Below are 144,179 nucleotides of genomic sequence, written 5' to 3'. Positions count from 1 at the left end.
GTGCCGAGGGCGGCTTGGAAGAACAGGAGTAGTGAGTCTGTGCCGACGAGACAATTTGTTGGACACTTTGCAGTGGCTCTGTGATTAGCGATGTTTCTACGTTGTAGATACCCGGGGGTGGAGGGATTCGGACTCTTCCTCCTCAGGGGACGTTTTTCTCTCTCTTCTTGTAGGTTAGTTTAATGGGGCGACAGGCACACTGCAAGTTGGGGTGGCTTTTTGGTCTACCGCAGGGGTGCAGGGTGGGGGATCGTGTGTTGAGGGTTCCTTGGGGGGTGGCGGGGGGGTCTTTTCTTGTTTGCTTGTTACGAGGCTACGATTTGGTTGCTATTTTATCATTTGTACCTGTTCTGTGTCGGGGAGGACTGTTTGCTCTTGTCTGGGATGGTGGTAGGGGGCTGAGGGTACTGAGCTGGAACGTTAATGGTCTCGGGATAGGATAAAACGGGGGATAGTTTTGCAATACTTGAAGCGACAATCCCCGGATATCGTTTTACTGCAGGAGACGCATCTTGTGGGTAATACGTGCCATGCATTGAATAGACGAGGCAACCGCTTGGTGGCCCACTCTGGATTCACCACTGGGTCGAGGGGGGCGGGTATCCTGGTTAGAAATTCCCTCCCCCTCGAAGTGGATGATAAGGTGCTAGATGATAGGGGCCGCTATGCCGCTGTTGTGGGTCGCTGGGAGGGGAAGACGATCTCCATTTTGTCTGTGTATGTTCCCCCTGGTCTTCAGTCCACCACGTTTTCTGATTTGGGCGGGGTAGTCCTGGGACTCCCTGATGGCTTGCTGGTAGTGGGTGGTGACTTTAATTCGGTCATCAGTGGAGAGGAGGATCGTAGCCCCCGTAGAACCCTCCCCGCATCACAGTTATGGCTGGGGAATTTCTTGGACACACTGGGATTAGCGGATTGTTGGAGACAACTCCATCCTGGACAGCTCCAATACACCTTTTATTCGGGGGCTCATGGTAGTCTCTCGAGACTCGACTACATCCTTATCCCAGCGGCACAGATGGTCTCAGTGAGGGAAATTAGGCATTTGGCTAGGGGGATTTCGGACCACTCCCCACTCTGGCTCACTATTGACGTGCGGCTGGAATCCGGGGGTCGGATCGCTCCTATTAATCCGTGGCATCTTCGTAACCCCAATATTGGTACGGAAGTGGTTAAATGTGTGGATTACTATTTTGCTGAGAATGAAGGGTCAGTATCCTCCCCTGTTTCTTTATGGGAGGCATGTAAAACTGTGATCCGGGGTCAGACTCTCTCTTTGATTGCCAGCGAAAGGAGGTGCAGGACTATGGAAGTGGTACGTTTGGAAAATGGTATCTCTGAGTTGGAGGGGCGGATGGAGTCTGGAACTATGCCTGGTAGCTTGCACTCCCTGGCGCTTAAACAGTCTGAATACAGAGCTCTGGTGACTGATGCGGCTAAGGCGATGAATCGTGAGCAGCAGGGGCGCCTGTATGATGTGGGTGACAAGGCGGGGAAACTGATTGCTTGGCTTGACAGGAGGGATAGATTGAACCGGGTGGTGCCCGTGATTGAACGAGTGGATGGTGTGCGAGTGGTGGACCCTGTCGAGATAGTGGAGGTCTTTGCCCAGCACTTTCGGAAGGTTTACGCGTCGGTCTCAGACAGACCCGAGGAGGACTCGCACCTGTTGCTCCGAGATATAACGTTGCCCAGTCTGTCGGACTCGGACAGGGAGCTTATGGAGGCGGATTTCTCTACTGATGAAGTAGTGCTCGCTATCCGTGCGCTTCGCTCGGGGAAGGCTTCGGGCCCGAACGGTATGCCAGTCGAGCTGTATAAGCTGTGTCCCGACAAAATGGCGCCATACCTTCGTCGGATGTTCTTGGCGTCGCGAGATCTCGGGCTTCTTCCCCGGGATCAGAGACTGGCATCCATTGTGGTTATCCATAAGGATGGAAAGCCTCGGGAACAATGTTCGTCATATCGGCCGATCTCGCTTTTGAATGTGGAGCCTAAGGTTCTCGCTAAGATTTTGGCGAGCCGAATGGTTACGGTGATTGGCGATTTGGTGCACCCTGATCAGTCCGGGTTTATCCCCCACCGTAATACCGCACTCAATCTTCGCCGCCTTCATGGTGCCTTGGCGAGGGCGGGGTCTCTTGAGGAGCCGGCCATCTTGGTCTCCCTTGACGCCTCGATGGCCTTTGACACGGTGGAATGGCCTTATTTGTGGGCTGCCCTTGCGAAGTTTGGTTTTGGTCCTAAGTTTATCGGGTGGGTTAGGCTTTTATATGAGCAACCGCTGGCACAGGTGGTGGTTAATGGAAGGGCCTCTGACCCTTTTGTCCACGGGCGTGGCACGCGGCAGGGCTGCCCTCTGACGCCTTTTCTCTTTGCGCTCGCTCTTGAACCCCTTGCCGCGTGGCTCCGCTGGGAACCCTCGCTCAGGGGCATACGGTGGTCCCCTACTTTTGAGGATCGGGTGTCGCTTTACGCCGACGATATACTGTTATATCTTACTTCTCCCCGTAAGTCATTGGGTGTTCTGTTTGACGTTCTGAGCTCTTTCGGGAAGAACTCTGGTTTGGTTATTAACTGGGCTAAATCCTGTATTTACCCACTTGCAGGTGGACAACCGTCTTTGCCCCGTTTCTGCCCTATACCTGTCTCCAGTGTTGGTTTCAAGTACTTGGGGATCTACATTTCTATGGACCCCAGGGTACGATTTGAGCGGAATCTACTGCCTCCGCTTGCCCGACTTCGGTCGGATGTAGTGGCATGGTGTGGATTACCTCTGTCTCCTTTAGGGAGAGCGGCCCTGTTTAAAATGATGTCTCTTCCCCGATTCCTATACGCCATCCAGAACACGCTCGATCTGGTTCCGGCCGGTTATTTCCGTGAAATCGAGGGCCTTCAGAGGAAATTGGTTTGGGGTGGATGGCCGCGTATAGCGTTGGCGAAATTAACTTTGCCCTGGTATGACGGTGGTATAGCTTTGCCGGATGTCAAGCGCTATTATTGGGCGTCACAGTTGAGTGCTATTAACCATGCCATGTATGGTCCTGTTCCTAATCCTGCCTACGATATGGATAGGTGGCAACTACCGGGGGGCGATTATAATAGAGCGCTGTACTCCAGGACCGCCAGGAGGAGTCTGACGGGCCCCACTGCGGTGGCGATACGTGTATGGGATAGTGCAAAATCGGCTACGGGCTGGACGGATAAACTGACTAATGCGACTCCCCTGTATGCTGCTGAGAGACTGGGTGGTCTGTTGTCCTCGAAGGGATTGAATCCATGGGACCTTATCGGTATTAGCACAGTGGGTGATCTTTGGGCCGTTGACAGAGTCAAAACTTTTGATGAGCTACAACGGGAATATAAGCTGAGTGATAGGGAATATTTCCGATATCTTCAGGTCCGCCATGCACTTGCCTCGGTCTTCCCTGCTGGTACTTCGATCCCTGAGTCTTCTCCTCTGGAAGATAGAGTGCTGGATGGACATGTCCCTGACAGCACTATCTCCCTCATATATAGAAAGCTTATTAATGCCCGTTCGGACCTTCTTGTACAGCTACGAGAGGCGTGGACTGGTGACGGTCTGGAATTAGACGATGAAGACTGGCAGGCTGCAATATCCTCCCCAAAAGAAGTCGCTATTCCGGCGCGTCTCCGACTGGTGCAGCTCAAGATTCTCCATCGTGTCTATGTCACGGGTCCACGATTGATCCATATGGGTTATTCTGTGGATGGGTTATGTCGGCGTGGCTGTGGTTTGCTTGCTAACTTCCTCCATATTGTGTGGGAATGCCCGGCGGTCGGGGTTTTTTGGAATCGAGTGCATGCGGTGATGGGAGAAGTGACGGGTGTCGGGTTACTCCCCGAGGCCAGACGCTGTTTGCTGAATGTTTGGGAACCAAATGACTGTACCGTTGCTCAGACTCAATGGGTCACGCTGGGCAACATGATTGCAAAGAGGGATATCGCTCAACTCTGGGGTCTCATAGGGCACCATTGGTCTCGACCTGGGAGGAGAACATGGATTGGTGCATGCTTAGAGAAAAAACTGTGTACATCTCCCGAGGTAGGCCCAAGAAGTGGGGGAGGATTTGGGGTCAGTGGAATTCGTACCATGGAGAGATTTGTGCCCCTCCCTTTGCTGACCCCCCAGACCTTCCGAGTTCTCCTTGACTGTACGTTCCTGTGTTTTGATTTTCTGTTCTTTGTGAAGTGCTATTCACTCTTGGTCCCCGCTCCCCGCCCCTACGATTGTTTGATGCTTGCTTTTCGTTTGTCTCCCCCCTACGGTACATTGCAGGACTGATATTGATACTTTTGCCTTGATTCTTTTTCTTATGTTTTTTCTTGTTGTTTGTATATCATAAAAACATGAAAACCTTTTATTTATCCTTATCTGCCAAATGTTCAGAGTCACACCATACTGTCACGCTGCCGGACCCTCGGGTTGTCGGCTGATGAGCTGTGTATTGATCTGTTCTTGCTATTTCGTATGATTGACCGGCCCTGGTGGTTGTAGGTCTGTCTCTGCATTCCTTTTCCACAATAAAGGTTTTTTTAAAAAAAAACCTTTGTTTTTCCTTTGCTGTTTCTTTTTCTAGATTTTTCCTAGTGATTCCACATTCACTCTTTCGTTGTTTCCAAGATATGTCCAGGGGATTTAAGAGTGCCTCTCTCTCCCTCTCTCTCTTGTTGTTGTTATATAAAGTATTTGTGCAACACTTCAAACAGTAAAACAGTGATAACATACGTAAGCCGAACAGGGTTTTCGTAGACAGGAAGAATTGGCGCTCAAGCAATATTTACGTTGCTTTGTAAGTGCAAAAAGAATTTGGTATGGTGCTGCCAGGAAGGGGAGACCCTAAAGAAGGGGAGACCCTAAAACCCCTTACTCTGTGACGGAAAAAACTAAACACAATTACATATAACAATAATCCTGCACACTCATACAAGATAATACATCATGTGGACGAATTTCGAAAGCAAATGGAACCAATCCAGCGTCGAGGTCTTTGATCTTTTTAATCGGTCATCAAACACAATACACACAGCCAGCCGACACGTGTTTCATCAGAGAAACAGTGTTCTCCTACTCTTCAGGGTTGGGAATGACACAAAAAATGACCTCAGCACAGGGAATAACAAGTTAATATCTACAAAACACAGTCTCCCACTCTTGTGGAAAGTGAAATGTCACCCAACACGCGTGGAAACCAAAAGAAGAGAGTAATTCTCGAACTGTCATGTAATCCCACAACATTTGGTGAAGTAAAGTTAAAATGAACGTTCTGTACCTAAAGTAAAAGTCTATACATTCACCACTAAATTACAAAAAGTACAAAAAGGTATAACACATATATATGTTTCTGACCGCCCTTAGCGTAACCATGCTGTCTTCCAAGCGAAAAAGGTTGTATTAAGAGCGAAACACTCATCTGTCCGCGAGTAAGAGTTCCTAACACAAACAGTAATCCTGTGAACGTGCACGAGTGCACTTATTGTTAAAGACTATAGTGTGCCAGCCATTGAATCTGCTCAAAGGAAAACATAACACCGAGAAAAAAAATGAGGTACCTCTGTGGCTGAGCCCAAAATCAGTAATATCTGGTAGAGAAGTAGAAATAGAAAACAAAATAGGAGGGAAATAATCAGACCATGAATGATCAACCAGGTAGTGCTATAGATTCCACATTAAAGGTCAGAGAAAGATAGTAGGTGCGACTATCCTTACCCCTCAGCTGGTGATAATTCCAACCCGGTGGGGTGTTCTAGGTCTCGGCAGAACGACGGTTAATCAGAAGTAAAATAACAAGCTAAAAAAGTGTAAGAAAACACAAGGGAACAGACGTCAGGAATAGTGGATAAAAAATGAAAAGTCTGTACAATTAAATGGAGCAAAGGGACCAATGGGCCCGATGAACCATTCCGGCATAGGTTATAAGATTAACCAGGATAGAAGAGGGCAGTGAAGAGCTAAGTACTCGCAAAGGGAGCAGTCACAAGGTATCGCCAGTACCTCAATACTTTATCAGTTAAAATGATTTCTGTAGAGGGAAGTTCCTAAGTTAATATTCACAACCCGTGAAACCAAGCCATATATCTCTTAAATCCAATTCCCATCAGCCTAGCCAAATCTCCTCAGTTTATTTTGAGATTAGAAAACGTGACCGATATATTGGCCACATGGAGATCTAATTACATTAAAATCTGATAACTGATGCACCCACTATGCAAAGCGTCCTATTACTAAATTACAAAATTGATCGTCAGAGCATCTCACCTAATCAAGTATACTGTCGGGACTGATGCCAGTGTGGGTGAATAGCGGGATATTAATCGAATCAATACTGCAAGAATCACCTGGAAATGAAAGAAAAAAAAGGAACACAACGTGAGTTCCAATAACAACCCGACATTTGGCCACCTGTAGTCCCAGCAAACTAAGAGCATAAAATATGGTGGAACTCACAAAAAAACGAAGCAATTAGCTTCCAGTTCCGTCCCGGTAATGCACGAGTGCGTGCTGTCCAATACTCTGTAGAATAAAATTAAAAGGGGGCATATAAGTAGGCTACTTCTAAATCATAAATGGTGTTCTAAGACTCAAAAATAATCGAGCCCTCCTCGCGGGCTGTGTAACTTACTTAGTTATGATATAGTGCTTGCATCCTGGCGTCTTCACTACAATCTGGGATTGGGAGTCACCACCCCCGGAAGTCAATATATTGCCGTGAAAGGCCGCAACAACTAGAGCACGGCCTATCATATCGCGCAAATAAGGACTCTCACACAACTCTGAATATAGTATAAAAGGTCACCTTTATTACCAGGACAGCCAAAGACAGACCCGCAACATAACTTTTCCAACAAACTTTATCTTTATTTATTTCTCCAAACCTTTCATATAACCATTTCCTTTTTCCAATTCTTTCTTTTCCGATAACATAACTTGTTTTGATACCATCCTTGAGTTTTCCTTCTTCTTTTTCCATCTCTTCCCCCACCTACCCTCCCAAGCCCTCCCCCTTAGAGAAAGGATGAATCCGCTCTAGATTATCCAATCCCCATCACACACGCCGACGAGACAACAAAAGAGTCTGCCTGAGTTGTCCTGAGGTGACATCCTGACACATTGACCTAACTCAATAGGTAGGCATGCCTGCACGACTTTATGATCAAGCTGCGAAAAACTTTCTTTGCAGCCTTTTTTTTTTTTTATTTTTTTTATTTAACAACGTAAAGACACCACAGACACAACAAAAACACCAACCCTTGATTTGTTGAAATCCGGGCGGGTGGGTGGGTCAAAAAGCGACTCCACAGTTCACCTCACTCGCTCAGAGTGACGTCGCCCTCCCTCCCCACCCTTCACTTGACCCTAAACCCCTCCCACCACCCAATCAGGTCGCGTGAGGTCGTCCCTCGCGCGAAATCCCCCAGGGGGACATTGGCTTTGCCAAGTGCCCCTGGGGGCCCATCGCGCAAATAAGGACTCTCACACAACTCTGAATATAGTATAAAAGGTCACCTTTATTACCAGGACAGCCAAAGACAGACCCGCAACATAACTTTTCCAACAAACTTTATCTTTATTTATTTCTCCAAACCTTTCATATAACCATTTCCTTTTTCCAATTCTTTCTTTTCCGATAACATAACTTGTTTTGATACCATCCTTGAGTTTTCCTTCTTCTTTTTCCATCTCTTCCCCCACCTACCCTCCCAAGCCCTCCCCCTTAGAGAAAGGATGAATCCGCTCTAGATTATCCAATCCCCATCACACACGCCACCCAGGAAAACCCTTGAGTTTTCCTGCCCCACCCTCAGAAAACCCTCCCCTAATGCAGAAACATAGTCCGCTCAAGACAATACCTAATGACGGAGAAGGAAAAACCTCATTTCCCCAACTTCTTCCCTTCCTTACTTTGGTTTGGAGCACCACAAATCGACACACCAGAGGTTGGCCAAAGTATCTCTGAGCTCCATCAAGTAGTATGACTGCCCCATTTGTGATAGATGAACCCCGTCTTCCCTTAACAAGTGCATCATTTCACCATTAAAATGCTCATGGGCAATGACCGTAATTCCCATTGCCACACAGTATGTCTTCAATGCTTTGTTAACTTTCTTGCGGGCCCTCTCAACCGCGGCATGAACCCTGGCACCCCTCCACTGGCTCCTGTACAGAAATTCTGTCCACACAAGCCTGGCCCCTTGCCATCTGTCCTTAATCACAGCCAAATCCAGCTTCATCTGCTTGATTAAAGCAAGACCTGAACACTCCACCAAGTCATTTTCCCCCAAATGTAGGATCAACAGATCTGGAATGCCCCACACTGCAGCCATTTTGTTCAGTACTGAAAACAACTCCCCCCATTTCATTCCCCCTAAGCCCTTCCAAATCACCTCATGATCGTTGCCATATAGTCCCAGCCCTCTCCCACACAGCTGCTGTTCGGCAAAGTTCGCAGCCCACTTTACTATAGAATGGCCGACAATCCATGTCCTCTTTTTTCGAGGAAAATCCGCCACTCGACCTGTGATGGAAAAAGTAACATTAACTAACTGACTTCCACAACGAGTAACTCTTTTTTTTTTTTTTTTTTTTTTTTTACAACCGGACATATTTAAAACAACAATTCGATTTCCATCTACCAATTCGCTGCAAATCTTCTGCCCCCCAACCCAACCTTGCCGCTTCTGTAGCCGCACCTATTCGGAACGAATGCGTCCCAAAACAGTGCGAATTTTCACCCACGAAAGTCAATGCCTTCCGTAAAACCGCTAGAAACTGAAAACAAGTTAACTGTGTTTTGTTCTTATGGCAGAATATCCCACCCTCTCGAAACACTCCTGAAGCCATAAATGCCTCCCACTCCCCAACAGGGCAGCAACCCTCCACCCCACTCCTGCCCAGTCGCACCAACATCCCTCTTCCTGCCTGGTCTGTCTTTGACCTTCTCAATGTGATTTGCAACACACCACTACCCAACAGAGCAATATCAGATGACCGGATCCCTTCTTGATTACGTAACCCCAATAATTCTGATATCCTAAATGCACAGAAAAACAACCATATCATGCATAACTTGAACCGAAACCATTCCCACTCATCATAACAACAGGAGGGCAACACCCCCAACAATTTATGTAACAAATTGAACGTAATGGGGGCCCTCAACTTCTTTGCCTGCCCAAAGGACCTCCCAAAACCCTTCAGCATTTTCTGTAAACGAAAACCTTTCTGCACCTCACACCCCAATTCTAGCTGACTATAAAATGAAATGCCCGCTAACTTGCCCGAAATGGTGGAAGGCGACAAACCTTTATCTATTAAACTCAGAACAAAACACCACATAAACTTTTCATCCCGCACCGCCGAGCCATCCCTGCCGTGCTGTGCGGTGTAAATCAAAAAACCAGACCATGCTAGCTGATAGCTGCGACGCGTGGCTTCTGATAAGGACTGCTCCGCAAACTCTGCCATCCTCAATTCCCCAGGTCCCACATGTTCGGCGGAATCGGTGTTCTGCATTGGTCCGCTCCAGGCGCCAACTCCCGAAACCTCTGCCACTGGCAACGAGACAAAGCGTCGGCAATTGAATTGTTGACACCAGGGATGTGTTGGGCTTTAAACACAATATTCAGCTGCAGAACACGCAACATGAAGGCCCGTAACAATTGCAACACCTTTAAATCCTTTGCCCGCTGCCCGTTCACCAGAAAAACCACCGCCATGTTGTCGATGTGAAACAACACGCAGCGGTCTCTGAACTCTTCGCCCCAAATCTGCAGCGCCACCAACAAGGGAAAGAATTCTAAAAAGGCAATGCTGCGGCCTTGCTGCAACCACTGTGCCGGCCACTGCTCTGCACACCACCTTCCGTCCCAGAACACGCCGAAACCTAAGGCCCCAGCCGCGTCCGAGAATATCTGCACTGGCCAGACTGTGTCCTCAGACACAAAATTGATGGACACGCCATTGAAATCGTCCAAAAATCGTAGCCAAATGCTCAAATCCTCCTTGATTTTTGCTGTCAAACGTATGTGGTGATGCGGCAAGTATGCCCCAGCCAACGCAAAGCCCAGCCGCCTGCAAAATGTCCTGCCTGCCCTGACAACTCGACAAGCAAAATTCAAATAGCCCAGAAGCTTCTGGACTTGCCTCAGCTGCACTTTTTTAGCTCCCAGTATTTCATGCAAAAAAGACCTGATCTCTTGTACTTTTGTTCTGGGCAAACGGGCCACCATCTCCATTGTGTCTATTTCTATGCCCAGGAAGGTCAACCGAGGCGTTGGGCCTTCCGTTTTGTCCTCCGCCAAAGGCACACCAAACTCTTTAGCCAAGTCCTGGAAACAAGCCAAGACTTTAGTACATTGCTCCGTCTCCGCTTTGCCCACAAACAAAAAATCATCCAGGTAATGGCATACAGCTGCGTGATCTGAGCGCTGGACTACACACCATTCCAAAAATGTACTAAATGTTTCAAACAAGGAGCAAGAGATAGCACAGCCCATGGGTAACACCCGGTCCACGTAATATTCTCCTGCAAAGTACATACCCAGCAAACTAAAATCAGCTGGATGAATAGGCAAAAGGCGAAAAGCGGCCTGTATGTCACATTTTGCGAGGTCAGCTCCTACCCCTGCCTTGCGCACCAATGCCAACGCGTCATCCACTGACGCATATGCCACTGCTGAATCGGAAGTGGAAATGAAATCGTTAACTGAAAGCCCCTCCGGCCAAGACAGATGATGTATCAGGCGGAACTCACCCTTTGCCTTCTTCGGGATAACACCAAGTGGTGACACAATTAGGTTTGGCAAGGGACAAAATTTGAAAGGGCCAACTACTCTGCCTAATTCCACTTCTTTCATTAACTTCACCTCCACCACCGACGGCAACTCCTTAGCTGACTTCAAATTATCAGCCCAACGTGAAACTCTGGGGCCTTGATAACCAATCCTAAAGCCGAGTCTAAACCCCCAAAATAACTTGGCCGCTCCTTCCAAATCCGGGTATTTTTCCAATGCGCTCAACATGGCCTGTAACCTAATTGGAGTAGGCGCCTTTTGGCATAAGAGGCGGCACAGATCCTCTCCCCCCCCTCTGGCCCCTACCATGATCTCCCGGGTGTTGGTTAGGGAAGCATTGGAAGACAGCATGTCTGCCCCCACACTGGGAGCATTCATGTTTAAATTTACAATACTGGCGCACGCAGGAACCTCTGTTGAAGCTCCAACATGCTCCAGTTGTGGGCAACTGTCCACGTCCGACGCCAATTGCCCCTTGTGTGGCGGGACGCTGAGAAAAGGGCCGGTAAGGAATCGGCAAACCACTGGCTGTGTGGATCGTGTTGGCAGAAGAATGACCTGTCATCCACTGCAACCACAACTCCTGATCAACCTCCCCCCATGGCTTATCATGGAATAAACCCATTCGCGCCCTAAACTCCTCATCGTAGTTCAGCCAAGCGTAACCCCCTGCCTGCAAATGTGCTTTTCGTATGACATCTAAATATTTGAAAAGCGAAACCGCCCTCTCAGGGTACCGTTCACTGTATACGCTGGCATAAATCAAAAAGGCCGCTGTCCAGTTTTCTATTGTTTTAGGAACTTTGGGACGACGGGACAATTCAGCCTCCTCCTCCTTAGAACCTTCCTTTGCTTGCAATTCCCTATGAAGGAGCCGAAACACATCTACATATTCATGATCCCAAATACGCTGCCTAGTTCTGGTTGACAAATGTATGCCCAACGGCATTGATACTCCCATGTAAGGCAATCTCGTACCACTCACTTTCGGCAATTCACTCTGTTCCGAACTAGTAACCGATGAACCCGGGCTTTCATATCCCGGCCTCCCCCCATCCCCTGACACTGCCTTTACATGTTTGCTTTGCTGTGAACCTGAGCCGTCCCCAACCTCCACCCTCACTGGACCACCCTCTGCAGGCGCCCCACCTGATACACCTTCCAACGGCCGTGTCCAAGCAGCCCACCAGTCCGTCTTACCTGCTGGTAACTGCGCAGACCGTTGCCGAAAATCCTCCAGACCATCACGCCGATGACGTCCGCCTTGCATCCCGTGTGCCGGTGAGAGATCCGCTCCAGAACTCTGTAACACACTGGTAGAAGTTAAACTCGTTTCCCCCCTCCCCACCCCAGTTCTACCACCCTGAGACAGACCACCTCTCGTCCCATAAACATTCTCTTTATCATAATCACCAAACTCATTTTCGAGGTGTTGTTCACCTTCCGACCTTACCAAACTCCTACCTGGCCTATTGCCAGACGCCAAGTTAGTAACAGCACCTTGAAACTCAGACTCGGGCCTCCGTGCAAAGCGCCCAGTCGCTGATGTGAAATCCGCACCAGATCCGCCTCTCAAACTCGCCCCCCCCCCGAAACACCGCGCTCTGCGGCGCCGCCTGTGGATAGCAGAACTGCTCATCTGGTACCATACCAGCAGCTCCAGAAAGGTACTCGCCGCTCGAGCGAGGACCCACACCATACTTACCTGCCTGAGAAGCTGAAATACCCGCCCTGCCTGACCCAGGCAGCTCTGTATGTTCCACCCACACCCATTGGCCTTGTGAAATCGCAGACCCCATGCTATGACATACCTCAGGACACACAAGCGGGGGCCTGGCATTTGAAAACATTGAAGTGGCTTCTTGCACCTGCCTGCCCTCCCCCTTGTCACCCCTGCCCCCCCACCTCCCACCCTTGAACTGCCTTGCTGGTTGTTTCCGTCGCACCCCACCCAACCCCTGTTCCTCCTGCAAAAACTGAACATCATGCGTTAAATCAACATTAAATTCCTCCTCCACCAATTGTCTCGGGGGGCCCCTAGGCCGGGGAACAAGAATGTTCTGGCAGTCCTCGAACTCAACCAGCTGGTGTTGCTCATCGACGTCAGATGCGCCTCCCTCGACCTCCTCGCCTTCCTCCACTCCAGAAAGCTCATACTCCTCAGCCTCGCTATCGCTGGAATAGTCCACTAACATTGGACTCCGCCTGGCAGCCTCTAAATCTGGCGCAATTTCAATTTTCTTTCCGCTCGCCTGCTGCCCTGCTGCCCTCACAGGTAGACCTGAGGTAGCCCTCATGCTAGGACGTGGCGCAGACTCGCAAGGCTCCTGGGACGTCGACGCTCTCTGCGCTTCAAACTCCCTGTCAGCCTCTCCTTCAAACAGCTGGACCTGAGACACGCGCGTGTCAAAACTCACACCAGCGCTGCCTCCTTGCCTGCCAGCTCTACGACGAAGGGGTGCCACACTGACACTGCGGCCCCCCCTGAACTCACTTGGGGCTGACAACGAGCGCGGGGGCGGCTGCTTCTTACCCCGGCCTCCTCGGCTCGTCGAGCGCGCTCTCCTGACCCTCGCCGCTGACGTCCTCACGACGCTGTCCTCCTCCTGACGGTCGCTGCGTGCCGACTGACAAGCCGCCACCGCCCGAGACACGCCTTCCGCTGCCAAGCGACGTGGACGCTTAACCACAGCTGTGTCAACGAAAGCGCCGGGCCTCAACAAGTCGCTCCTCCCTACCGCCACCAAAGCTCGCACTGCTTCCAGGGCAATCTCCTCCGACGACATGTTTCAGCAACTGACTGAAATTCTATCGAACAAATCACTCGCAACAGCGACTGACAGCTCTGACAAGAAGTAAACGGGCGCCTCAAAAAGCGACTCCACAGTTCACCTCACTCGCTCAGAGTGACGTCGCCCTCCCTCCCCACCCTTCACTTGACCCTAAACCCCTCCCACCACCCAATCAGGTCGCGTGAGGTCGTCCCTCGCGCGAAATCCCCCAGGGGGACATTGGCTTTGCCAAGTGCCCCTGGGGGCCCATTAAGGAGGTGTCAACTCTAAGTGAGACGGTGACGACGTGAGCCCACTTCCCTTGGGGATACGTAATCGCCGATATGGCGTATCCTCTTTAGCGCATACGAGGCAATGCCAATTCAACCAATTGTTTATGATAGAACAATGGAACATCTAAAAAATGCTAAATCCTGTGAAAAGATTATCTCCTATAAAACCGCTATAAATGTGAAAGAGTTTCAAAAGCTCAATCTTATAATAAGATTTATATATGTTTCCAACCAACAAACCTAAGTAAATGACATTTTTTTTAAACTTTATTTTCAAGTTTATAATGTACAATAGAAAATCCCCCCCAAAAGGCATCATAAAAACATATGTACACAGATCAACGGACTCATTATGGTACATTTTGGACATAGGCTACACCTGGATATACGTAGGTCTATGAGGAATAATAAAATAACAAGCAAATGAATAAGTGTTATCGTGAGGAAATAACCAGGCCCAGTCCCATGCACTGTATCAAATACCCCTTAGGAGTCACCCCCTCCTCCCCCTCAGACCCGATCCCTGCGCTGAAAATAATTTGCCACTGGTCCCTTCAGAGTCGCTGTGGGAAGATTGCTCTCTTATTGCCAATCCTGACATACACATGGCTCGCCAGGCAAGCAGGTCCTCTTGCAATTTCACATCCCTCCTGGTATTCTGCATATGTGTTTCTTCTGCGAGGGACCATTCTCTCACATCTCTAAGCCATGTGGGTATCTCCAGGGCCCTCTGTCCCATCGAAGTTAGATCTACCCTACGCCTGGCCAGCACTAACATCAGTTGCAATAATTTATAAGAAAGTTTCTGTTTCCTCGGCCTAGGAACTAACGCCAATAGGCAATGTAAGGGTGTTAGCTTGATCCGAAGGCCTGTAGTAGCAGTTATGTGATCTACAACGCTTGCCCAGAAGCCCCTAATTAACGAGCAATCCCAGGCTAAATGCAGGAAGCCCGCCAACTCTGCGCTACATCTGGGGCAGTTGTCCATTCTGTCCTCCGAGTAAAGACTCAACAGATTCGGAGTGAGGTAGGTACGATGGAGGAAGTTAAAAGTTCAAGTGAATTAGTTTAAAGCACGCATTGCATGACACCCGACGTGTCAAGGCCCCTATGCGCTTACGCTGCCCCTGGTCCAGTGGCGAACCCGGGTTCGCCTCCCAGGCCGCCCAGGTCGGCGGCAGCGGCAGGACGGAATCACGTCTCATAGCTGCGTATAGCAAGGAGATTAGCCTGCGTCCCCTGCCGCAGGACAAGAGAATATGTAAGGTGTGAGTCATTGGAGGTGCCTCCGGACACTGAGGCCAGGCCGAGTGTACTATGGCTCGCAGTCCCTGGTAATGTAGATACTGTCCTCCACTAAGGCCAAAGGTCTCTTCCGCCTGCTCATATGTCAGGAAGGTCTCGGCAGGGTACAGATCGGCTAGGACCTCACAGCCCTCCTCTCTCCATTCACGGAAGGACATATGTTGTTCCATTGCGACCATGGGTGCCAGTATCCAGATCGGGAGTTCCCTATGAAAGGGTGCTGATCGCAGGATTCTTTCTATAAATCATTGCCAAACGCCCGCTGTGTGCTTTACAACGTAGGGCAACGTATCCTTTGCCCCCTTCCCCTGCATTAACGCTACCTGTAGCTCCTGTACCGTTGCTCTCCCTGCCAGTAGTCGCGTCTCCCAAACATCCGCCTCCGCAAACCATCTGGCAGCCGGTTGTAGCTGCGCCGCGTAGTAGTATAAATCAAAGTGCGGGGCTTCTAAGCCCACCTCCTCGTAGGAGCGCACGACAGTATGGAGAGCCACTCTGCTGCGCCTACCTGCCCAAAGAAGCAGCATGTTCAGGGTCCGAAAAATCCTAGGGGGGAGAGGACATAGCGTATTTTGAAGGACATACAGTGTCCTAGGCAGCATTACCATCTTGGCGACGACCAGGAGGCCCATTAGAGATAGCGGCAGGGTGTTCTAAAAGGACACTGATTGGTGGAGGGACTTAATCACCCGATCATATTGCGGGCCAGTGAATGTGTCTCTGTTGAAGCCACTTGAATGCCTAAATAACGAAAGCTCTCCCGTTCCCAGCGCAGCCCCAGCTCCGGCAAGTCCTCCAGGGGCACCGACTCAAGACCTGACAGCGGAAAGATCAGGGACTTGCTGCGGTTAAGCCTCAATCCTGACACCTCGCCGAACCGGTCCAGATGATGCAGTAATATCGGAAGCGCCTCTCTCGGGGCTTTCAAGTAAAACAAGGCGTCGTCCGCATACAGAGATATAACATTACACGTGTCTCCCACCTGGATGCCCCATTGCATCATCTCAGATCGAATCCGTACGGCAAAGGGCTCTATCGCCAGGGCAAAAAGTAGTGGCGAGAGGGGACACCCCTGCCGTGTGCCCCGTCCCAGCTGCCACTCTTCTGATCTCGCGGCTCCCAGCCGTACCCTGGCGCGAGGGGATCTATATAGGATACAAATCCAACGGCAAAAATTAGGACCCAAGCCCATCGCCCGGAGGGCCTCCTGCAAGTAGCCCCAATCGACCGTGTCAAGTCTGTTCCGTCTGTTCCTCCTTACCCTGTTCCTCGTGTTGAATGTGATTCAAGCGCCTTAGGTTCATGGCTGTATTGCGCCCACGAATAAACCCACATTGGTCCGGGTGTACCAGATGTTCCATATAAGGTGCTAGACGGGTGGCCAATAGTTTGGTCAAGATCTTGACATTCGTATTTATCATGGTAATCGGACGATACGATGAAGGGTCATATTTGTCACCCCCTGGTTTAAGGATTATGCAAGTTTACCCCGTGTCATACTCTGTGGGAGAAACCCGCTCTCGAACGCTTCGAGAAATACTTGTAAGAGGAGACAAGACAGTATTCCCCCGTACTCATGATAAAATTCCGGTGGGAACCCATCACTGCCTGGCGACTTTGCACGTGGCAAGCGGGCCAGAGCTATACAAACCTCGGCTAGCGTTAGGTTCAGGTCTACATCCAGGTCCTCCCGGGCCGACTCAGAAAGGGTCGGCAGGGTCAATCCCTGTAAATAAGGGAGATAAGAGGCCTCGGAAATACCTGGGTCTGCGGTATATACACGTTGTAAGTGGGATTGGAGAACCCCGAGGATGTCCTGTTCCGAATAAACCATGTCCCCGTTCAGGTCTCGCAGGGCTACGATACGCTCCGGGGTCTGCTCCTTCCGAAGGATCCAAGCCAGGAGCCGCCCTGACTTGTCGCCCTCCCTATGAAGGCGCTTTTTATATTGCCCCAAGGTGTATTTGTCGAGCCGATCAAGGATATCATGTACCCGTGCTCGGGCAGTCTGCTCCTTCACCCTCTGCAGAGCGCCAGCGTCCGCCGAGGTTTGGGCAGTTAAAAGAGTATCCTCTGCCTTCTGAAGATCCTGGAGGAGCTGTTTCCGGACTCCATAGGTGAGTCCCATGCAAGCTCCCCTCACCACCGCCTTTAGAGCCTCCCACTTGGTGGCCAGGGAAATGCCTCTCTCCTCCAAATTAAGGTCCACGTAGTCCCCAAGGTCTGTTTCCACATGTGCTTTCCCCACCTGGTCTCGGAGGATATCCACTGGAAGCCTCCAAGTCCGAGGACGAGCAACTGGGGCACCCCACTGCACCATGCAGGCTACCGGAGATTGATCTGATAAAAAACGAGCCTGGTGGGTAACCTCCACTGACATATTAAGCTCAGCAATCGCCACGTAGACCCTATCTAGGCGACTGTGTGTGTTGTGGGTAGGGGAGAAACAGGTATACACTTTCTGCGTCGGGTTCTTCTGGTGCCAAATATCCACCGCCCCTATATTTTCCATGCCCTCCCCAAGCTGTGCAGTCATATGGGGTTTTGGGCCCTCTCGGGGTGGAGACCTATCCAGGACTGGGTCATTAACACAATTAAAGTCCCCAAACCAAAGGACTGGGGCCTCCAGATCATGGATCAGGATGTCTTGAAGGGCCTGAAAGAAGACCGGATCATCCGCATTGGGTGCATATGTATTCAATATGACAACTTCCCTGCCAATCAGTTTCGCTCTAAGAAGCAGGTATCTACAGTGAATGTCCACCTCCACATATTGGATAGCGAGCGGGACCCCAGGTGCCACCCAGATCAGTACCCCTCTGGCATATGTAGAAAAGGATGAATGGAATATCTGACACCGCCACTTTTTTCCCAACTTCTGTGCTCCTTCATCTACAAGATGGGTCTCCTGGAGTCATGCAATTGAGACTCCATGTCTACGAAGAAAAGAAAGGACTCTATACCTTTTAGTGCATGTGCCTAGCCCCCTCACGTTCCAGCTCATAAACTTATACCCCATGACTCACAATGTGGTATACCCCACCATAGTGCTCTATTCACAATGTAGATCCCGTCCAGTGCCCGAAATGTAATACATACGATGCCTGAAACATTCCCATTCAACAACCCCTTCCAACATCCTTCCCACCCTCCACCCACGAGCAATATACTTGCAACAACATAACTTGTCAATATGCCCTTCCCACGCTGGTGCCAGGACGTGCACAGCCACCCCATTCACCCAACAGGGCTAAACCACCCAAATATAGGAAAAGAAGGAAAACTCCCCCCCCACCCGACTCCCAGCAAGGCCAACTATCACAGCATTAGTACAGGGCTCAAACCGTCCTACCCGATGAAAAGCACACCACCTCCCGCTCCCCCCCTACTTCCCCCCCTGCTCTGCGCTCTCCACGGAGAGAAGAACTCTCCCTTATACATTATCCTAAGTGTATACTCCGATCTGGGGGAGGCCCATTGAGGCCGGTCAGTAATACCTGCATCATACAAACAAAAACATAACCACCCAGTCCCCTCAAGGTGGAGCCGCCGAGTCAAGTAACTTGGCCCCCGCTGTCTCAGGGATCGTAGAACTGGTAGGTGATATATCTTCAACAGTGGGCTGCAGGGTATCTGGGACCAGTACCTCTCCCAGTGGGGGAGACTTTAATATCACCGGTGAAACCCCAGTCTTGGTTGGTTCCAGGCGTAAGGCCCCATCATCACCTACTGTAACTCTATGCCTCTCCTCACTCTCAGCTGTGTCTGAGCGGCGTCGTTGTCTGCTGGCACGCCTCCTCGGTGGTCGTGTCCCCCAAGTGCCGCTGATCCCCCCCCATTCACCCGGGGGGAGGGCATCTCCCCCGATCTCCAGCCACTCCCAGGCTTCTTCCGGGGTTTCAAAGAAATGTGCCTTCCCCTGTGACAGTACTTTAAGCATAGCCGGGTAGAGCAGCAAATACTGTAGGTGCATCTCCAGGAGTTTCTGTTTGACTGCCAAAAAGGACTTCCGCTGCTCCTGTACCTGCTGGGTGTAGTCTGGATAGATGGAGACCCTGGTATTCTTAAAGGTGAGGTCCGCAGTCTCCCTTGCCGCCCTCAGGATACAGTCTCTATCTCGGTAATTGAGGATCTTGGCAATGAGGGCTCGCGGAGGCGCTCCGGGTCTTGGCGGCGGAACTAACGCCCTAGGGCCCGCTCAATCACAAAGACCTCCGACAGACCCTTCGGGCATAATATTGTACGAATCCAGTGCTCCAGAAAGCGCTCCGCATTACCCGCCTCTGCCCGCTCTGGTATGCCAAGGACCCTGATGTTACTGCGGCGTGCCCTCCCTTCCGCATCCTCTGCTCTCCCCTCCAAGGCCCCCGTCGTGGCCGTAAGTTGTGAGACTGTCTTTTTGAGGGACGCCACCTCTCCTTGCAACTGTACTACGTTCCCCTCTGCATCAGAAACCTTATCTGCTACCTTTCGTAGATCCATCCGCAGTAAGTTCACATCGATAGGCATTGTTTCTATTTGTCGCTCCAAGGCCGAGTGAGATCCCTGGATCGCCTTCAGCAGCTCCGCCCGGGATGGCTCGTCGGGAGCTTCGGCCCCCTCGTCCTGCCCCGACTGGCGCGTTATCCACTGCGAAAGGAGCCGCTGGGTGGTATATTGCGTTATGGTGTTTGGCTGCGAGGCACGGGACATCCTATACTTACGCATTGCAGGTGCCCAACGAACTGTCCCCGGCCTTCTGGAGGGCGATGTGGCCTCTAATATTCAGATCTAGGTCCCCACAAGGACGGCCGCAAGTTCTGGTCAGGCCCTCCGCCGACACGGCCCTCAGCAGGTCCCCGCAGCACGCCCAGGGTCCCCGGTCGTCAGGGGGCTCTCAATGTCTGAGGGAGCCTCCCCCAGCCCCACAAGCGGACCACAGCGCCAGTACAGGAGGGCCGAGATCGTCCCCACCACAACGTCCCCAGCCAACTATCTCACCGTCCTCTGTGGCAAGGCGCGTCTCCAGGTCCCAGTCTATCCTCAGGATTCCAGTCCGCGCACGGCCCCCCAATTGCAACAGGCCCCTCCAGCATCAGGTCACCACCTCTAGGAACAGTCCCGCAGGGCTCCGATAGCTCAAGCCGGGTTCCAGGCAGGCACCCGCCGGCGCGACTACCACTGTGCCAGGTAGGGTCCCCGACGCTCTCCTTCACCCCTGGGACCCAGGTGGAAGTGGATCCTCTTCCGAGGGTGTGTTCCGCTCGTCCCAAGGCCCGATGAGTCGCCACTCGAGTTGCAGACTTCGAAGCCTCAGACTTAGGCTTCCCAGGATTCCGGGCCCACACGGCTCCTCGCGGGTCAGCGCCCACGTCCTCCGCTAGGCCCCATCACCAGCCCAGAGCGCAGTTCACATAGAAGGGCCCCGATAGCAGCGGGCACTTACGCCTCTGGATCACTTCCAGCGGGGTTTGGGCGCAGTTCCCAGGCAGCGCGAGCCGCTCCTTTCGCTCCGTCGCCGAGGTGCGTCAGTCACCGCAGGCCCACCGCAAGGCCCGGCAGCGCCGCTGACGATCTCCTGCACGCAGGGGGCTCCGGATGTCAGCGGGCCTCTCCGCTGCGGGATCGGCCCCCCGCCTCAGGGCCCGATGACTGTGGGCTCCCTGGGCACAATTCTCCTCGGTCTCGCGGGACCAGGTCTCAAACCCCGGCCTTGCAGGATACCGGCTCCGCCCCAAGTCCGCACCGGCCGGCTCTCAAGTCCTCCACCAGGCCTCGTCACGAACGCAGAGCACGGGTCCAAACGGGAGGGCCCCGATGACAGCGGGCACCTCCCCAGTCGGTTCCCCCACCGGTGGGTTTACTCCGGGAGTCCGGGCAGGGCAAGCCGCTTCCTCCGATTCAGCGCCAGCCGGCGCAGCAGTTACTGCGGGCGCCCCCGCAATGCCCTGCAGGGTTTCCAGCGAGCTCCCGCAAGTCGAGGCCCCAGATGGCAGTGGGTCTCTCTCCCGCAGCGGCGTTCCTTCTGGTCTGGGGGCTCTGGTGTCCGCCGGCGTCTCGATCATGGGCCGCCACCTTCACGCGAAAGCAGTCCCAGACCCCGGGCTTGCGTGAATCCAGCCCCACCTCCACAGAGCTCGATCCGACTTCTGCGCTCTCCTTCCAGCATTCAGCCCATAAATTATACCAGGATGTGGTCCAAGGTACCTGGGGCTCGTGTACCCTTCTTTATATCGAACAAGGAGCCCATAAAGGATCTTGTTTCAGGATTTCAGTGTCGGCCCGCCGGGAGCCGAGGGAGCCTACGTCCTGTCGGCCATGTTGCTTGGCCACGCCCCCTAAGTAAATTAATTTACATTGATAGTGGGAAAAAAGGAAACACGAAAAAGTCAGAAACCACAAATAGGAACAAAGAATGTGCACAGGAAAGTGCCAATATATGTATACCCAAGCGTAAGTACAAGAGGCTAAGCAGACGAGGCTAAGCAGACGAGGCTAAGTAGGGGCCCGTGTTTGAAGACTGCCTGGGTAATAAAGAGTATAAATTACGCTAAATGTTGAGAATATTCGAATGGCATGTATCCTAAAAGTATATTAACATGAAGGACCAGAGAGATAGGTAAGTCTAAATAAAAGAGAACTCACAGTACTCCCAACAGCATGGAGAGAAAAGTTAGAGGCAGAAACAAGGTATACAAAGTACGAACACCCCGAGTATGGGCACCTCCGATATTGCAGAAAGGATTGAAAGTGACCTGTAGATACGTCTTCATTATTGTCACCTATTGGTAAACCTAAACTGTACTATTCCATTATTAGGAGTCGGTTATTAACACATCGTGTATTTGAACATTAGAGTTGGTGTCAGAGTTTACAACATATACTCTACACCTTAACTGTAAAAAGACGGAATTCATTTAGTGCGAAACTGTTTGCTGTGTTAAACCACTGGAAAAACAAAACATGCTTTGTCATTTTTTCTTTTCATGCCAATGTTAAATATTTGTGTACTGGAACAACTATTGAAAGCCTAAGTGTCCCCCACTTGGTACAGATATATTCAACCCTATAAAACAGCAAAACCACTTATTCTACAGTGCAACACGGATAGGGTACGTCAGTGTTCATTGTTAAAAAACCCTATTCACCCAAAAAGTATTGCATCTCCGAATCATAGTTTAGGCCATGTTCAACTGTATGTAATCGCATGATCCACATGGCCTCTGTTCTCCTGAGGTGCAGGTCCCTGTTGCCACCTCGTGGGCTTTGCTGAATATGTTCAATTCCAAAAACACAGAATTCTTTACCTTTGGCCTTGTGCAATACATGATGCTGCATGGGTAGCTACCGGGTACCTCACATCTTGCTGATGTAATGCCCTCACGTGTTCACTAATTCTTTCTTTTAAAGGTCTTATCGTGCTTCCCACGTATTGTTTGGCACATTTGCACTTAATAACATGGATAACAAACCTAGTAGTGCAGTTGATGTTGGTTTTGATCTCATACGTTCTATTGTTACATCCATTGAATGTCCTGACCCTGTGTTTGGCCCACCTGCAAACACCACAGAAACCACATTTGTGGAAACCAGTGGTCTGTGGGGTAAGCCAAGTGTCTGTCTTGTCAGCCCCGGGTAATGTCGGACTGAGCCTGTTGTTTAAAGTTCTGCCTCGTCTAAACGTAATCTGTGGGTGTTTGGTGATGTGACTGGCCAAGGTGTTATCTGCTAGAAGTATGCCCCAGTGTTTCTTTAGACTTTTGCGTAAGGTGTGACTCAGTTCATTGAAATCGGTGATTCTTTATGCTGTGTCTGTCCTTAGTAGCTAAGGTATCCTCCCTTTTCACCTTAGCGATTCTGTTCTCAGCCCTGCTGAGGTGGGCTGTGGAGTATCTCCTCTCCTGGAATCTTGTCCTCATGTCCTTGATGCATTTCCGGAAATCAGATTCATCACTGCAGTTGCGTCTGGCTCTAATATACTCACCGTAAGGGATAGAGCTGCTTTGATGTATTGGATGATAGCTTTCTGCATGCAATATGGAATTGCAGGATGTGCTTTTTCGAAAAAGGCGACTCTTCGGTTTGTCCTCTTGGATATACAGCTCAATGTCTAGAAAATTCATGGTTGTGTAGCTGAATTCCATGGTGAATTGCATACCATAGTTGTTGCTGTTAAGATAGTCAGTGAACTGTACTAGGTCTGATTGGGTACCAGACCAGAGTAATAAGCAATTGTCAATATACCTGCCCCAAAATATGATATGATTAATCCATGGTGCTCCCTTATTGCTCCAGATCCAGTCATTTTCAAGACAGCCCATGAAAAGACAAGCAAAGGAGGGGGAACATTTGGACCCCATTGCGACCCCCCTGATTTGCTTGTACCATTTGTTGTCAAACAAAAAAAAGTTGTTGTGCAAGATAAGATGCATCATCATGATTAGCATTTCAATGTGCAGCCATTGAGCAGCAGGTCTAATGCTGAGCATACGTGTAATTTCTTGTAAACCCAGTTCCGGTTGGATGTTGGTATAAAGTGATACCACGTCGAACGTAACTAGGAGTATCCCTGGCTGTCATTCAAAGTCTGCAAGGAGACTCAAAATGTGTTTAGAGTATTGGATGTAACTGGGAAAATTACGTACCAATGGACCCATAAATAGGTCGACATACTCGGACAGTTTTTCTCTGGGGCCACCAATGCCTGACACAATTGGTCTGCCAGGAGGAAAGTCTTGGTGTTTGTGCACCTTGGGCAAAGTGTTAATGCACTGTTAAGTTGGTCTAAATATTTTAAGGTAAGCAAGTTCATCATCGTCAAGAAGATCCTTGGAACGCCATTCCACCAGGTGTTTGTTATTCAGAGTGCCCAAAGGTCCCATAGGGTTGTGCTCAATCCTCTCGTAACAAGTATCATCATTTAATTGTGACATCACTTCTTTGTTGTAGTCCGCCTTGTTCATGATGACGACATTGCCCCCCTTGTCCGCCTCTTTAATCAATATCTCTTAGTCATTACTCAGTGTTCTGAGAGCTTGTCGTTCACCTGCTTTGAGATTGTCCTTCAAGAATCTTTTTTTCTTTTTTACGTGTTGGATTGAGACCCTGATCATTTAAATCTTGTAAACCCGTTTGTAAAAAGTATCTATGGAGTTCCCACCCGGGAGCGCCGGGGTTCATCTGGATTTGTTTTTAAGACCACTTGAAATAGAGATCCATGTCTATATCTAGTTCCTCCAATAGACGAGTCATAGTGTACGGGGAATCCTCAACCTCAGTAATAGAAAGCAAGAGTTTAGTAGCCTGTATGTCCTGTATACTAGGAACACCACACACATTACCCATAAATGTATTGGGGACTTTTTTATTAGCAGTAGGATTACATGTGAATTTTTTTTTCAACTTAAGTCCTCTTACAAACTTAAATCCACCTTCAATTTACATAAGTCACCAGATTCTTTTGGATCGAAACTGAGCCCTTTGCCTAATAGGTATATCATATCAGTGTCAAGCTCTTTAGAGGAGAGATTGATCACATGTAGACTATTATCTAATGTGTCTACTTGTTTCAGTCGTTGCCTGATCTTAGCTCTTTCCTGTACTCCTCTTTACTACCCCTTTGGCCTCTGCGGGTTTTATATCTACCCCCTAAAACAGTGATAACATGACCCAAAAAGATTCCACATCAGGTTGGAAAAATAGAACTTAATATAATAAAAAAAACAAGACCAAAACAACAAAAATTAAATAAGTAGAACTTGAGATATGATTTTTTAAAGGGTAAACTGTAAAATAGCACTTAGAAGCAATAAGAACTTGGTCTCATAGTAAAAAGTTCCGGACAACTGCGATGGACCACAGGCCGAATCAGGGGACCCAGTGATGCAAGCTGAACAAAAGTACCTTGATCCTGGCTGCGTGGAAGATGCACGGTGCAGCCGAAGTGATGCATCAGGGTTGACACAATCGAAAATAGCTCCCTCATGACCTATATTTCTTTTCTCAAGCTGAAATTCAATTCAACATCAAAAAAAACAAACAAAAAAACAGTCCTTTATTATCAGTATCACTGTTCAATGTATCCTTTCCGCTCTAAGCCTAACTCCTAAAACAAAGAGATTATTCTAGATAAAAAAGATGAATTCTCCACCTTCAACAGAAACGTGAGAAAGAACAAATCCAACATGTGCATGAAATTCACTCACAAGTCTAATGCAAGAGCTTACAGGGGAAAAATATAATTCAGGCCTACAGAATTCGGTCAACATAAGAAATGGTACACAGCCTCATGAAATTGCATGCATAAAATGATTATTATTTTTTTTTTTTTTTTTTTTTTTTAAAACCTTTATTGCGACATAAGGCAGATACAAGTACAGGCTAGCAAATACACAGCCGGCATAATCACAGAGACGGTCAATGCAAATCAAGAAGTTAAAACACATACCTCCCGCCTCCCAAAGTCCACCTCAACACCCAGGATACTGTTGCACCATAACGGCACCAGGATAAGAGAGGTTTTGTTTTCGTTTTTTAAGGGGGGTCAGAGATAAAGCAGGATCCGACATCATACAATCTAGTAGCACCAGAGCTAGGGGACATCATAAATCAGGATATGCACATTTGGGACCACTGCAGGCGGGGCGCAGACACTAACGCGCACTAAACAGGATAGACAACAAACAGCACATTACGCCCTCCAATGCAGCACGAGCCCGCCGTACCTGAAATGAAAACATTTTTAGAACATCCCCCATATTGGCTTGAGACATAAGAACAGCCGGCAAACTACTTACTACTCGGAATCCCAAAAATAAGAAAAGAAAGAGAGGAATAAGTCACCCAAGCAAAGCAAGAGAGAAAAAGAGGCCCTAGAAACTGAAAAAGGAAAGAGAAAAACAGAGAATACCCCCCACCCTGCACCCCTGCCTCCGGCTACGGCCTCCCCCTCAGCAGTGTGCCTGTCGCCCACTGTTTGAACCCGAGATTTAGAAGAAAGAGAAAAGAAACAACCACCCGTCCAGACTAAAAAGAACCCAAGCGAGGGAAGGAAAGAAAGAAAGAAAAAACGGGAGGGGAGCCCTCTAACAGTCCCCCGGCCTCTCCCTCTGCAAATATCGTAGACGGACAGAATGTAAAACACCTTCGCCCAAAGCAATACAATAGGTCAGTGCACTAGGCACAGGAGCCGCCCAACATGGCAACAATATGGACAGTATGTCACACATCCCACATGAATCCGCAAGCAGGAAGCATCGAAACGGAAGAAACATCGTCTACCCTTGTTCTGTCCCGCACATACTACGATGGCCCATCAAATTGTCCCACACCAAATCCGCAAACGTAAGGAAGAGGAATATTGGAGCAAGTCCAGAGAGCAGCAAGTCTGTAGTGCTGCGCTGCGATCGGACCCCATCCGAGCCCGCTGCCCGCCAGCGCGAATGACCAACCTGTCGCAACAACATGACTGCCACATCGCAATCAGCAGAGCAGAGCAGGGAAAAAGTGCCGCAGAATGAACATAAAATGATTATTAGTGAGCACATCTAAGTTAGCACGTTACATAAGCACATCAAATACGTGAGAAATTGTCAGTATCTTGTACAAATCCTATACGTTAATATTTTCGACTAACCACACAAAATTGCAATTTTGATTTCTTCACGTTTACGTTGAAATGATCTTTAAACACATCACCCTTCATGTTATTACCGTACAAGTTCTAATGACCCGATATTAACGCAATAAAATGTAGGTGCGAACTACTAAAGATTATAATGCACCTCTACAAATTATAGAACAAAATCTGCGCTCTAACATCATAAAACAATATTTGCATTTGTAGAGCTCAGTTACACTTGTGGGTATCCGGGCATGAAATAACAGACCTTTACTATTATGCAACTAACGGGTACTCATTTTATTGACCTCAGGAGGCAGGAGGCAATTCTCCCCATAAGTATGAATAGGGCAGGAATAGCCTAGGTTATGGTCAAATTCTTTTCATCAGTGGGGTTCCCAAAAAAATCCTGGTGGATCAGAGCTCCCAATTTATGTAGAAACCAATAGCTCAGCTGTGTCACCAGCTATAGATTACCCTGATGGAATGGTTGAAATATGTAATCAATCACTAAAAACCATGCGCAGGAAAAACATCTAAACATAAGAACAAAACTGAGAAGGGAAGCTTTCCCTCCTTCTATTTTCACTCAAGTGTCACACTCATGACGGAAGAGGAGACCCTAGGTTTGAACTGCTGTTTTTTATGTCAACTAAGAACCCTCTTGGTCAAAGTCCGAGAACAGTGGGAAGAACAGAAGAAGGATGAGGGGAACCCAATATTAGTTAACGTTCTCTCCATGAAGGAAGGATTGGACAATATTTGGAGAACCCTAGTCCAAGAATATATGTCAACAGAGCAAGAATGCCAACAAATATCTTATAATAAACACACTAAATTATGAGAATTCGATCAGGTACTATTGCTGCTGCCAACATCTGAAAACAAGTATTGGCACAGTGGCATGGACCCTAGAATGTACTGCAAAAAGTTGTCACGGTGACACATGGAGTGGCTCTTTAACAAAGCCACAGAAAGAAGACATTGTGACACTGTTTAAGACTATCCTGACCTCTTTTCAGAAGAATCTGCACATCCCTACCTAACTTATCATACATTCAGCCCTGAAAGGAAGCGCGGATAAGGGGAGGAACAAGGGGCAAGGACCAGGGAAAGTCGAAGGTGGAGAAGACCGGCGGAAATGGGGAGTTGCCAAGGACAGAGGAATCAGAATGTAGAGTCCACAAAGCCAGGATCAAAGATCAGATGCTTGGGATGAGTTGGGGTATGAAGCCAACAGACAATCAGCAAACATCGACTCAGACCTGTTCACTGAACAAATTCAAACCCTCAGTTCCTGACTGTTATGGCCCCAAGAAGGAAGCATTGCTTAATTCAACTAAGGGGCAATCGCTCTGGAGCACAAAAACATGTTCCAATGTAAACCCTTAAGTGCCACGCTAAAGTCCTCTTGACTGGAAACACACTTCTTCATTCACGATTGTTGGTTAAATAGGGGTAGTGGCTGACAATAGGACGTGGTAACTCCTGAACTGTAATAGTGTGAACACTTGACACCAGGATATACCTGTGGGTTGAGAACGCTACCATTGATACATTGTGAGCCTAAGATTCAAATTGTAGCAACGGCTGTGTATGTCAGAGTCAAACAAGCAGTTATTTGCTCTCAGTCGCTGTTGGAGAACATGTGTGTCTGGCCGCGGCAGGTGCGGAATGAAGTGGACGTTGTCGCCATGACCTGTCAAGCTTGGTGGGACTTGGCATTGCTAATGGCATTCGCCATGCTCCCTTATATTACCCCAAACAGATAATTCCCATTTAGGAAAACGTTACACATAAGCTGCTTAGCACCTAGGGATTGGCTACAATGGGTGGTCACTTAGTTGAGGGCTTCTTTCTTTCACCACAAAAAGTCCAAGACAAAGGAGGCGACTGACCACTAGCACTGCTAAGTGATCAGAGTGTACTCAGTGCGCAGGACAGGGTTTTCTACCTTTCCCGATCAACCTCCCAAAATGCCCCTTCTACCTGCCTCTAGACTCCGAGCTGGCATGGACCCATTCAATTTTCTATTTACACTCCACAGTTTTGTCATGTACGGTTGATACTCTGTAAACATTCGTTTGGGGGCATTACCGGGCTTGCTGCTGCTCCCGCGTCCCGCAGCTGGTCTTCCTGGTCTCCTTGCCGCCGCTGCATATCTCCATCAGCGCAGCGCGGCCGAGGGGGGGCCACAATCCCCAGGAGCCTTTGCGGCAGAAGCCGCCACCGCCTACACCGCGCCCGGAGGCGCTTAATTTGGCAGAGAGCCCCGGTGGAGCGGGGCTCTGTAAACATTTGTTTGGGGGCATTACTGGGCTTGCTGCTGCTCCCGCGTCTCGCAGCTGGTCTTCCTGGTCTCCTTGCCGCCGCTGCATATCTCCATCAGCGCAGCGTGGCCGAGGGGGGACCACAATCCCCAGGATCCTTTGCGGTGGAAGCCGCCACCGCCTACACCGCACCCGGAGGCACTTAAATGGCAGAGAGCCCCCGCGGCGCGGGCCGCGCCGTGCTAAGCCCGGGCAAAGGGCGGGCCGTCTGTGGCCGGAGGAGGCCGGAGGAGGCTGGTCTGGGCCACCCCCCTAACATTCAGTACAAAGTAGAAGGAGGAGTGGTTTTTATATGCTGGATTTTAAGGTACATTTGTAATTTATTGCCAGCGACTTGTAAGCAGTAGAGCCCATATTGTGGTACAAGACTTTGGATTAGGTGGTATCACTGTGAAATGAGCATGGCTAGGCGCCGAGCAAAGCCCCTCCTGGAGAAGACACGCTCGACCATAGATACCTATTTGACTAAAGCAGTTAATGTTATATCAGAGGAAATAAACCGCACGGAGAAAGGTTTATCAATGGGATCTAGCATAATGTTTGGCAAACAAGATGGTCCATGTGAAGAGAATGTAACCAGAAGAGAAAGTTTGACCGACCCAGAATTAGATATAACCCCCCCCTGCTGCCACTAATGTTACAGATGATGTAATACTAAGTGATATAGGGCAGTCACGAAATTCAGCTACACCAGAATTAATAAACATGACCCCCTCTCCTGCCCCCTCTCCTGCCCCCATAAAACAAATTAGAGGTTGTAAAAGCAAAGCCCCAGGCCCAGGTAATACAAGGGCTAAAAGGGAAAGAAAAGTTCACAAGGTGATACAGCAGCCACTAGAAGTAACTTATACTTGGGGGAAGTAAGGGATACTTTTAATTTAGAAACTCTCATGGATAAATTTTCAGAGTTAATTAGGCCTCTGCACGAGAAGGTAGACAACTTAGCCAGGGAAGTGCCTAAGCTAAGTGGGTACCTTGACAACCACAAACATAGCCAGAGAGCTCACGTAATGAAAACAGTCACTACAAATAAGGACAGTGTCACGACGAATGAAGTTATAAATGAAAGTGGGCCTGCCCTGACTAATGGGTTGGCGAAGGTAAGCCGACCAGGGGAGGCACGTGCTGAGCATTTAGAGCCCAGTTCAGAACCTAAGGGAATCAATGTGTAACCCAGGATATCGCCAGCTAGGCTACCCAATGATACATTAAACACAAAAGGTTTGCCCAGAGTATCTTCAAATGTAAGTCCAGAAGATCGTTTAACAAATAATACAAATAAAATACCTGCAGTTATTAATTTACCGCCTGAATGTGGGGCCTATGTGGCCATCCTTGCAAATGCCCCTAAACTAAAGGGAGACCAGATAGAAACCCATGATATATTAAAAAATAAAACCTTACATTGGCTGTCAAAAAATTGTGGTTTCCCCATTGCAGGGGCCGACCAGATAATTTTAACCCAAAGAGTGGGGTGGATGGGTCCCTTGGCCAAAAAGTTCGAAGGCGATTGCATAATTATTAACTTTAGGTCCCCTAGATGGGCACAGAATACTTTATGTAATGCCCCGCCACCTTCTTATTGGGACTTTAACACTACACTTTTACCTTTGGGCTATTTCTACAGGCATCTGAATAATGAAAATAATGTTGATACCTCGACTCTTTACCAGCCTAAGGTTAATATGGCTCCTCTTCCAGCATTCAGACCACCATGTTTTCCAATCTCATTGTACAACAGATTTAGTGCATTAAGTACAATGGAAGACAACAACTGACTGTCGAGTTGTGAGGGGAAATCATCGGATTCTAATTATTCTGGGAGAGGTAGATATTGGGTTATCCATGAACGGAACAACAGATGAACAGGCCACCCAGCAAGATCGCAGGCAGGAAATTGGTTATAGCGATCCAGGCTGTAAATCCCCCGGTGGGGAGTTAACCATTGAATTAGCATCACCAGTGGAGTTACAAGCCTCAGTAATTAATGGGAACCATAACATCAGTTATAGTATAGAAATAAATGCTATACCCCAAGAGGGATACAGCCTGGTAACCTGGAATATAGCAGGTCTGTGTAAAAAGTTAGACACTCCCTTTTGGAGGGATTTTATTTCCTCTGACATTGATATAATCTGCCTGCAGGAAACATGGTGTAAAGATCCAGTGTTTGTGGAGGGCTACACTTCACACTGGTCAAGTGCAACCACATCCACAGCAGGAAGGGCTAAGGGCGGCCACCTGCTACTTGTATCAAATAAATTAGTGGGATGCAGAATTAGAAGTTGTTCACTAATAGATAGCTATAGCCAGGTAATGAAGATAGAGTTTAACAGGGGCAATGATTTGGTCCTAATTAATTTTTATAATAATATTTTTAATAGTAATAGGGGATTACCACTACAGGCTTTAGGAAATGAGATTGATAGGGTTTTGGCACTAACAGGTAAATCAGCCATCATTTTATGGGCTGGCGATTTCAATATCCAAGCCTGCCCTTTAGCTAAGAATTGGATTTTTGAGGACCCATCATATGATGGATGATAATAATGATAATCATTTACACTTCCCACATTGTAATTATGGTCAGGCCTTAAACTTAATGATGGCAAAATATGATCTAGAATTTCTTAACTGTACAATGAGAAGGGGAAAGCTCAATTGCCCGACTTTTACTGACCGGAATTCGGGTAGTAATTTAGACCATATTTTAATCTCAAATCATAGTTTTTATGCAAACTTGTGGATATCTGAACAAGATGTTAGCGACCATAATAGCATTTCCATCTCTCTGTTAAACTGGGGGAATAAAGATTTTAATACTGAAGAATGTATTACTGATATAACCCCAGTAAGGCCAAACGGCATGAGATTAAAATGGGAAGGAGTAGTCCCCTCGAAGATCCAGAGGGAGGTGGTAATTAAATGTAGGGAAGGTATAGAACATTGCCTTGACGACAAGGTATACCCACATACAATGCCTGTTGTGTTTGCAGAAATAAATTTTACTATTAAAAGTATTTTAACAAGGCACATTAAGGCCCAAAAAAAGCGAAATCTGGATGGTTTGACCATAAGTGTACACAGGCGTTACAAGATTTGAAATCAGCCTTAGGTACTAAACCCCGTAATCAACCGTATATCCATGACCTTTGTCTTAAATATGGGCAGGCTATTGGGGCACGGAAAAAGGAACTCCAATCTGAAGCGTGGGACAATGTAAGTCTGGCAGCTAACACAAAAAATAGTACATTGTTTTGGGAAACTGTAAACTGTCCTTTCTTACAAAACGACTGTATGCCAGAGTTGACTACCTATGTAAATTGCCCAGCATGGATTGAACATTTTTCTAATATTTTTAATCCGGATAGGATAGTTTTACCTTCAATATTAAATGACGAATTTATATGGCCCACACTACCGCTCCTAATTAGTATAGATGAAGTACACGAGGGTCTTGCCAAAAGTAAGGGGGGAAAGGCACCAGGCCCAGATGGGGTACCAATAGACCTATACAAAGACGAAAAGGATCTATGGGCCCCAATTTTAACGAGAATTTTTAATGCGGCCGCAACTGGGGACTTCCCCCTGTCCTGGGGCCAGTCACTAATTATTCCCCTCTTCAAAAAAGGCTCCCGCTCTGAGGCGTGCAATTACCGCCTAATATCACTGCTTGATTCATCTATAAAGGTTATGAGCAGGATTTTACTAATGAGATTGGAAACCTGGGCCACTGATAATAAGATCTTATCCCCTGTCCAATATGGATTTAGAAAGGGCCTAGGTACACTAGAACAATGTGTGAATTTAGACCTACTCATTAGTAAATACACAACTGTGAAGGCGGGTAATTTGTTTTTATGTTGTGCAGACTTGAGCAGTGCTTTCGATTTGGTGGACCACACTCTTCTGTGGTCCACTCTGCTCAATTCTGGGGCCCCAAAGGAGATTGTGTATTTCTTTGCTCGAGTTTATGAAAGATTGTCGTGTAGTGTGAGGTATGGGCCAATAGGTGAACGTACCCCTTTTTTTAATGTTAGAAGAGGTATCCGGCAAGGCTGTGTTCTGGCCCCTCTTTTATTCTCACTTTTTATCAATCAAATAGATGAGGTTTTAGGCCAGATTCCAGCAGATGCCCCGAAGATAGATGGAAAGGTTGTACCTATTCTGCTAAATGCCGATGATGCTGTTTTAATTTCGCGTACATCTTTAGGGCTTCAAAGGCTTATTAACAATTTTACAGATTGTATTAATGGCAGAAAACTTTTAATTAATAAAGTCAAAACATTTATCATGTCATGTGGTAAGAAAACTAATTGTACAAAGTCTTTCTATCTGGACGGTACAAAAATACAAACGGTTAAGTCTTTCTGCTACTTAGGTATAACCTTCTCAGGTAACGGGAAAAGGTCCAATGAATTTGATAACATACGACTAAAGATGACCAGGAACACAAACAGCATATTTAGATTTGCCACTAAACTTGGGGACCGCAGATTAAAAGATATGGTAATCATATATAATGCCAGGTGTGTCTCTTCCGCCCTTTATGGGACCGGTGTATGTGGTCATAGCTTTGATGAATCAATTCAACAGGAGGAAAACAAGTTCCTCAAGCGGCTACTGAGTGTTACAACATCAGCATCTACTGAATTGATCCATAAGGAGGTCGGCATTGATTACATTTCATACCTTGCAGCTTTACGCCCCCTTCTTTTATGGCGATCTATCTGGTCAAAAAACGAGACAGAGTTCACCAAGTCTATAATCATGGACTGTATAAAGCTAGAGCATTGTTTCCACATTTCATGGCTAAACTACATTAATTATTGGTTTAAGCTTTTATTTGATGTTAATATTTATATGGAGGCAGATTATATAGCCCAAATACCCAAAAAAGAACTTAAGAGCACTTTTCTGGCTCACAAAAAAGAGATGCACGCAGAACCCTGCTTGAAGTCCAACCTACAGCAGTGTTCTATCAGCAATTGGGTCTACACGAGGGTTTCCAGGCCTATTTGGCAGAAGTGACTAGAAGTTCTCATCGTTTTGTCCTGACACGACTCAGGTTGGGGATTGCTCATCATCTTGTAGCCTTCCCCACCATGAGGAAAGGTTCCAGTTTGGAATGTCCATGTGATAATACATCCAAACAGAGTAGCTGCCATTTTTTACTATTTTGTAAATGTTATACCTTTCTAAGAAAGTTTTACTTGAAGCCTATCCTTTTAAAGTTTAATATTCGATCCTCTGCAAATGCTATGAAGTTGATATGTTCTTTAGAAAGCCCAGACATTTGCTTTCATGTAGCAATTTACATTCTTAAATGCATAGCTGCTAGAAAATCTCTTATATTATGAATTGTCCATAGCCTGGCACAATAGCACTTTAGGAGATTCCATCTGTTTTATTTATTTTTATAACAGTTGTTCGTTTCTGAAATAGGTGAGAACTTTCTGTATCCCTTTTTCCTCCTTAAAGCTTATGAAATATCTAATTGCTGGCACAAGACACTTTATTACATAGATGTATTCAGATTAAAAATGATGATATTGTGTATAATAACTGCACAAATGTTGTCTCTCATCTGTTGACATTAGACACTGTATTGCATATTTGCACAGCCGTAACTAGACTACAATTAAGATATTGCGCTTAATAACTGCATAATGTTGCACAGTAAAATATCTAAGATTGACCACGGGTATGAGGAACTATAGAACATGTATATGGTACTGACCCGCGGAATTTGCACATTTTGTATATAATAATACATTAGCTACTTTTTTTAAATAGTTTTGTTAAAATGCTTTAATAGTAATGATTACACTCTGTACAGTTGGTTTTAAATCTAGTGGTATTATTATGAGTGTATATCAAATGACAAATGAATGTGTAAATGGAGGTCAATGTTGTGTTGAATAAGACTTGATAATGATGTTGATGTAATAATTTTGTGTTGCTTATATGGTTGTGCCTTGCAAACCGAATAAAAGCTTTTGAACTGTCAACTGACACTCTCCAAGGTGCTAGACATAGATGGGAAATACCAACTTTCTGATAAAACCTGGGAACCTGGAACTTCTGCTGTGCGCAAGTTAAGGACACACCGTTGAATTATAATTATAAATTGATACATCTTAAATACTTGCATCAATACTATCACACGTCCGAACGACTAGCTAAATTTGGGTATGGTGGCCAAGTTGTTTGTAAATGCTAAGGAGTGGTAAATGTGGATTTTGTGCACATGTCTTGGAATTTTTCCGAATGTGGTGCAGTATTGGCAATGCATGCTTGATATACTGAGAGATATGCTGGAAATCCACTTGGCCCTTCTCCTCGGATGGCTTTATTGAGAGGCACATCGGTTCTTCCTACCGCAACCTGCAAACTGGCTTCGGTGGCAATGGTACTATTTAAGAGACGGGAGATACTGGTCTAGATGCAAAAGAGATCGACCATGTTGGCCCAATGGCTCAAAGACATGTCATATTGCACCAACATGATGGAACACTATGCAATAGAAGTTCATCCTGCAGCCCATCCAAAAACCACTTGGGACCCATTTCGCTCCACCGACAGCACTCCGCTAGCCCTGACCCCTCAGCCCGGTCTATGCGTTCCCCTGATTAGGCGCCTTGTTACGAATACACACTTGTCAGTCTGTTGCGGCAGGTTACTTGATTGAACTGTGTCAACCACCACATCGGTGTTATATAGCTGCATATTATCTATATCTGTATAATCTCTGAGGCACTATGTTTGCATTATGCAAGAAAAAATCAAATGGAAACAATAGATTCCACTTGTACACCCTACCATTGCTCTACTGGTGATGCCTATTGTACTTCCGGTGTGACTTTGAGCAAGAATCTCAGACCCAGGGACCACATTCAGTTCATGTAACTGTTTAAATACTGCAAGGCACAGTGAAATGATCCCCTCAGCGCTCCCAGGGTGCTGTTGTACTGCTTCTGTGGTGACTCACGTTTACCCTCTCGGGCCTCTCCAGAAACTGTGTCGAAAGAGAATTTTCAATGAAAAATAAATGTTTTTCAATAGGTGATTGTGAAAACTGGTGGCACCAAAGTCAGTCCTGGATTTGGGATGGAGGGCACCCCCAGCAACCCTCCCTTTCTGATTGACAGAGAGAGTGCGGGTGTGCACTGAATTATCTATTCATGAAGTCATGAATTGCAAGGCACTCAATTTCAAATCATTGTAAACAATATCCTCCTTGCCCACACTGCTGATGTTTTCGCTCCTCTTATTGATTTTTAAAATGTTTACTTAGACTGGGCTTTCCAACCATAATGCACATATTTTGCTTACGCTGTTAGATACGTGCTTTGCATCTGCCTTCAAAATGGTCGCCAGAGTCTGCTGTCATATGATGCATTCCTTTTTTAGGTCTCGCCTGTCGATGCGCATGCGCATCGAGCAAGCGAGACTATAGGGGCTCATCCAGACTTTATCTAACTTGCAAGGAATCGTGGCGATTCCTTGCAGTGCCCGTGACTTTTAAGCTCAATGCGCATGTGCATTGAGCTTAAAAGCGCATGCACAGCCGCCCGCATTCCTCCGACACCTTTGAAGTGAAGCTTAGCTTCACTTCAAAGGCCCGGTTCTTCACACCCACATGCCGCTCTGCCCTGCTCCGCCCCCTCCCCTGAGTCATCCTGCCTGCCCCTTCCCGCAGTGTCGCCTTTCTCCTCCCCCCTCCCCTCTCTTCCCTCCGTCTTGTTAAGCCTGCCCAGCCTGTGCCGTCTCTCCCTACCCCTTAACCCTTCATCCTGCCCCCACCTCCTTCTGTCTCCCAGTCCCTACCCACCCTGATGCTATTTAAACTCGCTCTGTCGCCCTCGTGTCTGGTTTACTTTTTTTGTCGTTTAAAATGGTATCTGTTTAGCCATCTGTTGTAGCGCTATTAGAAACACCCAGATACCTCTACTCATTTCCATCAGCAACACAAATCTGTCAAGGAAGCATGTGCACGACCCCGGGAGAAAAATGAACAGATTATGTGCGTGGTTCCTGCCTTCATTTCTTGCAGCAAAATACCGTCATACAATTGAGCATTGCGGGCTGAGGTGCGCGGTCATGGTCTGAATTATTTTGTGAATTATCCGCCCCAATTTGATACCAGGCATGCAAGTGATTAATCGCAAAGGACACATCGGCAAGATTCATATAGCGCTCCCTTCCCAACTGCGGGGCGGCGAAGGCACTCTCGGACTGCTTGCACACTACATTTGGCCGAGTGTGCAGTTATCACAAAAAGGACTGGCTCTTTTATCTAACTTTTGTGTTATTGTTGAGCAAATGTACTCATTTTCAAAGCAACTTCTTAGGGTTAGAATGCGCAACTGGATTTAGGCGTAACATTTTAAGAAAGTCGAAGGTTACCGGCATTAAACACCTTGTTTTTTAGGAGCATGGTTTAAATGCCTTTTGAACTATGAGGTGCTGCACTACCCGTCTCCGAAGGTACTTGTGAGGGTGGAGGCCTCGCTGTCTCAGGGTCTGCGCCGAGTGAGCTACCAACACCTCTGGGCGCTGTGACACTGAGTGAGAGAGTTAAATAATATCCCCCTTTATAGACCCCGCTCACACATTCTAACACAGCTCGTGAATTGCAAGGCTTGTAAGTTCCGGTAATGTTGCCAATACATGCTCACAACTCACGGGCTCTTCTCAGACCAGTGCTTGTTTAAACGTGTAAAGAAAGAAAAAAAGCAGTTTTGTGTTCAGAAAAAACAATATGTTTTACGCTATAAGCTTTAAACAATTTAAATAAACAAATTTGCGTACGTTCATTTTGTAACTGGGCTAAGCTATCCATTTAGTTCAGACAAAAAACACAGACCGAAAGCCTGCAAGTGTGTGAAACATCACATGTTTTCACCAGTTGGAAACGAAACAAGAACAGGATACTTTAGTGCTTTAAGCTGCGTCGTAAAGATTGTAATCTGTTGCCTGGCAGCATCTGTGAGATGCAAATCAACTAACAGCAGGAAGCTAAGCTCCGGAAAAAAAAATGGAAGTCACTGCTGAAGTAAGGGGTAAATACACAACTCCCCCTTCGCATACGTTTAAATGCACGGAAAATGCTATTACTTTGTAGTCGTCAAGATAAATACAAATTTCATGTTTGCCTATATTTTACAAAGAGAACGGACCCAGGAAACTCCGTCAAAAGCCGTAAAATACATCACCAAAAAAAGATGTACATTAAAACATTAGCTTTACTTAAAATACTGTTGGCCAGGCCCCTTACCCCTATGCGTCTTAGTGGCACTGCGCCTGCTGCACCACTAATGCATACATGTAAATCGTCAGTGTGAACTATGCTCATGCTGTTAATAGGATCTCAGCTAATATTACAAGGAACAATTTAATAACCGCCCCAGCAATGGATGAGTGACTGAGGGAATTCAAGAATAAATCAGTGGTTTGATGCATAAGTGCCAAAAGGAGTGACAGAGTGCATGTATGCGGAGTACAACAGTGACTGAAGAGGCATTTTAAGATACGAGCCAGACTTTTGTAATTTGCAATGCTTGCTGTTCTTTGTATACTGCAAAGCATTATGCCACCTAGGTTTGTGACAGTAGTGTAGAAGAGCCCAGAGAAAGTCTGACAATTGCCATGTTGGTGCTTATCCATTGTAAATGCAGATTTACAGAGGTATGGTGCGGAGTGTGTGAGCGGCCTAGCAGACATGACACGGAGTGGTCAAGAATAAACAAGCACTGGCGTTGCCAATAGGTCTCGCAGTAGGAAAGTTGGAGCTTTTGTAAATGACAAAGCCCTTTATGTTTTTAAAATGAAAACAAAAATAAAAGGCATGGTTATTTGCAATTGTAATAGCTCCAACTTTCCTACTGCGAGACCTATTGGCAACGCCAGTGCTTGTTTGTATTGTAATTTGATTGGTTCAGATGCTCCGTCCATCACCACCCCCTTTTGTACCGCTTAGCGAAATACATAGCAAAACACACAAGATGATGGACGGAATGTTGCACAATGGCAAAACATTCACCCCCCAGTCACAGATCTGGGTTTAATCCATCATTCTTTTGCTCACCATGCCACCCCAGTTCAGACATGGCCATATGCAAATCAGTCTTGACCCTGTGCCTCATGGGAACAGTCTAGCCCGAACAGCACCCTCCATGCCAGGTGTCGGCCTCAAGCACAGCCCCATCGTGATGCACTGGGACATCAGCAGAAAGCATCTGACACCGTACAAAACCCATACAGCCTGATTCATGTAGCCAAAAGCGCTCGCAAAAGGGCCAGAATCTGAGAATCTGGCCCTTTGCGAGTGCGATTTTTGCATTTGGTATTCACAATCCCAAATGCAAAAATCGCTATGTAAGAATTCGCATATTTGCGAGGAATGGCATTTAAGGAATCTCTAATAGAGATTCCTCAAATGCTATTCATGACACAAAAAAAAATTGCGATTTTGCACTTTTGGGCCGCTATTTACCGAGAGGTCAGACCTCTCGGTAAATAGCAAAAACTCAGAAAAATGCTTTTAAAAGCATTTTTCTAAGTTGCATGTTGCACACACACATGTCCTTTGGACATGTGTGTGCGCAACACCTGTTCAAATGTGCATTTTAGGGGTGCTACAGGGTGTCCTTTGGACACCCCTGGCACCCTTAAAATCGCTATCTGATTTGCGAGTAGCAAATTGCTACTCGCAAATGAGGGATACTCCCCATTCATTCCTATGGGCCTTTTGGCCCATAGGAATGAATGGGGAGTTATACCTTTTTTTGCGAGTAGCAATTTTCTACTCGCAAATAGAGATCATGTAGGAATCGCTATTTATTTAGCAATTCCTACATGAATGCCGTTTTGCGTGTCCTCAATAGCGAGTCGCTATGATTCGCTATTAGGGCCACGCAAAACGGCCCGTACATGAATCAGGCTGATAGTCTCATAAGAGCCGGGGTTTCCATAAGAATATTACGTTGTGAAATGTGCCTCAGTTGGGAGCACCTCTTACCTGGCGTGCTTGAAGTTACAGACACACACTGACAAGGGAGAGGGCTGCTTGTCCACAGTGTCTTTGGGGAGGAATATTCCAGGATAGGGGTCAATAAAAGTGGGTTTAATTTTAACGTGGGGCTCTAGAGATTAATGCTCCCATTACATACAGTTGTCCTTCATTACATTGCAACGCATTCTTCATAGTGGGCATATAACGTGCAATTCGTCCCCAACACTTTTACCACAGAGACACTTTACAAGTGATTGGTGTTCACTGCATAGCTTTTATTATTTATCAAATAACACCATCTTTATTTGTTGATAAACCTTCAACATTTTGACCAACTTTTATTAACCAAACCAACACACATTTATGAATATAGATTGGCGCAGTATACATTTGTGCCACAGGTAAGTTACCATGTATATACAATACAACATCACTTGATCCACTCTTGAGGCGTGTTGTACCAGCAGGACACAACCCAACCCCTTTTTCCACTAATTCCATTTGAGGTAACTATCCGTCGTCTACCGTTTAGACGCGGCCAATAGAGCACTGCTTAGCACCTTTCGGGCACAACCGCTCTCCCCATCTTGCTTCCTCCAAGCACCGGCTACTAGGGTAGGGCCGGAGAGTCCAGGACCACCAGCAGGACGGCCTCCTCTCCCGCCAGCCCAGAGCCCGACTGCCTCCTTGTATCAGGGTCAGCCAGTTTCCGCCAAAAAGAAGTCCCCGCAGTTTTTTTCTTGCCCGGGACCCCGCCAATTCTGCCTTTAAACTTAGGGATGGGTGGGTGGGTAAACTGCTCCAGCTGCGACCCTCTGGCAACCCCCACAGGCGAGAGGACAAAGAGGGCTACTCTCTCGAGTCCAGGACTTTTATCAGCTTCGGGGAGGGATCGCCAGCGCACCTCCCTATCTTCTCCCATTTCTTCGCGACCCTCCCCTTACCTAATCTGCAGGAAACAAAACTGCTCTCTCTTGCCCGAAATCCCACTAAAGGCACCCCGCCCCTAGGCGCGGGGGTGCCTCTCATTGAACCAGTTATTTTCTGTGAGGGGGAGACCCACCCCCAGAGAGGCCTGCAAGCCCAAACAGGAAGATCAGCCCTCACACACGCGTCCTCTATGTACCAAGCAAGAAAGAGCCGTGCCCACCAATGCAGGGGTGGCAGGGTGATAGCAGGATGAGGATGAGTGAAGATTACCCGTAAGTATTCAGAGTATTACCACCACTCCTTACCTATGCGGGAATAGAAGGCAAAGCTGTGGGCAAGGAAGACCAGGTGCAGACCCACAGCAGTAACGCTACACACATGAAACTTGGATTGCAAGGACTGCATTGCACCTCAGCAGAACTAAGCACAGCTGTGGAAAAGCAGCCCCAGAAGAGAACTTGAAGTTTATAATGATTGACAAAGTTATCAGGCAGTGCCTGTATCACAGCATGGCACATATCCAGGAGACAAACCCCACAAGGCCCAGCACAGGACCCCCCCCCCCCCCCACACTGGTGCAGCAGCCCTGAATGGCCAGACAGACCATAAGTCAAAGACATAGTTTACACAGCACTGGAACCATAGAGATAGCAGAATCTCCTACCAACCTCGAGTGGGGCACTCACTGCTCCCGCCCAACAGCCAGAAGGGCAAAGTTGCAAAAAGGGGAACCTCATTACCCCATTCGGGGAGGAACTAAGCCCACACATCAGGAGTCCATTTTCAGCCGACCTGCAGCCCCTTCCTATAGAATTAGAAGACTCTGACTATACCCCTCCATGGGAACGAGCTGGCGAGAGAGAGGAAGGACGAAGCTGGCAACCAGAGGTGAAACATGTGGGGTAAGCCGGCTGCCTGCGTTGGTGGGAAATAAAGCACCTGGACCTTTACTGGAAGGGTAAAGCAGAGGCTTTCCCCACAGGAAGACTGAAGCCAGGGCCAAACAATATCCCAGGGAAGAGATCTGTATGGCAGATTCTTCAAGCCTGCCGCAGGCTAGGCGTGATGGAAACTGCATGTCAGGGCCCAGTCTAAAGAAAGCAAGAGACAGCAAAAACAGGGAGAAAACCGCCCTACCAGCTCCCATGTGCTGAAGAGACAGGAAAACATAGGGAGTTTGTAGGAGGGGTGGTTGTCTCATAAATCGCAAAAAGGGGAGGAGATAAAGGTTTTTGTCTTTGAAGGGCCTGCCTGTGGGGGTGAGTCACCCCTCATCAGGCCCGGTTCTAGCGGGTGGGCCGGGTGGGCCCGGCCCACCCAAAGATGAGCCTGGCCCACCCAAACAGGAGCCTTGGCCCTCGCAGTGAGGGCTTGAAGGCAGGCGCAACGCGCAGGTCGTGTGTGTCAGCCCGGGGAGACAGCTTCCCGGGGCGCACACACACACACAGACAGTTTAAGATTACCGCAGCCACACCAAAGTACTTAACAGGTCTTTAAAAGACCATTAACATGTTAATTAGGCTTTGTTTACTTTTTTCACCCCTTCATCTCTGCATGGTGAAAGGGGACAAATCCTTTCTTTGACAACGGTAACCTTTGGTAACCTTTGCCTACTGTCCTGTGCGTTGATATTTCTTTTTCTATGCAGCGCAGCGGAAAGTGGTCTGTTTATTCCTAGTCACCCCCTGACCCCTGCAGCTGCTTATCACATAAGGCTGTGACACAAAATATGACTAATGGAGTAGGTAAGAGAATGTGTTACAGAAAAAAATTCTTTTTAAAATCTGCACAGGCCCAGCAGGACGCATACTTCGTATGTGCTTCATTTAGACAGTTTTTATCATTTCATCATAGCCGATGCTGGTCAACAATAAAACAATAAAAAATGGCAATATCCATATAAAGTTGGTGATTAATGATCCTGCTTTAGAGCAATCGTTTGTCTGTTAGTATTTTTTAGATGCAGACGCACTGTATTTTACGTGGATAGCTCAGTGGGTTACTGCCTTTGTCACAGAGATCCTTGTGTTACTTCAGAAGTTACAATCCTAACAAAAGGCAGTGAACAACGAACTGCCACCAAAGAGCTGCAAACAAACATGAATGGTATAATTAGAACTTCGCTTTTTTTGTTTTGTGATATAGTTAGAACTTCCCTAGTCTTTTCATTATTCTAATGTTGCTAAAATTAGTATGTTTGGGCAGATATACATTTTTATCAGTAAAGCTGACCCCCATGGAATACTCTTTAAATCCTAAGGTTGTGTTTCCCCAGACCAAACCCTCTTAAAATATACTACCCACTAGAATGGATGACCTATGATTCCTACACCTTGTAATCCTCATTGGCTTATGTGACATTCCCTGTAGACTGATTTACATACTTGCATGATTCATTGTCTCTGTAAGTGTGTGCGTGGTGTAAAGTACTGACACACACTACATTGATATGAGCAGCGTTATACAACAAATTAAATGCATATGAGAGAGGGGATACGTAAACATGAGGGGCGCTGGTGGAGGGTGCCAGTGAGGGAATCCGAGGAGGAGGTAGTGGGAGGGGCTATGGAGCGATGAGGGGCACTGTTGGAGGATGACAGTGAGGGAATCCGAGGAAGAGGTCATGGGGTGGAGGGGGAAGCTAGGGAGAGATGAGGGGCACTGGTAGAGGGTGGTAGTGAGGGAGTCTAAGGAGGAGGTCATGAGGGGGATGGGCTACAGAGAGATGAGGGGCACTGGTGGAGGGTGGCAGTGAGGGAATCCGAAGAGGAGGTCATGGGGTGGAGGAAACTAGGGAGAGATGAGGGGCACCGGTGGATGGTGGTATTGAGGGAGTCTGATGAGGAGGTCATGAGGGGGAGGGGCTACAGAGAGACGAGGGGCACTGGGGGAGGGTGGCAGTGAGGGAATCCGAGGAGGAGGTCATAAAGGTGAGGGGCTATGGGGAGATGAGGGGCACTTGTGGCGTGTGGCAGTGAGGGAATCCGAGGAAGAGGTCAATAGGGGGGCATGGACGGATGAGGTACACTGTTGGAAGGTGGTAGTAAAGGTATTTATGGAGAAAGAGGTTTTTGGTGCAGCGCCAAAAAAGACTTTTGCATCAGCGCTGAAGCCGGCCCTGTCATGGCCTTTCTGTTTTTGTTTATTTAATTAGCAGTCGGGCCATAAGGGCCACTGTGGAACATACTTTAAAGTGCGTGCTAATTATATTTATTGCTCTATTCAATGTTTTAAGTATGAAGGTGATTTTACTAATGTTTTTACCGGGAGATGGTGCCTGACATGGGGCGGGGCCCAAGGTCATCTTTGAGATAAGGTGCACTGGAGAGGAATAGTGGCTAATCAAGCTTGTAAGGGAGTGCGTTGAAGAGTCCGTGGTCAGGTGGAGGTAGTAATGAAGAGGGATTCTCCCTGAAGGCTCACACAGAGGGAGCCAGAGAAGTGTCACTTGCCTGATACTCCCACCTCAGAAACCTCCTCTTCCCATCAAAGGAACATTACATAGAAAAAACACTTTTTGTGAGTGATAACATTAAAAAGAGATTTGGAAAAGAGTGAGTTTCACTGGGCCTTGTAAGACTAAGAAGAGGTAAAGGAGGGCCCTGAAGCAGGCCTGCCCAGACATATATGCGACAAATCGAGTCCGCAGTGGCCCACCCAAATGCGTCCTTGGCCCACCCAATTAAAAATTCCTGGAGCCGGGCCTGCCCCTCATAGATAAGGACTGGGACGAGGAAGTTGGCTGAAGTAGCAATGACCCTATTCCTTCCTTCCAACTTAGACCACAGCAAGTTTGTATGTGCTCCACCGGGCAGCAACAGCAGAAACAGTAACTGAGCAAAGGTGCAGGAGAGGCTATAGCCCATGACGAATCCAGTTTCTTTGGAGAAGGGGGGGTCCTTTGCTCTGGTGTGTGGCAACTTCCAAAATTGGTTCTAGCACCCTGAGCAAAGTTCCTGGAAAGGGTAAAGGCCACATATATGGGATGGCAAGTTACTCCTCGTCACTGTACACTGCCCCAGTGAATGTGATAGGTTCCAGTGAGTGGGTGGTCTTTGTGCCTGAGTTTAAGTGCCACACAGGTAGACACTGCCACTTTGTAGGGGATGGTGATGGACTCACCCCTAGAATTGTGGCTCAGTTGGTGCTAATTGGAGTCAGTGATTAACACATACACGCTGTGCCCGACATTAGGAACTTCACTGGATCAACAGAGGAAACATCACAAACCCCTATAACCTTGGAGAGCATGACTGAGGAGACTGGCCACTGGAAACATCCTTTACAACGCAACTTTTACCCCGCACTCCCATTACGACGCAACTATTACAACTCAAGTCATTACAACGACTTGCGCTGGAGGGCGCTCTAGGATAGAGAATTGTTTAATTACTATCCAACACCTTCCCTACTATCCACGGGGACTGGAGTTGGAATAGTAAATTAAACTATTCCACTATCCAGCGCCCCCCAACGCAAGTCGTTGTAACGACTTGCGTTGTAAAAGTTGCGTCGTAATGCATTCGGAGTGAAAGCATGCGTTGTAATGTCATACATCCCTGGCCACGTACAATTGGCCAATTGAGTAACCAGGAGTATTTTCTCTGGTGGGAATGACAGGAGAGCCTGGAGAAAGGGTCTGTAAGATACTCCCCATAAACTGCCTGATTGGAATTGATTAGGTGGATGGGATGAGTGGCGTGCCACCATGGCCACCAGGAGCCAACTAAGAGACTTCTTTGAGAATATCAATAGTACTCTAATCCATGAATCCTGGGTGCTCGGCCTCACAGCCTCTGCTCCCAAAACGAACAAAGCTCGTAACTAAGGTGGGTCTGTGAATGGGAACTGTTGACCGCCTTAGCCTTACTCAGTTGAGCCAGAAGTAGCAGAATGCCTAGATCCGCTAGAAAAGTGGGGCACAGGTCCATTAAACCCTACAAACAGGAGTTATTTCAGAAGGCCGCAAGGAAGGAGCAAACAGTGGCTCAGCTATGCACTGACTCCGCGAAACAGCAGTCTGAAACTGTCTTGCACAGTGATAACCCCGCAGGTACAGATAGGGCTAGGAGGGAAGGCTCTTTTCCTGTGAGCTGTCCACTGTCCAAGGGATTCCTGGTTGGGTCTCAGATTGAACAGAAATTAGATAAGAAGTTTGGCACACAAAATATACCTGTTTAGCCACTCACAATAGTTTCATGTGGATCTCAATCAGACATGTCCTGGAGGCAAACTGCTGGACATACCAACCATGTTAACTGACTAAGCTCCCAGGAGAGAAGCCAATGATTCACTTTGTTCCACTTCCAGTGGTACAGGTACCCTTTTAAAAGTTAAAAATCAACACTGTTTACCTCCTAGATCACCCTAGCAATAGCGGCACCTGACTCCTGCCATTGAGAGTAACCTGTGACTGTTATAACTTCTGTCCTAAACATGAGAGAATGCCTTGTATTTGGCTGTTCATTACTCAAAGGCAGACCAACAGTACGAGAAGGTGTGGAATGATGGCTATGTCTGGAATCCCCCCCACGAGCCAAAGGCAGGAGGTGTTCATGCTGGTCCCATGAAGAAGAACAAGCCCTCCATTATTCCAGTTTTCAAACGAAACGTTTGAGAGACAATCTGTCCTGTGGGCAGTTCTAAAGGATACGGCATAGTTGTTCATGCAAGGATGATTATTTCTTCCATGCTAACAATTTACTTCATAAATTGGGTGTGCGAGGATATCCCCGGAAACTGCTGGAAAACTCCTTGAAACGAGCATGGTTTACTCCTCGTGAAACTCTTTTAGAAAAAAACAAGAAAAAACATGCTTAGAACGTCTAGTCTGTATCTCAACTTACTGTTTGCGTACAAATCAGTTAAAAAAAAGAATCCTTCAGAATTGGCATCTTTTCTCGACTATGGATTCCTCCTTTGAGCGTCCTCTCTTTGACCTCACGAAAGACCAATGCATTGGAAGGCAGGTAGCCGGAGCCGACACTCCTCAACCCTCACAGAAAACTGATCTCAGGGGCGGCCTTAGGCATGTGCAAGCTGTGCACCTGCACAGGGCCACCAAACCCCAGGGGCCGCTGCGCCAATATATATCCTTAATATAATAATCCTCTGAGGATGGATACATATTTGCGTGGCGGCCCCTGGCAGGAATTTGGCGGCCTCCGGCTCTGTTCCACTTCTAAACCCCCTGACCCCTAACCCCCCCGTCATCTTCACTGGCCTCCGTGCCTGCGTTCCTCCTGGTTCATGATTGGCTTCTTTTTTTCCCTACCCACTTCTGGCCCGCAGGTACCTTCCTGAGCTCCAGGGGGCACCGCCGCACCCGGACCCCTCTTCAGGGGCTCCCTACCTAAGCTCCCTGCCCAGGGCCCCCATGAGCCTAAAGCCGCCCCTGCTGATCTGAAACAGATTTGGAAACTTCTACCATTGGAGGGTCATTATAAATGTGGCACCTGTGTTGCATGCCCCCAAACCGGTGCACAGACATAATATCGACTGGAAAGAATATCGAGTTGTAAATATCGTTTGGAGAAAATATCGACTAGACAGAATATCGACAGTCAAAATATCGTTTTTAAGGTAAGTGAAGTAATATCGACTGTAAATAATATAGACAGTGAAAATATCCAAGTATATAATCTAGATAGTAAAAAATATAGTTTTTTAAATAATATTTAATTATTTATAGTGTTTTATGTTATATTATATGTGAAAAGTGTCATTATTTTTAATTAATATTTTTTTTTAATTATTGTGTAATTTTATTCTGTAGCGGGTTGTGGGTTTATAGGGGAATAGGGTGGGAAGTAATTTAATTATAATAAATTAAATATGTAAATTTATTAATTGGTAGTAATAATTAATTAATTGGTAATTAAATAATGTTAATTATTTACAATTAAATTGGTAATTAATTTAATTTAATTGATTAATTGCTAATTATGTAAATTAAAATAATGTATTTTCTGTAGCGGGTTGTGGGTTTATAGGGGAATAGGGTGGGAAGTAATTTAATTATAATTAATTAAATATGTAAATTTAATAATTGGTAGTAATATTTAAATAATTGTAAATTAAAAAATATTTTTTAATTAATTAAAATGTAATTGGTAATTACTTTAATTTAATTGATTAATTGCTAATTATGTTAAATTAAAGGGGTATTTTTAGGGTTCAGGGTCAGTTTTCAGTTTTTGGTCAAAGGGGTATTTTTAGGGTTCAGGGTCAGTTTTCAGTTTTTGGGTAAAGGGGTATTTTTAGGGTTCAGGGTCAGTTTTCAGTTTTTGGGTAAAGGGGTATTTTTAGGGTTCAGGGTCAGTTTTCAGTTTTTGGGCAAAGGGGTATTTTTAGGGTTCAGGGTCAGTTTTCAGTTTTTGGGCAAAGGGGTATTTTTAGGGTTCAGGGTCAGTTTTCAGTTTTTGGGCAAAGGGGTATTTTTAGGGTTCAGGGTCAGTTTTCAGTTTTTGGGCAAAGGGGTATTTTTAGGGTTCAGGGTCAGTTTTCAGTTTTTGGGTAAAGGGGTATTTTTAGGGTTCAGGGTCAGTTTTCAGTTTTTGGGCAAAGGGGTATTTTTAGGGTTCAGGGTCAGTTTTCAGTTTTTGGGTAAAGGGGTATTTTTAGGGTTCAGGGTCAGTTTTCAGTTTTTGGGTAAAGGGGTATTTTTAGGGTTCAGGGTCAGTTTTGGGTTTTTGGGGTACATATACAATATTGCCTATTATTTAATTAAATTTTGTTACTATATATATATGTTTTAAGAAATATGATGAAATTTTTTTTATTTTTTTACTTTCATTAATTATTTAATTATTAAAAGTTATTTTAAGTATTGTTAATTATATTTTAGTAATTAATTTTTTATATTAATGTAATTAAACATTGTTTTTAGTAAAGTCGATATTTTTTACAACGATATTTTTGTAAACGATATTTTGTACTCGATATTTTTGTACTTACCTGTTTGTAGATTGGAACTCGATATTTTGACTGTCGATATTTTCTCAACGATATTTTGGGTAGTCGATATTCTGTCAGTCGATATTCTGTCAGTGATCCCCCCAAACCATTGAGGTAACTCATTTTGAATACAAGGTGGCAACATATTTCATTTTCTAATTGCAAAACAATAAATGTGTTGTATTTCGTTATCGGCATGTGCCATCAATTGTATATACAGGAAAGATCAACCAGGAAATTCGCCAAAGAATCATACAGCATAAATCGTGCATATGAGAAAAAGTATATTCTGCACCACTTGTGAGCCATTTTATTGAAAAACATCACTCTGAAGACGACTTCAATTGGACGATTTTGGCATCTATAAAACCAGACCCAAGGGGAGGTGACCTTGAGCGCAGACAGTCCAAAAAAAGCTTATCTAATACTTCGTTTTGACACAGTGAGGAACCGGTTCAATGAAATGATTGAACTCCAAAAACTGTTGCTACTGCATCTCTTTAAAGAACTTTGATATGTGGTTTTGTACTCCAGGATGATTGTTGCCAATCTAATGATCGCCTTAAGAAAAGTGAAAAACAGGAACCACAACTCCCAGGATGCATGCGGTTGACTCTCTTCTGTATTGCATGAGGGCGATGGAAAAATGTTAACCAATTAGGGAAGCTTTTATTCGGATGTAATTTTTTTTTTTTTTTTAAATAAAACCGCGAGCAACTGTGGAGCTGAAACCTCCGGCTTTCATATGGCTGCACTGTAAAAGCAGGAAGGACTGGTTCTAAGGACGACGTGCCGACGATAAAGTAAGTTGTGGTAATACGATTCAGCCGACCCACATATATGTTGCTTCGACGTTTTCATACTTCGGATTCATTCAAGCACCTGAACGGAAAAAAAATATCACAAACGCTATGAAGTTTTGCTTCAACATGTTTTGTGCTCTACCCTGTTCCCTGCAAATATAAACAATCACTTACTCACTTTCAAGATTTATCGGTCATTGAAACCTACCAATTAAATTGTTTTCAAGCCGAAGGGGGAAGTGAAAGATTCAATTTGAATACAAATCCCGCGACTATTTAATAACAACATGGGTTAATGACATCAGAAGTGTATACATTTTGCTGCGATAAACCTCTATGTTCAGCTATTTCACCCTGCCTTTTGATTTATTGTAGGCTTTTTAATCACATAAGAGAAGTCTGGCCTTCAGAGTCACGATTCCTACTAAAAATTAAGGCCTAACATCATTAAGTAAATCCGATAATTAGGATGGTTTAAGCAATTTTATTTAAAAAATGATGCATCCAGCATTATAAGTGTTTTTTCCTTTTCTCCTTTAATTCAGTGACCGATGTCCTAAAGAGAACCCCCGAATAATTTAGGGTTTGAAATGCATGAAAGTGGTGTAGCCAAACCCCTGGTGCTTCGTATCGCGATTAGTGGGCCCATGCCAATTCAGCAAAATATAGGGGCCCTTTTGGTGTGAAAAATGTGAGAACTTTATTTGTTCTGTTTGTTCCTGCTGGTAATTTTCGTGTTTTTGTTTTGGAATTTGTCAATTACTATTTTGTGTAAAAATTGTTCTAAAATGTATGTCATGTATTTTGTGTTTTGATTTGTTTGGCAGGCCACTTTGACAATGATTGAGTTAAGTATTCTAATCCATACTAGTGAGGAATAAAAGAAATGAGATTTGATCACATTGATTACGAGTCGTGATCAGGTATTTAAAAAGTTCATATTAAGTTGTCAGTACTGGCGTTCGTCTATAGTGACAGAGCCTTGTTGACACTAAATACCCCCATCCCCGTCCACACTGAGGATGGCCGTACACACCGGCATGATTTCAGCTCATATTGAAGCCCCTGTTTAAGCGCAATAGCCCGGAATGCAGTGGGTGCACGAATAATTGTTAAACGAAATCTTTGATACTAAGTGAGGATCACTGTTAAGTTTGTATCACGCTTGATAGTAACAAAATGAACATTTATGAACTCAAAGAGAATTGAGTAGTGTCATGTATTTCTATAGGTTCTGATTCGATCCCCCTATTCCTGACCCTACTCTGGTTAAACTTACTAGCTAGTTAACTAACAGTCAGCCCATGAGGCAAGAAATCCCCCATGATGCAGATACCGTTATCTGACGCAGTCACACTACGGCACAGGAACGTGTTATCTGATTAGGTCATAACGCTTGAGATCTAATTAGACAAGCGATATTCCTCCAGCCCCTGATAAGGCATACGACGTTCTCATAACAAATCAAACCTATGACAACCTGGATAATCCGTGCGGCCATTGTTTTGATTTCACAGAGAACTTTAGTAAAGAATGTGCTAACGAGCAAGTCGTATGACATCTTTATTGACGTACCTATGTCCATCCTTACGTCAATCTCGGCACCTTTAAGGTATAAATATTGCCGACCTTGCCCTATGCAAACACACGCGTGGTGACAAGACGGAGCAGCCATACTTGCCGAAGCCGAGAGCAGAAGCAGACCCCGCAGGCAGCAGCCCCGCCTTCCTGACGCGCTGAGAGACGCGCTGCTATCTCAAGCCGAGAGACCCAGCACCGGCGCTTCTGGGCAGCCCTCGCAGGCAGCCTGGAATATCGAGAGCAGAGAAAGAGATACCATTCCTCATTCATCCTAAATTCCAGGTACAGAACTGAATAACCCCTCCTAGAGAATTCTTTAGTTATTCACTTGGCAAAAACAAACTTAAACTAAACTGTAACTTTCTATTCCCGCCCACGCATTAGACTTAGGTCAGGTACACGGGGTAGGCGTATTTAGAAACACCAGTTGAGTACGTTTAGTCAAATGTATATGTGTATGTAAATATATTTTAATCATTTTAAACATCATATGGCTCAGAAACCATATCAATGTTTTTACAGTATTATTTTATACTATTGCTTCTAATGTATGCACTTTACTTAACTATAAGTATCGCAATAATATCGATCCATTTCTCTTGTACGAGAAAAGAGACTGATCAATAAATAACATCTTTTATTGAACACGCCCGTCTCTTCCTTTTCTCTACATTCTGATGAGACTAAGAATGCACGTACTGACTGAGTAAAATAATTGCCTTGTGCTCACACGACTCTCGAGATTGACTCTTGATTAGGGGAGAGCAAAGTTGTCATGTTCTATGGTTGTCAGAAACTAAATCCCTTCTTGTCTAATCAGGGGAGTTCATCCTTCCTTGAACATTCGAGAAAGTTTCTAGCGAACTCTGAGCTTAGCTGGCAAACCCAAAAATTAAGTCTAGTTTCGACAGTAGTAGACCTAGTTAACGTCTGGCCTAGGCCTTTACTGCTGTAGGTACTATTCCAATGCGCAGAGCCTATTGGGAAAATAGGAGCTACACTACATGGCGCCCAACGTGTTTGGAAAGGGCGATAAAACTAACGTAAGACATTTAGAGTAACTCAGTCGTGCTTTCTCACTCAGACCCCTTTTCCCAAATACTCCAAAGACGTCTGGAGTGGGTGAAAGGTTATATCCTCCAAAACCTCGCAGGAGGGAACTCCTATGTATGGTTCTTGGTCTAATCAACGTTGAAGGATACACCGTTCCAAAATATTGTGCATCTAATCTCTGTTTCCATAAAGAAACCTGATCTGCAAATAAAAATAATACCATCCTGTCAGTAAAATGGGAGACAGTGATGGAGAAAGAGAGGCAGTTAGATTAGCAACTGAACTCGCAGATGCTGATGCTACCATGCAAGCAGCAGACGCGGATATAATACTCATTCCGGTCATCAAAAGGAGATCTATAACCTTAAAACATATAGAAAATGGACTGACACCTAGAGGTGGCACAGTCATATTCGTAATTTAGGCACACGAATATCGGCAGACAGAGGTATACTATACATGGATACATTTTCCAGCAGCAAATGCTGTAACAAAGTACTTCCACTATTACAAAGTAGAGGAACCTCCTGAAACGTACACTCCTTTCGAGGAGGTGGAAGTACCACTCAAATTCCAAGAGCATTTGCTCTTATTTGATGGCGCCCTAAAACATAATAATCACATTACAAGGCTCGGTCCTTTAGGAAGACCAGGAGCAACGTGGCCGGTCTTAGCCGGATACACACCACATCCAGACATCGACGAGATGACTGCACCAGAGCTATTAATACAGCTAAAACAACTACTAAAAATTCACAGACAATTAGTTCAGTATGTAATGCGGACTTCAACAATTCAGCCAGCGATTAAAATTCCACAGCTGACCCCTCACCAGGGGAACACAAATAAAATCACACCACAGAACATCCAATCCTGCCTAGGTAAAGTTCCAGCTAAACGGGAACAGATACCATTCTGGTTGGCACAGAAAATCACCCAAATAGAGGCGGTGTTTCCTGACACCACCCCATTAGAAAAGCACAGGATTCTGACTATATGTCTCCCAATGGGAATCGCACCACACATTGAGGACTGTGACACTTGGGGTACGGTCTTTGCTTCAATCTACACAAAAACGCACGGTGTTCCATCCATTTCGGTAATACCAGATGTGCTAAAACAAATTCAAGATGAATACGGTCCAGAACCTGCTTTAACTCTTGGTATGAAATTACTGAAAGACTTCAAGCAGGTCTCGGCTATATTACTAGCCAACATAAAGGGTGAAGCAGCAAACGTGGCGATCCGCCAGAGGTTAAAAGAGACAGATATAGCAGACCAACCAGCTGAAATTGCCAGAATCATAGAAAAATCCTATGAAGAACTAGGCAGAGATAGTCTAGGTGGAATACCAGTAAAACCGCAACTGACTACAAGTCCAGAAAAAATATTTTTTAATAATAATTCACCAAAAAAGAACTGGGATGGAAATAAATAATCCAATCCTAAAGAAAAGAAATTCCAGTCCAGAGGAAGGTCTCCTAGGCGAAGAGAGAAATCTCCAAACCCGAGACAAAGGTCACCTCAGAGTGAACCCTCTGGGAATAGATATAACCTTAGAAATAGGGATAATATTAAAAAACCTGATAGATATCAAGACATTGATACACGTCCGTCTCAATCTTTTCAGAATTCCTCGCAGAAATCGGCAAGAAGAGGACGATCAGAAGAGCACGCCAAGTCCAAAGACAAGGAACCTGCTCAACTGAAAAAGAAATCACAATTTCCAAAAAAGAAGGTAGCCAGTATCAAGGTAGTTAACAATGCCGAGAATACTGAGGACACAACTGAAAAACGGAGAATGGGCTCAGACAATGCTAGACAGCGCAGCAGAGGTGAGCATAGCTCGCAAAGTCCTTATGAATCATCTGGAGACAGTGGACACGAATGAATACCTTCAAGTGGAAACTGCAGATACCAGAGTTAGCAAGCCCCACAAAATATACGAGATAACATTACGTATAGAGGGAGATAAGACTAGGAAAATAAGGGGACTATTTTGGGATAACCTATCCAAGGGCTATGACATCCTTCTAGCTGAAAAAGACTGGCCACCGGAGTTTGTCAGGGAGTGCCCTCATGGCGAAGAAGTAATTATGCCTGCCTTCTCGAATCAAATACCGATTCATAAAAAATACACACTTGCTAGAAAGTGGGCAGTGGCCTTAGCACCTGCTTTATATAAAAATCATGTAGGATGGGATGAGGATTCTCCTCCTCACAAAATCCAGTTAAAATCACAACCTACTGCACAAAGGCAGTACCCAATTAAGCAAGAAGCTAAAAAACAAGTAAATGAAATACTAGATCAGCTAGAATACCAGGGGGTGATTGAAACTTGCACCTCACAAATGAACAATCCTTTGTTTCCGGTCTCCAAACCAGACAATTCATATCGCCTAGTTTTGGATTACCGACACCTTAACACATGTTGCAAAACTTTTGCAGTGCAAAACTCACACAGTGCTGCACTAATGAATAACATAGTGCGCAAAAAATACAAAACAACCTTGGACATCTCCAACGGATTCTTTTGTCAAAACATAGCACCAGAGAGCAGATATTTAACAGCTTTCTCAGTAAATGGCACTCAAAAACAATTCTGTCGGTTAGCCCAGGGGTACAAGAACAGCCCGGGGGTATTCTCAGCGAGAGTAACAGAATTACTACAACTATATGATGATGAAGCATTATCTTATGTCGATGACATTTACTTAACAGATGATGACTTGGAAACTCACTTGAAAAGAGTGAACACCATAATACTTGGTTTCGCTGCAGAGGGTTACAAATTCAACTTCAAAAAGTCCAGAATTGCCCATCTGACGGTCCTATTCTTAGGATATGAGTTATCAAGTGAAGGCAAAAGCCTGGCAGACAATTTCCTAGAGAAATGTGCCGTAATCCAAGCTCCTAAAACACTAAAAAACCTACAGTCAATTCTAGGCTTCCTAAATTTCGGAAGAACTTACATTGCAAATTACGCAGAAAGGGTCAAACCCCTTTACGATCTAATTAAACCAGACTTTAAAAGATCCAGTTGGACTCAAGCACACACAGAAATTTTGAGATCCTTACAAACAGACATGCTAATTAAAACAAAATTAGAAACCCGTGATAATACACGCAACCTTGTGATCCGAGTCATCCCAGGGAGATGCGGATTCACATACCTAACCTCTAATGAGGGAGATAAGGTACCAATTGCATTTAAATCGCACTTGTACACTAAGGCTGAAATGAAATTTAGCCCAACGGAAAAAATTCTTACAGCAACACAGACAGCTATAGCAAAAGAACGAGCCCTGGCACAAGGTAAACGAATAATAATCGTGACACCAATACCAGCCTTAGAGGCGGTAACAAAGGCAAGCATTCCTAATGCGAAAGCACTCCATCCGAGATGGATACAATGGGCTAACTCTCTTGCTGCAACAGACGTGGTGTACGAATTTGATCCTTACTTAAAAACACAAGAATTTCTACAATATGAATTCGAATGTCCTCTGCCAACCGAAATTCTGCCTCTAGACCAATACGGCTGTATAATATATACAGACGGTTCAGCACAACCCGCAGTAGGGGGTAAACAAGCTTACAGTGCTGCGTGCGCGATTGTTAAAGGTCGTTGGCACGAAGGGAAATTTAAACCAACCCTAACTAAGACCCAATCTCTAGGAGATTGCACAGCTCAGCGAGCTGAATTACTAGCATTCAAGATGGCGCTTGAAAATACCGATCGAGAATTCCCCACACTCATAGTGTGCGATTCGTATTATTGCGTTCAATCTTATAATGAATACTTGCAGATCTGGCTTCAAAATGGTTTCAAGGATGCGAAAGGAGGCACAATCAAGCATAAAATGCTATGGGAACAAGTAGCTCTTTTACAAAAAGAACTACCAAAGACTCACGTGATACATACACTGAGTCATCAACGTGATGGCGTTCACGTTGCAGGGAATTCATTGGCTGATGAGGCCGCGAAGGCAGCTGTGCAAACGGCTTCCGTAGCTGCCATCACCCGGTCAAAAACAAAAATAGACAGCGAAATATTACAAGCTGTCAGCGCTTCTGAAAAGGATTCGATAGAACCACTCCCTAAAGGCTTTCCATTAAAGTACTCATACATAACAGATGAAAACAATGTTCCTTTTGCTCAAATCCCTGGAGTGGGGGATAGGGCAATTCCAAACATGGAACACAGATTAGGACTAATAATAGCGGCACACGAAGGGCTTGCTTCTACCCATGCTGGCGTCTCAGCCACAGTATCATTATTAAAACAGAGATACTGGTGGCCGCAAATGAGAAGACAAACAAGGAACTATGTTCTAGCATGTGAAATATGTCAAAAAATGAAAGTATCAACTGTGAGACGTCCAGCACAGACGCCCCTTCTAATCTCGGATAAACCATTAGCCTGTGTTTATCTAGACCACTGTGGTCCCTTACAAAGGGACGGTAACTATAAATATATCTTGGTCGCAGTGGACTCATGCACGAGATTCATATGGATGTGGCCCCAGCGAACGGCTGACGCCAGAACTGTTATAAAAGATTTGCGGGTCTTTATCGGCACATACGCAATTGGCATTCTGCATTCGGACAATGGTCCTGCTTTTAGCTCTCGGGCTTATAAGGAGGCCATGGTCAGCATGGGCGTGCAATTGCGGTACTCTTGTCCATTTCACCCTGAGGGGAACGGAATTGTTGAAAGAAAAAACCGTGACATAAAGCAATCTATAACGGCAAAGGTATTAGGTTCGGGAGCTGGGTGGGTCAAACATCTAATAAGTGTCCAACGTAGTCTAAATAACTTGCCAAGAAATTCTCTGAAGGGATTCAGTCCGTACGAATTATTATTCGGAACTAGGATGTTGATCTCTGACCTTGATAGTCAGACTTCAGTGGTAACAGAAAAAAGCTTTGATGTCAAAGACCGTTTGGCTATTTTGCAGGACTTAAACAAAACAAGAAAAGACCTGAGCAACATACAGTTGAAAGAACAGCCAACGACCACTGAAGAATCACCACCTGTCCCAGCAAGACCTGTCTGGATTCCAAAAGTCGGGGATCTAGTCAGGGAGAAGATCGCGGTAAAGAAGGAATTTGGGCCTTCTTACAGAAAAGCAGTTCCTGTATTGTCTGTCAACGGGACAAGATCAGTTGTACTACCGCCACTTGCTGGAAAAAAGGAGAACCGAGTTGTATCCATCGACCTGGTAAAACCACAACATGTGGCCGATAACCAACAGTAGGCCAAGTGGACTCCCAAAGTAGCAGAACACCAAGGTTTGCTACCAGTACAGAGGTCCTATCAAAGAGGCTCATCACATTCGAAACGCCTACAGAAGAACAACAAGGACTATGCAACAATGCAATAGAACTTAGACCTCTGAAAACCCAAATAAAGACATTTAGCAGAGACACACCAATCTATACAGAAGTACCAAGTGAAAATGCGAGAAACAAAAATCCTGAACCAATTGGAACAATTGACAGAACTGCATCCGGTTACTTCATCAACTTCGATGATTCCTCTGAAGGCTTCAGCGAACAAAAGACACAGCCATCATCAAAATCCTTTAAAGACAAAGCGAAGGAACTTTTGAAACAACTGAAAGAAACATATCTGGTTTCTCCATGGATTGAATTTTGGGTGGGTTTTGGTGCATTTATCCTCACACTTTGGCTCATCATGGTATTTACCTTGGGACGCTTCATTGAGGGAAAATATGCTAAAATGGACACAGCAAGTCAGAACATCAACTTGGTCCTCAAACCACACACATCTTCACACGTCGAGAAAAGAGAACTTTCTTCAGAACTTTCTTCAGCCAACTTCACAGCAATTCCAATATCTGGTGGGGTAGCCTGGGACAACACTGACTATGAAATTTATGGTCCGGTCGAGATCCTGAAATATCCACACCAAATCAAGATCTCCTTGAGTGACTTTGCAAAACCAAACTCATTTGCTGATGATTGGGACTTTGAAAGTATAAACAATATGATGTCTGACTTAGTAATGTCTGCTAAATTTACAAAACATGATTATTTGCAGGGTTCTACAAATTATGACAGCATGTACTGCTATAACCATTATGGTAACCATTTCTTGCATAAATCTGCACAACCTAGAAATGTTTTAAATTTTAATCAATGGGAACATTGTGCTACACCTCCAAAAGGGAGCTCTAGAACCGTGTATGGCAAATATTCATATTTTTCAGGTTTTAACATAACTAATGCTGAAACATTTTATTACAAATTGTCAAACAAGACAGGGATGAAAACCATGATAACCAACACAAAATTGATATATTCAGATTCTTTCTTTGAAAAAATGAATACTTTTGGATTTGATTATTGGGACAAACATGTTGATTTGAAAAGTGTTTGGGGTACAAAAGAATGGCAAGTACAGGGTGTAGAAGCTTTGTTTAGAGCCTGCATGATCCCAGAACAAATGATATTTTTAAATGACACCGTTCAACAAACCACCTGTCTTGGCTTAGCCAAAATCAAAGATTTAAATAACCTGTCTATTCCAAAGCCAACAATGTTTAGCAATAACTCTGAAACAGATGAAGAAATAGACATAAACCATATACTTAACCAAAACAGAACACATCCTGATTGGAAACAATGGTTGATCTGGCCCACAGATACAAATAACTGTCAAGATAGATTCCTGAATAAAACACAGGGTTTCAAAATGAACAGGCCAGACCCTAGATATCCCCAAAGACATCACCCAGGGATAATAACAACCTACAGTGTGGGCAAATTATGCCTTCAATGGCTACAAACTTCCACACTGCCTGAAATTAAGCAACACCTAACTTTACTTACTGATGGTGCTGACTTGCGTGATTTCATAATGGGACCACGCAAACAGCGTCAAAAGCGTTTCATAGCAGCCTCTGTATATGCAGCATACAATGAGGCCTGGAAGGTTACTCAAATTGAGACAGCAGAAAGAATACGGGAAATTGACCGTATTAATTTGGAAAAATCACTTTCTGTAGTGGACAATGGGTTAATGACTCTGTCCTCCAGAATTTTTTCATTGGACAGCATTGTGTCTTCAGCAATCGATATATTATCGCAAGACTTACTGTTATTACAACATGGTCAGTCACAATTGCGTTCTATTGTACAGCTTGGCTGGACGTTACAAAATCTGCGTTCAGGCTATGTGCCTTGGCGTTTAATCAACACAACGTCACTATTTCAAATCTTTAACCTTACTGATAGACAAATCGGTATGGCGCAGAAGGGTGCTGATTATACAATCTTGAGCATTGAAAAACTAGAAAGATTACCGTTGACAATGTCAGAACGACCTGTCAGTGAATGGATAATCCACGGAATCATAAATATTCCAATCTCAACCTTCAGGTTTCAATACTGCCAAAAATATATACAGGCTGGCATGTACGAGAAATTGGGAAAGGGGTACCTTAAAACAACATGGAACCTGCCCTATTCACATGCATGTGTCAGTAACAAAGGACAGAAAGTGTTTCTTAGTGGCAACAATTGTGCTATGTCACTAAGCGGCACGCTTCTGTGTAAAGGTATTAGTTTGCACGGAGCCTGTGAAGGGAATTCATACAACCTTTCATGTCACCAGCAAGGCGCACCTGCAACTGAAATAGAACCATTCTTTCAAAGACTCTATAATGGGAGTTACATTCTTATTGTAGACCGCAGATGCTGTAGTCTTATGCCCGGGACTCCTTATCTCGTCACTACGACGGCGAAGGTCAAGTGCTGTGGACGTTCTTTGTTCCCCAGCTCCTTTCCAGACAGGGAGGCGAGGGCATGGCCCAGTTTGAAAATTACTTCTATTCGAATAGACACTTTAAGCAGAATGAAAACAGTGCTTCTTCAGACGCCTACAAGGCTCACGTCATCTAAAGAAACGTATGATCTACAAGTCGTAAGGACGACTGCAGAGATACATACATTATTATCAACTAATTCCCCCGTACATTTCGCGGAAATCCTGAGCGAAATCTTAAATATTTCTGATACCACAGGGGTCTCAAAGGTATTTAAGACAGTATTTTCGATGGCATTAACACCATTCAAAGCCATACTGGGTATTTTTCCAGACTTCGTCCATTCGATTTTTGGCGGACTTCTCCTGATCCTAGGACTAATTGCAGGAATCCTATTCCTAGTCCTTATTTTTCGTTATGGCAACCCATGTCACAGATCAAACTCTCGTGACAATGGAAGATACGATCCTAGCCATTGGATACCGGGACCGGATATCAAAAATCCTGGGACTATCCCGGCTTAGAGACCTAAACACGACTTGGTTTCTATCATTTCGACCAATGTGGCAAAGGTGTGTTTTACCTGTACTAAGGTGTCTGCTATGCGGAGAAGAATGCGTGTTAGACACCTGTCTGACGCTACAATCGGATGCGCCGGTGGATGCAGATACACTGTTGGTTCCTACCAAGGTTCACGCACTGTGCTGCCCTCAAAGGCTGCCAATTCTGATGACGGCATTCCTGGAATCTTCACCACTGCGATTGAAGAGTAGTGAAGTTCAAGATGAAAGCAGCATCGAACAGGTACGACCTTCTGTCAGCAATGCAAATCAGAATGTCAATGGAGACAATCATGCGCATGAATGCATGGTTACCCCTATTTCCGACTTAGTGGAACTTTCCCATGAAGCTGTTGACAGTTTTTTCGAAAGCCTGAATGATATGATGTTCTCTCCGGAACAGAAATAGAGACTTTTGAGTAAACTCGCACACGGCGTTCCCTGAATTCGGCCTTCAACTTTAAAAATAAAGTCACATGAACAATTACAATCCAGTTCACGGACAGCAACTTTTTTCAGCAAGCCCCTAAAATATTTTTCTATATATTTTTTCCCGGGACACTGATTTTCTGCTTAAAGTAAGAGACTATTCCTAGAGAACTAAGATTTCTATTTTAGATACTTTATAGACTTTATAGACTTTAGCTGCCCGCTGGTATGTTCGCAATAGATTTTATGTGATGAAATGGTTTCGACTTTTTTTCTGTATAGCCATATTAAGAGCCATTTCATGTGTATTTCTCATATACCAACAATCAATAATGCATAACAATGCGTGTTCACTTTTGCATCTAATTCATAGCTTAAGTGCATACAATATATATGACTGCAATTTTTCAGTATATTTGAAAATTTCGAAATGCATTTATGTATTTTGGGGTGGTAAGGTATACACTATACTCTATAGTATGTTGTACTATGTTATACTATGCATAGATTAGTAGATATGACCATAGTTAGCGTGGAGTGGGTGTCGTGTATTTCTATAGGTTCTGATTCGATCCCCCTATTCCTGACCCTACTCTGGTTAAACTTACTAGCTAGTTAACTAACAGTCAGCCCATGAGGCAAGAAATCCCCCATGATGCAGATACCGTTATCTGACGCAGTCACACTACGGCACAGGAACGTGTTATCTGATTAGGTCATAACGCTTGAGATCTAATTAGACAAGCGATATTCCTCCAGCCCCTGATAAGGCATACGACGTTCTCATAACAAATCAAACCTATGACAACCTGGATAATCCGTGCGGCCATTGTTTTGATTTCACAGAGAACTTTAGTAAAGAATGTGCTAACGAGCAAGTCGTATGACATCTTTATTGACGTACCTATGTCCATCCTTACGTCAATCTCGGCACCTTTAAGGTATAAATATTGCCGACCTTGCCCTATGCAAACACACGCGTGGTGACAAGACGGAGCAGCCATACTTGCCGAAGCCGAGAGCAGAAGCAGACCCCGCAGGCAGCAGCCCCGCCTTCCTGACGCGCTGAGAGACGCGCTGCTATCTCAAGCCGAGAGACCCAGCACCGGCGCTTCTGGGCAGCCCTCGCAGGCAGCCTGGAATATCGAGAGCAGAGAAAGAGATACCATTCCTCATTCATCCTAAATTCCAGGTACAGAACTGAATAACCCCTCCTAGAGAATTCTTTAGTTATTCACTTGGCAAAAACAAACTTAAACTAAACTGTAACTTTCTATTCCCGCCCACGCATTAGACTTAGGTCAGGTACACGGGGTAGGCGTATTTAGAAACACCAGTTGAGTACGTTTAGTCAAATGTATATGTGTATGTAAATATATTTTAATCATTTTAAACATCATATGGCTCAGAAACCATATCAATGTTTTTACAGTATTATTTTATACTATTGCTTCTAATGTATGCACTTTACTTAACTATAAGTATCGCAATAATATCGATCCATTTCTCTTGTACGAGAAAAGAGACTGATCAATAAATAACATCTTTTATTGAACACGCCCGTCTCTTCCTTTTCTCTACATTCTGATGAGACTAAGAATGCACGTACTGACTGAGTAAAATAATTGCCTTGTGCTCACACGACTCTCGAGATTGACTCTTGATTAGGGGAGAGCAAAGTTGTCATGTTCTATGGTTGTCAGAAACTAAATCCCTTCTTGTCTAATCAGGGGAGTTCATCCTTCCTTGAACATTCGAGAAAGTTTCTAGCGAACTCTGAGCTTAGCTGGCAAACCCAAAAATTAAGTCTAGTTTCGACAGTAGTAGACCTAGTTAACGTCTGGCCTAGGCCTTTACTGCTGTAGGTACTATTCCAATGCGCAGAGCCTATTGGGAAAATAGGAGCTACACTACAGTAGGAATTAATTGAAAAGTGAAACTACATTTTTGTTTGAGTGCAATTTGGAGATACCACTCAGTCCGTGAGGATAGCGCTTTCAGATTAAGTTCCATTCTCATACTCCAGAGGATTTACTAACCTGCACCACCTACCATTTTTCAAACGGTAAAAATCATCACTAAAAAAGGAATGCGCTGATCTATACCATTGGCTCCACATATAATAAATACCAACTGTAGGAGAGTAGGGTCTGCTTTCCTATGGTCACCCCAATTTTTGCTTTTTGCTTCACTGGTTTTTGACAATGTGGCTGTGGGCCTGCTAATCAGACCCACAGCCTGCTGTTCTTTCTCTAAATTCACAGACATGTACTTTAGGTACATCACCAATTTGGTACTGCACACCTTATCAGCCCCTGTACAGTGTACTATAGGTACCCAGGGCATAGGTGCATCCAAGGCCTACCAGGGGCTGCAGCATATCTTTTGCCACCCCTGGCTGGCCACCTAAACTGACACAACTGGCTGATCACTCAGCTGGGGCAAGGTTGTGTAATCACCCCTTGCTTAGATATAGTATACCTATATCTAAACCTATATCTGGACACATATATGCCTATAAGTCACTCCTATGGCAGGCCTTAACAATCCTGGAGGCAGAGTGCTTGGTTTTATGTGAGATGGTGCTCTAGCATGAGTTGAGCCTGTCTGCAGCTTTCAGAAGCATTTCCTTTTAGCTGTTCTAGGAGACTGCCATACCATATACTCTTGAGTGCATTATAATCCTCGCGGTTATTGCTAACTTTGGTTTGGCTTTATCAAAACATGTTGTATAAGGTGCCATACGCTTTGGAATAATACCCCCTCGCCAGTTCTGGCGTCGGGGGTAGCATTCCACTCTTCTAGAGGGAGAAGACATGTGGGTAACAGTAAACGCGGTTAAAACTAACCAGAGCCTCAGCATCACAAAATGGATGCTGCTGCCCCGACACAAGTCTGGCCTCCTGCTGCTGACCGAAACCTGGCAGGGGAGGCTTGGACAAAGGGTTTCCTATCACAGGGAGGTGCTACTCCACCCCAGACAGGAGATTGTGGATTGGAGCAGGGAGGGCTGAAAGAAACTAGACACTGCCTGGGGCACACAAGGTATCCTATGCAAAATCCAGTCAAACCAGTTCTGGGGCACTCCAGCCCCAGCTCTGGCGCGAAACTGGACAAAGGGAAAGGAGTGTAATCACCCCCTTCCTGGGTCCCAACCATAGGAGGGACCTAGCAGGTAAACCAGCCCCTTGATTTGGAATAAAGGTAGGAGCTGTGCCCAGGAGCATTAGATTTATCCTGACTGAAACTTTGATACAGAACTTTGGACCCTTCGACATCCCACTCGACGTGGAAGACTGAAGAATCTCCCCTTGTGGTCAAGGAGTGACCACCCTGTGCAAACAGGTACCATCCAGCGCCCATGGTTTGCTTTGTTGCAGTTCCCGCCGGAACTCGAGCGACAGAGATCAACAAGACCCAGCGTTCCTGCTTTCCAACAGCCCGATCCACAGTCCCAGCAAATCTGAGACCCGTGGAGGCGACCTGAAGCGTGGGGCCGGCCATCTTGAAAAGACTGCAAAGTGCTGACCGTGCAGCTCCCAAGGCACCCTCGAAGCTGTGCTTTGGGATTTGAGAAGCCCCAGCCCCGAGCAACTCGTGCACCGAAGATCTCCCCTCCACACTCACAGAGTGCTGCGTGGGGCCCTTTTGCATTTTCCTGCTTGGCGTGTTGGTCAGGTCACTTGCCCGTTGGCTAGTGGCCCCAGTACCAACGAACCTTTGAATTTTCTCTGCTAGTCTGGTTGCTCCAGACTGGCCCTCGCTCCCCTGAAAAGGAGCAACCCCTCTGACCTTGCTGGTCCGAGTAAGAAGCGATCTTCCAATTTTGCGTGGGTTGCCATTGCCAGTGCCTGTTGAGTCCAATCCGGAAACCAACACTGCCGACAGCGAGAGCCTTTGTGGGACAGCTTGTGATTCACTCCTGGTCATCCTCGGTGCCCCAGAGTCTACGTGGCAGCAGAGACTAGCTTCCCGTCAACCACCTGATTGTGCCCGACATCGCCTGGTTCCTTCCTGGTGCCATCCTGGTCACTGGCTAGTGACCCAGACTTTGTCCCCTCTGCTTTCAGGTACTCTACATCTTCGATCCACTCTTGGATCCAACCGGACTCTTATCTCCTGGCCGCCTGCAGCATCTTCATCTCCAGGCTCCATAGAACTCCACGACGAAACCCAACACACTTTGGCACCTATGCACCATCTTCCTGTGGGTGAGGTAACGATTGAACGCCGGTGCTCCTGTAGTGGTTTACACCTCTAGTGTCCTAGTTTTAAGTGGCTAAGTTCTAGTCCAGTCGGAAGACTTCTAAAACAGTAACTTTGTAACTTTTACGCACCATTGACTTTGCATTGGTGCATGCGTGTGCTTTTAGCGCTGCACCAGATTCCCGCGGGCTACTCCCGTCCTAACTGCTGTTAGTCCAGTGTAGTCCAAGCGATTCCCAAGGCCTTACCACTGTTCGTAAAGTGATACTTATACCACTTATTTAGTATATGGTTTGAGTGGCCACCGGCCCTATCCAAAACTGTGCAACTTTTGTATGTTAAACTGTGCTTTTGTTTAAACGCTTGTGCCTCTAACCTCATAAAGAGTACAGAGGATTATTCTAGTAATAAATACATATATTTTTATAATATATAACTTGTGTGGTGTCCTTTCATTTGATATTACAGGATTGCATATGGTAAAACAGCTGGCTTCACATGCCCTCTTGAGTTTAGCCTGAAGGCTGCCTAGTCCATGCTACCTCTAGGATAGCTTGTCTATAAGGTTGACTTACAACCACCACCATAAGGGATTGTTTGGACTGATACAAGGTGCCCACAGAACTGCGGACATCATACATCCGACCAACTTCTCACATTAGTGTGCAGCGGTTGGGATTTGAGCTTGCTGTTTTACCATTGCAATCTTTATATCATTTGAAAGATCACATTAAGTATTATAGGTACATATAAACAAAGCTTACATACTTAAGTTCTACTGAACTTAGTAGTTGTAGATTAAAGGGCTTAGCACACCCTGACTACAACTCACTAGCAAGGTTCCAGTAGGAAAACTCATAGTGTAGGTAAGTGCACCACTTACACCTCACTAGAGCTATGTCTGGCACAGGTGAAACTCCCAGTTCTCTACCTGTGAGAGGTGACCTGACCAAGGCACCTTCCAGATATGCAAACCTCGGCTTTAAAGACTTGAGTGGCTTGTGCACCTCAAGGGGGCTGAAAAAGGGTCACAACCCTACTATATCACTCCTGATAGCAATCTTAGAAAAAGATGATTTTGAGAAAGCTAGTGCAGGCCCCTCAGGGAACCCAGTAGAGGAGGTAAACCCCCCAGAGATAGACCCCATCCCTCCCATAGTGGTAGAGGAAGGGGTAGATTCAGATTCCAGTGGAGATGATTCAGATGATCAGGGGGATATCCAGGTCCAAGTTGGCAGGCTTAACCAGACTAACTTGAGCCTACATGGAGATGGAGAGGTACAGCACCTCCCCAGACCCAATAGCAGAATAATCCCTGGCAATAGAAGGGAGCGATCTCTTTCAAGGGAATCTAACCTTTCTAATGTCTCAAGGGGATCTCAAAGGGGAATGACTTCCCCCCCCCCCCCCACCTCCCCCCAGAGAAAAGAGCATAAGGCCAGGATGAGAGCTGTCAAACTCCAGATAGAGAGGGAAGAGATAGCCCTGGCCCAAGCTAAACTTGCTTTAGCAAGGGAACAAAGATTGAGTGGGGAAACACCCACTGGTGGCAGCATTATCCCTAAGGATAAAGACAGGTCCTATGATCATAGAAACTTGAGTAAGATTGTGCCCCCCTACAGAGATGGGGATGACATCCACAAATGGATAACTGCTCTGGAGAGGGCCTGCATGGTACAGCAGGTCCCCCAAGATCAGTGGGCAGCAATCTTGTGGCTCTCCTTTTCTGAGAAAGGGAGAGATAAGCTCCTCACTGTTAGACCTGAGGATGCTAAAAACTACTCTGTCCTGAAGAGTGCTCTTATTGAAGGGTTTGGCCTAACCACTGAGCAATACAGGTTGTTGTTCAGAGATACCCAAAATGCTCACTCAGGACTGATTTTGTTGATTGTGCCACTAAGGCTCTGGAAGGTTGGTTGCTGGGAAGTAAAGTTACAGACTATACAGGATTTTATAATCTAATAATGAGAACAGATCCTTAATAATTGCCAGAACCAGTTGTTGCATCAACACCTGATTGACTCAGATCTGACTTCTCCCCAAGAATTGGGAAAGAAGGCAGACAAATGGGCCAGAACCAGGGTTAAGCAGACACCCCAGAACCAAGGAGGTGATCAGAAAAAGGCAGACCAGAAGGGTGGAGATAAAGACAAAGACCAGAAGTCTTCTTCAGGCCCCCAAAATAATTCTAATAAGGAGGGTGGTTCCCAAAATGAAAACAAAAAGAAGGTTGAAGGCCCAAAGAAACCTTGGTGCAATACCTGTAAATCAGTTTCACACTGGGGTAGTAAATGCACCAAGAAGAACCCAGTCCCTACCACTGCAGCCCCTAAGGCACCTGCACCCCCTAGTACAGTCAGCAGTGGTGGTACACAGCCCAAGGGTATAGTGGAGTTGACCCTGGGTACTGAGATGGAATCTGGCCTAGTCAGAGTCCCTACTCAGGCAGTTCTGCTCTATGATGTGGGCATGGATATGTCCCCTACTGTGAGTCCTAATACTTTGGGCAAGTATAGGCAGACTCCTTTAATCAATGAGAACATGGCTCAGGCCTACAGGGACACATGTGCCAGTGTCACTATGGTGACACCTAACTTTGTCAAATTGTACTAGGTGAGAATTACCTAGTGACCAATGCTAGAGGTGCCACTACTACACATAGTGTGGCAGTTGTTAACTTCTCCTGGGGAGGGGTAAATGGCCTCAAGAAAGTTGTTGTGAGTGCAGACCTTCCAGTAGACTGTCTGTTGGCCAATGATCTAGAGAATTCCATATGGTCAGAAGTGGAGTATAGGACTCATGCAGAGATGCTAGGTATTTCAGCACATGTCCTTGCTGTAACCAGGTCCCAGGCCAAGAAGTGCCTACCTGAACCTGTGGTGGATCTTGAAACAATAGACCAACCAGGGTTTTGCTCCTCAGCCTCCACCATAGATAATATTACAACCTTGGCTTTTCTGACTCAACAGGCAGCACAAAAAATCACCTTCCACTATATTGCTGCTTCGTCGACTACAGCGCAGCCTTCGACAAAGTGTCTCGCGACATTCTATGGAGGAAACTGGACAAATGGGGGATTCCACACAACCTGCTAGGATCCCTTATCTCTCTGCACAAGAACACCTGGGTGCGAATTAAAACTGGCCCTTAGACAGTCTCCAGAAAAATTGCCACCGGAGACGGCTTGAAGCAGGGCTGTGTTCTCGCCCCGCTTTTGTTCAATCTTTATACTGCCGACTTGGGAACATATCTGAAGAAAAGCAATTTACTTCCGCCAAAGCTGGGTCCTGCAAAATGGGATCTGCATATTTTACAATATGCGGACGATATTGTCATAATGGACCAGACAAAAACGGGGCTTCAACAAGAATTAAGTAAGCTTTATACATATAATATGGCCAACGCACTAAAAATCAACCAAGAAAAGACCAAGGTGATGATATTCGGCAGATGCAAGAACAAGAGAAGTGTAAGGTGGCACATTGGGCCTGTAACGATCAACTCAACAGCAAAATATTACTACTTGGGAGTATGGTTCTGCGATACTTCAAGATCAACAGCTCATTTAGCGGCTATGAAAAAGAGAGCAGGTGCAATAACATACTCCCTGACTCGACTGAATCAGTCTGAGCAGCCCTTCAGCAGAGCCGATCTTGAAAGTGATCAAAGCCACATTACTCCCCGCCTTAAACTATGGGCATCAGGCCTTTCCCGGTGCATGCTCTGTCAGTCTTGACTACGCCCAAGTTTCCATCCACAAAAAAATCTTCATCTCCCGAAATTCATTCAGAGGGCAAGACTACGTCTGGAGCTGGGCCTACAAAGGCAATCCATCTACTGCGAGGCAGACACTTTGAAATATTTTATAAGGTCATTAAAAGCAGCAGAAACCACCCTAAAATTCTGCCTAAAAGAGATCTTTACCATCCCTGGAAATCCGTGGAATCGTCAGATTACAAAGACCATCAAATCATTAGAGATTGACAGCTCCCTGCTAACTTCAGACACAATTCCATACTCAGTGTGGAAAAAAGTCATCAATAAGCAGGTGAAACTAATCTCCCATCGGATTGACCTAAATGCTTTAAATACACCAACTGTCTTGCTTCCTTTGAATGTTTCTTACCAGCCTGGGGTACCGCAACTTTACCTATTGGAAAATCTGAACGCAGTTGCACTGAAAAATATAATTTTTATGCGCCTTTTAGGCCTGTGCTCTACGGCCTCCCACAGATGGGCCCCTTCAAAGGAGGGGGGGCCTGCAGACTGTGCTCATACTATAAAGAATCATGGCCGCACCTTCTGTGTTGTTGCCCTGCCAAGGACTCCCCCAGAAGGCATTTATTAAAACCTTTATTTCTAAAATGGGGCACCAGGTCATGCTGGGAGGCTAAGTCTCTACATGCAAGCGCTTGCTAGGGTCGGAAAGTTTGTGAGACTCTTGGCTAACTTCTTAATACCCTCCCCGGCTCCTGCGCTTCCTGCCACTCCCACCCAAAAACTTATTACTGACTTTTTTGTCCCCTGTCCTAATCGTTTCATTTTTGGATTTTAATAGCAACTTAACATTGGTAGTAATAAGACCGTTTTTAAATGTACAGATTTTTTATTTTTTAATGACAGTGTATTTCTCCAGTTTTGTTTCTTGATGTGATGATTGTGCTAATATGTTTTTTATAGCAATGGTTTTAAATAACTATGCTAAACAAATAAACTAAACTAATAGACCAACCACAACCCAAGAGGAAGAGCAAGAGGGTCAAGGCAGGGCCTTCCCACTTGACCCAGGTTGAGGATCAGCCCTCTCAGGAGGAGGGTTCTGTGAACCCAGAGGATACTGTCCTGGAAGAGCTTGAACCTCATCAGGTTGAGTTTCTGGGGACAGGGGGACCCTCAAGGGCAGATCTGGGGCAGGCTCAGTTAACTTGCCCTTCTCTTGAACCCCTCAGACAACAAGCTGCTTCTGAGGCTGCTGGGAATGCTCAAGGTACCCATAGAGTGTATTGGGATGATGGGCTCCTTTATTCAGAGGCTAGAGACCCCAAGCCTGGTGCTACCAGGAGGTTGGTTATTCCTCTGCAATTTAGGGGCCTCCTTCTCACCTTGGCCCATGAAATTCCCTTGGCAGGACACTTAGGCCAGACTAAGACTTGGGAAAGACTAGTCCCACACTTTCACTGGCCTCACATGTCGGAGAATACAAAGGAGTTTTGTCGCTCCTGTGACACCTGTCAAGCCAGTGGCAAGACAGGTGGCATCACAAAGGCCCCCTTGATACCACTACCTGTGGTGGGGGTGCCCTTTGAGAGAGTTGGGATAGACATTGTTGGACCAATGGATCCCCAAACAGCATCTGGGCACAGATTTATCCTGGTGGTAGTGGATCATGCCACCAGGTACCCAGAGGCAATTCCCCTGAGGACCATAACAGCTCCTGTTGTGGCAAGGGCCCTACTTGGAGTTTTCTCCAGAGTGGGCTTTCCAAAGGAGGTACTTTCAGACAGAGGTACCAACTTCATGTCTGGATATTTAAAAGCAATGTGGAAAGAGTGTGAAGTAAACTATAAGTTTACCACACCCTACCATCCACAGTGCAATGGGCTTGTTTAAAAGGTTCAACAAGACCCTAAAGGGAATGATGAAAGGTTTACCTGAAAAGCTTAGGCGAAGATGGGACATCCTTTTACCCTGCCTGCTCTTTGCTTACAGAGAGGTCTCACAGAAGGGGGTTGGCTACAGCCCTTTTGAACTTTTGTTTGGCCACCCTGTGAGGGGTCCATTGTGTCTTGTGAAGGAAGGATGGGAGTTACCTCTCAAAAAGCCTAAACTTGATGTTGTGGACTATGTACTTGGTCTCCGCTCCAGGATGGCTGAATGCATGGAGAAGGCCACCAAAAACCTGGAGGCCAGCCAAGAATTACAGAAAGCTTGGCATGACCAAAAGGCTGTTCTGACTGAGTACCAGCCAGGGCAGAAGGTGTGTGTGTTGGAGCCAGTGGCCCCAGCAGCCCTCCAAGACAAATGGTCTGGACCCCACACCATACTGGAGAAAAAGGGAGAGGTCACCTACTTGGTGGACCTTGGCACCCCTAGGAGCCCCCACAGGGTGCTCCATGTAAACAGATTGAAAGCATACGTGGACAGGGCAGACATGGGCTTGCTCATGGCAACAGATGGGGACCAGGAGGAAGAGAGTGACCCTCTTCCAGACCTGTTATCCCAAAACCCTGATGATGGTTCAGTGGATGGAGTAGCCTTGGCAGGCGGCCTCTTACCAGCAGCAATGGGACTACAGACAAGTGTTGCAGGCTCATAGACATATATTCTCTCTCACACCCAGTCAAACTAACTGGTGCACCCATGAGGTGGACACTGGTGACAGTCTGCCTGTGAAGAATAAAATCTACAGGCAACCTGACCATGTCAGGGATTGTATAAAGGCTGAGGTGCAGCAAATGCTTGAACTTGGAGTTATTGAGCCATCAGGGAGCCCCTGTGCCAGCCCAGTAGTCCTTGTGCCAAAACCTCATACCAAAGATGGAAAGAGAGAAATGAGATTTTGTGTGGACTATAGAGGTCTCAATGCTGTCACTAGGACAGATGCTCATCGTATTCCAAGGGAGATGAGCTCATAGATCAATTGGCTTCTGCCAAATTTCTGAGCACATTTGACTTGACAGCTGGCTATTGGCAAATCAGTTTAGCTGAGGAGTCTAAGGCCAAAACAGCATTCTCAACCCCCAGTGGACATTATCAATTTGTGGTAATACTCTATGGTTTGAAGAATCCACCTGCCACTTTCCAAAGGTTGGTGAATCAAGTCCTTGCTGGGTTGGATGACTTTTGTGCAGCATATCTAGATGATATTGCGGTCTTCAGCTCCACCTGGGAGGATCACCTGATCCACCTGAAGAAAGGTCTGGAGGCCCTGCAAAAGGCAGGCCTGACTATCAAGGCTACCAAGTGCCAGATAGGGCAGAGCAAGGTTGTGTACCTGGGCCACCTAGTAGGCGGGGGTCAGGTTCAACCATTGGAGAGCAAGATACAGGCCATACAGGACTGGGCTCCTCCAACTACCCAGGCACAAGTCAGAGCCTTCTTGGGCCTGACTGGGTATTACAGGAAATTTGTGAAGAACTATGGGTCCATCGTGACACCATTGAATGATCTGACATCCAAGAAGATGCCACAAAAGGTTCAGTGGACAGTTAGCTGTCAAAAGGCATTTGATGACCTGAAGAAGGCCATGTGCTCTGCACCTATCCTAAAGAGTCCTGACTACTCCAAAGAGTTAATTGTCCAAACAGATGCTTCTGAGTTGGGGGTGGGAGCTGTGCTTTCACAACTTAATGTAGATGGTCAAGACCAGCCCATTGCTTTTATTAGCAGAAGGCTGACCCCTAGAGAGAAACGTTGGTCAGCTATTGAGAGGGAGGCCTTTGCTGTGGTTTGGGCCCTGAAGAAGTTGAGACCATACTTACTTGGCACTCACTTCAAGATTCAGACAGACCATAAACCCCTCTTGTGGCTAAATCAGATGAAGGGTGAGAATCCCAAACTGCTCTGGTGGTCCATTTCCCTACAGGGGGTGGACTTTACAGTGGAGCACAGACCAGGGACTGACCATGGCAATGCAGATGGTCTCTCCAGCTACTTCCACTTAGAACATGAAGACTTATCTGGTCAAGGTTAAGTTTAATGTCCCTGCGTTGGGGGGGGGGGGGGGTTGTGTAGGAGAGTAGGGTCTGCTTTCCTTTCGTCACCCCAATTTTTGCTTTTTGCTTCACTGGTTTTCGACATAATGTGGCTGTGGGCCTGCTAATCAGACCCACAGCCTGCTGTTCTTTCTCTAAATTCACTGACATGTACTTTAGGTACATCACCAATTTGGTACTGCACACCTTTATCAGCCCCTGTACAGTGTACTATAGGTACCCAGGGCATAGGTGCATCCAAGGCCTACCAGGGGCTGCAGCATATCTTTTGCCACCCCTGGCTGGCCACCTAAACTGACACAACTGGCTGATCACTCAGCTGGGGCAAGGTTGTGTAATCACCCCTTGCTTAGATATAGTATACCTATATCTAAACCTATATCTGGACACATCTATGCCTATAAGTCACTCCTATGGCAGGCGGCCTTAACAATCCTGGAGGCAGAGTGCTTGGTTTTATGTGAGATGGTGCTCTAGCATGAGCTGAGCCTGTCTGCAGCTTTCGGAACCATTTCCTTATAGCTGTTCTAGGATACTGCCATACCATATACTCTTAAGTGCATTATAATCCTCGCGGTTATTGCTAACTTTGGTTTGGCTTTATCAAAACATGTCGTGTAAGGTGTCATACGCTTTGGAATACTACCCCCTCGTCAGTTCTGGCGACTGGGGTAGCATTCCACCCTTCTAGAGGGAGAAGACATGTGGGTAACAGCAAACGCGGTTAAAACTAACCAGAGCCTCAGCATCACAAAATGGATGCTGCTGCCCCGACACAAGTCTGGCCTCCTGCTGCTGACCGAAACCTGGCAGGGGAGGCTTGGACAAAGGGTTTCCTGTCACAGGGAGGTGCTACACCACCCCAGACAGGAGATAGTGGATTGGAGCAGGGAGGGCTGAAAGAAACTAGACACTGCCTGGGGCACACAAGGTGTCCCATGCAAAATCCAGTCAAACCGGTTCTGGGGCACTCCAGCCCCAGCTCTGGCGTGAAACTGGACAAAGGGAAAGGGGTGTAACCACCCCCTTCCTGGGTCCCACCCATAGGAGGGACCTAGCAGGTAAACCAGCCCCTTGATTTGGAATAAAGGTAGGAGCTGTGCCCAGGAGCATTAGATTTATCCTGACTGAAACATTGATACAGAACTCTGGACCCTTCGACATCCCACTCGACGTGGACGACTGAAGAATCTCCCTTGTGGTCAAGGAGTGACCACCCTGTGCAAACAGGTACCATCCAGCGCCCAACGGTTTGTTTTGTTGCAGTTCCCGCCGGAACTCAAGCAACAGAGATCCAACAAGACCCAGCGTTCCTGCCTTCCAACAGCCCGATCCACATTCCCAGCAAATCTGAGACCCGTGGAGGTGACCTGAAGCGTGGGGCCGCCATCTTAAAAAGACTGCAAAGTGCTGACCGTGCAGCTCCCGAGGCACCCTCGAAGCTGTGCATTGGGATTTGTGAAGACTCAGCCCCGAGCAGCTCGTGCACCGAAGATCTCCCCTCCACACTCACCGAGTGCTGCGTGGGGCCCTTTTGCATTTTCCTGCTCGACGCATTGGTCCGGTCGCCTGCCCGTTGGCTAGTGGCCCCAGTACCGACGAACCTTTGAATTTGCTCTGCTAGTCTGGTTGCTCCAGACTGGCCCTCGCTCCCCTGAAAAGGAGCAACCCCTCTGACCTTGCTGATCCGAGTAAGAAGCGATCTTCCAATCCTGCGTGGGTTGCCTTTGCCAAGGCCTGTTGACTCCAATCCGGAAACCGACACCGCTGACAGCGAGAGCCTTTGTGGGACAGCTCGTGATTCACTCCTGGTCATCTTTGGTGCCCCAGAGTCCACGTGGCAGTGGAGACAAGCTTCCCGTCAACCACCTGATTGTGCCCGACATCGCCTGGTTCCTTCCTGGTGCCATCCTGGTCACTGGCTAGTGACCCAGACTCTGTCCCCTCTGCTTTCAGGTACTCTACATCTTCAATCCACTCTTGGATCCAACCGGACTCTTCTCTCCTGGCTGCCTGCAGCATCTTCATCTCCAGGCTCCATAGAACTCCACGACGAAACCCGCCACACTTTGGCACCTATGCACCTGCTTCCTGTGGGTGAGAACGATTGAACGCCGGTGCTCCTGTAGTGGTTTACACCTCTAGTGTCCTAGTTTTAAGTGGCTAAGTTCTAGTCCAGTTGGAAGACTTCTAAAACAGTAACTTTGTAACTTTTACGCACCATTGACTTTGCAATGGTGCATGCGTGTGCTTTTAGCGCTGCACCCGATTCCCGCGGGCTACTCCCGTCCTAACTGCTGTTAGTCGAGTGTAGTCCAAGCGATTACCGGACATCATACATAAGACCAACTTCTCACACCAACCATCCTGTTTTTCATTCAATTTCTTAGTGGCATTTATAAAAAAGTGATTTTAAATGCAACTTTACCAGTAAAGAGGATTTATCATTACCATTCCAAAGATATGAAACCTGATGCAACCACTCCTTTCTAATCGGGAATTATAGCTGTAAAGTGTTTTAAGCAATTCCCAATGTTAGCCAATGAGAGGAGTAGGCCTCATAGTGAAAAACAAATCTAGCTGTTTGTCACTACCATAACATGTAAAACATAAAAGTACATACCCTACCTTTTAGTTGCACGGCAAGCCCTCCCTTAGGAATACCTAGGGCCTACCATAAGGGTGGCTTTTTAGTGTAATAACAGGGGCGTTTAAGGCTTGGTAAGTGGTTTTAAATGACAGATCGAAGTGGCAGTAAACTGCACACACAGGCCTTGTAATGACAGGCCTGAGACAGGTTGGAAAGGTTCCTTGTCTGGGTGGCACAACCAGCGCTGCAGGCCACCTAGTAGCATTTAGAGTATCGCTCTGGGTATAGGGTGTATAACTTTACAAGGAACTTATAAGTAAACTAAATATGGCAATCATGTATTCACCAATGTCACCAAGTTTACGGTAGAAGCACATGAATTTTAGCAGTGGAAAGTACAGAGTCGGAAGACCAACAAAATGATACAGCAAAAAGAGGAGGTAAGCAGGCAAAAGGTTTGGGTGGAAGACCACACTAAGGATGGCAGGTCTAACAGAGGCCATCATGTATTTGGAAAAATTAGGGCTATACCAGTCTTGGAAAGAAATTTCTGTATGAACATCCAGTCTATTCTATCAAAGGTCTTCTCTTCTCCTTATCAAGCAACAGAAGGAACATTGTCTTTCTTTGATACTCACCGGCATCAATCAAATCATTGGCCAGTCTAGTATTATCAATTGGTATGTATATTTGCTAAACTCTGTAGACCATAGTCGGAGGTTGTGCTAGCAGGTCTATGTAGAACTTATAAAAAAAGATACAGACAGATCATTCGGTCCAGTTTTATTTGTTTTTAAGACTCTCTATTGTTATTTTGACTTCAGTAGTGATCGGGTTTATCTAGAGAGATACCGCTAATGCTCCCCTATGAGGAAATAGCAAATCGCTCAAGTAGTGGACTTGCATGTCTTCATTAAGTCATTGAGAGCTATAAAGTGTGTAGAAGTAGGAGTGGAAAGATTCTATGACAGCAGCTGCGTAATCCTGGAGTGTACTACTCAATCTCTAACAGAGGTTATAACATTTCTTGCTTGTATTTTCCTCAGTTTATATGGTAAGACTCTATCCACTTTATTTCCTCTTTAATAACATTTCTAATTTGCATATAACATTTTCTTGCCCACATCTTTTGTCAGATGTTCAAGCTCACCACAAGCCTTTTTGAGGCCTCAGTATACTCTAAATAAGACCTCTTATTCAGATCTGGCTTCGAGTTGTTGAATTTCGGACTCAAGTACAGTTTTTTTTTTTTGTTTTGTAAACCTCATGAAGCGTGTTGTGTGGGATATTAAGACACCTCCGATAAAGTTGCACCTGCAACTGCTAATAGGCAGCCTCTGCGTAGGCAGATGGTTCCTGTAGGAAGGTTGCGGTACTGTCGCGTTCCAGTGGGAGACTCCCGATACTAGTGGCCTCCCACAAAAGTTGGTTTATTGGCATTGTGGGTTCACACGTAGCTGCAGGTCATAGGGGTCAAATCCTGTTCTTCTGGGGTTCTGGCAGGAGCTCATCCAGCCAGATCCCTCCCTGATCCATGTTGGAGTTCAGCTTCTCTGCAAGGCAGAGCAGATACTCACCAGGAGTTATACGGCCTTCCTAGGCAAGCAGGGCTATTACATGTCTGAAGACCTGTAAGTATTAGAAACCAGCCCAGGTTTCCATATTCTACCCTGTAATTCCACTATGGAGGAGAGCAGTTTATGTTGTCCTGTTTCCCAAAATTGTATGGCCAGGCTCATGTGATTTGCTGTCATTTCTTCTTCCTATTAGTACACTATTTGGGTAAACCTTCTCTTTTCACTGCATTGCAAATCAGCCGCAGTATTTTTCGGTTGCCTCTTTGTTCCTTCAGGCTTGTATGTTTGTCCCTGAATTTTTTCCTTTGGGTAAATGGATCAATTTTTTGTCTGGATCGATCTGTAACTTCCCTCTTTGTTGGCTCTCAGAATCATCACTCTCCAGCTTCCAACTTCTTGGAGGTATTTATGCCATTGACCTTTACTGCAGTTTGCAACCCTTCCCGAGGACACATGTCTCCCACACGTTGTTCATATTATGGGAACACACAATAGCTTCTAAAAGGAATACTCCTTACATCTGACAGATCAAAATTTTGAATTGGAACTGACCTCTGTGTCCAGCTCTGACAGATCACCGCTTTCACCGCATCTCATTTTATGTCCCACTCAACTACTCTACGAAATAATTTTCTAATGTTTCTCTAACAGAAGCTCTTAGTGTAGGGTCTCTTAAAGCTATTTCATTAATTACCCACAGCTTGCATGTGGATCCAAGAGGTGGTGTCATATCCAATTGTGTGAGGATCAGATCATACTCTTGTTCTCATGTAATAATCTAGTATTGGAGGGGCAAGTCTTCTGTCCACCAAGAAAAAAATACTGGTATAGGGTCAGTCAATTTTAGAAGAAAATGTATAGTCCCTCTCACTATTATTCAATATGAATTTAGAACATTACATTTACTGAAATCTGATGTGTCTATTATAATTAAGTGAACTCACAAAGGAGGTAATGTGGTGGTGATGGATTTTGAAGATTATGATTAGGAAGATAAATTAAATTATGAATGTGTCAATCATTCAGTACATCAAAAATCTAAACAAACACTTAACTGAATATATATGGTATTGAGCGGTTATTAGATGATGATGAATTCAGGTATTTGAAAAATGATGATGTGCATTTGCCAATCTACTTTTTCCCTAAAATACATAAGGGGGGATTATCCCTGAGGAAGACCTATAATTGCTGGTATAGGTTCACATAATGAACAATTATCTGAATTCATTGATATTTTCTTGCTTTTTTATTTATACTTTGCCATTGTTTGTTCGGGACACAAGATTTATTAAGACAACATTTGTATATACTTTGGAATTCTAGTTATTTGGTGACCATGGATGTCACTCGTTTGTATTGAGAATGAAAAAGCATAGAAACCTAGAAGCTGTCAAATATTTTCTCTTTACTAAGTCATTACATTTCTTACAATATAATGGATGGTCATAGATTTTGCTGAATTTGTAATGACAAATGACATTTTTTCTGTATCAAAATGTACTATATCATCAAAAGAAGGGAACTGTTATGGGTTCCAGGTTAGCTCCAACTTATGCAAATCTTTTTATGGGCTTATATGAAAGCGGGCATGCCAGGACTGGCCTGTGGTATGATAGTAATAAACTGGTGTATTGGGGCTGATACAGAGACATTTTAGTAATCTGGAATGGAAATGCAGAGGAACTTGAAATTAAACTTAGTCAGCATTTGAACAATAACCAGTTTAATGTATCCTTAAGTTTGGAATTTAATAAAGAACGCATATGTTTTTTTAGATATTGTAACATAGGTGGATAAAGGTTCTTTAGTATCAAGGATTTTCAGAAAAACAGTCGTAAAGTCTATCTTAGATGTGAGCTCTGGTCACCATAGGAAGCAGAAGATAACATTCCCTTCCAAACAAAATCATTCTACGAGCTAAAAGAAATGTGCAGCAATGCAAGAATATGACGTTGAAGCTTGCAAGATTGTAGATAGATTTGTCAAAAGAGGGCACGATCATGCATTAGCCTATCTTGCCAGAGAAAAAGCGAGTAAGATCAGTAGGCAAACACTACCTGCCTGTAACCACAATAAAACCATGGACAGAGATGAAACATTGAGATTTATTACCACTTTTAGTAGTGGTAACAAGCATGTTTATAATTGTTTTCCCTAAATATTGGAAAATTCTTCTTTTAGATCCAGGTATTAGAACCTTTCTTCCATGGAATCCGATTATTATATAAAGAGCACCTACAATAAGGCCGATTTTGAGTCCCAGTGGTATCTTTAAATATATTACACAATTTAAAATGCAGAAAATATGGTTACATGAGTCACCAACAGGTTGTTTCAAATGTGGCACCTGCATTTGTACTAAATATGTATTGGATCATACACAATGTTTTAAAGATGTGTATATAAAAAGATGTACAAAATCAAATCTTTTAGCAATTGCAATACAAAATAAATGTGTATACGTTATTGTTTGCATTTCTCTCAGGCAATATGTACAATCTACAACCAGGAAACTTAAATATCATTGGAGGGAACATATTAGAACACTGAATAATGGAGACTACTAATACCACATGGCTATTCATTTCAAGAAAGAACATTCAATGAAAGATTTGGATAATTTAAAAGTCTAAAGAATAGAACATGTGCTTCCAAAAAGAATAGGGAATTGAATAGAAAACATTACACGAATCAAGGAAACCTATTGGATAAATGAATTAAGAACAGTACAACTGGGACTCATCATAGGTAGGGAGTTTACAAGCTGTTGTAAGGCACTTTTTCTGGACATTGTGGTTACTAATGAAGCTGGTACAAATATTGTTTAATTAATACAATTGTTCTGGTGACAGGTTTTATTATGCAATAGGGTCACTCACCTGTGTTTCATGTCAAAGTTTTAAAATGGTGTGAATATTAGATTCCAATTTAAGCATTCTCCCTTGGCAACAAACACCACTTCACAGAGGTGGAGGGGGCGGCAGCCCTGCTCGGCCTCGAACTCGCCACAGTAGCAGGAGACAGCGGCAGGGAGAGCACGAGCGGAGCAGTTGATGGAACAGCGGGCCCCTGGCAGAGGCAGAAACATTGACAAGGGCCCTAACCCACAATCCAGTACAGTGATGGTTGGCTCCCCCTCACCTGTTGACTAAGTTAAGGCACCATCCTGAGAAGGAAGTGACATTGTGAAGGAGTCGCCAGATGTTCGAGGTCCTAGATCACAAGATAAAAGGGAGGACAGCGTCTACTTTTCACGCTGAAATAAGACCTAATCCTTACTCTTTCTCCTTGACTAACTCCAGCTAGCAAAATGATTGCTCTTTGGAAACTAGTGTCCCTATTTGCATGCAAATGGGGCTCTAGGAGCCGCAATCGCAATGTAATCACCCCTGAAGTCACCAAGAATGACGCTTTTCTATCACTTTGGGGGCTTCTTAGTGAACAGTTACTGTTTATGTTCAGTGTTATTGTTTTTAATGTGGTGCCTAAAATGTGGTGCATTTGACTGTACTCTTGTAAACAATTAGGAGAGAAAGGGTGGTTTGACCCTAGGGGTCTAGTAGGAACTCCTGGTCCCCTTGGATTCAATAATTAAACAAATGAAGGAGTAACCACTGCGGGTACTAAATACCTGTACAATTAGTACGGTATTGGGGTGCAAGCCCTGCCACCAAATCTGGGACAATCCTTGTTGGACAATCCTTGTCCGTATGCCATCCAGGTGATGGCATTCGGCTATCCGGGTGGGACCCTGATGATGAAGCATGTCACCAACCAGGTTGGTGAGTAAGGGGTCCTCTAAGGACAAAGGATTGTCCCAGATTGGGTGGCAGGGCTTGCACCCCAATACCGTACTAATTGTACAGGTATTTAGTACCCGCAGTGGTTACTCCTTCATTTGTTTAAGCATTTGACTGTACTACTGGAGTTGGGGGGGGGGGGGCCTGTGGCCAGGTCGACGCTATAGAACTTGTGTCCTTACGGGGATGCTACACAACACTATTTGAATGGCAGTTAATTGTATGTCATGGAATGTAAGGAGTCTTAACTCCCCTAACAAGCGGCAACATTTGTGGAAATTTCTGGGGTCCATCCGGTCCACTTAGTAGCACTACAAGAAACTCATTTAAAAAAGGGGGAAGACTACAGCTTAAAACAGACACTATCCACTAAATTTCTGCTCTTCTAACGCTACGTAACAGAATGGGGTAGCCCTCCTTTTTTACCCTGCAATTCACTTTCCACTCCGACATCAAAACAGACAAAGGGGGGAAGTTTCCTGATGGTCAGAGGGGATGACCTTGCACCATCCACAGTCTATGCTCCCAATCCTGGGCAGTTGGAATTTCTCCTCACATTTCTATCCACCCTGGAGGCAGGGAAAGACCCCAATCCTGTGCCTCGTACAGGCACATAGCACTGATGAATGTAGATGCCAAACTATACTCTAAGATTCTGGCCAGCCGACTAGAAGATATCTTACCTACTCTCATTCACCCCGATCAATCGGGTTTCATTAAGGGTTGTCAGACTCATGACAACTTACGCAGGGTATTATACCTAATTGACAAAATTCAGAAGAAATGTATTCTGGCGGCCCTCCTCTCACTAGATGCAGAGAAGGCCTCTGACCACGTCGATTGGCCCTTCTAAATGCGCACCCTACGCCGCTTAGGGTTTAGTGAGGCCTTCCTGGGAATGGTGAAAGCTAACTGGGTCCCAGAGATCCCAAGTCCTAGTAAATGGTGTAGCCTCAGAATTTTTAAACTTTTCACTGGGCACAAGACAGGGCTGCACCTTGTTCTTCATGCTCTTTGCCTTAAGCATCGAACCATTTGCAGCAAGGATAAGATCCAACCCAGGGATCAGTGGCATCAGCTTTGGCCCAGCAAACACAAAACCCTAGTGCTTCCCTTCCGGCTATACAAGCCTAACATACTCACTTTGAATGAGCGGCGGGGTTTACGGTTAATCTCTCTAAATCATTCTTAGTTAACTTGACAATGCCCCATGATTTGCAGAGGGATATTGAGGATACTTCCCCCTTTTGGTGCCCATGCAATGAAATCACCTACCTGGGTATTAACAGCACCCCCAAATTAGCAGACCTCTACAATGCAAATTTCCCCCCCTTGCTGCGACCGCTCAAATCTGATTTTAAAAAAAATTGAGCTCTGCCTACATAACATGGATAGGCTGAATAAACGCCATTAATATGAACGGCCTACCCCGCCTTCTCTACCTCTTCCAGGGCCTCCCACTCACAGTAGACAAAGATCTATTCATAAAGCTCAGGAGGATGACCGCAACATTTATTTTGAAAGGACAAAGAGCTCGCCCATCCTAGCGACTCTTGACCAGGCCGCTTCTTTAAGGAGGGCTATCTTTACCCGATTTTATTCTGTATTCCAGAGTTGATCATTTGGTGGTCCTGGCAGAATGGTCTCTTAGAGTTTCAGACAAACACCGAGTACATATGGATAGGCAGATAGTGGGAAGAACTATCTGAAACCTGCCTTGGGAACCAAAATCAGACCGGCCAAACAATCCCTATTTGAGTATTTCCACAGCTACCACCTTAAAAGTGTGGGATAGCGTAACTAAGACACTGCCGTTAATGACCTTTCCATCCCCCCACACCCCTATCCATTTCAACCCCGCCTTCTCTCAAGTGCTTTTAGAAGGTCCCTTCGATAAGTGGATGGATGCCTTATTTTATCTGACCTCTTCAAGTCGGGAGAGATCCGCTCCTTTGTGTATTGTGCTACACTTTTTTTTTTTTAAGCTATCGCCTATAGAAGAATACCACTATTTCCAATTAAAACACTGGGTACAGCAACCACAGGTGTGTCTTGCCACGACCAGGGATTTTCTCCCAATTGCAGAGTTTGTCCAAACCGATAAAACTACTAAAGGCTGCATATCCTTTTTGTTCTCCCTCCTTCTCACAACTTGCCCACATCAAGCTCCGTACCACAGAAGGTTCAGGGATGACATGCTACATGCCTCCTAACAGAGAAACAGTGGAGGTCCCTCTACAAAGACATTACCAAATATAACCATTCAATGTTCTTGAGAGAAGCCTGTTATAAAATCATGCATGAATTGTATCTACACCCCAGAAGCTACACTCCATTTTCCCAAACACTTTCGACAGGTGCCGGGGGCTGTGGGCTTTTGGGAACCTTCCGTCTTATTTGGTGGGGCTGCCACTCTATTCAACCCTTCTGGAAGGAGATTCTCCCCCAAATCAAATAAATCCAGGGCTACCCAATCGCCGCTACCCTAGAACACACACTCTTTGGGGGACGTGACCCCAGCCTAAAGCAGCAAACACCAGGAGACCGCTCGATTTGTGGCTGACTGGGGTGGCCAAAATGACCATAGCAGCAGCCTGGAATAAGCCTGAAGCCCCCTCTCTAACCCTATGGCATGCCCGACTGTGGTGAGCCCTAGCCCTCGAACGGATGACAGAAATTATTGTGGACTCCTGCAAGAGTTTTGATTTTATCTGGAGTCCCTTGGTGGGTTACCTGCCGGAAGGATAACTGCTATTTGCCTGTGGGCCTAGGTTGCGAGCCCTCCACCTTTCAGACATAATAGAATGGACCCCAGACCTGGGTTCCCAGGACACAGGGGCACCCAGGCTTTCGTCTGACCTCCCGGGGCAGTTCTTTCCCACTCCCCTCCACCCCCACCCCCTCTCCCGATCCTGGAGACGGAGACTCCCTAGGGCCTCCGAGCTCTGGGCAACACTCGCCCTTCACTCACGCCAACCACATAAAGGTTATGTTCATGTGGCACCACAAATGGTTTGTTATTTTAAGTTACGTTTCGTTAGCTCCTGTTGTAGAGTTTAAAAGCAACACAAGACATGTGAACTATACCAGTAAGGCACTGTATTGTTCGAACTTTTGCACCTAGGTAAAGCCAGTTCATGCAGAGAACTTGTGGACAAACTGTGTAATGTCTTTAGCTAACTGATGATCTTGGCATGCAAATTGATCACGGTTGTGCTACAAATATTGTACATCTTTGTAAAATCAATAAAAAGATTTTGACAAAAAATTCCTATTTAATTCATGGTTGCATGGTGGATTATTAGTTCTTGATCCCTTGCGTACTTTGCTATGATTCCTGGTTTGAAACACATTAGTGAATATCTCAAGGACATCTTGAAGTGTTTAATAGATTTGATGAATAAACTAAATGATCAATTCAATCAATTGAAGCACCAATATTTTGTGGACTTGTTTGATTTTTTTTTTTTTTGTTTTCTGATTTTTACTATTGTTTTATACACCAATAACCTGACTGGGTAAACAGTGATCGGGGAATAGTAGCGTCGGGCAGCTATCCTTTTACACCTTGTGGTATTGTGTTCATTACCCTTCATTAGGTTGAGCATTCGAGACCTGTTGTAACTTCTCTTGTGGGCTGAAAGCCATCCCTCTACGTTTGATTAGATTGTGTTAGTGTCCTTTAAAAATACTTGCTTGCTAGTGGCCAGTCCTGCCTCTTTGTCCCTCCTTTTTCTCTTAGGTTCCTCCTACACAGCAGAGAATAAGTACTGTCTCATTACGCTATAGTTCTTTATCTGTTCTTTGGGGGACTATTTCTTTCTTAGTTTCCTGCTCTGTTATTGTTTGCCTGTGTCCAGCTTTGGCGCCTATACCAGGTTACATTATAATATAGCATTCTTCCCTCCCACCTCCTCTTAAGGCCACAGTGTGTCAGAGCTGCTTCCTGCACTGTGCCTCCTGCTCCATTGCCCGAATGTGGACTGGCGCTGATCTCTGCAGAGAACCGCAGATATGAGCTCTTTCTACCAGCGCGGTGCCTGTTTCATGAGTACCAAGCTCTTTTCGCTTTTGTTGGTGTCTTTGCCCCCTTTCCTCCCTCCCTTCTCTGCTTCCCCCACAATTCCAATCCGTCAACAGGCTCCAGTGTTTTCGTCTGAGTAGGCAGTAGCAGACGTGCGCTTTTTTCTGCTCGCTGGTTTTTCGCTTCTCCTTTTTACCTCGGACTACAAAATTGCTCTCCTCCGAAATAATCCGGTTGCATCCAGCAGTCTTGTTCCTGCTTTCTAGAAGACACTCTGGGCGTGAAGACACGCCCGCTCTATTCGAAGGGAAGGTGCATCTGAACTCACCAAGAAGCCATTAGGCAGCTGCAACTAGATGCGTCTTGTCATGTACATTTGATATCACTAGACTGCCAGGCGCGCGCAGGCACATCACATACATACAAGCTGCAGAGCACGAGTAAGGTTTGAGAAATAAAACAAAAGGGCCCGGGGAGAGATGCTCTTCAAAGTTATTTGAGGACTCTTCCTCACAGGAACGATAAGAGATTTACTTGGTAAGGGGATGTAAACTGGGTGCTTTCACAGCAACAATGTGAATAAGGTTTTGCCTCCCCTTGAATGTCACCTTGCGCTCTGTGTTAGAAAGATTTTCTTCCTTGATATCTGAACTACACAAAAAGCTTGTTTCGCCGCTGGATTCAAATACATGTCCCATGCAGCTTAACAACTTCCCCTAATGCTGCGTTTAACCACAATTACCCGAACATCATGCCAATGATTTAAATGTATCTCAGGTGACAGTTCTATATTGTCCCAGTCCAACAAGATGCTATTCTAATCTACAGCAATGTATAGTTTTACTTTTGCACTATATATGACAGGTTCATGCATCCCTGCTTGTGAGCCCAGCAAGGTGGTTTACAGAGCACCAGACCGCAATCTAAGGAAACAGTCAAACAATACCCAGAGGTTTTGTGAAGAGAAGCTGACCACCAGGACAAATGAAGGAACCTACTAATTGAACCCAGATCCTTAAGACTATAGGTAAAACTGCCGAAACGCAACAAACGAAACGGCAGACTAACCCTGCTTCATTTGACTTAAAGTAGTTACATTAAAGGAAATCGGCACATGCAATGAATCCCTTAACTGTCCTCACACTTCGTTACAGAGTAAAGTGGCACACTCCTTGTAAAAACAAGCATTTGCAATGCAATAGGTCTCGCATTTGTGAGAATGTGAGAATTTGAGCTATTTGCATGTAAATGATTTTTTTATTTATCTGTTTCGACAACCTGCAAGAGGTGGGTAAACACGCCCTTTGAACTTATAGTCCTTGCTTATGAGAAGCAAGGCTGACAGTAAAAGAGGTGCAGTTACTACCAGCTTTGCTTCCCGTAAGCAAGGACTAAAAGTACAACGTCCATGTTTACGCACCGCTTGCAGGTTGTCGAAACACATAAATAAAAGGCTCAAATGCCTGTTCTAAGTTTCCCATGGAATCTTTGTTGCCATAGTATTCGTGTGGTGGGGGGGGGTTCTATGTTGGTCAGTTCGTGCCTCTCATCGGTCGTGAGTGGAGTGGTGGCTCGTTGTTGCCACAAATAAATACTGAAGACATTTCTGCCGTGTCCTGTGGTAGTATCCTGTGTTTGGGGGCACAACACTATTTTGAGCGACGAGTGGGCGAGCCACTGAAGCATTCCAGCAGCAGTAGAGTGTGCTGAAGAATTCTGCTGAACGCATTTACAGCAGCAGTTATATACCAGATGAAAAAGTTGAAAATCATCCGTTCATTTAAAAGTACAGCTAAGCGAATTTCAAAAAAAGCTTGCTTCCATGCTCGTACCTCTTCCAGAGGCTGAATGTTCCTTAGGAGAAGGTGGTGTTCCACTTCTCCCACGGCTGTTAGCGATATTTCACATCTTCACGAAGAATCTGGTGAGGAGGTCAGCGGGAGGGGTTTGTGGCTGTTTGCTGTTCTAAGCCATTTATCACTTGGAAATAGGTCTCCGTGTGGCTCTTTGCGAAGGAGAGCCTTATCTTGACAACGATCAGTGGGAGTGATTGTTTGAAGTCAGAGCTCTTCACTCGTGGGCTGCTTGCAGCGAATGATGATGTGTTGGAATCCTACGAGGGGGATTCGGTGATTAGCTAGCGTCATCAGTCTTCTAAACTCTTCCTGCGGGTGGTGATTAATGACAATCTGACATACTGAAGTTCTATTGGAGTAACTTCAGTGCTGTGTGTGGGTAGGTGTTTGCAAAGCTTATGTGCATGGTAGGCATTTTTTTTTCTTCACAAGGGAGTTGCATTTTGACTGGTGAACATTACGCGACCGTACCGGCTGTTATTGAAAAGTAATCTCAAGTCCACTGGTGAAAAGAATCACCACGCTTCAATGCCGGAAAGTAACTACTTTTAGATTTTATGTGCGCAACATTTTTAAAGGCAACTAGATTGTGTGTTCTACTTTAAGAAATACTGCTTGCAGTCAAGGTTTGGACGTCCTGAATATTTTACAGTCACTTTCACCGTTTTAAGAGTCATGTGTGCCGAAAAATTTTGGGAGTATACTGCACATTTTTAGATACTCTTATAAAATATTGTGCTGGTTTTGTTGTTAGTCAATATACGATTTGAGTTAGTAATATGCAATCTGTAAGTCCTCCACCTCCATTTTTGGAAAGTCAAGGCTCACCTCCGATCCAATGGAGGCAGTGGTTCGATACTTTTTGTACTTAGGTGCTATCGGAGCATCACGTTTCAGGGCTGAAAGCAAGAAGTATCTCCTTCTCAACTCCTTAGGTTTTGAGGGAAGAGAGGTTTTCAAACACCTCCCTGATATTGTGGTCGGGGAGGGTGAAGTGTTTGCTGATTATCAAGAGGCTGTCAAGAAATTAGTTATCAAATTTGATGTGAAACTGAGTTTAGTTGTTTCGAGGCACAAAGTTTTTAAGCGTGCCTAGTTACTGTGTGAGAATGTTGATTCATATTTAAGTGCATTGCGTAAACTCTGTGCTGAATGTCAATTTAGGGAATATTGTGAGCAGCTCGTCAGAGACCAGTTTATTGCACATTGTTGGGACGAGCAGATTCAACAAATTTCTTACAATGGGAAATCCAAACCTGGAAGAAGTCATAAAGGTAGCAAAGAGTGTTGAACTGGCACAAAGTTCGATCAAAGAGCTTAATGTGAATTCCACTCCAAAGGAATCTGTGAATGCTATTGCTGCTGCAAATGCCTCTAGTAATACTTTGCGTAAGGTTAAACCGAATTTAAAAGGATCTTTCAAAAGAAGTAACGTTTGTTATAGATGTAGGTATCCTCCACATGGTAAAGACAACAGATTTTTTTCCTGGTAAAAATGCAAAGTGCCATAAGTGTGGGAGAGTAGGACTTCTGGCTAAAGTGTGCCAGTCTAGTGTAAGTAAAACTGATCAAGTTAATTGTGTTACACAAGATTAACCGTTATGCGAAAATGATCTAGTTCAAGAATTTCAAGACATGATTGTTGCGGTCACAAATAGTTAGACAGGAAGTTTCTGGCGATCCGAATGATTGTGTAGACCCCTTTTGTAAATATGTTGGTGGATGATGTTTGTTTCAAGTTGCTGGTGGACTCAGGTGCCCGCATAACAATGAATACATATGATTTGTTCACGAAATCTTGGGGGGGACAGATCTTTTTCCTCCTGACAGAGCACCTATCTCGTATGAGGGACCTAAGATTGAGTTGGAGGGGTTTATAGAGGATGTGTTGGAATTCAAGGGGCGCAAGATACAGGGTAAGATTTATGGGGCAGTTTGTGGATTAAATATCCTAGGTTGGTACCATCAAGGGCTCTTTGGCATGGTATTGAGGCCTGGAACCAGTGAGCAAAGGCTAATTGTCAAAGACCATCCTGATGAACAGGAGATTCCCAAAGTGTCTGATTCTTTTGCAAAAATTAGGGGATTCAAGTACAAGATCAAAATTAAGAAAGACGCTATACCGGTGAAGAATAAAGTCAGGTCTATGCCGTTTAGTCTTAGGGGAGATCTGAAGACCGAATTGGATAGACTGCAGAATTATGGAGTCATTGAGCCTGTAGAATCTAGTTTGTGGTTAAGTCTATTGGCCGTCGCCCGCAAACAGAATGGTGAAATACATTTGTACATCGATCCGAGATGTCTTAAAGAAATTTGGGCCGACTCATCAACTTCCCAAAATTGGTGATCTTTTAGAAGAATTGAGGGATGCAGCATGGTTTTCCAAGGTAGGCTTGGGCCTCTGTGTACCATCAAGTTCTGTTGGATGATGAGTCCCTGCACTATACGGCTTTTAATTCCCCGTTGGGTTCATTTCAGTTTTGTAGGCTGCCTTTTGGTCTCGCTTCTGTGTTCCAACGCATAATGCAAACAGTGCTTCAGGATGTAAAGGGTGTTATCTTCCAAGATGATGTGCTTATCTTTTCCAAACATTTAAATGAACACGGTAGAATTTTGAAGACTGTGCTTGGTATTTTTGAGAAAAAGGGAATAGTGGTTAGGAGAAATAAATGTACATTTTTGAAGAGAGAAATAGAACTTCTTGGACATCTTGTTTTTGCTAAAGGTGTCAGCCCTAGGCCAGGTCTAGTGAAAGCTGTTGTCGAATGTCCATGTCCAAAAAACAAGGATGAGCTACGCTCTTTTTTTGGGGCTGTGTGTTTTACTCGCGTTTCAATCCTGATTATGCTAGTAAATGAAGGTGCTTTCCAATATGTTAAGGACAAATGTCACTTTTTAGTGGGATGTGAACGGTCAAACATTTGATTTGGTAAAGTCAGGAATGCTGAATGCAAAGACTCTCAGTGCTTATGACCAGTCTGTTTTTTTTCCCCTGCACCATTACAGTTGATACAAGTAACTATGGTTTAGGAGAAGGTCTTACCTAATTTTCAGCGGAAAGGGAGGTTCCCATCAGCTATGCGTCCAGAGTACTGCGTGATCCAGAGCTCAACTATTCTGTGATTGAAAAGGAGCTTTTGGCGTGTTATTGGGCATGTAAAAAGTTTAGGACTTATATTTGGGGCAGAAAATTTGTCATTCAAACGGATCATAAGCTTCTGGTATATATTCTGGGGGGAGAACGTCTCAAAATATACTACGCCTCGTATTGCACGACTCACTACTAAACTTTTACAGTATGATTTTTGTGGTTAAGCACATACCAGGAAAGGAAAATGTCAGAGCTGATTTGCTGTCAAGACTTCCTTTAAGTGAGGATGATGTACTTGATGTGGAAGCAGACAAGGAAGATTGCTTTTGTAGATGTAGTCGATAATAAGGCTAGTAGTGAGATTGAATGGAAAGAGGTGTGGAGTGAGGATTCTGCTCTCTAAAGAGTAAGAGAATATATCGTGAAAGGTTGCCCTAGAGAGAGGTGTGTCTCCTGAAATTCAACCTTTCTGGAAAGTTACAGAAGAATTGTCCATTGAAGATGGTGTCATCATGAGGGATGGTAGGGGGGCGTGGCTTGGCGCGCAATGGAGGAAGATTAGCTGAGGTAGAGCTCCTGTCCGAGCTCCCCTTTCCCGGGCCGCTTCTCCGGCCTAATTATCCTGAGTTGACTGAAACCTGCGGCGGACCTTCACACAACCCCCACCCACCCTCTGACCGACTGAGGGACGATCCGGTCGCTGTGCACCGCACCGGAGCCAGCCGAGACCCCGTGGCCGCTCCTGGCACGATCTCCCAGGGGCGCCCATTCACGGGAGACCGGGGATTGAGATGCACCGCTAGGCCTGGAGCTGCGGCCTACGCAACGCCCTACCAGAACCCACAGCGCCGTAGGGGAGAGACAGATCGGCCCCCGGGCCACCCGCTGCCGCCCGGCCCTACTGCGTGACTGTACCTTGCCTTCCCGAGCCGCTGTGAGCGCTGAAGGCGGCGGAGGAGGACTGGCGGTGGCCGAGAGCTTGAGAGGCGTCGCAGCCCGAGATGGCGGCATGAGGGGAGGAGCGGGTCACGACCCCGGCGACTGCATTGCCGGCGGAGTCGAGGGAACATCCCAGCTGCCCGGCGGGCCATTGGTGAGTGGGGGAACGGGTGTGTTGCCTGGGACCGGAGCCCCCCCCCCCCTCCCAGGCCGGGCCTGGGGACGTGACCGGCCAGTCAGGCCAGGGCCCAAAGAACACGGATACCAGGGGCTGACCACTGGCTGCTTCTCCCCCCCCCCCCACTGCGGCGGACGCGCTGCTCCCCCCCCCCTACTCTGGGACACGCACCTGGCCGCTCGACGCGGGCGGGGACAGACGCCGGGGAGAGAGGCTGAGAACCACCGGAGGTGTGCTGCAAACTGCGGGTTGGGGGAAGCGGAGGCCCGGGAGCCCAGAACACACGAGGAGCCGCCACTGGAAGGGAGAACCCTGCTCACCTCCTGACGCCAAGGATTCACGCGGGAGGACACTGGGACAACATAGTTCCACGCCAGGAGAGGCGCACAGACACGGGAGGCACTACGGAGGGAGGCAACCTGTCTCCCCGCCTCACACAGTCTACCACAGCGAAATACAGACACAGACTGCGGCTACCCAGGCGTTTGGCCACTAGACATGGCGGTGAGGACCACCCGTACTGGCTGTCCTGGGGGCCAACACACTCGCCTGGGTCCCGACGACGCGCCATTGACGTTTGCTGTGCCCCACTGCGTGCCCTGCTACGATCATTGGCGATAGAATTGGCACATGACTGTATTCTGCAATCCGCGCTGCCCGATCCACATCCAGTAACATCGACTCGTTGAGGCCGCCAACCTGCAAGACCCCTGCACGTTATTCGCCTGAAACTGCGCTCCGCCCTGGCCCACCTACACATACGACCCACATTGACACTGCGCCTGGCCCATGTCTGGAGTGGTGAAGACGCGAACCGGAGGCACGACGCTAAAAGGGAAGATACCCAAAGCAGCGGCTAAGATGGATGCGGAGCAGGTGACGTCCAAGCCGGATCATGTACTGGCCGTCATGGAACGGCTGGAGGAATCTCTACAACAGACTCGCTCCTCCTTGGAGACCAGATCGATGGTGTGGCGATCGACTTAACACACCTCAGGGCCGACCACAAGAAACTGCAGGACCGCACCTCGACCCTGGAAGAGGCGGTGTCGACACTGGCGCCCACAGTGAGCCAAGCAGACCAGCATATCCAAGACCTGCTCAACCGGGTGGAATTTTTGGAGGAACGTGCTGAGGACGTAGAAGTACGGGCACGAAGAAACAACATCCGGCTTGTAGGCGTCCTGGAGAAATGGGAGGGGATGGACCCAGTTCGTCGGGTAGAAACCTGGATCTGCTGCCGGAGGGCGTACTGTCGCCTCATTTCGTGGTGGGACGGGCTCACCGAGTACCCACACGACCCCTCCCAACCAGCTCCAACCCCAGGCCTCTAATCTTCCGTGTCCTTAACTATAGGGACCACGACACGATCCTACGGGAATCCAGAAAGCTTGGTGACATACGGATAGACAACGCCACGGTGATGTTTTTTCCTGATTACACAATACAGGTGCAAAGACAACGTCACTCTTTCCTAATAGTGAAAAGACGATTGCGACAGGCAAATCTCAAATACTCGCTGCTCTTCCCCGCTAAGTTAAGAGTGGTGGCGCAAGACAAAACGCACTTCTTCACTAGCCCAGAGGAGGTCGAGGCCTGGCTGGATGGAGGAATGGCTGAGGCGCCGCGGAGGGCACCGGGGACCACCACGACCACGACCACACACACGAGGGCCAAGACGGCGCCGCAGGCGCAGAACACTCGTGCCCTCCCGGACACAGGAGGGGCTGACTCGTCCTCCACCAAAAGATCTGATCCTACAAGAACAACAAGACGCGCTGCGCAGGGTCACAGAGATCAGCAGCTCTCCCTCACCGTCTAACGCCCCAAATGCCAGCCTGACCATGTTTCCAAGCGATGATGAGGCAATCTACGGCCTGCCGGACTCCCAACAATCTACGGATTTTCCGGACGTCACGCCACAGACAGTAGACCTTCTTGGCTGAGAGGGCCCAGACGACTCTTTTCCCTTGTGATGTTGGGCTGGCGTAGCGGTGCTGGACCTATTCAAGCTAGCCCTACGGTGAGCAACCTGTATTGCAGAACACTGTGGCAGCTTCCCTGCCTGGAGCTGAGCGATGAAGAGACACAGTGAGTACCGTACTGGCATGCACACATGACTCTGTCCACTACCCTGGGGGGAACATTGCCTCGGCTACATCCACATGCCTGCTAGAGACTTCTACCTTGGCCCCCCTTGGGGGCGGGGGCTCCTTACCACCTCTCCCTCCGTCTTCCGACACCAGACGACTCCTCCCTCATCCCCATGCTTCCATTATCCTGGGCGGGTGGATTCATGGACCTACCTGTCGGTCAAAACCTCTAATTTTTTGGCCTAGGAAAGGAGATGTTACCCTTGCGGACAATATTGTTCCTCAGACTATTGTTACGAAAGCCATTCCTTATCCCCCTTGAACTGTATAGTTTACTATAGCTCATTTGAGTGTTTGGACGGCGACATGTTGTGCAGCCGACCTCTTGGTATTATCTATAATGTTGCCTCTGCCTGGCTTTATATGTTCCCTTTTTCCCTTACCCTTAAACGCCCGTGGGGGGTGATGCATATTGTGTTGATGTTTAGCAGCGATCTGGGGCGGGGATGGAACCAAGAGGCCGGTGGGGTACCGCGCCCGGAGGGTTGGCCGTTGCTGGTGGGCGTTGGATTGACATGAGTGGTAAACATGGCTGATATAAGGATTTGCACCTGGAATGTCAGGGGAATGCACACACCAGCTAGACTGTATCAGATTTACTCCTATCTCAAACGCCATAAGATAAACATTGCGCTACTCCAGGAAACTCATTTAAATAAAACGGAGGCACGTGCTTTACACCGTAGGTGGCGTGGACAGCTTTATGCCACGGACTACTCCTCATATGCACGGGGTGCCCTGTTGTGGGTCCATCCTGGGACCCCCTGGGTAGCCACGGACACGCATGTAGATCCCGAGGGCAGATATGTGGCGGCTCAGGGTAGATTAGATGGACAGCAGGTGGCGCTAGTATCCCTATATTCCCCCAACGTGGACCAACACAGCTTCCTTGCGCGCCTCTCCACGACAATGGCAACCTGGCGTGCGGCCTCGTGGATACTGGGAGGTTATTATAATTGCGTACTGGACACGACACTTGACCGCTCCTCCCCACCCCTAGCTGGAGCACAGGCGCACGGCATCTCGAGGGCGCTGCTTGGCTGGGCCGCCCGCACAGTGGGATCTACACGATGCTTGGCGCGCTCATAACCCCATGACACGAGTGTACTCTTATTACTCCGGCACGCACAAACTAAAAGTACGCCTGGATAGATTCATGGTATCCGCTGACCTCCTCCCGTTAGTTACCGACACACGATACATGGGGCGCACTCATTCGGACCACAACCCACACTTCCTGACGATCGCTTGGGAGCGCCCACACCCGCCCATTCCCAGCTGGCGATTTCAGCCGACGCTGCTGTTAGACGCGGCTTTCCGCGACTCCCTTCTCACCCAAACGGCTCAATATTTCGAGGAGAATTCTGGTACAGCGTCCTCTCCCCAGGTGGAGTGGGATGCCTTTAAAGTAGTTATTAGCGGCCACTGTTTGGGTACGCAGGGACACATGAGGCGACCGCTAGAGGGCGACTTGACGCGACTATAGGCCGATCTGCTTGATCGGGAGCAGGACGCAGTTGACGGCGCTGCTGACCCATTGACAGACACGCGCGGAACATACACGCCTCCTAGAGCGGCTACGCACTCTTAATTATGCTGCCCACTCGGCACGGACACACCACCTAAGTGACCGACCCGGCAAGCTGTTGACATGGCTGATCGCTCAGGAAGACCGAATGACCCCGGTAGCAGCGATACAGGTAGACGGGACAGGCCTGCTATTCTCGCAACGACACATACATGACGCATTCACGGCCCACTACGATGCACTATATCGCTCCCGACTTGCCGACCCTCCCCCCGACATAGCTGGGTACCTTTCCCCCCCCCCCTCCCGATGCCGCAACTAACTATTGCACAGCAAGATGAACTCGGTGCCTCGCTCACACCTGAGGAGCTCCGCGATGCCGTCTTTAACTTATCCAATGGCAAAGCCCCCGGCCCGGATGGACTGCCGGCGGAGTTTTATAAGGCTGGCTCGGACATTCTCGTTCCGAACCTCCTGAAAGTATACAATGCAGCCATAGGGGATTCCTCTCTTCCGCCCACACTGACGCCAACCTGATATCCCTACTCAAACCCGGAAGGGACAGCACGCAGATGGGCTCTTACCGTCCCCTGGCCCTCCTAAACAGACTATAAAATATTTGCTTCCACAGTAGCCCGGAGACTGGCCCTTCTAGTTCCACTCCTGGTACACCATGACCAAAATGGCTTTGTTCCAGCACGTCACACCTCATATAATATACGCTGCTTATTCTGCATACAGGAATACGCCGTTTGACATTGGCCTCGAGCAGGGTGTCTAGTGTTAGACCTCGAGAAAGCGTTTGACTCAGTCGAGTGGCCATACCTAGGAGCGGTCATGGAGAAGCTCAAACTGGGAGGTGGCTACGAGACCATGGTTGACCTACTCTACCACAGACCGACTGTCCGGGTCCGCACCGGAAAACTGCTCTCGGACACTATTCGAGTGCGGAGAGGCACCAGACAGGGCTGCCCCCTATCGCCCTTGCTGTTCTCCCTGGCCATGGAACCCCTGGCCACGGTCCGGACGGGAATGGGGAATTCCACTGGCTGATGGCCTTCATGTGGTCTCGCTGTACGCAGACGACCTGCTCTTATACGTCAGGGACCTGTTCCAGAATCCCTAGCCGACATTTTCCGAACTTTCGAGGACATGTCGGGTTTGCTGGTCAACTGGTCCAAGTCGGGAGCCTACTCCTTCAGCCCAGACACGCCGGAATGCGACATCCGTCTCGGTGGAGACAGGCTGCAATGGTACTCCACTTCATTACGATACCTCGGAATCTAGATCTATCGAAGCCCGACAGATGTTTTGGAAGGAAACTTGATGAGTGATTGCTTCCATTCGAGCCCAAATCGGCTTCTGGAGAACCCTCCCCCTTAATGTACCTAGTCGTGTGACATTGGTAAAGATGATAGTCCTACCGCGGCTCCTATATTACTTCTCCAATATTCCTACGTAAGTCCCCAACAAAGTGTTCCGGGACCTTGAGGTCCTCATTCGCGGCCTTATCTGGAACACGGGCAGGCCCGAGTGGCGCTGACTAAGCTATACATGGCCACTGCCTCCGGAGGCCTGGCGGTCCCCAACATGGAGCTGTATTACCTAGCGGCACAACTACAGTGGGTCTCGGGATGGCTGTGTGGGAAAAATCTGGGTGACACTGCCTCGGATACCACTATCTGGACCCAAACACAAATTTGCACATTATTCCACCCCCTGGCTCGACCTGCTTGCCCTTCTCAATTGCACCTTGTGGTGGCACGCAAGTGCTTCCTCCGATGCCTGCGGCTTACCCGGGCGACGACGCCCTATGCCCCGATACTCCCTCTGCTGGGCACCCCGGGAGCGGCGGGAGTGTTGACGGAGACCCAGCTGGACACGGGCGGGAGTGGAGACTTTGGGTGACCTCTACGCTGACGGCGTGCTACTTTCTTTCGCGGACCTCGCTGCTAGCACGGACCTCCCTGCAGGGCAGTTCCTTCTGCATGCGTCCATAATACACACACTGACCGCCCCCTGGGGCGGTATGTCGGAAGAGCTGCCGATGCATCATTTTATGCAATATCTGCATGTCATGGGCAATGGCTCCCATGTAATACACTGGCTAGCGCAAGCCCTGCTAACCCACACGCAGCCTTCCTCGCCGCTAAGGGAGAAGTGGGCGGCGGACAGAGGAGGGGACTGGACTGACGGGGAGTGGACGATGATATTGGCAGGGCCGACTAACGTCCCACGTAATCCCCGTTTTAAACTCATCCAATTTTATATCCTGCACCGAGCCTATCTCACACCTGACAAAATTAACAGATATTTCTCCACTACAGACACAGCCTGCCAACGCTGCTCTCTGGCGGGGGCGGACCTCCTACATATGCTCTGGCACTGCCCCAACATTCAAACGTACTGGGACGCTGTCACTACGTTACTCACACAATGCACTGCCGAGCGTGTGCCGCGTACATGGGAAGCCTGCATCCTAGGGCTCTACAAGCGCACGAAACTGAACAAAATGCCAACATGATTTTGGGATATGGGGCTTATTACAGCCAAACGCTTACTCGCCAAACATTGGAAAGCTAGCAACCCCCCACACATCAGACACTGGCACACGTCCTTCAACTGGGCAAGAGCGGAAAGTGCGGTGCTCCTCCGGGAGGAAACTGCGGGTCTCCGGAAGTACCCCATTGCACAGCTCTGGGACGATCTCCTTAAAACCTTTCAACGAGCCTGCCAGGCGCCAGAGATAGCTTGAGGCACACTGACCCACTGCCACCGCGCCGATGAGTGACATTGGGAAAGCACCATAACACCCCCCCCCCCCCCCCTCTGCCAGGCGACACACTTATGCTGACGCTAAGACTCTTGTCTTTCATCGACTCTACCTGCGCTTGAGCCGCGCCATACTCCCACCCATACTCCCGCACCTGATGGCCAATATCACGAGCCCCGCCGCTACCGGCAACCGAACCTTCCATCCACACCCCACAACGCCCCCTGCACACCGGGTCCTGCCCATACCCCCTCTAAACACATGCCCACTGTCCTGCCACACATACTGTAGGGACCCCTGTTTGGACTCCCCTTGTTCTCGAGGGAATGGCCTCACCGCGCCCCGCCCTGAGACCACCGACCTCCTTACCGAGACTGCAGAGACCCCCCCCACCACCCCCATACCACGCCAATAGATGTCAATACACTCGTACCTCCCACCCTTTCTTGTTTTTCCTTTCTTTTTTTTTTCTTCATATATTGGTTCATACCTTAGTTCAATTACCTGTCACGTTCCCCGACCGGGCCTTTTACCGCTGTAGACAAAGACATTCTATATGCCGTGACGATACCGAGGGATGTCACGAGACTGCTGCCACAATACACGCCTGCTACGACAATATGTCACAACCTCCTGCGCAATTGGAATACAAGCCACGGCTAAGGCGAGCGCCCCCTCCTGACATCAGAGGGCTGAACCCGAGTGCCGCCCTTTACCTCTGGCGTACACACTCACATGCTCGCCACCTGAGTTTCACACACATTAGGCCATCTGGCGACACGGTCTTGGCTGCGACAGCCATAACCTAGTGCAGCCTCCTACACGTACCTGCTCCCCTGCATTAGTGAGCTATACCATTGCACACCTGTTCAGGACATAACGACCTCTCCAGCACGAGAAGTTAACACTTACTGTTACCTGTCCACACAATATTCGCCGATTGCAACTGCTGACCGCTGCTCCTTGTGGATATAGATTGTCGCTCATTTGGTGCAGATGCTGGAGATGCGCTGACATACCTGCACTAATGTATAAGGAAAACGGAAAATCTATTGACCTACTTATTTACTATGCTGAGTATTATGATATGCCTGCATGCTCTATTCCCAATACACCGCCGGACCCCAGGGTTGTCGGCTGAATGGCTGTGTCATCTTGCCAATATTTCCTTTGATCACCAACTTATGCGGCCGGCCCCTGTGGGTTGTAGGCTATGTGCTGTGTATAACCAAAACAAACAGTCTTGAGCAATAAAGGTCATTATAAATATTTAAAAAAATAAAAAAATCATGAGGGATGGTAGGTGCATTCCTTCTCTTAATGTATGTACCAAGCTGGTGGATTGTGCACATGATGGACATCTGGGGGCAACTATGACAAAAAGGCGTTTTCAGACTGCACTATGGTGGCCTTCTATGGACAAGGACATTGAGCTAAGAGTCAATGAGTATGTTTGTCGTGGAACTGAAAAGATTTTAAAAGTGGTCACACCTCCTTTATAGCCCATTCCTTTTTCAGTAAAGCCAAGGCTTAAGGTGGGAATTGATTTAGTGGGTCTGTATAATTTTCTGCCCTACAACCTACGTTTTGCGTTTGTATTGATGGACTTTCATAGCAAGTGGCCTGAAGTCCTATTTTGTGGTTCTCCCACAGCAAGCAATGCGATTCATTGTCTTAGAGATCTTCATGAGGGAAGGATTCCCAGATGCGCTTGTTTCTGATAATGATGTGCAATTTGTGAATCAGGAAACGAGTGTTTTTGAATAAATCTGGTGTAAAACATTTAAGTAGCTCGGTTGGACATCCTCAAACCAACGGTTTTGTTGAGAAGATGAACAGGGTGGTTGTGGAGTGTATTAAGTTGGCAAAACATAATGGTTATGATGTGGAAGGTGCGGTCAGATCCATGCTGTAGTTTTACTGCACAACGCTCCATTCTCTCACAAGGGTCAAGCCTTTTGTATCACTCAGAGGTAAACTATCCACTTCTGCCTTATAGCCGGCTTGGCTTTTAAGAACGGTTTGTGACTGTGTTGTGCTGGGTTGATCATGCTGCTTTAGAATCCAGGGTTGAAGCTGCGCAGAGGAAGATGTCAGTAGAAAGAAGGGATACCATTACTCATCATGCGTGTCCCCAAACGTGACCGGTCTGTGTGTATCCTTAAAAGTGACAGGTCTGTGTCCCCAAAAGTGACAGGGTGTTCCTGTCCTTAAAAGTGACAGCTGGTGAGCAAAACGTTTGATGACATGAGGAATGTGTGGTCTCCCTAACTGAAGCTGTGCTGTGGGGGCATGTAGCTTGGGGGGGGGGGGGGGGGTGTCAGAGCACGAGACAGTGTTAAATGTTATGTTAGCCTAGCAGGGCATTTAGGTTAAGAGAAATGTGTGCGCAAAAAGTGGCTTTGTGTAAGAGGGGGGGATGTCTGGGCATGTTTAAATGTTTGCAGAGTAAAGCTGAGAAGAGAAAAGAAACTAATCAACCAGGCCCCACCTTCCCAGGAGAAGGAGTCCCAAGCACCGCTGATTACACATCCCTCCCCTCAGCAAACAATAGGTTTAAAACCTGTCATAATACTAAGAGTCTATCTAACAAACCAAGCCCTGATGAGAAAAACATGGTCATCCGGCATGTCCCTAAACTACGGAAGGAGCTTATCTTCCCCAGACATTGAGTCACGAGCACATCTGTTACACCTCTCTTCCCACTATAGACAGTAGGTTTAATTAACAGATGTTAAAGGGGGGCTAACAGAAGATGTACATTGGTCAGAAAATGTTACCACCCAAGGCCCCCATTACATGGTTCTAAACCCCACCTCCATAAAGGGTGTTGACCTAATTAGCAGATCAGGCCATGTATAAATCATATTCGGGAGGGGGGGGGTCAGCAGAAATAGCCATTAAAAAATAAAACCCTGGTAGAACGACATACTTGGATTGCTTTGCTGCCATGGCCCAACTCAGTAGTTTCAAGGAATAATGGATCAGAACAACTTATCACAGATTGATGCAGCGTGCTACACATTTATGGATGTAAGTAAAATAGGGGGGCTGGCGCAATGTTGCATGTTTAAGGCTTTATTTAAAAGTATTGGGAGCAAGACCTTTAAGGTGTAGAAGGTTGCATTTTAAAAGTGTACCTAGCGCAATGTAGGACAGTGTTCATAATGTTTTAAATATACTGGAGGTTGTGGGCTGGTGTCTAATGTGTATAATGCGGGATGTGTTGAGGTGTAAAGGGGTGGTTGTCATTTTAAGTTTTTAAAAGGCGCTATGAGCAAGGGGGAACTGCATGTAATGTGAATAAAGGGTGGTTTTGGTTGTGGCACAGGGTTCTAACCTTAAGATTATGCAGGTCATAGAAACATTTCATCATGTGGGGGTTTGTTTAATGGGGGGGTACTGCTAGAGGGTGTAAATGTTTTCACGTTAAGTTTAATGGGTGTTTAAAACAGGTTGGGATGGTGTCTGAAGTGAATAATGGCTATGTTGATGCATTGAGTTTAAAGCTATGTGTAGGCATTTAATGTGAATCGGGAGGGTGCTGTTGGGCTGTCCGAGGTTGCAGGGTTTGTATTTAAGGTGCATAACGCTATAGGCCTTAGGAGGGTACCTGTAGAGGGAAACGTGTATTTTACAGCACATAGAAACATTTTACAGGGGTCACTACTGCTTTAAGGGTCCCAGAGCCAGCAAAATAAAATAAACAAATACATGTTTGTATTCGCCCTCTGGCTATGCTGGCGATGAAATGCCTCAGGAGGCATCATCTTCTGATAGTTGTCCAGGTCGGTTAAAAAGCTGTTACAAATCCACAAGGGTCAGGGTCTGTACGAGGTGAAAGGCTGTGGATGGTGGTCCTTGGGGTGCGGGGCTAGAGGCCCCCTGTATTTATCAAATAAAAGGTCCCCAGAGTACACTTCCTTGCGTGGTGCTCTGGTGGCTCGTTGCTGCAGTTGTGTGGGGCTCGATGCCCTGTTATTCATAAAATAAAGGTCCCAGAACCCTCGGTGCAAGTGAGGGGCTCTATGACTTGTGCTGTGGTATGGCCGGTGGGACTCGAGGCCCTTTTTTATAAAAATAAAGGCCCCCAGAGCCCGCTGCCATGCGTGCTACTCTGGGGGCTTGTGAGGCCGTGCTGATGCTCGAGGCCCCGATATTAAAATTGAAGCACCACGGAGCCCGCTGCGCTCCATGCGGAGCTCCGGGTTGCTTGTGCTGCTGTGGTGGCTCCCAGAGGCCGCTATGTCCCGTGCACTGCTCTGGGGGTTCCTGTGGGTTCTGTTGTGGGGCTCGAGGATCCGTTTTTAAAACTGAAGCCCCGGAGCACTCTGCAGTGGTGCGGAGCTCCAGGTCTGGTGTAGGATTCGGGGCATTCCGGGATGGCTTTGGGCGGCACGGAGGCTCGAGGCATTGTTTTTAAAATTGAAGCCCCTCAGAGCCAGCTTACCGCTGGCGCTGCTCTGGGGGCAGACAAAGGCAATTTTTCAAGGATCCACGTGGATCCCAATGGCGGCATGGAAGCCACGAGCTTCCTCTTCGCGGCTGCGGATGTAGGCCCCGCCCCTTCTGTGATGTCACCGGGACTCCCCTGACGTCATAGCAGGGGTGGGGCCTAACGCCACAGCCTCAACGAGGGAACTCCAGGCTGGGGACTCTGCTGGGGCTGCTGGACAGCTTTGGGGATTGCAGCCCCATGGGGACTGCTATAAATACAAATAAAAATGGTTTCAAAATTTTTTTTTTTCAAACGGTGGCAAGGCTGCAGGCAGCTTCCTCTGCGTGTATTCCAGGGACTGCCCCGCCCCTGCCGTGATGTCACCAGGGACACCCCCGACATCACGAAGGGGCGGGGCAGGCCCTAGCAAACGCGGCGAGGAAGCTCCCGGCAGAGCTTCCTACATGCTGGCTGTGCCCCAAAGGGGCTTTCAATAAATAAAAAAACAAGCATTGGAATAGCCAATAGGTCTCGCTTTTGGGACTGTATAAGTACTTAGTTATGCAGCACAATATCCTTGGTGCAACGACATTAACTGTTGCATGGTTAAACACTTATAAGGTCCCAAAGGCGAGACCTATTGGCTATGCCAATGCTTGTTATGTGATGCTGTCGCCCATCACTGAGCAAACTGCAAAGCGTCAGTAAAGGATTTCAGTGCTAGTGCTTACTTACAATTTGATGATAATAAAGGGTTCCTCATTTGCAAAATATAGACGAGAGCTGCTTTCCATCTATACATGCCTCACCGTAGATAATTACACTCCAGGCACAGATAGATATGCACCATGCTGCCTTCTGCACAGCGACAAGCATGCGCAAGGGTGAGCGAGAAGGGGAAGATGTTTGACAGACCATGTACTTATTGAGATTTTTAAATGAATGCATTTAAGCACAGACAAACCTAGCCCATTGCATTGGCCTGCCGACCCTTTAACTATTTGCAGGAAGTGTCCCATGCGCACTTGGGGCTGACAATAAGCCAGCCTGTTATCAGGCCGATAGAGCCAAGAGGCTGCAGACTAAATAGGGGGCAGGCAGGGTGTCCCGAACTCAAAGGCAGATAAGGGCCTGCTTCCGAGGCTGTCCTGATCAGAGTTAAAGGTTGGTGACGGAAAATCAGCCTCTGCTCCCAAGTCATTGTTATCTTTCTGGGTTATTTACAAGTCTGGCCAGCCTTTCAATGCACTAAATAAAACAAGAAAACAACTTCCTCCGTTTGGAATAGCTAGAAGTGCCCTGGGAGAACATGTTGTTTTGGGCTTCTTGGGGCCAAATGGGCTCTGTTTGTGGAGTGTCCTCCTGAAGCCTTTTATACTCACATTTACTGCACTCTGTGTGGAGTAAATCTAGCTCACTAAAAGCTCCTGGAACCGAGAGCATGGCAGTTGATGAATGGAAGCATCGTAAACATAAACAAGAGATAAGCGGAGACTGGAAATGGGGGAGGAGGCAAACGAGAGAAAAAGAAATGCAGAAAACGTGACAATGGGAGAGTTGAGACACGCTGATGCGGTGGGAGTAAATCTAGCTCACTAAAAGCTCCTGGAACCGAGAGCATGGCAGTTGATGAATGGAAGCATCGTAAACATAAACAAGAGATAAGCGGAGACTGGAAATGGGGGAGGAGGCAAACGAGAGAAAAAGAAATGCAGAAAACGTGACAATGGGAGAGTTGAGACACGCTGATGCGGTGTAAAGGGAAAACATTTGCAAGGAGAGGTGGAATTTTTAACGGGCATCAGAAGCAAAAAAAAAGACGCTGCGAGGCAAGGAGAGAAAGGGACGCGGGACAGATAGAGAAAAGAAGAAACGGGTAAAACAAGACGGAGGGCATTGCTGTGGGGAGGGGGAGGAGAAATGCGACACGGCGGGCAGGGGAGGGGGCTGAGCGGGGAGAGCGGCATTGGGGTGTGAAGCAGCAGGGGCCTGAGACGCGGCCGCCTTTGATGTGGTAATGCGAGGCAGGCAGGCGGCTGGTGGCATTGTGCACGCGCTTTTTATTGCTTGCACTTGCGCAATGACCTAAAGCACATGCACTGCAAGAAATTGCCAGTGGAATCGCCAGTTAGGTAAACTCTCGATAAGCCCCTATATATCTCGCTCCCGCTCAATGCGCATGCACATTGAGATAGGTCGCTCGACTTAAAAAACAGAGCAGCAGGGACCTGATTAGCAGCGTCCCTGCAGCTTTCAAGATCGTGTGTTTTGGGGGTCATTTTATATAACTAATACACGACCTAAAGGTCTGCCCTTTATTGCAGTATTACCATTTTACCTGTGTTTGGTACTCTTTTGTAACATGCACACGTCACTTTTCCCTTGTAACACACCGTTTGCTACCTCGTACATTGTTTGCTTTAGATACTTGCACAAGTGCCACCCTTGCCTTCGTAACGTTTGTTCTGGTGTTTGAGTGTCTGCCATTTATTGCAGTATTGTACCTCTACTTGACTTTGTACGCTTTTGTAACCTGCACAAATGCCACTTTTTTTTTTCCTCCTGTACTGTACCTTTGCTACCTCTTGTATTTTGGTTGCTCACAATTGTCACTATTGCCTCATGTAACAAACGTTTGCTTCTGTAATTTGTTCACCTGTAATTTGCGCCGCATGCATCAGTACTGGTCTTATTATGAAGCGTTCTGACCCCTTCGGGTAAAGCCAGTGCTATATAAAAACGCATAAATAAATTAAGTGATTTGCCCAGAAGCATAGGCTATGGCACTGGGTTGTTTTTCTCATATTTTTGCTCTTCCCCCAGACAGCCCATTTTTAAAATGCGTGTTTTTTCTACCACCAGACATCCCTTTCAAAATGCAACCCCAAGTATCTATATAGTGTAGACCATGATGAACACAATGTATTTAGGGGTGGCTGGTGACTGTTTTCTTTTTTTTTTCCAAGGAAATATCCTTTTGTTACTTACAGTTTATAAGTAAAATTCTAACCTGGCGCTATGTTTAAAGGACTGTAAAGAACCACTTGAGGTTTGTATACTATGGATATGCACACATGTTAGGGGTGTACCTATGTTGGAATTGTGTGTAGGTATGAGGGGATCTTATTAAACATTAAATTTCCAGACAATGATGTTTTCAATTTTGAATTTATGATTGGCATTTTCTAAGGTGTATGTAACAAACTGTAATGCGGCGTTTGATGTGTAGTTTTAAACCTCCTTTTTTTAACTCTAACCCTAAACAGGACATCCCTGTAATAGACATCACCGACGCCGAAATGCTAACCATACAAGCAGGTATATGTATTTAGAGTTGCGTAGTTCTGTGAGGTTTTTATACACCAATGTCTCAGAAGTTTTGCTTTTTTCTAATGGTCTTCTCATGTGTGTATGCTTTTATAGTTTATGACGCCGCTCTGCAACTAGAATCTGATGATCTAGAGCTATACCTGGGGGCTTAAGACGTGTCGCAACGTATTCAGGATAATGTGGTTCTTCCAGGTAAATCAAAAAGAAATGCCAGGGTTCTTTAAACTGTCTAAGACTTAGACTTTGTTAGCTCAAACACCAGGGGCGTACTGTAGGAGGGCTTCTCAGAAGGGACTGCTAAGGACTTGTTTATACCACAAATGTGATTATTTTTTCTTTGCAGGTTACTCTGAGTCAAGCACGGCCGCTGCTTTGCAAGAGGCTGCACCGCCATCAAAAGAAAGACCGCTAAAGAGGAAAGCTTCAACATCTGGAAAGGAACCGATGACCAAGAAAGGAGCGGGGAAAAGACCTCTAAAAGGTGTGTTTTTACAAAAGGGTGCGAAAAAAAGAACTCTGTTTTATTCTCGCAGGTAGAAGGGGGGCAGCCGCCGTGTTGTAGGGGTTGTATAAAGGGGGCCGTGTAGAAATTATTGTGGGGGGTTGTCTATGGGTAGTGTAAGCATAATTATACATGTTCTTTATTTTTTCTAATATATATATATTTTTTATCTTACATTCTAGGAGCCGTTCAAAAGAACACCGCTGAAAATACGTGTGAGGTCAAGAGGTCTGCGAAGCCGTTAAGGGACATAACAACGACCGTTCAGAATGCAGAGCCTGCAGCAAAAGGTGTGAGAAGGCGTGTGCACATACTACACGCACATACAACAGAGAACCGGCACGGATGTGAAATGTCAGATCAAGCCCTCCTCCAGCATGTTGAACAATCCTACAGGAATGTCTATTCTACACCGGGAGGGGGGCAACAGCGAAGACGTTCTTACAAGCCCAGACAAAGTTAGGCCTGTTCAGTGTAAAAGCAATGCGGCGTATCTGAACCCTCTCAAATCCTCAACGACAGTCGCTGAAGATACATCCCATGGTACATCCCCAAACTCCTAAAGCGAAGCGCCTCTCAAGATCCTGTCTTAAGAAGAACCATGGGGTGCAGGCAGATCCCTTAAGCCCCTTACGGTGCTGTTTCCTACCCATACCTTGAAGTCCTCTATAGTTTTAAAGAAACTAACCGATTCTGTAGAGGGGTTCCCCCTAGACCAAACCCTAAAACCTGCTATAATCATGCCTGCTGGGCTTAGAAGCTCAGAGGCTGATAATGCTCAGCCCACAGGCACCCCTTACAACGGTAGCAGTGGTGGTCTGAAGGCATTGATAGGTATGGTCGCCAAACTTGATAGCCCCTCAGAAGCAGCGCACAAGGGCCCTTCCAGCACACACATTGGGTATTTTTATACGGCTGTTAGACATTCACCCGCCCACAACCACGACCATTCCTTAGCCGATAGGGACCACGATTGTTTTGACTGGCATTTACACTCCCCAACCCTTATGTCACCTATCCCCCCCCGCCGGGATCATACGACCCAACCAGCCCCGCGCCCAGTGTAAGCCACACATGACCATCAGCAATATGCGGCGATAATAGTATGGGTTGGGACGACTGGTCAAATTAGGGTTTAGAGGCCGTATATAGTAAGGACCCTTTCACGGCATCCCCGGGGTGTTCGCACTGGGACCCGCTTTCTATGAACACTCCGGTCCCTCAGTTACGGAATGGTGTTGCTGCGGATGGGGCGAGTGGGGGTCCAGGGATGTTGCAGACAGGTGTACAACCGGCCACTGTATTCATCCCTAATCCGCCGCAATACGATTCTGTAAACCCAAAAGAGGTACTAGGGGCCCATGTGAAAGACATACAATTGGCGGACAGAAAGTTAAAACGACAAGTGAACACCGCCACCTTAAAACTAGGGGTGTGCGATAACGACGACAGATCGGGGCTGGAGGCGCAGCGAAAGATACTACAAATGGTTGACCAGTCTAAAAGGGTTATCATACAAACATGCTAAACAACAGTGTCCGACATTTGGAGTATCCCCTCTTGACAATGGCGACGTAGGCCCTTAAAAACCCAACAAGCTCTGGGTATTAATAAAAGTAAGCGTAAATCTAAATACAGCAGCAGGGTCCACACAGTTCTGACAAAGTCCCTGCGCTTCGTACGCTTCCTCAACCATAAAAAGGACATGGAACCCCCTCAAGCAAGATTATATATTTTCACAAGCACCGCCTGAATCACATACACCGGTACAATGCACCAGTCATTACACAAGTTCAGGTGAGGACCGACCTTGGGCGGTGCAATTGGAGGGATCTCTGGGTAGAGCACCAAAACAACAATCCCATGTACACACAGAAGGCCCTAGGGCTGGGGCTGTAGCAGAGGTCTCTATGAGCACATCACACACACACACACACACAAACCATACTGTTCATGTAGGAGGGGGTCGGCTACCTAGAAAAGTATGGTCCCGCAAAAAACATAAGTGGGCTAATAGCGCTAAGCAACGCCGGCTTTAAGTAAATTAAAGAGCCAAAATATGCACTACACGGCGTCTTAAAAGGACCCCCGAGCCTGGCCTAAACCAGAATCCCCAAAATGATACAGCAGCAAACTCCCCCTCCAGTCAGATTCCTCAAGATGAGGATTCAGAGACAGTGTTCTTAGAGAGCGTCAGAACTTAGTCGTACTGTAGAGAGATTTAACGCTACCAAGCACTACGAGGAGTTTAGGTTTATTAACCTACACCGGATAAGGTCCTCCATGCATGGGCATTTAGTCATACAGCAGGCTGTGCAATCACTCATAGATAGGTTGATACGTGATGTGGGTCCTAATGATTTTTTCCAGCTCCGCTTCCAAGGGCAGGGTCTTGACAGTCCGTTGTTCACCAAACGACGGGCCCTTGATGTGTTTGACGCTATGGAATTTCTAGAAAACCTGTCGAAGCTTTTACAGAGTAAGGCTGAACTAGTAGACTATGGCACTTTCAGAGTCATAGCCCTCATTGTAAGCGGTCGTGATGTGGGTGTTTCCAGGCCTTTAAGAGCGTCCTGTACATTAAGATCATTGGTAAGAAACAGTGTTGGCTGCTCAACTTTAACACCGGAGCAGCCAACACCTGTCTGGCAGCCAGCATCGTGGGATTGCTGATGGGTGGCAATACCACCGATGCGGTCATGTCTAGAGCACCTGAAGCCCATGAGGTTCTTAATACCTCCAGACCGCATGGTCGGCTTTGGCGACATATGTCTTTTTGAGAACTATTTCGCCGTTACGGTGAAAGTTCTTTTTCACAACGGTTCTTGGAAGTACTTTACAACTGCGGATCGTGTGAAAAACAAGACTATATATGTCCTTCACCATGAGAATCACTTTTACGGTATCTTGAACCTTAAAAGCTTTCTGGAAGTCAAGTACGTGTGCACACATTGCGACCATATATACAACACTAAGGCACATCAGACGTGTGAAATACATTGTAAGATGTGTCAGAGGGATGGTTGCGTTGTAGACGATGCCCTGAAGGTGCTGTCACACCTGTAAAATGTTTTGTCGCTCGCAAGACTGCTTGCGCATACACCCTGAAGCTATTAAATGCAGCCCTAAAATGGACTGTCAAGAGTGTGGCCGGTATGTGGCGACAGAGCACAAATGCAAAGGCATGAAATGTCCAAGGTGTCAGATTCCATGTTGTGCTGGATTTGTACACCAGTGTTACATGGTTAAAGGCAGACACCAGCCCAAAACCGAAGATTACATTGTTTTTGATATAGAGTGCACACAAGAGACGGGGGTACACCAACCTAACTATATTTACCCCCACCATCTAACTTCCGATGACTGCTGGGAGTTTGAGGGACGAACGTGTGTTGGTGATTTCCTAATACATTCATTCAGTCCAAATTCAAAGGGTATACCATGCTGGCCCACAACTCTAAAGCATACTACTCATTCTTTATTTGACAGAATATGATTCGTGAAAAGGTGCAAGTAGAACTCATCAGTCAAGGTTCCAAGCTGATGTTGTTAATGGCTGGGCAGTTACAAATAAGATTCATAGACACCCTGAATTTCCTACCCATGAAATTGAGAAAGCTGCCAAAAGCTTTTGTTTTCCCCTGGTGTAAAGGTTATTTTCCACACTTTTAACACTTGGGCAAACCAGAATTATGTGGGGCCCATGTCGCCTCCGGACAGCTACGGGGTTGATTATATGATGCCTGCTGAGAAAGAAAGCTTTCTACAGTGGTACTCTGAAAACCGTGAAAAGGAGTTTAATTTTCAAACCAAATTGAAAGCCTATTGCAAGGCCGATGTAATGATCCTGCGACAGGCCTGCAACCTCTTCAGAGATGTTGTGGTGTCTATGACTAAGTCAGTCATGAAACCCAAGACACCTCAAATGCCAAGGTCGGTTGAATACATAGACCCTTTTCAAAACATCACCTTGGCCTCCATGTGTATGTCCATCTACAAGCACATTTTTAAGACCAGAAAGTATCGCTCTAGTGCCGCTGACCTCTATAACGGGGAACAGAAACGTTATTAAACCCCTTCCAACCAATGGCTCATGTACGTCTCTTAGAAGGAAGACATAGATATTCGGCATGCCTTACAGGGTGGTGAATACTGCCTGGGTCCCTATTACCTGGATGGGTACGCTGAAATTAAGGGCATGCTGACGGCCTTTGAATACAACAGCTGTTTTTACCACGACTGTCCTCTGTGTTACAAACCCCACAAGTTTAACAGACTGATGCAGGCCAAATTTGGACACTTACACAGACGTACTATGATAAGGGCCCAATATGTTGAAAAATGTGGCTTTGTTCTGCGGGTACTATGGGAGCACGAGTGGTTAGATGGTAGCAACCAACACTGAGCTCCGTTCTTTCCTTCAGAGGCGTGATTTACCACAACCTCTGGAACCCCGCGATGCCTTATTCGGGGGGGCGTACAAATGCCATACAGCTGTACAGGGCCGCTGGGGAGAATGAGAAAATACACTATGATTTCACCAGTCTGTACCTGTTTGTAAACAAAATGAAGGTGTACCCCTTAGGACACCCTACCAACATATATAGAGACTTTAAGCCCCTTTCCGAATACTTTGGGCTAGTCGAATGTGAAATCTATCCTCCAAGGCAGCTTTACTTTCCAGTGTTACCATACAGAGTCGATGGTAAGCTGATGTTCCCCCTCTGTAGAACATGCGCTGTGTTTAAAGAGTTCGGTGGTTGCAGTCACACCGAAGAACAAAGGATGGTCACAGGGACCTGGTGTACCATCGAGGTCCAAGCTGCCTTAGACAAAGGCTACAGACTCGGCAGAGTACACGAGGTGTGGCATTTTAAGAGGACCACGACACATCTCTTTTCACGCTACATTAATTTGTTTCTCAGAGACAAACAGGAGGCCTCCGGATATCCCGATTGGTGTACTAGTCCAGCTGCGAAGCAGAAATACATCGATGACTACCACACGCACGAGGGTTTACGTTTACGGCCACATTTGATAGAGGTCAACCCTGCCTGCCGACAGTTAGCCAAACTGTCTCAACTGCTTATGGGGAAAATTCGCACAGCGTACAAACATGTCAAATACGACCGTAATAACAGATCCTGACGAACTGTTTAAGTACCTTTTTGCACCTTGTTACGGGGTGTCCATCTGCGAGTTTATCGATGACGAGACCGCTGCTGTGTGCTGGAAATACACAAGAGTATCCCACAACGTGTAACATAAACATCTTTATAGCATGCTTCACGACTGCACATGCCCGTCTAGAGCTTTATGGTGTTATGGATAAACTCCAGGACCGCTGTCTATCATGATACCGACTCAGTGATTCTTCTGAGTAAACCAGGGGATGTAGATCCTCCTCTTGGGGATTATCTAGGTAATTTGACCAGCGAACTCGATAAGGATGAGCACATAATAGAATATACCTCCGCCGGACCTAAGACATACTCGTACAAAACAAACCGCAACAAAGTGTGTATGAAGGTCAAAGGTATAACATTAAACGTCAGCAACGCCCTAAAAATTAATTTTGACAGTCTGAAAGATCTGGTGCATGAATACTCTGCAGCGGCCGATCATGAAAATGATAAAACCATAGTTGTTAACCAGCCCTGCATAGTCCGATCCAAAAAGAAGTAGGAAATTACAACTCGGCCCCTACATAAAACCTTATCCCGTTGTTTTTCACAAAAGGGTCCTGACTACTGATTATAAAACACTGCCGTACAGATATTAGGATCATTAGAGAGGACACCACCAGCACAATGGACACCCGATTACAGCACCCATTCTCCTGTGTTAGCAGGGCCCTCAAACTGCGGTAAAAGCTACTTTATAAAAAAGCTCTTAGAAAATGCTGGAGGTGCTTTATCCCAAACACCTAATAACATCGTATGGCTTTATTCGTGCTGGCAAGAGCTTTATACCGACCTGTCCCGCAGCTTCCCTCATATCAGATTCATAGAAGGTATACCTGAGAATCTCAACGATGATGTGCTGCTACCCCTGACCATTGTAAACATGGTGATTGTCGATGACCTTATGCGTGAAGGTGGTGACCATCCTGAGCTAGAGCGAGCTTTTACTCAATATTCACATCACCGCAATCGAAGCATATGTTACATTGTGCAGAACTTGTTTTACAAGGGTAAGAACATTCACTCTATAGCACTCAATGCCTCATACCTTGTTTTATTTAAAAATCCTGTGACAAACAGCAAATATCTGTCATAGCTAAGCAGATATGCCCTGGGAACACACACTTCTTCATGGAGGCCTTTAACGACGCTACATCAAAACCCCACGGCTACCTGCTGATCGACTTAAAAAATAATACTCTAGAAGTCTACAGACTAAGGGCAGATATTTTTCCCCCTGATCTCCCAGTCGCTTACACCCCCGAGACTAAGTCCCGAGCCTATAAAAAGCAGCGCTGAAGTCTATTAGAGACATTTGTAGCCAGGCCTTATAACCCCCAGGTGCTGACCATGTCTGACCGCCTACGTCGCAATTTGGCCCTCCTGAAAATGTTGGTAACAGCCAGTCCCCAACACCGAAAGGCCCTCCTCTGCACTACTTCTGACTATTTAGTGGCCGCCATTTCAGAAATGGCTCTAAACACCCTAAAAGGCAACGTCCCTTTATCAAAAGAGCCAGTTACAAGTGTTGAAGAAGAAGCGTCATCTTATCAGGAAGCTCAGTACTAAAAGGGCCACACTCGTCACCAAGAAGAAACTGGTGAAACAGTCTCGGAGTTTTATAGGCTCATTGCTGGGCATAGCTATACCCGTAATTACAAGCCTCCTCTCAGGACTGTGATTGAGCGTGCCTCAAAGATGTATTTGGTTCCTAAACAGTTGGAGAAACTGGTCTCTACTGCGGACAATGCCTGGGATATACGGCTAAATGAGACTCTACGCCTGGATGCTGAAATTAAACATTTTGAACCAGTCGGATCTAAACCCTTACGACAAAGCTACCCGCTGGTCGTTAAACTATCATAACAACCACTGCCGTATGCTTGAAAGTTTAAAGGCGCCCCCTCCTGCCATCGCCTGCCACCTCAGACGGGCCCCTACTATCCCCCTCTTGGAGCAACCCCATGGGACCTTCAGTACGGCGAAAAAGACACATGTCCAAAACCCACACGTGGATTAATCCTTTAATGTTTCTACAGACTTTTTGAATAACTGTGCCTTCTACATGTATAACCATGATTTTTCTTCATATATTTCTTTAGTAATGGGTGTCAATGTAATGCGTAACCTACATAACTGTTTGTAATAAACACTTTTATAAATTTCAACCCTTCTCACTCGTCTTTTTAAAACATTTTAATTATGGTGTGAAATAGAGTCTGAATGTGTGCTTTAAAAATGTCTTTATTTTAAACGTTCATCGTTAAACATACATGTGTTACAATCCCTTACAATTTTGACGGACGCTATATTCTGTTTTCACAGGCCGGACCGAGACCATTGTGTTTTCTTTTACATATTTCACAAACATACGGTCATTGTTAACAAGGTCACTCGAATAAAGATTTAAGAAATTTCTAAACAAAGTACCCTCCGACATTTTAATGATAAAATAAATACAGTGTTCCCCGCATGTGATGGCTAGCGAATCCTGGACCCTTAGCTTGTATTACTCCACCCTCGCCGCAGCTTTTTTCACAAACTTGAATATGGGTTTTGTATAGATACTGTGTTCGGGGAACTCTGTACTGTCAAACACCGTAACCTTGTCCCTATCTTTGAACATGCCAACCCAGTGTGTTCCACCCTTGTAATGAGGATCGGTGTTAAAGACTAGGGTGCGTGGTCTTTCCAACCCTATTTCAGCAGGTAGCCCATCGCTAGGGAAAACACCTAAAAAATATTTCCTAGCGTATTTGTGCCTGCTTAAGGGGTCCGGTATCTGCACAGTGTTCATTTCACAAACGTTTAAAGATAGTCAAATAAACTGTCGGCGTGGTTGATCTGAATGATGCTGTCAAATACCGAGAATACAATCATGTTCACATTCGTCGGTAATGGATTACTAAATCGTATTTCAGCTTTTAGATTTCCGATTTTGACCAGGTTGTAGTGATCACCGTCTTCCATGTCGGGAGTCGGGTCGAATGCGAACAGCGTGTATCCAGTCCCATAGCCTTCTCTTGTCACTGCTACACCACAGTCCCGTAGATGCTTCCCGGTTATCGAAACCACCCCCTGGTATTCCCTGATGTAGTTGGAGTTTATAAAACTGGGTGTGTAGGGTTTTGCAGGAATCAAGGTGCCCTCGTGGACCAGCGTAGTTGATGCTGTAGCGCTTACAATTGAAGGGATTTGAGGCGTAGGCGCCGCTAAAAGCGGTATTGTCCACAAATCCGATGATGATAAGCTGTGGTAGTTATCCCAGAAATAAATTCTGTTGCTACGTTAACCTTGCACTGGCTGTGATGCTGAATACCGTCAGAGCCACTCTTTCCACAGCGTACTTGGCGTTTGATATTTGCAAAGCGTCGGCGTGAGCTAATCTGACGCTCTGGGACACTTTTACCCTCTTTACAAACGAGACTCGCTGACAGTATGTCCAACTTGTACTGTTCCGCATCCCCGCTGATGAGACCGAATGAATCCTTGATACGCGTGAGCTTGATACGCGTGAGCTTGATCTTAAGATCGATTCCGTTGATGAGCAGTTTATCTTGGAAGAATAGGTCTGAATGTATGCGGCCCTGGAGGTCAAACTGGCGACTGCCAGACACAAAACTGGCTCTTTTCACAAAGCCCTGATTTTCACCGTCCAACTCCTTGACATCAAAATGTTCACATGTGTCCTTGTAGAAGAGCCCCGATGAAAGCTGCGTGTCGAGGGCGTCACTACTGTAATTTAGAATTCTCTCGAGGTAGGCATACATGTTATCGTTCTTTGTGATGAGACGGTCGCCCAGGGTGATGTCCACCTGATTAAACAGGGTTGCGAGAGGGTAAGCTATCGTAGCCACTTTAGCGCCTGCTGCTATGTCGGAACCATCAGCTTTTACAATTTTACGCATAAGGTGGAGTAGCGTGTTGTTGAGATCCAGATACATATCAGTGGACCCTGATACATAAAACTCTATAGGGGCCAACGGCGTCAAAGCGGCTAAAGGCGATACCTCCATGAAGAAGCTGTTTTCGATGCTTGTCTGCGTAGGCTTTAGAGTGAACAAGTCTAACTCTGATTTGGCGCACTCGCCCGAAGCACAATGTACGAAGGCCATGCTTTAGTTTGTGCCGCTTTAAAAAATATTTACTTTAGAGGAGGATCTCTTCTTCTTAGTAGCTCTCTTCCGCCTTGGGGTTTTTCTTTTCTGAGCACGCTTTGAAGAACTCCTCTTTTTAAAACATTTTTTTTATAGGGGGCTGGAGGTCCTCTGCATCTCGATGCGCGGCGCTTCCTTTTAACACTCGTGCGCGGCTTGTACACTAAGCCAGCGCCTTCTTGCGGTTGTTTGTTCATGCGTTCGGCAACCGCCGAAGTAACAGAGCCAACAACATCATGGGCAATATTCGAAGCTGCCGCCTTAACATACGGTTTTACAATTTCATCGCCTTTTCTCAAGATTGGCATAGCTCTTCTCAACAAACTGCGTAAGAAACCTCCTAGACCAGCCCCATACATAACAGGTGACCCTTGAAAGTACGGTGGGCCACCATAGCCGGCCTGGTTTCCGTAATAGTCCCTGTACATTGAAGGGTCCCCGTATGTTTTCACCACAACCATTACATCTGCTTAATAACCTCTGTCGCGTCTCGGTCTTAAATGAAGCTTAACAATAACTTTCCCTTATTTAAAGGACACAGGCTGTGACTGATCGTCGAAGATCATAATTGAAATAGTGTCAAAATGGTTTTTAGAAACTGCTATGTAGTCTGGTTTGTTGAATTGAATATTGACCATCGTATTATTTTCGCCCTGTACATGGACACATCTTAACCAGGGCGAGGAACTATCTCCGATCCTCTGTGCCTCTACAATATCGCTATACACATAGAACATGTAGAACCCCCCGTTAATATCAGGGCACCTGTGATCAGGCTCAACTGGACTTTTAGCATTCTGTACTGTACCTAAAACTTTGCTTAATTTACCAGAACAGTTAAACGTTGTGGTGCGACTCGGTGTTTTAAGAAACACCTTCCTTCTGACGTTATCTAGTGACAGATGGGTATTCGTATATGTTTTGATGGTACCTATGGCTTTGTTGATGGAATCGACAACACTTGAAACGGTTGGGTAGTAGCCGCATGGGATGCTCTTGTGCATGCTCACAGGGTCCTGCTCACACGGTCCTGCTCACACTTTAGGTAAAACTTATCCTCGGTCTGTGTAAATGTGTTCCAGGTTCTAGGGTATTGGTTCTTGGTTCGGGCTACCTCCCAATCACCTTTCAGGTCCACAGGCTTAGCCAATTTCACTGTATAATTAGAAATTTGGTTGTCGGAACATGTCTTTAGAAGCGTTGGATGGCAGGGTGATATAAAAGGGTGCTGTCCATCTTAGCATCAGCTTTTAGACGCTCCTCAGCTCACACAGCCTTCAGGGAGCTGGCCATCACCGAACTGTTAAATTTCTCCGGCCACCCCCTCCATTTGACATATTCCTGACTATTAGCGCCTCTTCCTTTCAAGAATCTTTTCTACCTTATACACCCTGTGCGGATCATCGGGTATCCTTTGTAACTCTTCCTTGTAAAACACCCCAGATACCATTTCCCCATCATAGTCCTTTAACCTGTAGATATACAAACCCTCTTTAAGCTCCACACTTTCCACTATAAATATGTCATCGCTAAAAGTCTGTTGGTAACCCTTCGTAAAGACCCCTTTCAATTTTGAAATTCTTACGTGATCACCTTTTTAAAAAATAGGCTTCTTCACCTTTGTAGCGAAATTATGTCCGTACACAGTTCTCCAAACAGCTAACGAGTTAGTATGAGTTACCTCTACGGGTGCTGTTTTGATGGTCCTGTGATAACTGGCATTATATACATCGAAAAAGGCCTGTAGAACATCAACATATCTGTAGGTGTTGTGGTTATTTAATAATTTCTGAAATGTATTGTTTAAGAATTCTTTACCGGCATCTGTTTGTAGTTTTTGAGGAATTCGCCCTTTCTCGAAGATGGCTTTAAAAGCGGCCATGACGCTAGCCCTGGTTTTATCGCGTAACGCTTCTGTGTAGGCATACTTGGACAGCACATCTAAAACGGTTAATATATTATGAGCTCAGTTGTTATTTTTTGCTTATTCTTGAAGGCTGATGATACCCGCCTGCCATTGATAATCTAATTGTGCATTAACGATTGTAGGACGTCTCTTAAAACGTCTTCTGGCGGGTTTATGTAGTGAATATGCCTCCTCTCCTGATAACCAGTTCTTCACCAGATCTCTGCTTACAGGTTCGTTTTCATCTACAGCCCTTCTATATAGAGCTTCGGCGCTTCCCAAGCTGCCAACTCCCCTTGTATCATAATAAGGTTTTCTTAAATGTGCCCCCGACATGTTATTCCCAGCTACACACCAGAAAATGAATGCCACTTGTTTTGCATAAGTGCCTTTTCTTAAAGTAAAGAATTTTTTTTACAAATCCTAAACAGAGTATACTTTACATTTTCAAAATAAGTGTCGTAAGGACGTATTAACACAGTCACCTTGAGGTGTAACATTCTATTACTTTGTTCTAAATACACGCTATCATGTAACGTTAAATAAGCCCCTGCTTAAAACAGTTTTCGAGGGGCCAAAGACCCTATTTTTTAAATTTTTTATACAGATTACACATACGCCTTGCTACGAGTCTTTCTATCATCTTTCTTTTAAAAGCGGTGCCCATGCCCTGCATACCAGGTAGTTTTAAGCTCGGGTCATAGGCGTATCGGATCTCATTGAGTGTCCTGATTCTCAACATATCAGGGGTGACAACTTTCTTTTCAGTGTACAACCCGTACACCATCCTTAGCAGTTTATACACTTTGTATGGATCTAACAAACTACAAATATAGCATATTCTTCTGTATGATTCACACAAACACTTGTGAGCCTCCTGCTGAGGATCGTTGATTTGATGACTGTTACAAAGGCCGTAATAGTCATGCTTGACACAGTTTAGTACCACCGATGCCTTTCGTAGTAGGACAAGCGGTCATCTTCCTTTTCACACATGTCGGAGCCGCATACACACTTGTCGCAGCCATCACGGTTTTGGCATGTGGAACTTTAAGCCTGTTGTGAGCACCACAGACAATTGAAAATTACATTGCTCGCTTTTGTAGACCGCCGTTCTGGCGCAGACCTTTTTGGGGTTTCTCTCTAGGGTTCAAAAGAAAGAATTACAATCCGTAAGTTGAAGAAATAAAATACATCTTTATGTAGCTGACCACACAACATTTTTCTTACTAACCTCTGCATTTTCACCGTCCTCTGAGACGGCTCTGAAATCTTGAATCACTAATGTCCTGCGATGCCCCATCATCTTCGACGCTTGTACCAGGCTGTTGCAGAACACCCTTCTCAGCAGCCTTATCCTGAAGGTCCATGTCTTCATAGATGGGTGTATTAGAAGGTGCTACAGCTTCTTCAGCTTCCTCCTGGTCCATTGAACTGAGGCCAGCAAGCACGCTGCCACAACATGAGCCCTCACTTTCGCTGGTGTCGCCCTTAATCGGGGACATCCGACATACGCAATCCTTGAGACGGAGTGCTTCCATAGGCCTACATACGCCATTGCCAAAACCAGTAACGTCGCAGTCCATATCCCTAGGGGTTTCTTGTTGAGCTTCCTCGTCCATTACCAGGGGTGTTAAACTGCGGTAATATCTATTGATAGTGGGCTGGGAGCCACCCAACACTGGCCTTTTCACAAATGGGTTGTATCTCTTCATTCTGATGTGGGGTGGGGGCACCTTTTCGTATTCAGGCGTCTGCTTGCTGTACGAGGCTCTTAAAGATGCCTTATATGTATCCTAAGCAGCCTCTAAAAGGGGCGTACACCTCTGCACCATAATAATGGCGTACAAACGTCATAGGACTCTGGTTCGCTGATGGCCCCAAAACAAACCCCGCCCTTTGGAAGACCTCCCCTTGGGACAAATGATGACCTACAGTCATCATAGAGGGTTGAGACCTGTCACTTTTAAGGACACAGCTATGGGGCGTGGCACCTGTCACTTTTGGGGACACAGACCTGTCACTTTTAAGGACACACACAGACCTGTCACTTTTGGGGACACGCATGACTAGTAATGGTATCCCTATTTTCTACTGATGTCCGACAGGTATAATATTAAGAAGTCAGCAAAGTCTGTTGATTTGCATCCTGGTGACCTGGTTCGTATCAAAAAATTATTTTGTGTAAAAAAAAAATAGAAAAAAAGGGGGTGTTTCCTTTGGTGATCCTGTCTGTGTTGAGAGTTTGTGTTGGTGCTATTATGGTATTGGTGGCCATTGGTGGAATGCTGGAAAAGTTGTGAAAGTTCAGCCAATAATTCAAACGGTACAAGGAGAAATGTTGTTGTGACTTCTGGCCCGATTGTGTCACCTGATGTGCCTTCGAAAATAATTTCTGAATTGCATGTGACTTGTGAAGCGCCTAGGCGGTCTAATCATGTTAGACATGTTCCTTGGCGGTTACAGTAATTTATTCTAGTGATTTACTATTTCTTCTGCATAGTTTGTATCACTTTTTACTACATTCTGTTATCCTTTTGTATAGTTTCTCACTTGCCAAACCCTTTTACATTCCAGGATAAATGCTTTAACATAGTGTTGCCGCTTTTATACTGACCCAGTGTGTCTGATGTGTTGGGGCAAATATAGGTATATCGCTAGTGAACCTTTTCTGGAACCTACCAGGTTTTCTGCATGAAGTAAGTCCTATAAATCCCTATGATCTCACCACCTTCCCTGTGATGGGTTAAAACTACCTAGCCCCCCATTGCCCAAGATGCCTGTTGCCCCCTAAAATCAACTTGCACTTCACCAATTGAAAGTCAGAGAAAATGTGTTGACCCTACAAGGCTCCTCCCCGCAGGCAATTTGGGCGTCTGCCCCACTTTTTGAAGCCATCTCTGCCCACCAAGCACTTCTAGTACAGACCCTGTGGGCCCATTCTACTGTATAAAGACTGGAGGCTTGGCCCCAAGCACTGTTTTCAACAGGTAGCATTGCAAGTACAGTTCAGTGCTGGGGCCTTTGACTTTTTGAGGGATCCATATCAGGGAGCAATTATTGCATTGGGAGCTACCCTCTGCATAATCCATTCTGGCCGTCATGGTGTTAATATCTTTCCATAGTTGTTGTAGTTTGTCTGCTCCATTCATGACCATGGGTTTGTCCTGTGTTATTGTTACCTCAGCCTCCTTCATTCTGTTCACCAATTTTTTGTGGTATGTGCAGAGGAGTCAAACATCTATGGCCACTGCCTCTATTTTATGCTACTGGGCAGTCTTGGTATCACAAATCGCCACTAGGATTGTGTCATGCGGCGTTTTCATGTGCCATGGGTGCACCATTTCTTCATGCTGCAAGGAGGGCTGCCCATGCTCCAGGGTGCACGCCAGCAATCCGAGTGTCGGCAGCATTTGCCTGATTGAGGGCTTGCAGCCCCGGATTGGGTCTAGTGGTCTCTGCCAGTCAAGGGGAACACGCCTATACTTCTGTGCCTGCCAGTATCCCTGGGTGAGTCGCTCCAGTCACACCGCTACACAATCAGCCCAGCAGGACGTCAATGTGCCTCCTACGCATCATCCATGAATGGGCCTGAGGTTGCAGTCTGGCCTGAGCAGTGTCTCTTTCTTGTTGTCCCCCACAGACAGGCCTCTTTTATTGAGGCAGGGTTTCCACCGTACGAGAGGCCTGGTGTGCTGCTCACCATCCGTTAGCCCTAACCTATTACTCCATTGGGACTCACGACTACACGACACCACCGTCGCCCCAGGGTCCCCAGCCACTGCCGCACTGCTCCATGCGGTGTATAAGGTACGGTCATGTCAGGATACTTCAACCAGCAGGGCTATGCCGCCGTAACTCTGATTTAAGAGGCCATTCCTTGCTTAAGAGGCCACGGCTACCCACAGATTAATTTCCCCCTCGATTGTCTCTATGTAGATGTATAACATCTCGATCAAGTTATTGATGTTGAAATGGGACTGAATATCAGATCTAACCTTGATCATAGTTATGTTTATTAGACCCTTCTCTTCTAGTCTATTGAACAAATGAGTCTTTAAAACATAACTTAGTTGAAGCATGTCCAACCATCTCATAGACCAAACAACCTATCACTGATTAAGTCTGTCCTTTGAAAGTGCATACATTTTGATATGTTATGGGTATTCCTCCGTCCACACTTTGAGATCCCTTCTGAGTTTGAAGCTAATTTACCACTGTTACTACTTATTGGAGTCCAATCTGCCCAGACCATTTAAAATGTTTCTAGTCAATCATTTAGTTGGCAAATTACCTTCTCATAAGATGCTAGTGTGTACAGCTCCAGATGTCCGGTTTCTAGGTCAGGGCTGTAGTTAATTCTCCACAGCCAGTAAATGTAGAGCTTCGCCATGGTCATTGCTGTAATAAAACACCACATTCGTTGATGGGTCAGTATGCATTTTTTATTAAACTGCCACCGCTTTAAGGTGGGAGCAGTTTTGTCAGAAATAGACTGGTACTACAATGATCAGTTAAATATAGGGCAGGCAGTCCGCAGCCAGAAGAAGGCGGAAGGAACTCTACCACCTTCTGGAGTCTAGAGTATCTTTGGAGATGGAGAATCAGAATTAAGGACATATAATGGATGTAATCCTACAAATTTTAATGGACAAACTCCTATGTATGTGAGGCCCATATGAACTGAAAAGACAAAGGCTCTGGAAGTGACCCGTGGGGGGTTGGGGGGGGGGAGCAAATAAGTGGAAGCCCCTGAACAGGTCCAGTATCCTGACACTATTCTCACACTGCAAGGTACTGGAGAAGTAGTCTCAAGAGATATAAAACACAAAGCCTTCATTCAGTCTAAAGCAGTGAGAGAGGTAACAAAAGTTTGCTCTACCTCTCCAGTGTGTGTTGATCTGGTTTTAGACGCAAGTGACCAGTTGAACAACTTGGGTCTAAGAATAGTACAGGAAGCGGAGGTGGAAAGTTCCCACTTAAAGCTACCCATGTCAAATCATGCGGGCCTAAATCAAGCACAGCTAGATTTGGTGATTGTAGAATTGTATGATATTATATTCCTGCAGGAGACTTGGATGTTAGAAAGCTCTTATAGAGTAGGATATAAAACGTATGGGGTCGAGGCAACATGTTCATCAAAAGGAAGACCCTCTGGAGGACTTATCATTTGGGTTCGGGTATCCCTGCAAATTGAGATTTCCTCCCTAGACATTGACTCCCAAGATATACTGGGTCTAAAGTTTAGAGATAAAGAGGACAAAGTTACATATCTCTTTAACGTTTATAATAGACCATCGCCATCACAGGGTGTATCGAATGTTATCAACCAGCTCGACTGTGCTCTAGATACACTAGGCCACAGTCCAAGGGTGTTTATTGCTGGTGACTTCAACTGTAATTTCAAACCGGTACATGGTTTTGGTGATCTGATGGAGCCACAGGATCAAGCATATACCATTCCATCCCTGGCTAGTGAAAAACGGGTCAAATGCACTGCAGCAGTGACTCAGCTTTTAGGACTAACCCTGGCTCACAACCTTAGATCATGCAATGGTCGCCTTCCTTCTGACAGACCTAAGGCCCACACTTTTTGTAGAGGGAATTCGCAAAGTTATATAGACTATATGATGGTATCACGAAGTTGTTGGAGCTTCTTGCGTGATCTTAAAATAATCACCAGAACAGAGAGTGATCATTTACCTTTGTCCCTGAGGGCTTCCCCAGAACTCCTATCCACGGCGAAATCCGTACAAGATAATTACGGCATTCTAGATGACCAGATAATGTTAAATGGGAATGATTGTGCTATAAAATGGCCCAACATCTTAGATATTGGTCAGTGCCCCTTCATCCCCTATCTAATCTTCTCAGAAACAATAATTAAGTATACCGAGAGCAATACAGCATCAATCTCAATATCTGACCTACATGGTAAGTTGGTAGAATCTCTCGGCCCTATACTAAGTAAAACATCCCAAAGTAAGAAGGAGAAACGTAATGGACAGGGTCAGTAATGGAAAATCTTGGTACTCTAAGGATTGTCGTACAGCAAAATCATAGTTAATAGTAGCAATAAAAAGAAAGAACTTACCTAAAATAAAGACGCTAAGGCGTGCATATAACCAAATAATTGATGCCGCCAAAAGAGCCAGGGATGAGGAGATATGGGAAGGTCTTATTAGAGCAGCCAAGACAAAGGACCAGGCAGGATTCTGGAACCTAATGACGAAAGGTGATAGGGCTGGTAGCAAACGGAGAGATTTATTTCTGGACGAGGACACCTGGGTCAACCATTTCTCCATGCTCTACTCTGAATTAAAAAATGAATCTAATAAGTCAGTTGACGGGTGATATGATTGAGTCAGCGAAGGCAGCTAACTTACACTTCACATCAAAAGAAACAAATTATGTTGTTGGAACATTAAAATCGGGGAAAGCGCCGGGAATAGACAAAATCCCCGCAGACCTTTTAAAACACGATCTGACAACCTGGGTCCCCTATATGAACAGTTTATGTAATGCTATAGCAAACTTTGACCCAATACTGAAATCATGGAAGGGGGCGGAGATTGTCACAATTTTTAAAAAGGGGAATAGGCTGGATCTGGCGAATTAGCGCCCGATCAGTCTTATAGACATTCCACAGAAAATATTTGCAAGACGCATCTTGCTGCGCCTATCGTCCTGCATCGAAGAGGTGGACTTGCTAACGAAATACCAAGCAGGATTCAGAACAAAGATTAGTACGACCGACCAGGTCTTTAGGTTTTTATGCCTGTGTTGGAAATATATTAAGGTTAGAAATACTACAGTATGTAGCATTTATGGATCTAAGAGCTGCTTTCGATTTAGTTTCTAGAAACAGTATCTGGATTCACTTAAACCTTGGAGTGCCCATCGAATTGTTAGTACAAATAATTAGAATACATGAAAACAACTTTGCAAAAGTAAGATGAGGACCCCGGGGAGAACTCACTAGAGAAATCCCAGTGAAGCGTGGGGTGCGACAAGGTTGTGTGCTTGCGCCAACCTTGTTCTCCCTCTACGTAAATGACATCCCCTCATTCTTTGAAGGAAGTAAAAGTGATCCACCGAAGTTAGGGGGGGGGGAGCCAGTACATTCACTACTTTTTGCAGATGATACTATTCTAATTTCACAAACTCCTGGTGGGCTCCAAACTTTGATAAATAAGTTTCATTTATACTGTACTAAAAAGGGTCTTGAGATCAACCCGAGTAAAACTAAATATAGGTCTATCAACCCAAGTAATACTTTAAAAAAAAAAGTTGAACTTCAAGGTGAAAGATTGGAATATGTGAACAGTTTTAATTACTTAGGTATCACGTTAGATTCCAAGATGACGTGGAAATCCCAATTAGAGAAAACTAAATTAATCTTGTTCCAAAATTCAATGCCAATATTGAAGAAATATGGAGGGAGCACCTCGAAGGCTGTATCACCTGCTATTGAGGTCTATAAATGTAAGGCACAATCTGCAGCCCTCTATGGGGCATAACTTTGGGGCCCGCATTGTAAACATAACTTTGAAGTGGGTGAGAATAATTTCGTGCGAAGGTTACTATCTGTTTTTCTGGACATTAATGACAGACAGTGACAGACAATGACTGACAGTTTAGCAGCGCTACGTCCCCTTATGTACTGGATAAGAATCTGGACCACTGACTAGCTTATTCATTACAGAATGGGCCTACAAGAGCTAATGCCCTTTGGTATTGCAAAGGATATCCCCTGGTTTAAACACATTGCCACCTGGTTAAAAAAAATGGTCTATTATCTACTAACGGAAAAACCAGAGGAGCTAACGAAATCCTGTAGTAAAATAGCAAAGCGTCGATTTTGGGACTATCAACATGAAGCTTTACTACAGGATGCTACTTTAGGACCGTTATCTATAAGGTTCCTTCAGTTTAAAGATGAGCCCAAATTCGAATCTTTTTTAGATGAAGTTTATCCTCCGGTGGCAAAATCATTATACATCAAATTTGGATACGGGATCCTACAGACCAATGATAAAAAATCCAAATGGGGAAACAAGACTCTTGATATAGACTCAGACAAATGCAGTTTCTGTAAAAATGTTACACTGGTTAAGGAAAATGTTTCACACATCTTATTTTTTTGTCCGGTGTACAAAAACCCAAGGGACAGATGGATTAAACCCTTTTGTAATACCCTCAAAGTAAGACACTATAGGGAAGCAGAACGAATTCTCCTATCAGATACTGCTCGATTAATAGTATTCTGTGTGTCTAGATTTCTTATGCGTGTATCTATACTACGATTATAAAGAGAGAGCTGAAACCTTTGAGGCGGGTAATCTCAAGAAGTACAGCACCAATCACAACACCCAATACAGCATTGTAAAGGGGAGTTGCAGCAGGTGGACATACGCTATACAGCTGGCCACCATATATATTAGAAAGGTCAAAGAACCTTAGGGGTAAATTAGTCCCTTGTGGGCGTTGGCGTTATGCTGTCAGCGATGGGCGTGTCAAAGTAGCGATGGGCGTCTCAAACTACACTTCACATTACTCCTTTGTGGGCGTCACTGTTGTCAGAGGGGCATGGCCCAAAATAAAAAAACAAAAAATGGGCGCGGATTTCACTGTGCGCGCCCATTCACGCTCCATTACGGATAACACTCACAGTACTTGCCGAGCTAACTGCCGACTTGCCGCGCTAACAAAAACAAAGCTTTACTCATTTGTGAGCCTTGGCGTTGTCAGAGGTGGCTGGCCTAAAAAAAGGGGCGCAGCTTTCACAAGCATGGAATTCACTCTGCGCCACATTCACGCATTTGTGGGCATCACCGTTGTCAGAGGGGCCTGGCACAAAAAGAAAAATGTGCGCGGATTTCACTGTGCGCGCACATTCACGCTCCTTTACTGATAACACTCACAGTACTTGCGGCGCTAACAAAAACAAAGCTTTACTCATTTGTGAGCCTCTGCGTTGTCAGAGGGGGCTGGCCTAAAAAGAGGGCTGCGGCTTTCACAAGCGTGGAATTCACTCGGCACCACATAAATTAGGATTTACTATTACAAACATTGCACACATTACATTTCATCCCTGGACAAAGTCGGGACGGGCTGCTAGTTGTTCTATAGAGCCAAAAAATGGCTTGAATCTGTAACCCTAGCTAACCATTATGAAAATAGTTAGTGGATAGTATGTAGACTGATTTAAGATCCTAAGACGACACAGGCTTTTAATTTTTAACATATAATTGATTAACAATGATTGGCTGTTGAATAGTAATTTTCTTTTTTTTTTTTTCTTCTTGTCTGAATAAGTAACAGCTTAATTGTAAATGGAATGTATGAACTAAAAAATTTAGTATATCCCCGGTTATTTAATATTCTTGATATAAATATTTTATACATTTTTAACGATTTTAGAAATCTCTGATGAATTGTGCAAATGTTTCCCCAATCCATGATATAGGGCCTAGTTAGCTATTAAAAATCTTTTGCTGTGATGATGATTTTAAAATGTAATGTGATATACTTATATTATGTACTGTTATGGTTTAGAAAACCCCCCGAAATAATGTGTTTAAATTGATTGGCAGAGAAATAAGCCCACCTCGGCAGATGGGGATCAATTGCGGAACCTACAAGTTACTATCCCGTCCCAGGAAAGAGAGTGTTAGACAGATCTGATCTCTACGCAATAGGTTTGCGTGCTTAAGTGTTGATGGGGAGACAACTTTTTCATGGAAGGAAGAGAGAGATTAGGGAACCGACGTACCCGCCGGCTTGGGGGTTGTCTCTTTGGAATGCACATGGATTAAAGAATCTAATAAGAACAACAGAGGACTCAGAAAATGGGAGAGGAATGAGATAATTTGCTTCCAGGAGTCATGGTTGGTGGTGAGGATTTTCATCAAAATGGTTTCATGCATTTTATGAAAGATGGAACCAAATCAGGCACGGCTGGTTGAAAGGAGGATTAATGACACTGATATCTACCAAAAGTAGTAAGGAGGCAAAAAAAATGAAACAAATAGTGATTGGATTTTAGTTTGCTTACTGGATCTCTTTGAGTGCTATCTGCTACAAAAAAAGCTGATAGTTGTGAATGTTTACATAAATCAGGAGGACTTTAAGAAAGAGTCATGGGAAATGTTTCGGAGAGAACTGGTAAAACTAATAGAGCTCCCGGGGAAATATCCAATTTTGCTATTAGGGGACTTTAACCTTCGCTTATATCCAAGGAAGGCTGACTATGTAGTCTCAGGTGTGCTAGAGTGTTACAGTATTCCTATTGCAAATTTTACAAAATGTAATCAGTCGAAGTTTGATAGGAATATGGTGAGCTTAATGGCAGAATTAGGGTTGTATGCCTAAATGGCCATTTCAAAGAGGACGACCCAGCATGCCAACGACAGTGCTCCATTGACTACATGTTCATAAAGGCATGGTACTTCAATCGTTGTATAGGATTTATGGTGCTAAGACTAAATGGAAGCAATCACTGGGGGCTACAATTAGATACAGAGGCAGCTCGATTATTGAGGGAGCGAGCTATTCCAATGGCACTAGATTTCCCTAGACGCTGAACAAGAATTGATGGGAGATCTATTGAACTGTTAATGCAGTATCAATTAATCAATGCTATGATCCAGGATAGGGCCATAGGAGAGCCTAATGGTGCATGGTATGCAAATATAATTGCAGAGATAGTAAAGCGATTGATACCAGTAGTAGAGGTTTGCAATAAGATATTTAAAAAAGGATCAGCCGACCCAAATTTCAAACCAACAATGGTCCGATAAGGCGTGTCCATTTGCTAGGAAGGAGCTAACGAAAATAGGAAGGGCAAGGCGATCAGATGGTCAAGCACAGACAATTGATATCTACTGCTGTAAGAAAAGGGAATATGAAGCTCTGGTGATGAGAAAAAAGCAGGCTTTATTTCAGTTGAATTGGGATGTGATGTTTAGGACACTTCAAGAAAAGGACATGATGAAATTCTGGTAGTAGGTCCAGAAGGGATGAGGTACGGCTGTCCCACCGACAAGATGCATGGTGTCAGAAAGATTGGGTATCTTTTTTAACTAATATCTATAAGCCAAGGGAGACGGTGGTGAAGAAGGGCTAGCCAATTGTGGGTGTGGAGGCTTTGGAGTCATTCATTCTCTATCCAATATATTGCCAAGTTGATAACTTCCTTAAATTTAACGAAGGCAGCGGAACAAGATAACTTGCCAGCAATTGTAATTAAGTCAAAACCCTTGTGGTGGGCAGGATTCTTCAAACAGAAACAAAAAATGTCTATGGGTCTGTAGAATCAACCATACGTCCTGTTCAAGACACAACTAAGTAGTGAAGAATAGCAATGTTCCCGTGTATACTAGAGGCACAGCATGATATCACCAGGGTATGTAAAGTACCCATCAGTTACCGTTCGATACAGCCCTTGTCATCGTATGGGTTCTCCTCACACCAACAAGAATATGCTCGCAGCCACTAAGTGTTGGGGTGGTTGCCGCCAGACCATTGGGAATAGAATTTAGTAATGGGGGGGGTACCAAAACAAAAAAATGTGTTAGGGTAACTGATTTGCAGTGCGTGAATGAATGAGTGAAGAAGTAGTGAAGTGTATAAAATTGGAGAGATGAGAGAAAAGAAAAGTTTATTAATATCTCTGATCTTCCAAACTTTAAAAACAGTGCAAATTAACAGCAGAATCACCAAATAACTGCTTTCTAGAATCATAGGTCAACATGTTTCAGCAGATGTGGATACTATTTGTCCACTGCTTTCCTCAGGACCATGTATTCGCTACTGCAAGAAAGTGAAAAAAAAGATTGGTAACCATGTCACCTGATCATCCTAGGTCATGGAAAGTCTCCTCCAGAGAACTGAGTATTTAGACCAGAAGAGTAGTCATGCCAACAACAAGACGTAAGGACAAAAAGAAGAAAGAACAAAGATGTCCTCATTAGTATGTACATCTGGTAGTAGCTAAACATGATTGTTTGTTTACTTATTTGTCATACAGGCAAATAACCAAAAAAACATTTTTAAGCTGTAGATCCGCTTACCTATTAGGTAGGAGGATAAAGCATCACCTCACCTGGCTGCAGTTCAGGTAAGTGGAGCTCCGCTTTAGTAAAAACAAAAGGATAATAAAGCAGGGAACTCCTTGATGACGTTAATACCCATTATCTTCAAATAGGTATATAGTGAATCCTCAGTAAACCTTAGTATAGAAACTCTGTAAACAAAATACTTTGTCAGGTGTAATCAGACCATTTCCCATGTGGCTCTGTTACGGTGGAAGTGTGGCTTAGAGACACTTGCCCAACCGGTCTAAAACCAATCTATATTATGCTGTGAACCAACTCCTCTCGTAGTACTCGGTTGCCAAAATGTTTTTTTTAAAAAAACACTAATTTCTGTCTTTCAACATCTCGAGTCATCGTTGTAAAGAAAGAGGAGGAAGACCCGTACTCGTAACTACCCGGTCTCTCTCTATTAGCCTCACATCCAAACATTTCTCCAATATATCGTACTCATCACGCTGCAACAGATCTCTAATTACTTTGTATCCAAAGTTTCAAATGTACACGAAGAAATGCTATACACTTAGCGTCATCATTAATTAATTCAAGTTGCAAATCGCAGTGAAAAACTACGGGCACGGACCTGTCCGTCGGTTCTCCTTGGCGTCCCACCGAGCTGACTGGGGAGGTAACTGGCATTGCTCGAGCGCCATTTTTGTTTACTGCGGCCGGAAGGCAGGACACGTGTCACGTGGGTGCACAGCTCACATGAGACACCCGAGAGGTTGGGAGATGTAGTCTTAAGTTGGTCCGACTGCATTTACAAAAGTTGTCCATGAAGTTCCTATTCAGGAACAATGTTTTACTAACAAGAATTGTTTCGGAAATATTAAGGTTAGTAAAAACTGCTTAAAAATCAAGGGTCATGTTATGCAACCGGATACTTTAAGAAAAGTAATCCCCAAGACACTGTTGTAAATAAAGCTAGTACAGGTGTCAATAAAAGCTTATTCAGAAACAATGTTTGGCTAACAAAAAAAGTTTCGGAAATGTTGTAATTAGTAAGAACTACTTGTAAACCGCTGGTCATGTTATACATCCGGGTTCTTTTGGAAAAAGTCCACAAGACTGATTACCTACATTTATTGCGCTCTAGCTGTTAGTAAAGATATAATTCAAGAGCAGTGTAGGCTAGTAGGAAAAGCTTTTATGATGTCATAATTAAAGAGCGCTAACTTTTGTCATTACAATTGTTCGTATTAAGCGCCAAACTAGGACCTCAGAAGTGCGCATCAATAGTGACTGCTTTGTGACGCAAAGAACCGTTTTTATAGCAACAGATGGTGAGGTATTACCAGCGCATAGCCCATATAGCAAATAGTGAAGAGAAAAAATATGTATTCTTAAGTGGCTTCAAGGGAACCAAAGACAGCTACCGTCTAACGCTGTCAGGAAACAGCAATTACAGAGTAATTGCTGTCACAATAGAACAAAACACAAAGGGTTCCCTGAGCACAAATGCACGTATCTGTTGATATTACAGATAATATTTGTTCACAAATAATTGTCCATATCAGCGCATCCAAAGTATGAAAAGTTCTTATTTTTATTTTCTTAGTCCATGGATGTTCACGAAGACTTGTGGATACAGCAGTACAGTCTTGATACAGTACACAACAGCCAAACGCCAACACGTGTTTCGTCAAGGGACATTACCCAATGACTTCTTCAGGGCTGTAACAATAAATATGTACCCAATTATGAACCCCATACAGCGGGGAGCCAAGTCTTGTCAATAAATACCTTCACCAACAACTCATGAAGGATATCAAGAAAGGAAAGTGCTTCACCCAAAAAAAAAAGTAGTGAATATTGAGATAAACAGGAAAAGGATGCCCAAAAACTGCCAAAATATAAAACCAAAACGTGCCATAATAAAGGAAAACCGTGACAAAAAAGAAAGAAACAATTGGAAAACAAACCTCACCAATACCACAGTTGATAGTTACAATCCCTTTTGTGATTTAAGTATTAATCAGTGCAATAGTTGTGCTGTGTGCTAAAAAACCAAGGTACTAAAGTTCATATACCTCTTAAAAGTAATCAGGACTCACCCTGAAATGTTCTCACTTCTAATGTCATACAAAACAGGATCAAATCAAGGACCTTTATTATTTAGTTCTCTATAACAAGGATAAAAATAATACAAGTTATTTAGACTTGTATATCTTATTACAAGTAATTTTAAAACAACCTAATCGTACAATTAAGTAATCGAGCTCTCTTACCCTTCAAATGATTTCTCAACTTTCCCAATAGTAATTGTCTTCCTTTTATATAATTTCTCGATAAATAATTCCAGGCAATGTCAGCCTATACACTATGGAACCATCATTAGTATCTGAAAATAAAAATAAAACCGAGCAAAAAGATTGGTTTATACCCAATCCCAGATGACACCGTATACATACAATAACTTATTCCAAAGAATAATATCAGTATGCCATTTCCGACCAGGGAACTTTTTAACGTTAATATATAATCACGGCATCACATAATCGGGATAGTATCAATGACAACGATTACGGCGCCCAACCAGTTTGACATAAAGTACACCCAGTTATGCAGATATTCTATAAGTTCTTCCCACTTATCGGACCCTATATTAACACTCACCTCGGGTTCTCCGAGCAAGCGCGTGTGTCCGATCCTATTCCAATACGGCGTGTAACACCAGCGCCATCTTGGATAGGCTGTATTATCCTGGAACCCATTGACACCGAAAACGGACTCCACAAACAAGGTAGTCTGTACTCCAGGCGCGCCATATTAAAACGGTCCGGTTCCAATTATTTACTGATGCGATATTATTCGTAAATCAGTATTCATAAGGGACAATTACAATTAGATAAAAATACAATTATTTATGAAACAAATAAAGAAAAAAGGATATCCTACATCAGAGACTATTGCCAATAACAACATGTTAACCAGAACAGCCCATCGATACTGAAAACACCATATTGTCACAGGCTAGTTGAAGTTGTTTACCTAAGCACTTTTGGTAATCAATAAATGTTATATATGAGGCGAGCTGTTAGGTTACCAACAGCTAACCACAAAATTAGATTGCTCGTTTAGATCAAGTTCTTAGTCACCAAATAAGAAAAAGATTTTTATATATGAGCTAGGCAGTCGCTAAAAGAGGTAAACAGGTGGAGAGAATAGATTAAGCCCAAGGTGAGATGTGAAGAAGAGAGTATCCGTGATATAGCCAAGGGTATAGCAAAGTGTCAAACCCCATATATATCATATATATACCATACATATATATAACATTTATTGATTACCAAAAGGGCTTAGGTAAACAACTTTATTATGGCACGTTTTGGTTTTATATTTTGGCAGTTTTTGGGCATCCTTTTCCTGTTTATCTCAATATTCACTACTTTTTTTTTTTTTTTTGGTGAAGCACTGTCCTTTCTTGATATCCTTCATGAGTTGTTGGTGAAGGTATTTATTGACAAGACTTGGCTCCCCGCTGTATGGGGTTTATAATTGGGTACATATTTGTTACAGCCCTGAAGAAGTCATTGGGTAATGTCCCTTGACGAAACACGTGTTGGCGTTTGGCTGTTGTGTACTGTATCAAGACTGTACTGCTGTATCCACAAGTCTTCGTGAACATCCATGGACTAAGAAAATAAAAATAAGAACTTTTCATACTTTGGATGCGCTAATATGGACAATTATTTGTGAACAAATATTATCTGTAATATCAACAGATACGTGCATTTGTGCTCAGGTAACCCTTTGTGTTTTGCTTTATGACGCAACATGTCACCAAAACTACTATCGCACTAGCATTAAATGCGGCGAGCCATGGAGGAGGACGGAACAACTATATTTATGGTGCTAATCCTGGTCTGCTGCATTATAATTGGTTTTTCAAACTGACCCTTCGTGACCACTTTCTAGCGCCTAGTCCTCATTACCGGATTTCTGGATGGTGCTAAGAATACAAAAGAATAATTACATTATCTTACTGTCAACCCTTATAGAGTAAACAACGTCTCATTTCAAAGGGACATGAGAGAAATGGTGTATTCATGATGTTTTTAGTTGAAGCCATATATTGGTTTTTGGCTAATAGAGATAAAGATCTTATCTAGGCGCCTGACAGAAAGATTTAATAATACAAAATATTTGTATCTAGTCTTCTGCTATCTGTAATATCTGAGACCTGCTTGAATTGTTTCTTATGGGCAGGAACAAATTAAATGTTATCAAAGCTCCAGCCCTGATACAGGGAATAATCAAAACTGCCAGTTATCATGCATAAAAAGTTACATGCCACACCCTTATAATGACATCCAGGGTATATCCTCATTTAGTCCCTCTTTGTCAGTGTTGAGTCTATATAACCATTTCTGTTCCTTGGAAAATAGACATTTGCTGATATCTGCCACATGTTCTGGAATAAACAGTTGTTCTATTACAGTCCATGTGAATTCTGTAGGTCCATGCCCTGCTTGTAGGAAATGTGCTGTGAGTCGGGTGGCTTGTTTCCAGCACCGAATGGTGCTCTTATGTTCAGATATGCGAACTTCGATCCTTCTTGTAGTCATGCCATTATGCTTTAATTGGCAAGGGCATGTAATTAAGTAGATCAAATTATGGCTATTACAGTTGGTAAATTTTTTCTGCTCTGTTGATAGAAAGAATATCACTACTAGATTTAAGTAAATTCTATAGTAGTGACTATCACAGTTGATGACAAAAGTATTGCCTATACTGAAAAGGACCAGGTTAAATATGTTGAAATTTTTTTTTCTGCTGCCAAGGACGGTCAGTGCCGATATCCAAACTCAATGATTTGCTAGTTTGGGGGCATGCGGCACAAGTACCGCATGGGTGGTGACTTTCCACTGCTGGCAAATCCCAGAGGGTGACCACCGCTCGTGGTACTTTGCTCTTCGGTCTAGTTTGTACTAGTTTATCCTTCAAGTTTGGCCCCCGTTTAAAAGCAAACAGAGGAGGTGGTCGATGGTCTCCACCAGTATTCATAATGGACCAATGTTTCCTGATTTATTTTTTGTACTTGGTTGGACCTTGTGTTAAATGTATTGACAAGTCATTCTTTCAGATTTTTCTTTAATGAAGGATGGTTCAAGGAGAGCTTCGCGGTTATTATTAGACGCGCGCCTCATCGACTGACGTATGATCTTCTTGGGATACTTCCTTGCTATTAGTTGGTCTTCCAGATTGTGTGCGTGCTCCTTAAAGGTGTCTTTACTGGAGCAGTTCCTCTGAATCCTCAAGAATTGGCCAAATGGCAAGTTGTTCTTCAAAGCTCTCGGGTGGCAACTGTCGTAACTCAATAGAGAGTTGCGGGCCATAGGCTTCTTATAAAGTTCTGATCTTAGGCCAGTAGGTGTAGCTGTTATCAAGAGGTCAAGGAATGCAAGTTGATGTTTATCATGTTCAACTGTAAACCGGAGGTGATTGTTCCTCGCGTTCAGCCATTGATGGAATAATAGAAGGTCTTCGACAGTACATCGCCAGACAACAAGAATGTCGTTGATGTAGCACCTCCATGTCCGCACTGACTGAAAGAATGGGTTAGTAGATGTCAAAACATGCTCCTGTTCGAAATGGTGGACATAGAGGTTCGCTAAGCTGGGAGCGAAGACACTTCCCATGCTGGTCCCCGATATCTGTAGATAAATGTTCTCCTCAAATTGGAAGAAATGTTCTTTCATTGCCAGATGTGCAAGATTCATGATAAAGTGGACTGGAGTTATTGATTGTAGATCTCTCTCTTGTAGTAGACTCCCCACTACTTCCAAGGTGTCATCTTGAGGAATTGAAGTATAAAGGGATTCCACATCAAAGGACACTAAGATCTGTAGAAGTATCAAATTCAATATCCGGTAGTATCCATAGTACGTCCTTGGTGTCTTGAAGGAATGTTGGCATTCCTTTGACCATAGGGCGTAAAAAACAATCCAGGAAAGTGGACAGAGGTTCTAGAATAGACCCAATCCCTGATATTATAGGGCGTCCAGGTGGAGGTCGTTGTTGCTTATGGACTTTTGGCAACACGTAAAAATATGGCATAGGAGGATGAGTGGTACGCAGGAAGTTTGCTTCTTGTGATTTGATCCATCCTTCCGTGACCGCCTCCTCTACCATGTGGCCAATGATGTTAGCAAGTCGTTCTGTCGGGTCTTCTGTCAGGGGAAGATATGATTTAGTGTCTTGAAGTTGTCTCAGGCACTCGGTGCGATAAGTTGTCGTGTCGAGTAAGACAATGGCACCGCCCTTGTCTGCTGGCTTTATCGTCAATGAGTCATCTGTCGTCATGCTTTGGAGTGCATCCTGTTCTTTTTTTGGACGATTAATAAAAGGACGATCTTCCGCTTGATATAGTTTCTTGACATCACTCAACTGCCTGTTCAAATGTCAACACCTTTGCAGGTAAACCGCCAGTAGGTGGATTAAAAGTGGAAGGTTTCTTCAGGCCAGTATTTGCACCTATATGATCAGACCCTTCTTTTGTATGCAGGATTCTTCTCCAAAGTTTTTATTCACATAACTAAGACCAGGATAATCCCTCTGAGTTGGAAGGGTGGAATACTTAAACCTATACACCAAAAAAGGTGCAATGGACGACCCAGGAAATTACCAGTTGATAAGTCTGTTGGATGTAGGTGCAAAATTGTACTCCAAAGTAATATTAAGGGCCATAAAGAACTGGATAGAGGGAAACCTAATTATTCCAGTGGAGCAGGGAGGCTTTAAAGCTGGATATTCTACAATAGACCATTGTTTCAGTTTATGGGCTTTGGGGAAGAAGGCAAAAGAAATTGGGAACTTATTTTGTTGTTTTGTTGATTTTTAGCTCAGCATTCAATCTGGTTGGTCGTAGTATACTTTGGGCCAAATTAAAACATCAAGGTATTCCAAATTGCTTTATAGCAATTTTGCAGGAATTGCATACCGGGAATTGGGCCCAAGTAGAGCTTGATGTAGATGAGGTCCTCTCTAGGAGAATTCCCTTGGGAAATGGGTTAAGGCAGGGTTGTGTCCTGGCTCCCACATTTTTCTCTTTATTTTTAGACCACCTTCCAGGAGAGTTGACCGCTACTCACTCGCTTTCCCTGAAAATGGGAGGTAGACCTGTTACATGCCTACTCAATGCAGATGATCTGACAATTTTAGACGTGACCCAAGTAGGCCTGTAGAGGAAGTTAACTAAGTTTAATCATTATTGTGAGGCTAATAAATTGAAGGTAAACATGTGAAAAAAAAGATAATCATGTTTGGGGAAAAAAATAAACGGTATAAGTGGCGGTTAGGCAATAGTGGTGTAGAGGTTGTGTCTCCTACAAGTACCTGGACATGACATTTACCAGTCATCTGAGTTGGACCTTGCATAAAGAACTGGTGGAGACGAGGGCGTTGGCTACAATAGGGGGGGCTTGTTCGCTTTAAAAAGACCTATGGTGACTTCTCTTGGACTCCCCTTTTAACTGCTTATAATGCAATGGTCCACACGCAATGCCTCTATGAGGCCGAGTTCTTAGCCATTAGTATAAAGGGAAGTTGGGAGAGGTGTGAAAGCAAATGTCTGAAAAAATTGTTCCCCCTCCCCCAAGGTGCAATGTCCCAGGCAATAAGACTAGAAGGAAATTTGCAGGCCTAGAACGTCTTAGCCTATAAATCAACCTTGCGTTTTGGGATAAACACTTGGTCCCAAATACACAGAAGATATCAGCCAAATGTGTTACTGAACTAGCAAGAAGTGAATTACAGTGGGCAAAGAAGGTTAAGAAAAGATTGGAAGACATCGCTGGAATTTTAAAATTAGAATTAAAAATAGTTGCGGCCTCACTCTGTAAAGCAGAATTAAAAATAGCCTCTTAAAAAGAATCTAGGTTGGCAGACTTGAAGTATGTGAGGAATAGATCCTCCGCAAACCATATGGTAGATTCTTTAGAAAATATTAATGTATTTCCTTATTTAACTGCACTTCCAGAGGCCCAGTTACGATTAGTACTGTTAAAATTCCAGGTTGCATTAAATGTGTTATGTAAGAGCTAAGAAATTTGAAGTCTTTCTAGATCAAGAGAACAACTTCGATGTTCATGTTTTAATTGATTGTCGCCATTTTTATAGGCTCTGTTGCTTGATTTTAAAACCTCTTTTTAAAACGTATAATATAAATTGTCGAAATGACTCACTAGCACTTTTGTTAAGAATGGAATTCTTTGATGTAGGGTAGGGTAGGGTAGGATAGGATATAGTTTTATAGAGCTCTCGATTGAGAAGCGTCTTGGCGCTAAAAGGTGAGATTGAGTTGTCGCAGCAGCTATGCCTGACCTTAGAGTAATGGAAACAACCAAGTTTTTAGCGTCTTCCTATAGAGTAGCCCATTCTACTTTAATCTCCTAGAGATGGGCAGCTGGTTACACAGTTTGGCTGAGGATTATGAGAGGCTCCTCCCTCCCCATCTGGCTTTACGAATTTTGGAGATACAGATGAAACCTGCGCCTGTGGATCTAAGGTTTTGGGTGGGGGTATACCAGAAAGAGTTTCCGCAAATCTGCTATGTTATGTTAATAACAACTTATAAAGCGCACTGTCACCCGTAGGTTTCATGGCGCTGAGCAGGATGAGTGTCGCAGCAGATTTACTATGCATAGGCTTACTCAAACAGCCATGTTTTCAGAGCTTTCCTGAAGCCCAGGAGGTTGTCACAGCTCCTGAGTGCCAGGGGAAGAGAATTCCAAATTCTGGTGGCTAGATGGGAGAAGCGGCAACCTCCTTGCCGTTTCCGTTTGATGGAGGGAATAGTTAACAGGTGGTGGTGGGCTGACCGGAGACTACGCGGGGGTGCGTACTTTATGATCATGCTGTTGATAAATCTGGGGCTGTTACCGTGCAAGGCCTGAAGGCTAAGCATCCACTCTTAAAGGCTTCCCGTTGAGCCATCGGTAGCCATTGGAGTTTCAGCAGACAAGGTCTGGCTGACAGCCATTTAGGCTGTTTGTGGATAAGTCTTGCTGCCTGGGTCTGGACCATTTGTAGTCGTTTTAGGAGACCAGCTGGCAGACCGAGGTAGATTGAGTTCGAGAAGTCGAGCCTCGAGAGTACCAGAGCTATCACCACCTGTTTGAGGGCTGAATGAGTCAGCAGGTGGGCGATTTTCTTGATTTTTCCGTAGTTGGTGGAAGCTGGAGGAGATCACCGCTCCCCCCTGTCCTCTGAGCGAGACATCGGCATTGAGGGTAACCCCAAGGCTTTTCACCAAGGAGGAGGGGGTGGGAGGAGGCCCCAGTTCCACTGGCCAGTAGTGCGGGCCCCAGCTAATCTCGCTCTTCCCAAGCAGCACTAATTCCGTCTTGCCTGGGTTGAGTTTCAGGTGGTTCATGTCCATCCAGTGCTGGATGTGAAGCATGGTAGCCTGAAACTCGGCGGAGTCAGGGGAGCCTCTCCGCCATGTAATGTCTTATGGACCAGGCATAAGACATTAAACTCCGTCCTTTGTTGAATCTGGAGCTAATGTAATGACCTGATGGCAGCTGAAGTGGGGTGCCCCTAGGAATGTTTAGCAATAGCCAGGCAGCAGCATTTTGTATTGACTACAGTTTTATCCTCTGCGCCATATTAATGCCTATAAAAAGTGCATTGCAATAGTCTAACCGCGAGAGGATGAGGGCCACTACTACTGATTTCCTCAATTCTTGGGGGATGAAAGTGAAAATCTTCCTAAGAAGCTTCAATACAAAGAAGCAAGACCCAGTTACACTCTTGATGTGGGCCGTAAAATTAAGCTGGTCATCAAAAATGGCTTGTGCATTGGCTACATTTCTTAAAATATTTTTGGATTAGTGATCTAAAGCGTTAGGTGGTAGGGGTCTGGTGATTTTAAGTGAAGTATGATGAATTGGTATTTATATAGTGTAATTATATATAAAATGTTAGTGATTTTAAAGCATGTATGTTTTAAAGACTGTGTCTAATCATTAATAAAGTATGAACTGAACTGACAAAGGCTCTGATGAATATCCGGTACCAAAACACAGTGGTGAGTCAAGACTTATATCCGTACTTTTATGGCACAGAACAAGAGCGACCGAAAAACATGCATAATTGAGACACGAGGTCCTATCCAAAATTGAAATTATTAATATGGATTAATAAGTTCGAGTTGGTGTTCTCAGAGCAATGGGGGTCTGATTTTCCATATCAATTACCAACTTTACCAAACACAAGTTTGGATATTAGTCCCTAGCACCATCATATATGAGGGTAACATGATCAGGATGATAAATTCCAAGACACAAGCATCAAACAGCTGGGTTCTGCCAATATTGTGTCCTCCAATAGCACTAGAGTCAGGGTTGGGCACTCAAGACTTGACAGCAACTTTGTGCTGGGTAGTCCAAATTTAAAAGGTTCCTCCGCTGTAGAAGGCTCCACTGTCCAAAGATTAACCACCACTGGGCCATGATGCAGAGTCTGCATAACTGGCATTTTATCTGCAGTGCAAGTTTATGATGAACACTGAGTCAGACCCCATTTGGGGTGGGTCACAAAGCAGGTAGGCCACAACCCTAAAGTTACTGGTTACTGGGAGCAGGTTTAGTGCCAGCTCCCCCTCGCAGTTCTAAGCTCATGCCTTTGCCCTGGTCTTGCCCTTCGTGTCTCCTTTCCAGCCTCTTGTTTGTGCTGTACCCTGTGATTTTCCTGCTCCCAGTCATCCGTTATTTTTGTCGCTGTGCCTACTATTCCTAGTCTGAATCCCCATTATTGTGCCACTGTGAATCATTTCCCTGCCCCCAGCCTCCCTTTGCTGTTGTCTCTCAGCCTGCTATTTCCAGCGGCGGCTCCTCCGCTATGGCGGAGGAGCGCCGCCTCTCCAAAAACCTCATGAAAGGAAAAATAAAGCAACACTTGTTTCATTTTTCCTTTCCTGCCAAGTGTAGGGGGCAGGGCTGGTCGTGACAGTGAGGGGAGTGGGAGTGTGCTCCCATTACTGCACGTGATTGTTTGACCAGCTGTCTCCGGCCAGGCAAACCATCATACGCAGTGAAAGCTCTCCAACCCAGCAATTCAGCTCGGTTGGACACAGCAGGCACAGACTCATGGTCTGTCTTGGAGCGCAAATTGAATGGCCATCAGGCCATTAGTGAAGCTGTTCTCTGTGTGAGAGCAGCTTCAGGATTGGCTGCAGGGCATTCTGGGAGCCTGTGCCTTGCTGAAGAGGCGAAGAGGAGCAGAAGAGCCGACAGGACAATTGCAGGTACGTTTTTAAAATTTTAATTTTTTTATTCCTACCCGTGACCCCTAGTCCCCACCGCTCTCCTGCCCGCCTGCCCCCAGCTCCTCCTGCATACCAGCCACTATTTCTAGTCTGAGCTCTTTATTGTGCCTCTGTAATTCGTTTCTCTTGCTCCCAGCCTTCCTTTACTGTGGTCACCTCAACAACTGCTGCATCGCATTTCATTAATCAACGGGAGGACCTTTCACCTGCCGATGTCGCTAGGCATGCAATTCAGGACCTCCGGCTCACACAGAAACCATCGCCACACCCAACTCACGGACTGTGACCAACCTGGAACTGCTCCACTGCCTCCTGCACAACACCCAGCCCTCTGCAAACACGCCACCAAAATCTGGGACACCATCATCACCCTCACCCCAATATGTTCTTCATCACAGGGACATGCCTCAACCCCTGACATAAAATTCATTGTCCCACTGGCAATCGACTCCAAGCACTACATCTGCACCTCAACTTCCGCTTCCAAAGACATCAACTCCACCAACCTCCTGGACAGCATGAGCAAAATCGGCCTCACCCAACTCGTCACCCACCCCACACACAGCGCAGGACACACACTAGACCTGATCTTCACTTCCAGAGATGAGTCCTGTACAGTCATGTCACCTAACTCACCTGGACCGACCACGCCATCGTCCAACTCACCATCACAAGATCCCCCACCAGTCCCACCAGCTCCTCCCACCACAGGTGGAAAAAAGTGAAAGAGAACCAATGAATGGACACGCTCAACTTCACCCAGGCGGACTCTGCAACCAACCTGGAACAAGCAGTCCAGGATTTCTCCACCTGGATCATCATCTGCACCGACAAAGTCACCCCCATTAAGCCAGCCAAGACCAGTAGACCCATCCAACAAGCGAGTTGGTATGTACCAGAACTCGGGACCACAAAATGCAAGTGCAAACAACTGGAAAGAAACGATCCCACAGACCAAGTCACCTTCAAATCAGTCCTCAGCAGACACCACCAATGCCTCAAGGACACAAAAGGAGACGCCCTAGCAGATAGCAAGAAAGCAAACCACAGCAAGGAACTCTTCATCGTCTGAGTTATCCTGCCCTTCAGCCACCGAGAACATCATCTCCCCTTCCAAGGAAATCTGTGACACCCTGGTGAACTACTTCCACAACAAGAAATCTACCATTTACAGTAACTTCGAACCCCAACCCACCAACCACTGAAATCTCCTCACACTAATGTATGCCACCCCCAACCACTCACACCTCATGGGAACAGCTCACCACACAACACCCAGCCATCATGAACTCTATCCACTCTGGAGCACCCACGGACCCTTGAGCCCACCACCTCGTAAGCAAAGAAATCAGCTGCTAATTCACCCCCATTCTCAATGCATCCATCAGCACGTCCGCCTTCCTCGACAGATGGAACCACGCAGAGGTCAGACCCCTCCTCAAGAAACCCTCAGCCAACCCCAGTGAACTCAAGAACTACCGCCCCATCTCGCTGCTCCTCTTCCTTCGCCAAAGTTCTTGAGAAGGCCATCAACTGCCGGCTCACCGAACACCTGGGGAGAAACAAGCTGCTGGACCCCCCCCCCATCTGGGTTCTGTACCAATCACAGCACAGAGACCACCCTGATCGCCGCCACTGACAACATCAGAACCCTCATTGACTGAGGGGGAAAAGCTGCCCTGATCCTCCTCATCTCAGCGGCGTTCGATACCATATCCCACCACACCCTCATCAAAGGCTCCACCATGCCAGGATCCAGGGAGAAAACTCTAAAATGGATCACATCCTTCCTCTCAGGATGAACCCTGGGAATCCACCTACCACCCTTCCCCTCTGTACCCAATAGCATCATCTGTGGTGTCCCTCAAGGTTCATCCCTCAGTCCCACGCCGTTTAATACCTACATTACTCCCCTGGCCGACATCCTCAGTACCCTTGGCCTTAACATTGTATCTTATGCAGACAACACCCACCTTATCCTCTCGCTCTCGGAAGACCCCTCCACCACCGGGACCAACTTCCACAACTGCATGAGGAGTGTCACCAACTGGATGAAGACAAATTGCCTGAAGCACATTACGGACCAGACTGAAGTCTTTCTGGGAACAACACCTCCCCTTGAAACGAAACTTGTTGGCCCACCGACCTTGGACCCACAACCAAAAGACCTCACCTGCAACCTCAGCATCATCCAGAAGAGCAAACTCACCATAAAATGACGGAGCAACGCAGTCTTCTCTGCCTGCTTCCACACCATCCGCATGGTCCAAAAGATCTTCAGATAGCTTCCCATCCGCATTAGAAAGACCATCAATCAAGCCCTTGTCACCAGTTGGCTGGACTACAGCAGAGGGCTCTACAATCGAATTACCACCCAACTCCTGAGGAGACTTCAGACGATACAGAACGCAGCTGCCAGAATCACCCTCAACCTCCCCAAATGGACCCACATCAACCCCCACCTCAGGAACCTCCACTGGCTCCTCATCCATGAAAGATGCCAATTCAAGCTACTGTTACACGCCTACAAAGCCCTCCATGACCAGGGACCAGCATACATCAACCACTGCCTCAGCTTCCACCAAATTTCCAGACACCTGCGCTCTGCCTCCCTCCCCCTCGCACACACCCCATGCATCTGCCGAAGCTACAGTTGAGAAAAGTTCTTCTCCTGCCTCGCCACCAAGTTCTGGAAGAACCCCTCCTTGCACCTCCAAACATCACCCTCTCTCCTGGAATTCAGCAAGGGTATCAGTTTGGTTCAAAAACTTTATTCGATTCATACAACGAATCATAAAAGTACATTTTAAAATTACAAAACGCAATTTATCCATATAAAAAGAACCATCTATTACACATTTTTCTAAAAAAGGATAAAGCATTATTTGATACATTCTACAAATCAATTAACGAAATATAAGCATACAAGTGATAGGACCCACATTATTTACCCTAAGTCAGCATATAATATTATACACAATAGTTACAAATTGAGAGGACGTCATACAGCAAAGATACAAATTCACGCAGCCAAGTACAAATCTGCGGCCAGATTATCCATAACGTTTCCTAATCTGGAGTGACACTCGTATGAAGTTTAACATAGCACAACATACTTCAGCAGAGGATAGCGATAACAGGTAATCATAACCTTCTTTATAGTTAGTTGGTTGACGCCCCTTAAGGATAGGCTTAATGAATCTAATCCTTGGCTCCCTATATAAAGAACAAAAGAGCACAATATGTAAGGTACTCTGGCTTACTCTGCTATTGCAAGGACAAGGGGGCAGCCTCTCACACCAGCCCCCTTGTTTAGGAAAGGCAAAGAGGAAGTGAAGGATATTTAATCTGAACCTTGTTAGGTAAAACCGCCATTGCACATGATTTATAAAAGTTAAATAGAACTGATGCTGTAATGAACATGCATAATCGGCTGGCCCACCTGGACTTGGTGTGTGAAGGGATTTCCAATAACTTGCTTTTATATGGGCTTTAATGTCTCCCTGGATATTTTCGGGATTATCATAAACATTTCCCAATCCTATCCTATGCAGCATATCACTGACATATGACAGCCAAGGGTATCAAGACCAGGCTTTTGGACTGAGCCCAGCGCGAACACAGCGCC

The 144,179-nt window shown here is 45.7% G+C and overlaps 1 long non-coding RNA gene across 1 annotated transcript; it reads left to right on the top strand.

Moving 5' to 3' along the window:
• Positions 1 to 49,727: 49,727 nt before the first annotated feature.
• LOC144818660 (uncharacterized) lies at positions 49,728 to 113,243 on the top strand. Its single transcript, XR_013607148.1, has 3 exons — positions 49,728 to 49,819; positions 105,780 to 105,935; positions 106,121 to 113,243. It is a non-coding gene; the product is annotated as an uncharacterized LOC144818660 (long non-coding RNA).
• Positions 113,244 to 144,179: the final 30,936 nt, after the last annotated feature.

Source organism: Lissotriton helveticus, chromosome 2_1, assembly GCF_964261635.1.
Source record: "Lissotriton helveticus chromosome 2_1, aLisHel1.1, whole genome shotgun sequence".
NCBI lineage: Eukaryota > Metazoa > Chordata > Amphibia > Caudata > Salamandridae > Lissotriton > Lissotriton helveticus.
The sequence above is the reverse complement of the archived record's forward strand: the minus strand, read 5'-3'. Positions and strand labels throughout refer to the sequence as shown.